This window comes from Lepidochelys olivacea (assembly GCF_965140295.1).
Source record: "Lepidochelys olivacea isolate rLepOli2 genome assembly, chromosome: 14".
Lineage (NCBI taxonomy): Eukaryota > Metazoa > Chordata > Testudines > Cheloniidae > Lepidochelys > Lepidochelys olivacea.
Window position 1 is genome coordinate 44609644 of NC_140424.1, and position 137021 is coordinate 44746664.

The window sequence follows — 137021 nt, forward strand, 5'->3', positions numbered from 1 at the left end:
CTAGGGGGAACTCCCCACCCCCCACAATCTTGCTTAGAGGGGAGGTGAAAAAAGGTGCTATAAATAATAATAAATAAAATAAAATAATAATAATAATAAAAACTATAACAGAGAAAAGGGGGAATGGATAGTGTCACATTTATATTCACTGTTAGGAATCACAGAAAATTGATGAGAGGCAAGAGGACATGAGAAAGCTATGGCCAGCAGACCTGAGGACACTGAGAAGGAATGTTTTGCGTATAAGTATTGTTATGCCAGGTGTTGAGTGAAATCTCTTCAAAGCTAGGGGGGGTAACAGCCAGGGATAAATGTCCCCCTTGCTCCACACAACACCAGCACCATGTTCATACAGCACAACAGCCCATGCTCTGTACAGCACCATCCATTAATTACTACTGATTGGCAGAGTGTCATGACACAGAGGCAAGAGAGGGACCAGACACCGATCTGAGGGCCAGATTTTTCAAAGGTATTTAGTCTTTAAATATCTAGTGCTGTGAGCTATCTCCTCAGATGAACAAACAGCTCCCCACCCTGTGTAGTCCCGAAACTCAGCCGAGGCATCGTCCCTTTCTCTTTCAGTGAAAGTGAAATAATTAAGATGCTGAAATGACTGTGCCCTGAGACAGTGTTTAGGGCAAAGCTAATATTGACAGATTGTGTTATAAAGTTTAATGTTGGGCTAACTGTTAGGGTACAAATTTCACATTCTTTATGATTAATCGACTGTTGTATGAGTCAGCATTTTTGCAGGGCTCCAAGACAGGTGCTGCTTCTTAGAGCTAGGAGAAAAATATGTTCTCCGCCAAATTAATTTTAAAAATTAAAAAATTGAATGAAAAACACTGTTTTGTTTGACAATTTTCACGGAATTTTTCCCAGTTAAAAAAAAACAACAAATTTAACAAAAAAATGGAGTTCTTTTGTTGTTATCTCTCTCTCTCTCTCACACACACACACGCACACACCCCCTAATGCTCTGCCTTTTCTCTCCCTTCCAGTGGAAAATTGGGGAGGGAGGGGGGAGAAAGAAAGGTGGGACAGACACACCCAAAACTCCAAGTCTGTTTCACTTTTTGAGAAGCCAAGACTCACAAAAGCATTTTTTTTATTTAAAAAAGTAAACATTTTGTCATTTAGTTTCATTAAATATTGGAAAATTTCAAAGGAATGAAAAAAATTTCCCACAACATTTTTCATTTCCTTTGAAAAGCCAGTTTGCAATGAAAAAATTCTAACCTGTGCTACTGTTTCTGAAGGCTGAAGTTGAGGATACGTATTCTGCTTCAGGCCTTTACCAGAACGGTTAATTGTGACCAGATACTTAATAGTAACAAGGGAAAAGGATCTCATACCAAAATAGGGAAAGACCAGATTAAAGAATATTTAGATAAATTAAAAAACAACAAAGAGTCCTGTGGCACCTTAAAGACTAACAGATTTATTTGGGCATAAGCTTTCGTGGGCAAAAACCCACTTTGTCAGATGCATCTGTTAGTCTTCAAGGTGCCATAGAACTCCTCGTTGTTTTTGCAGATACAGACTAACACGACTACCCCTCTGATAGATAAATTAACTACATCTTAGTTTGTGGGGCCTGAAGAATTTTCACCTTAGGAACCAGCAGCAATTATCCTCAAGGAGGATGTGTGAAGTCCCAGCAGACTGAAGGAAGGCAAACATAGCACCTATCTTTAAAAAGGAAGATCAAGGGAATTAGAAATCTGCCAGCCTAATTTCACTACCCAGAAAAATACTGGAACAAATTATTACACAATGGATTTGTTCAAACCAAGAGGATGATAGGGTTGTAAGAAACAGCCAACGTGGGTTTGTCATGAATAGATCATGCCAAACCAATCTGATTTCCTTCTTTCACAGCTTAACCAGCCCAGTGGATGGCAGAAAGCAGTAGGTGTGTTATATCTAGACTTTATTAAGGCTTTTGACACAGTTCCACATGACAGTCTCATAAGCGTATTAAAGAAATATGGTCTATGTGAAATTACTACAAGGTGGGTGAACAACTGGTTGAAAAACTGTTCTCAAAGAGAAGTTATCAATGGTTTGCTGTCAAATGGGAGGATGTATTGAGTGGGGTCCCATAGGGCTCTGTCCTAGGTTTGGTACTATTAATTATTTTCATTAACGACTTGGATGATGAAGTGGGACCATGGAGTGGAGAGTATACGTATAAAATGTGCAGATGTCACCAAGCTGGGAGAGGTGGCTAGCACTTGGAAGGACAGGATTAGAATTCAAAACGCCCTTTACAAATTGGAGAATTGGTCTGAAATCAACAAGTTGAAATCCAATAAAGACACGTTGTAGCCAGACAGCCAGCCCCCCCCCCCCCCAGACCAGCATTGCTGGAAACACAGGAGGAAGCCGGAACAGGGCACTTAACATATATTCCAGCACAGCCTTTGAAGCTGTGAAAGCACAGGTGTGCTGCTACAATGTGCCTCTGGGAACAGATACGATTAAGCTCACAGCAGGCAGAGGCCCTGTGACAGACATGGCTCTTAGCCCCTACTAAATAGCGTGATGCACACACACCAACATCCTAGGTGGGAAAATATTTACCCTGATAAAAGAAATGTCCAGTAGTCGAAACTTATTGTTTCTCTCCCTTGCAAGTGTAAACTACTCTTGTGAAAGCTGGCGTCACCCCGACAGACCAGCCTCAATTTGGCATAAGAAAGGAGAAAGAGAATAAAGGAGTACAGAGGTATAAGTAGGGGACCTACAGCACCATGATTTTTGAGTGCTTTTCACTATCTATCTGCTGGTCAGATAAGTGACAGCCTCCCAAGGCTTCTGCAGCTAAGAGGGTCCCTACGCCTTGTCCCTTATTCGTCTTTCCGCGGAATTGAGTGACCGATCCTGGCTTGGCACCGCTGGAATCGAGAGATGCAAGGAGGGTAAGAAGCACCCACACCTGATCTCCTACCTTTAGTGTACACATATTTTGAAATAGAGCTCTATACTTTGCTTTCTTTCTTTGGGATTGTGGCTTCAGTTTTGTAACTTGTTTGTGTATGTAACATCTCTACATTTAAATAAGTAGGCACTAGCAATTTTGTAACCACATGATTAGAATCTAGCTTAATAAATTTTGGTAACCATTTATGCATAAGCCTGACTTGTTTTCTCTGGTTTACTGTAAAGCAGCCAACACAATTAAAGAACCTCAGCCGTTTTGGCTCTAAAGCCTGGCCATTAGGTGAGAGTACTAAGAGCCTAGCGTTGAGTTGTGCCGCCTCCACGGGGCAAACTCTTGGGGCACCTGTCAGTCAATCCTGGCTGCCCGCTGCGAAGGAGCTCTGAGCTCTAGCAGTTAAAGTCACGGGTGTGGAGAGGCTCTTAGTGCTGCCATTGGGGCACCTGTCAGTCAGTATTGACTGCCCGCTGCGAAGGAGCTCTGAGCTCTAGCAGTTAAAGTCACGGGTGGTTAGGACCTTGGGGCATCCGTCAGCCTAGCCCGGGCTGCCCGCCGCGAAGGGACAGTGCGTCCTAGCGGTTAAAGTCACGGATGGTATAAACGGGCATAGCTGGCACCTCACCAAACATCCTTGGCCGTCGGCTAACACACGTACAAAGCATTATATTTAGGAAGGAAAAATCAAATGCACAAACACAAAATGAAGAATAACTGGCTAGGCAGCAGTACTTCAGAAAAGGATCTGGGGGGTTATAGTGTATCACAAAAGGCATATGAGTCAACACTGTGATGCTGTTGCAAAAAAGGCAAATTTCATTCTTGGATGTACTAATAGGAGTGTTGGGTGTAACATAGCCCTGATCTACACTAGGAGTTGAGGTCGAATTTAGCAGCGTTAAATCGATTTAACCCTGCACCCATCCACACAATGAAGCCCTTTTTTTCGACTTAAAGGGCTCTTAAAATTGATTTCCTTACTCCACCCCCGACAAGGGGATTAGCGCTGAAATCGGCCTTGCCGGGTCGAATTTGGGGTACTGTGGATACAATTAGATGGTATTGGCCTCCGGGAGCTATCCCAGAGTGCTCCATTGTGACCGCTCTGGACAGCACTTTCAACTCAGATGCACTGGCCAGGTAGACAGGAAAAGGGCCACGAACTTTTGAATTTCAATTTCCTGTTTGGCCAGCGTGGCAAGCTGCAGGTGACCATGCAGAGCTCATCAGCAGAGGTGACCATGATTTAGTCCCAGAATCGCAAAAGAGCTCCAGCATGGACCGAACGGGAGGTACGGGATCTGATCGCTGTATGGGGAGAGGAATCCGTGCTATCAGAACTCCGTTCCAGTTTTTGAAATGCCAAAACATTTGTCAAAATCTCCCAGGGCATGAAGGACAGAGGCCATAACAGGGACCCGAAGCAGTGCCGCATGAAACTTAAGTAGCTGAGGCAAACCTACCAGAAAACCAGAGAGGCGAACGGCTGCTCCAGGTCAGAGCCCCAAACATGCCACTTCTATGATGAGCTGCATGCCATTTTAGGGGGTTCAGCCACCACTACCCAAGCAATGTTGTTTGACTCCTTCAATGGAGATGGAGGCAACACGGAAGCAGGTTTTGGGGATGAGGAAGATGATGATGATGAGGTTGTAGATAGCTCACAGCAAGCAAGCCGAGAAACCGTTTTTCCCAACTGCCAGGAACTGTTTCTCACCCTGGACCTGGAGCCAGTACCCCCCGAACCCACCCAAGGCTGCCTCCCGGACCCGCCAGGCAGAGAAGGGACCTCTGGTGAGTGTACCTTTTAAAATACTATACATGGTTTAAAAGCAAGCATGTTTAATGATTAATTTCCCCTGGCATTTGTGGCTCTCCTGGATATACTCCCAAAGCCTTTGCAAAAGGTTTCTGGGGAGGGCAGCCTTATTCCATCCACCATGGTAGGACACTTTACCACTCCAGGCCAGTAGCACGTACTCGGGAATCATTGTAGAACAAAGCATTACAGTGTATGTTTGCTGGCGTTCAAACAATATCCATTCTTTATCTCTCTGTGTTATCCTCAGGAGAGTGATATCATTCATGGTCACCTGGTTGAAATAGGGTGCTTTTCTTAAGGGGACACTCAGAGGTGCCCATTCCTGCTGGGCTGTTTGCCTGTAGCTGAACAGAAATGTTCCCCGTTGTTAGCCACGGAGAGGGGGGAGAGGGGAGGGGCTAGCCACGTGCTGGGGGGAGGCAAAATGCGACCTTGGAACGAAAGAGTGTAGCCACTGTTTTATAAAATGTGTCTTTTTAAATACCGCTGTCCCTTTTTTTTCTCCACCAGCTGCATTTGTTTCAATGATCACAGGATCTTCTCCTTCCCAGAGTCTAGCGAAGATTAGAAGGCGAAAAAAATGCACTCGTGATGAAATGTTCTCTGAGCTCATGCTGTCCTCCCACACTGACAGAGCACAGACGAATGCGTGGAGGCAGACAATGTCAGAATGCAGGAAAGCACAAAATGACCAGGAGGAGAGGTGGCGGGATGAAGAGAGTAAGTGGCAGGCTGAAGAGAGGGCTGAAGCTGAAAGGTGGCGGCAGCGTGATGAGAGGAGGCAGGATTCAATGCTGAGGCTGCTGGAGGATCAAACTCATATGCTCCAGCGTATGGTTGAGCTGCAGGAAAGGCAGCAGGAGCACAGACTGCCGCTACAACCCCTGTGTAACCAACTGCCCTTCTCCCTAAGTTCCATAGCCTCCTCACCCAGATGCCCAAGAATGCAGTGGGGGGGCCTCTGGCCACCCATCCACTCCACCACAGAGGATTGCCCAAGCAACAGAAGGCTGGCATTCAATAAGTTTGAAAGTTTTAAACTTTTAAAGTGCTGTGTGGCCTTGTCCTTCCTTCCTCCACCACCCCTCCTGGGCTACCTTGGTAGTTATCCCCCTATTTGTGTGATGAATGAATAAAGAATGCATGAATGTGAAGCAACAATGACTTTATTGCCTCTGCAAGTGGTGATCGAAGGGAGGTGGGGAGGGTGGTTAGCTTACAGGCAAGTAGAGTGAACCAAGGGGCAGGGGGTTTCATCAAGGAGAAACAAACAGAACTTTCACACCGTAGCCTGTCCAGTCATGAAACTGGTTTTCAAAGCTTCTCTGATGCGCACCGCGCCCTCCTGTCCTCTTCTAACCATCCTGGTGTCTGGCTGTGCGTAACCAGCAGCCAGGCAATTTGCCTCAACCTCCCACCCCGCCATAAACGTCTCCCCCTTACTCTCACAGATATTGTGGAGCACACAGCAAGCGATAATAACAGTGGGAATATTGGTTTCGCTGAGATCTAACCGAGTCAGTAAACTGCGCCAGCGCGCTTTTAAACGTCCAAATGCACATTCTACCACCATTCTGCACTTGCTCAGCCTGTAGTTGAACAGCTCCTGACTACTGTCCAGGCTGCCTGTGTATGGCTTCATGAGCCATGGCATTAAGGGGTAGGCTGGGTCCCCAAGGACAACTATAGGCATTTCAACATCCCCAACGGTTATTTTCTGGTCTGGTCTGGTCCCTTCCCGCAGTTTTTGAAACAGACCAGAGTTCCTGAAGATGCAAGCGTCGTGTACCTTTCCCGGCCATCCCACGTTGATGTTGGTGAAATGTCCGTTGTGATCCACCAGTGCTTGCAGCACTATTGAAAAGTACCCCTTGTGGTTTATGTACTCGACGGCTTGGCGCTCTGGTGCCAAGATAGGGATATGGGTTCCGTCTATCGCCCCACCACAGTTAGGGAATCCCATTGCAGCAAAGCCATCCACTATGACCTGCACATTTCCCAGGGTCACTACCCTTGATATCAGCAGATCTTTGATTGCGTTGGCTACTTGCATCACAGCAGTCCCCACAGTAGATTTGCCCACTCCAAATTGATTCCCAAATGACCGTCTGGCGTTGCAAGCTTCCACAGAGCTATTGCCACTCGCTTCTCAACTGTGAGGGCTGCTCTCATCTTGGTATTCATGTGCTTCAGGGAGGGGGAAAGCAAGTCACAAAGTTCCATGAAAGTGCCCTTACGCATGCGAAAGTTTCGCAGCCACTGGGAATCGTCCCAGACCTGCAACACTATGCGGTCCCACCAGTCTGTGCTTGTTTCCTGAGCCCAGAATCGGCATTCCACGGCATGAACCTGCCCCATTAGCACCATGATGCATACATTGGCAGGGCCCGTGCTTTCAGAGAAGTCTGTGTCCATGTCCTCATCATGCACGTCACCGCGCTGACGTCGCCTACTTGCCTGGTTTCGCTTTGCCAGGTTCTGGTGCTGCATATACTGCTGGATAATGCATATGGTGTTTAATGTGCTCCTAATTGCCAAAGTGAGCTGAGCGGGCTCCATGCTTGCCATGGTATGGTGTCTGCACAGAAAAAAGGCGCGGAACGATTGCCTGCCGTTGCTCTGACAGAGGGAGGGGCGACTGACGACACGGCTTACAGGGTTGGCTTACAGGGAATTAAAATCAACAAAGGGGGTGGCTTTACATCAAGGAGTATTTCAGGCAGGACTTCACGGAGGGACGGAGGGAGGAGCAAATAAATACAAAACAAATCTGGTCTATTTCTTGTTTTGATCCACTCCATCTTTTACATCTTTGGCTGGCAGCAGACGGTGCAGAAGGACTGCAAGCCATCCTCATCTCCTGCCTGCCCAGCAGAAGATGGTACAATAGGACTGCTAGCAATGTTCAGGGGTCAATACAACTTTCTCTGAACATTTTCCTCCAAACTTTTCATGTCAGCCACATTTGCTTCACGTTCAACTCGCAGCCCCCCAATTTCAGAGGCAAGACTCCAAGCTGCAGCTCATGAAATCAGTAGCTTGTTGGACGTGCCTCCATTTGGGCTCTGCAGTTAGGACCCATCCCTCCCATGTCTCAGGTCTCACCCCCTGGAAACAGCCCCACACCATGGGGTTCAGACAGAGCCAGAGGTTTATTGCAACCAAAGGGTGAAGAAAAGCCAGGTGCGGAGATACAATCCCCCAGTCCAGTCACAGCCTTGCCCTGAGTGTAATTAAAATCCCCACACACACCTGTGTTTGCAGCTAATCCAGCTCCCTACCCCCTGCTGTAACCCACCAGCCCCCACTCCCCTCCCAGAGCCAGGATGGAACCCAGGCATCCTAGGGATGGAGATCAGGGCCAGATTCTGATCTCTGTGTCCCCAGTGTGAACCCGGAAGCCAACTGACTTACTTCAATAAAAGTAAAGGAAAACTCTCCCCCAACGTTTCATTTTCCACTGGCTTCATTCTCCCAGTGGGGCTGAGTCCTCCACAAACTCATCCCTGCTGTGCCTCAAAGGGGAGCTGAGAGCCCGCGGCTGATTTCCCCCCATCCCCCAGAGTCTCCCAGCTGCATCCCAGCGCCCTGAACCTAACTGCCTGCACCCAGCTCCCTCAAACCCTCTGCCTCCCTGCAGCACCCTATACTCATCCCCTGCAGTAGCCCCTACTCCCCAGAGCCCTGCCCCCTTGGGCCCAACTCCCCACCCAGTGCAAATGGCTGGTAATGGGACAGACAGACACTAACTCAGGGCCCCTGCCTCCCTGTGTCTCTGGCCACAAGTTGCTGTTTGTGAACCCCTCAAGATGTCCCCAGAACACTCACACACAGACACACAGACAGACCCTAACTTTCGATTTCCCCGTCCAGGGTAATTCAGACGCCTCCTGGTTTCTGCCTCTCACCAGGAAGGGGTGGAGAAAAGAGACTGTTGAAACGTGGAGTGATTCTGCGATGAGAACGGGTCTGGATGGAGTCACAGAGCGTGAAGGAAGTTCACATATGCACCTGGCCCTCATCCAAATTAGGCTTCAGTGTAGCCAAGTTGTAACAGGACCCAGGAGTCCTGGCTCTCAGCCCCACCTGTTCTAACCCACCAGCCCCCACTCCCCTCCCAGAGCCGGGAGGGAGGGAACCCAGGAGTCCTGCCTCCCAGTCCCCGCCTGCTCTAACCCACCAGACCCCACTCTCCCTGTGAGAGGTTGTATCAACCCTCCCACTCGGATGATGCAAGTACCTTGGGGCCAAGAGTCCACACCCCCTCACCCTTGCTGGGCATGTGCCCGGTGGCGGAGGGAGCGTATAAAAGGGAGCAGCTCGGCTCAGTCTGCACTGGCTGGAGAGGAGAGTGGACGTGCGCCGCGAGCCCCTGCCGAGAAGCCGCCAGGATACCAGACCGCCAAAGCCGAACCCCCAGACTGCGGCGCGGGAGCCCTGTCAGTCGCGGGCCCCGAAGGGGACGTCGAGCTGCTTCCGGTGGGAGAGACGCCCGAGACGGGACTAAGGGTAGGAAGTGGCCCAGCAGATGTCTTTGAGTATGCGGAGACCTGACCCCGGGTAACGGGTTTCATAGGGTCCTGGGTTGGAACCCGGAGGATAGGGTGGGCCCGGGTTCCCCTACCCTGCCCAACTCGTGCCAATAGGCAACGCTGACTCGGGAGAAAGGGCGGCTCCTTTGAACCCCTGCCAGTAGCACCGCGGCTGCTGAGGTAAGCTGCCAGAGAGGGGTCAGCCCCTGTGACAAATAAAGTCTGGGGATACCTCCCTTTCATGGACACCCAGCCAGCCAGTTAACTGTAAAATCCCTCTTGGTAGCTGCGTCACCTCCATTTCCCCAGCCAGCTCCAAACTGAACCCCCCTCCAGCCCTGCCAGGGTTCCTTCCCCACTCTGAACTCAAGGGGAGAGAGGTGGGGATCCTCATGAAAGACCCCTTAAGCTTATTCTTACCAGTTTAGGTTAAAACTTCCCCAAGGCACAGATTCCTTTCTTGCCTTGGGATCGCTGCCACCACCAAGTGATTTAACAAACAAACAATCAGGGAAGGGAACCACTTGGAGTCCTATTCCCCCCAAATATTCCCCCATGCCTACACCCCCTTTCCTGGGGAAGGCTTGACCACATATCCTCACCAATTGGTTATAAAGGGACGACAGGCCCAAACCCCTGGGTCTTAGAACAATGGGAAAATCAGTCAGGTTCTTCAAAAGAAGGATTTTATTTAAAGAGAAAAAGGTAAAAGAATCACCTCTGTAAACTTAGGCTGGTAGTTAACCCTACAGAGTAGCAGAAAATTCAAAGAGCCCAGAGGAACCCCTCTAGCCTTAGTTTCAAAGTGACAACAAAACAGGGATAAACCTTCCTCTAGCAAAGGGAAAATTCACAAGTTGAGAAAACAAAGGTAAACGAAAACACCTTGCCTGGCTGTTACTTACAAGTTTGAAATATGAGAGACTTGTTCAGGAAGATTTGGAGAACATGGATTGATGTCCGGTCCCTCTTAGTCCCAAGAGCGAATGGCCACACAAACAAAGAACCCAAAACAAAACCTCCCCCCTGTCCCCCCGCCACCAGATTTGAAAGTATCTTTTGTCCCCATTGGTTCCTTTGGTCAGGTGCCAACCAGGTTACTTGAGCTTCTTAACCCCTTACAGTTAAGGAGGAATTTAGGCTCCCTCTAGGGTTATGACAAGCCCCTCCTCTGGCCTTTGTCTCTTTCCCGGGCCAGGAGGCCACCTGATCTCTTTGTTCTCCAACCCCTTCAGTTGGCACCTTGCAGGGGAGGGGCCCAGGCCATCAGTTGCCAGGAGACAGGGTTTCAGCCATTCTCTGTGCAGACCCCTGTCCTCTAAGGCTCTGCAACAAGCACACACCCTTATCCCACACCTAGATACTTCAGAAATGCATGGGGAAACTGAGGCACCCACACAGTATTCAGAGAAAATATTAAGAACATTCCCACTTTGTTACACCTAGAAACCAGGCCTTAGAGAAACCCAGTGCCATGGAAACCAGGCCTCAGGGAATCTGGGTGCCATGGAAACCAGGTACCACAGAAACCAGGCCTCAGAGAAACCAGGTGCCACGAAAACCAGGCCTCAGAGAAACCAGGTGCCATGGAAACCAGGCCTCAGAGAAACCAGGTTCCGTAGAAACCAGGCCTGAGACAAACTAGGTGCCACGAAAACCAGGCCTCAGAGAAACCAGGTGCCATAGAAACCAGATGTGACGAAGTGGGCCTGTTCTTAATGTTTCCTCCGAATATTGTGGGGGTGCCTCAGTTTCCCCTAGGCAGTTCTTAAGTATCTAGGGGGTGGGGTAAGGGTGTATGATCATTGCAGAGCCCTAGAGGGCAGGTGTGTGCAGGGGTCTGGACACAGAGAATGGCCGACACCCTGTTTCCTGGCAACTGATGGCCTGGGCCCTTCCCCCCCCCCTGCAAGGTGAAAGCTGAAGGGTTGGAGAACAAAGGAATCAGGTGACCACCTGGCCCAGGAAAGGAACAAAGCCCAGGGGAGGAGGGGCTGGAGGGAGTTTCAGTTTGGGGCTGGCTGGGACATGGAGTGAAGGGCAGACGGGGTTGTCTGGCTCACTGCCCCCAAAATGGACCCAGCTGAGGGGTCCCGTTCTCTGCACCTGCAAGCTCTGTTTTAGACCATGTTCCTGTCATCTAATAAACCTTCTGTTTTACTGGCCGGCTGAGAGTCACGTCTGACTGCGGAGTTGGGGGGCAGGACCCTCTGGCTTCCCCAGGACCCCGCCTGGGCGGACTCGCTGGGGGAAGCGCACGGAGGGGCAGAGGATGCTGAATGCTCCGAGGTCAGACCCAGGAAGGTGGAAGCTGGGTGAGCTGTGTGTCCTGAAGACAGGCTGCTCCCAGAAAGGCGACTGCCCCAGAGTCCTGCCTGGCTTCATGGGGAGCAGTTCCAGAGCATCGCCCAGGGACTCCATGACACCAGGCCTTAGACAAACTTAAGTGTCATGGAAACCAGGCCTCAAAGAAACAAGGTGTCATGGAAACTAGGCCTTCGAGAAACCAAGTGCCATGGACACCAGGCCTCAGAGAAACCAGGTGCCATGGAAAGCAGACCTTAGACAAACCAGGTGCCACGAAAACCAGGCCTCAGAGAAACCAGGTGCCATGGAAACCAGGCTGTACAGAAACTGGGCCTGAGAAACCAGGCTTCAAGGACAACGAGCCTCAGGGAAACAGGCCCACAAAGAAGCTGGGTGCCATGGAAACGAGGCCTCTGGGAAAACAGGCTGTGTAGAAACCAGGCCTCAGAAACCAGGTTTCAACGACAACAGGCCTCTGGGAAATTGGGTGCCATGGAAACCAAGCCATAGGGAAGCCGGGCGATACAGAAAGCCGGCATCAGGGAAACAGGGTACTTTGGCAGCCAGGTGTCAGGGAAATCATGTGTTATGGCAACCAGATCTCAGAAACACTGGGCCATGGAGAAACCCGGCCTCAGGGAAATTGGGTACCATGGAAACCAGGTGTCAGGGAAAGGGGGCAGCAGAGAAAAATATTGCCCCAAAAAGGCCAGCGAGACACCAGCCCCCAGGGAAAGCAGCTCATGGAGTCAGCGGCCAGACAGCGAGACTGTTTTTATTACTATTTGACAGCAAACAAGGAGCCGGGCACTGTAGGTAACCCCACGTAAGGCCCAGTAACGGGTGATTGTATAGGACCGTGGTTCACAGCCAGGGGTCCGGGGCCCCCTGGGGGGCTGCGAGCAGGTTTCAGGGGGTCCTCAAAGCAGGGCCAGCAATAGACTCACTGGGGCCCAGGGCAGAAAGCCAAGGCCCCACTGCATGGGGCAGAAGCCTGAGGCCCTGAGCTCTGCCACCGGGGCTGAAGCCAAAGCCTGAGCAACTTGGGCTTAATTCACCTTTCTCTCCCCAGGGGGTCTGGGCTTCCCCTCTTTCTCTGTTCTGAGATCCCCCACAATTTCTCTCCTTCATTCAATCCTACTCTCTCTCCTTCGGGAAGGCATTTGACTTAGGTTTTAAAGCTATGTCAACACAGCTACGTCGTGCAGCAGTGTGAAAAGTGTACACCCTGGACCAACATAGCTATGCCAACAAAACCCCAGTGTAGATGCAGCTATGTTGACGGAAGAGGGCTTCCATCAACATAACTAGCTTTGTTCAGAGAGGTGGTGTTCCTGCACTGACAGAAAAACCCTTCTGTGTGACCCTGTCTGCACTATGGGGCTATGCTGGGATAGCGATACCAACATACCTAAGCCGATATCGTCTCTGTAGTGTAGACATACCCGTAGACAGCAGGACATTATGATTAAAAAACTAGCTTGACACAAAACAATATTGTCCATATTAAATTGAATTAAAACTGGCTAATTGATCCCAAAATGTAATTCTTACTGGGGAATCATCACTTAGTGGGGGTGTTTTTAGAGAGGTCTCACTGGGATTTGTTCTACTCAAAATCTTTATCAATGATCTGGAAGAAAACATAAAACCAGGGGTCTCAAACATGTGCTTATTTGTGTGGGGGAATAACTAATAATAACTAATCCCAGTTAGGTGGCCAGAATTGCCCTCAGAGGGAGCGCAGCTGGGAGTGGGGAGGAGGCTCCCTGTATCCAAAGCAGCTGATGTTACAGTGCCTGGCCCAGGCTCCCAAGGGGAATTTCCATGTCCTCTGTATGTCACTGTCCCTTCCTTTCAGAACCAAAGACCTTGGACGGGAATATCAGGCAACTCGGGCCGGGTGAAGGGCCTTACACCCAGCGCTGTGTCTCTCCCCTCCCAGCACAAGTGGCAGGCACAGACCAGAACTGACCCTCCTTTCCCTAACTCTGTGTCTGCAATAAGTGACACAGCGGTAGTTGAAAGTGGATAATCCAGCTTTGCAGGTCTCATTTGATTTCAAAGTCCATGTTGATCAGAAACAGCCCAGCCCCAGTTCTGAGCAGCCTCCCTCAGGTGGTGTCTGGTGTCATTTGGAAACTGAAAGTTTAATGAGGATAAAGGCGTCGTCGGTTCCTAGCCCAGGGCAGAGAGACGGAATCGGGAGATTTCAGGGCTTTCCCCTGGAGCCCACCTTTGAGCAGATGACATGTCTTGGGGTTACTCTCTCTTTGTCACTATCTAGTGGGGTTGCCAAGCCTCCAGGATTGTCCGGGTCTCCAGGAATTAAAGTTTAATCTTTAAAGATTATGTCATGTGATGAAACCTCCAGGAATATGGCCAGCCAAAACTAGCCACCCTACATCTCATGTTCCTCTCTCTTCTCAAGGCTTGTTCACTGCCCGGCCTGGTTTCCATGGCATCTGGGTTCACTGGGGCCTCGTGGCCCTTAGCAGCCGTGCCAACTCTCGTGAATCTTTCACGAGAGACATGATTTCTGAGATAAATTAAGCCTCACTCATGGTCTCGCGCTAGAACTCTTAAATGTCAGGATTTGTTTGTTTCAGCCCCGTGAGGCTGACGGGGGAGCCCAGCTGCCCAGGGCTGACAGCGGGAGCCCTGTCAGCCCTGCGCACAGAGGCAATGGGGGCGGGGCAGTATGCAGGGTCATGTGCCCCCCCCCCCCCCAGATTTCTGCCAGGGTGGTTGTCAGACTGAGCATGGCTGCGGGGGGACGTGCCTGGGAAAGGCACCCACACCTCGCACTCCTGCTGAGCCCCACGAGGAGGTGCCCGGAACAGGGTTCCCTGTAAGCTGTAAACACATATGGCTGAGCAGTGATCTTGTCACAACTGCACACATCACATGGCTGGGAGCATGGCCGGCACCTGGGTCCTCCTCTGCAGGCCGGGCCCTTCTGAAACCATGGCGTTGTCTCTTGGTGCTGAGGGCTGGGAAGTGGGAAGGACCCAAAGCTCGTTGGCAGGGGTAAGGAGCGGGGTAGGAGAGGCAGGGGTCCTAGGAGGGGGTGGGTGTAGAGGCTTATGGGGGAACATTAGCTGTAGTTGTCACTAGGACGCTTCATGTATCAGCGATCAGACACAGACCCAAACACAGGGCTTGATTCGCTACGGTGTTACTCAAGGTTTACACCAGTTAGAGTCCGTTGTAAATCAGAGGAGTTATACCCGTGTGAAACCAGAGTCACACAGCGAGGAATCAGGTCCATCATATGGATACAAAACGTTGGACTCTGGAGTTACTCTAGATCTACGCTGCTATAAATGTCATCAGAATTTAACCCAGTGTGTCTACGAATATTCAGCAAAACCAGACTCAACACTAAACCCGAAGCAGGTTATTCCACTTGCCTACACGGGAACAAAGGGCTTCCTGGCCGGCCGCCCATTCACAGCCAGGACGGCCGCACCAGGCCTGCAAAGAGGGTCTGCCCAACCAGCCCTTGTCCTATACAATCACCTGCTGCGGGAGGAAATCAGACACCTGGGCCCGCCTTGGGAATTATCTACAGTGCCAAGCACCTTATTTGCTGTGAAATAATAAAAATAGACTCACTGTCAGGACAGCTGACTCCATGAGCTGCTTTCCCTGGGGCCTGGTGTCTTGATGGCCTTTTGGGGCAATAATTTTCTCTAATACCCCCTTTCCCTGAAGCCTGGTTTCCCTGGTACCAGTTTCCCTGATGCCTGGTTTCTGTATAGCCTGTTTTCCCTGTGGCTTAGTTTCCATGGCACGCAATTTCCCACAGGCCTGTAGTCATTGAAACCTGGTTTCTGAGGCCTGGTTTCTAGACAGCCTGTTTTCCTTGAGGCCCAGTTTCCCTGAGATCTCATTTCCATGGCACCCTGCTTCTTTGTAGGCCTGTTTCCCTGAGGCTCACGTTGTCATTGAAGCCCATTTTCTGTACAACTTGGTTTCCATGACACCAGGTTTCTCAGAGGCCTGGTTTCCATGACAAGTGGTTTCTCTCAGGCCTGGTTTCCACAGTGTTTTGTTTCTCTGAGGCCTGGTTTCTGTGGCCCATGATTCCTATGGTGCCTGGTTTCCATGACACCTCGTTTCTCAGAGGTCTGAATTCCCTGGGTTTTCCTGAGGCTGGGCTCCTGTGGCACCTGTTTCTCTGAGGCCTGGTTTCCATGGCACCTCGATTCCCTGTGGCCTAGTTTGGTTTCCGTGGCGCCTGGAATACACTGAGCCAGTAGATTACGTGGCCTCTTCTCTGTCATCCCACAACTCTTCCTCACACCGCCTCGTTCGGGGCAGTCAATAGGCAGACCGTGGGCCAAATCCGGACCACCAGACACTTTTGAACGGACCACAAACCTTTTTATTTACTTATTAGTATCATTATTGTTATGGAGGGTGAAAAAATGTTTCTCTGGAGTCCGGACCTTGACTGTACCTTGACCAAGAAATTTGGACCTTGACAACAATAATTGACTACCCCGGCCTAATTCTTCTGAACCCCTCTCCCAGCACCCTGGGCCCATCTGAGTCTGTTTCTTCCCCGTTCCTTAGAGAATCCCAGCCATGAATCCCAGCTTCCCCTCCTCCCTCAGGGACGCTCAGGGTGGGGTGGGCAGGCCGCTGTGCATTGCAAGAAGCAGGTGATGGGGCCAGCTGCGGGAGCACAGCCGCCCAGGCTGGCCACAAGCTGGAAGAGCAGCATTACTATAAAACCCCGTTCTGCACGGGGATCTCCGTCTGGAGGGTGAGCTGGGCAGGGAGCGGCCCCCGGGGGCTCTCCACAGCAGCAGAGATGTCTGGGTGTTGGGGAGGGGTGGGAGAGTTTAGCGTGGCTGTGAATGGCATTTATCAACCTTCATTCTAAGCTAACGAGCTGTGCAGGCAGCATGATGGTTGGTGCAAGGGATACATGACAGGCCGATAATTAACAACAGCTAATCCCAGCTGAGTGGCAGGGGCTGGAGCCGGCGTCTGAAATGGGACACATCAGCATGGGAAATCCAGGACTGCTGGGCCGGGCTCCCATGGGGTGTGTCTCTTCTCCCAGTCACTTGTTTATCTCTTTCCCCTCCACCTGGAATCAAAGTCCACAGGGGAGATGTATCAGGGTAGGCGAAAGGCCCTTAGTCCTCCACTGCGTGTCTCACCACGCCCAGCCCAGCTGCGGGCATAGGCCAGCTGTAACCTGAGCTCTAAGGCTGTGCAGACCAGGAAAAGGCCCCGGCGCCATTTGGACACCGACACGTGTCATGAGGATAATGGTGTATTTGGGGCCAGAGCAGAGCCCGTCGGCTGAGCCCTAGAAAAGAGGAAGGAATTGGGGAGATTTCAGGGTCCTTCCGCGGATACCCCCAAACCTGGTAAGTAGGTGACCTTGTCCCAGGGTCTCTCTCTCTGTTCCTGTCTCTCGTTCCCTCTCCTACATGGAAAGGATGAAGTCCAGGCCCCACTGAAGTCAGTGGAAAAACTCCCAGGATTTCACCCAAGGTTTTCAGAGAGTGGGCTGAGGCGCTGGCTTTAGGAGATGGGAATTGGTGGGGGTAGGGGGGATCGTTCAGGGAAATGTTGCTTATTTTCCATATTAATGGAGTCCCCTCAGGATTTGGGGCAAGTCTCTGACCCTGTGGTAACCTTTTATGAGCCACCCAGGGTCCTGCAGCCCCCCCGAAGTGCCTCCCACCCCCAGTGAGGAGTTTCTTGTTCCCCATGGCAGCTTGCAGGAGGCCCCTCAGCTGTGCCCGGCACCGGGCATGGAATGAGCTGTCCCCACTCCTCAAACCGTGAGCCTCTTCCCACCCCTCGGCATTTTCAGGGGCTTCCCCAAAGCCTTCTCCTTTCCCTTCTCAGCTTGTGGTAAAGGGGAGTGATGGGCTGGATCACAGAAACCCCGTTGGGGACTGCCACCTGATATGCTGAGACTGCCCCTGAGCCTGTTTCCCCTGGCAGCTTAGGAGTTCAGTGCCATGCCTGGTTTGAGCCAGACACGCTTGTCTGCTGCAAACCCAGAACCAGATCTGAACCGTGTCTCCCAACAGCTGCAGGCTTAACTGAATACAGCTTAGGAAGTGTTCCTGTCTCTAGCACCCAGCTCCCAATGGGGTCCAAACCCCAAATAAATCCATTTTACCCTGTATAAAGCTTATACAGGATAAACTCACAAATTGTCCACCCTCTATAACACTAATAGAGAGATATGCACAGCTGTTTGTCCCCCCGCCCCAGGTATTAATACATGCTCTGGGTTAATTAAGAAGTAAAAAGTGATTTTATCAAATACAAAAAGTAGGATTTAAGTGGTTCCAAGTAATAACAGACAGAACAAAGTGAATTACCAAACAAAATAAAATAAAACACGCAAGTCTATGCCTAATAACAGTAAGAAAGTGATCACAGATGAAATCTCACTCTCAGAGATGTTCCAGTAAGGTTCTTTTACAGACTAGGCTCCTTCTAGTCTGGGTCCAGCAATCACTCCCACCCCTGTAGTTACTGTCTTTTGTTCCAGTCTCTTTCAGGTAACCTTTGGGGGTGGAGAGGCTATCTCTTGAGCCAGCTGAAGACAAAATGGAGGGGTCTCCCTCAGGCTTAAATAGACTTTCTCTTGTGGGTGGTCCCCCTCCTATCCCGAATTCAGCTCCAAGATGGAGTTTTGGAGTCACATGGGCAAGTCACATGTTCATACATGACTGAGTTCCTTACCAGCCAGGCCACATTCCTGGGAAAGTTCAGATGTGGATTGGCATCTCCAAGTTCATTGTTGGCTTAAGTGTTTCTTGATTGGGCACTTACTGAGAATGGTCTTTTCTCAGGAAGCTGACCAACTGCTTCACCGAGTCTACTTAAAATTAAACAAGTATACGGCCAATATTCATAACTTTGAATACAAAAATGATACATGCATACAAATAGGATGACTATATTCCGTAGATCATAATCTTTACCAAGATATGTTACATGGCATATGTAGCATAAAACATATTCCAGTTATGTTGTATATACATTCATAAGCATATTCCCATAAAGCATTATGGGGTGCAACGTCACAAGGGGTTCTCCCGTTTCTCTGTCTCCTGAGAAGACATAGGGCTTACCCCACCCTCTTCCTATGGTGCTCCAATCTTTTGCTGCCTTTGAGGTCTCCCTCATTTCTCTTCTTTAACTCCCATGGTCTCTCTTCCCCTTTTATGTCGGTCCTCATATGTCCCCCATATTTTGTCCCCCTACATTTCTGTCCTCCCATCTATTTCTGCCCTCCCAGCCCCCTATATCCCAGCCCTGAGATACCCTCCCTCCTTCAGCTCCACCAGTACCCCTTAATCCTGACCCACAGACACCTGCTCTCCCAGCCCTAGGCTTCCCACGCCTCTGCCAATGCCCCTCACTCCTGCCCCGCAGCCCCTGCTAGCTCAGCCCTGGGCTCTCCTGACACACAGCTCTGTTTAAGTACCTTCTTGTCACTTGACAATATTAACTGGTTTGTTGTTTGTTTTTTAATGAATAACTCTGGTTTGGGGAGAAGAGGGAAGGATTAAAGTTTTTTTGTTGGTTAGGAGAGACAGTTTTAGGGTGGACAGCGAAGGTTGGTTTAGGTGTTGTCCCATAGTAGGTGGACACGTTTTGTTGCAGGGGCACAGTTAAGGCTGTTTGGGCACAGAACATTAGGATTGTCACCTTAGCTCATGATGCCCTTAGTTGTTTGGGTGTTTTTAGTAAAGGGGCTGAGATGGTTTAGCTGGGCTGGGAACAGAGCTCAGCAGATGACACTGTGAGTTATCAGAGGGTTTTGTGGCTACACAAATAATAACCAATCCCTGAGCTGAGCTGCAAGTGTCTGTGCTGGGAGGGGAAGGGGCTAGGAGGAGGCCCCAGTGTCCCAATGGGAGATTTTATAGGGGTAGGAAGGGATTCCTACTCCGGGATCCCATGAGGAATTTCTCTTCTCCCAGTTGTGTGTGTCACCCTCCCCTCCATCTGGAATCACAGTCCCCAGGGCAGGAATAACAAGCTTTTCAGATATCCTCAGCTGTGTGTTTCCCCTCCTGCCCCGAGCAGCACGGACGCAAGTGATAGGCTGCTTCCCCTCTTGCCAATCTAGATTCACACCAACGTAATGCCAATGACTTCACTGGAGTCAGGGCTTGTCTACATGGTGGGGTGGGGGGGGGCGTTACAGAGGAGCTCTTCCCAATTAATTCCATATGTGGATGCTCTTTGTCCAATAAGAGTGTCTTATTCCAAATTAGCATTATCCACTGCATGAGGCTAATTCGGAACAAGGCACTCCTGTTCTGGACAAAGAGCAGCCACAAGAGGAGTTAGTCAGGAGCCCCTCTTCTGAACCAAGAGTATCCACGCATGCAGTTAATTGAGAATAGCTAATCTGCTTTAAATTCACATCCTACCTTCTTCCTGGGACTAGCCCCCCCACTTGGTTTAGACCTGGTGTCAGTGGGAGGAGCCGGGCTCAGCGTATAGGACTAGCCTGATCCCAAAGTCTGGGGTGTTTAGAAAATGCCCAACCCCAGCTCAAAGCAGCAGCTGCTAGATGAGCTGTAGAGTCATTTGGAAACCAAAAGTTCGGTGAGGCTAATGGCAGCCCATGAGCCCCCAACTACCCCCATTTTCCCCATTAGAGAGGCTCTTGCTACCCGTGGTATCTTGTGGATGACCCTGCAGCTAAGTGATGGCATAGAGAGAAGTGAAGAATCATCCCACCAGTGTGTCCTGGGCTCAGATTGTGGTTGGTGGTGTTTTATACACACTTTGCTCAGGTGTGAATGACTCCAACTAGTAGCCAGGCAAAGGAGAAACAGATCCAGGGTCGTTTTGACCCTGTAAAGGGGTTCACACTCACCCCTGCGGCACCTCCTGCTGGTCGTTCTTAGGAATTAGCTCACTTGCCAGCCCAGAGCGCCCTCCGCAGGCCAGTGATCTGCCTTACCACTGACCCCCGTATCCCTCCCAGACCTGGTGCTCTTGCCTTGGGTGCTGCCCCCCTGGCAGTACCCCCACTCCCTGGGTCTCCCCACCCCAGGGAACCCTCACTGACTATCCCCCCATTGCCTCAGTAGTGGCTACTGCCAGTCACCATCTAGCCCCCGCACCCTGGGGCAGACTGCAGCGTAAAAGCCCATCATCACAGGCAACAAGGGGTTTGGACTGGCTGCCTTTACCCACCCTCAGGCTGCCCCTCTGCAACCCCAATACCTATATGGGCCTGGGACCAGGCCCTGCAGCCTGGGGAGTTGCTAACCTAGGGCTTCCCAGCTTCTGAGGCCTTTCCCTAGCCCTGCCTCACTCTGGGTCCCCTGCAGCCAGGCCTATCTCTCCTGCCAGAGAGACTCTGGCTGAGCTTCTGGCTCCCAGCCTTTATAAGGGCCAGCTGGGCCCTGATTGGCACATGGCCCAGCTGCGGCTACTTCCCCAATAAGCCCAGCTTCTAGCCTACAGCCCTCTCCAAGGGCTGGCTTTTCAGCCCTTCAGGGCAAGAGTGGGTGACCACCCCACTACAAACCCTTTGCCTGACTCTTTTCTCTCATTCTAGGGCTAAGAGCTACATTTCAGAGTGGAAGGATATGACAAGTAAATCCTCCCCCTTCAACAGTGGTGGTTAAAACATGAAATGAGACTCTCTCATTTCATTTGTGCCCTCTGTCACTTCACTAGAGCATAACCAATCTGCCTGAAAAGTGGCAGAAAGGGTTTCTAGAAGGGGAGAATGTTCATGGAAAATTTGAGGTGAAACAGACAAGGCATTACTGAGGTCCAGGGGATACAGGAAAAAGCTCTTCTGGAGTTTCAAAAAGTTTCCAAACATTCCCTTCATAGCTTGGATAAAATGGGTTTGGCCTAGAGACTCTACATTTGTTTTCTGATCTGGCTTCAGAAAGGAAGAACAGATAGAGCCGCGTTTCTCAAACTGGGGGTCCCTACCCTAAAGGGGGTTGCAAGACTATTGTAGGGGGGTTGCAAGAGCAGTGGCTGCTAATTGGACGCCCAGCTCTGAAGGCAGCACTGCGGCCAGCAGCAGCACAGAAGTAAGGGTGACGTGGTATGCGGGGGTCGTCACTTGGGGTGGGGGTTGTCCCAGCCTGAAATATTTTCAAAGGGGGTCCCAGCAAAAAATATTTGAGAACCCCTGAGATAGAGGAAGATGTGAAGGAGGAGGACTCTAGTTTGGGGAGGGAGGTTAGTTATTTCGTGCACAATCAGCCGATTAACAATAATAACTAGAGGGCAGATTTAAGGTTATGTTGGTGTCTTGCACTGTGTATTTTCAGACTTTTCAATGTTTGTTTCTATAAGGATAGGATCATTTGCTGTTTTCAGTTGTTCTGAGGTGGGTGACACAAAGGGCAGAGTTAAGGTTGTTTAGGTGAGTTTGTCAGGTCTGATTGGAGTTGCTGTTATGTGACTAAAGGAGTACTTCTAGCACCTTAGAGACTAACCAATTTATTTGAGCATGAGCTTTCGTGAGCTACAGCTCACTTCATCAGATGCATACTGTGGAAAGTGTAGAAGATCTTTTTATACACACAAAGCATGAAAAAATACCTCCCCCCACCCCACTCTCCTGCTGGTAATAGCTTATCTAAAGTGATCACTCTCCTTACAATGTGTATGATAATCAAGTTGGGCCATTTCCAGCACAAATCCAGGGTTTAACAAGAATGTCTGGGGTGGTAGGAAAAAACAAGGGGAAATTGGTTACCTTGCATAATGACTTAGCCACTCCCAGTCTCTATTCAAGCCTAAGTTAATTGTATCCAATTTGCAAATGAAATTCCAATTCAGCAGTCTCTCGCTGGAGTCTGGATTTGAAGTTTTTTTTTGTTGTAATATCGCAACTTTCATGTCTGTAATCACGTGACCAGAGAGATTGAAGTGTTCTCCGACTGGTTTATGAATGTTATAATTCTTGACATCTGATTATTGAAAGCTTATGCTCAAATAAATTGGTTAGTCTCTAAGGTGCCACAAGTACTCCTTTTCTTTTTGCGAATACAGACTAACATGGCTGTTACTCTGAAACCTGTTATGTGACTGAACTCTTTGCCAGCTGGGACTGAGGGGCTGTTAGGGTCCCAACTAACTTTGGAGTTTATTGCCTCTTCTCTCAGGGACAGGGGACTGGGCAACATGGACCACAGGTCTGATCCCATCTGGGAATTCCTACGTTCCAAGAATTGACAAGGGTTTTAAATTTAAATCGTCTCCCTTTGATGAAGTATCAGGGGGTGGCCATGTTAGTCTGCATCCACAAAAACAACAAGGAGTCCGGTGGCACCTTAAAGACTAACAGATTTATTTGGGCATAAGCCTTCGTAGGTAAAAAACCCACTTCTTCAGATGCATGGACTGAAAATTACAGATACAGGCATAAAAATACTGACACATGAAGAGAAGGGAGTCACCTTACAAGTGGAGAACCAGTGTGGACAGGGCCAATTCAATCAGGGGGGATGTGGTCCACTCCCAATAATTGATGTGGAGGTGTCAATACCAAGAGAGGGAAAATTGCTTTCGTAGTGAGCCAGCCAGTCCCAGTCCCTATTCAAGCGCAAATTAATGGTGTTAAATTTGCAAATGAATTGTAGCTCTGCAGTTTCTCTCTGAAGTCTGTTTTTGAAGGTTTTTCTGTTGCAGGCTGGCTACTTTTAAATCTGTTATTGAATGTCCAGGGAGATTGAAGTGTTCTCCTGCTGGCTTCTGTATGTTACCATTCCTGATGTCTGATTTGTGTCCATTTATTCTTTTGCGTAGAGGCTGTCCGGTTTGGCCAATGTACATGGCAGAGGGGCATTGCTGGCACAGGATGGCAGCTAAGTGATGGCATAGAGAGAAGTGCACATTGGTAGATGTGCAGGTGAACGAGCCCCTGATGGTGTGGCTGATGGGGTTGGGTCCTCTGATGGTGTCGTTAGAGTAGATATGGGGACAGAGTAAACAACGAGGTTTGTTACAGGGATTGGTTCCTGGGTTAGTGTTTCTGTGCTGTGGTGTGTAGTTACTGGTGAGTATTTGCTTCAGGTTGAGGGAGCTGCCTGTAAGTGAGGACTGGCCTGCCTCCCAAGGTCTGTGAGAGTGAGGGATCGTTTTCCAGGATAGGTTGTAGATCGTTGATGATGTGCTGGAGAGGTTTTAGCTGGGGGCTGTATGTGATGGCCACTGGCATTCTAGTATTTTCCTTGTTGGGCCTGTCCAGTAGTAGGTGACTTCTGGGTACCCGTCTTGCTCTGTCAATCTGTTTCCTCACTTCGCCAGGTGGGTATTGTAGTTGTAAGAATGCTTGATAAAGATCTTGTAGGTGTTTGTCTCTGTCTGAGGGATTGGAGCAAATTTGGTTGTATCTTAGAGCTTGGTTGTGTACAATGGATCATGTGATGTGCTCTGGATGAAAGCTGGAGGCATGTAGGTCAGTATAGCAGTCAGTAGGTTTCCAATATAGGGTGGTGTTTATGTGACTGTGACGAAGTGGGACTGTTCTTAATGTTTCCTCTGAATAGTGTGGGGGTGCCTCAGTTTCCCCTAGGCAGTTCTTAAGTATCTAGGGGGTGGGGTAAGGGTGTATGATCATTGCAGAGCCCTAGAGGGCAGGTGTGTGCAGGGGTCTGGACACAGAGAATGGCCGACACCCTGTTTCCTGGCAACTGATGGCCTGGGCCCTTCCCCCCTGCGAGGTGAGAGCTGAAGGGTTGGAGAACAAAGGAATCAGGTGACCACCTGGCCCGGGAAAGGAACAAAGCCCAGAGGAGGGGGGGCTGGAGGGGGTTTCAGTTTGGGGCTGGCTGGGACATGGAGTGAAGTGCAGACGTGGTTGTCTGGCTCACTGCCCCCCAAAATGGACCCAGCTGAGGGGTCCCGTTCTCTGCACCTGCAAGCTCTGTGTTAGACCATGTTCCTGTCGTCTAATAAACCTTCTGTTTTACTGGCTGGCTGAGAGTCACGTCTCACTGCGGAGTTGGGGTGCAGGACCCTCTGGCTTCCCCAGGAGCCCCACCTGAGTGGACTCGCTGGGGGGAAGCGCACGGAGGGGCAGAGGATGCTGAATGCTCCGAGGTCAGACCCAGGAAGGTGGAAGCTGTGTGAGCTGTGTGTCCTGAAGACAGGCTGCTCACAGAAAGGCGACTACCCCAGAGTCCTGACTGGCTTCATGGGGAGCAGTTCCAGAGCATCGCCCAGGGACTCCGTGACAACTGGTGGCAGCGGTGGGATGTACTGCACCCCGTGGATGGCGCTTCCTGCAGTAAGTGACTGGGGAGCAGTAACACGAAGGGGGATTGCCGAGGACCAGGCCTGCTGAAGGCTCAGAGAGGAGCGGTTTCGGGGGGCGGTTAACCCCTGGGAGTGTGTGACCAGCGAGAAGGACTGTGCAGTAATGGGGTCCCCCTGGGAACTGCAGTGAGCAGTCTCAGGGGCGGAGGAGCCTGCAGCTTGGCCCGGGGAGAGAGAAGGACTTTTGCAGTAACAGGGTTCCCCTGGGGATTGCAGCGAGCGGTCCCAGGGCGGAGGAGTCTGCAGCTCGACCCTGGCAAAGAGGGGGTGACCTCGAGAAGGGCTGGCACACTAGGGTTTCTCCCTGGAAACCGTGGGGAGCTGAGAACACACGGGCCTGTGAGTCCACAACAACTTGGGAAGAGCGGAGTGATGGTCTGTCACCGTCTCCTTAAGAAGGACATTGTAACCCTGTGCAAAAAGAGAGGGTTGAGCGTTGGAAAGTTCACCAAAGCAGAGTTAATCGTGCAGCTGGAGGAGGATGACCGCTCTAAGGAACAGATTCCTGACCCCAACTGGGGCTATAGCAGGATCTGGGAGCAGCTGAAGCGGGAGCCAGGCATCCCCAAGACTCCTGTCCCCGACCAGACGGGGGTCTTCACGATCAGGTTCCACATCGGGGGATCGAGACGGACGGGACTGGAGCTGAGCCCGAGAAAGAGCTGCAGGAGACGCAGCAGCATGAACTGGCGGTGGGGGAGTGGAGAGGCCTAGGGGACCTCCCCGGGGTGAGTGGGGATAGACCCCGGGGGGCCAGTTCCGCAGGGAACCTCGAGACTAAATTGCTGCCCCTGGTTAAGGAGGGGGGTGTGTGGATGCCCACCTCAGTGCCTTTGAGCAGGCTGGCGATTTGAACCAAGGGGACCCTGCGGAAAAGCCCGGTGTCTAGCTCCCTTGCTGGGTCCCAAGGCCATAGACTCCGTCATCCAGATGGTTGGGGATGTGGACAGGCTCCCACTCCTGACCTCAAACTATGTCTGTGTGGAGTTTCCTGGGGCCAGGCCCCTCGGACCTCCAGTGGGAGCAGAAGGTGATGGTCAATGGGGAGACATTCTTGGGGTGGCCAAAGGGCATGGGCTGCATAAACCTTCCCACATGCGGCCTGCGAGTGCTATCGACCACCCCTGACCTAAGGGAGGGCGTGAAACTGGAAGGGCCTGGTGTAACTCCTACCAAGGAATGGCTGGGGCATCCATGGGAACGTTGGTGGCTTCGAACTTCCCCAGGTCACCGGCTAAAGTGACCCCGCTCAGTTCGATCTCGAAGGGGGGAGAGATGTGACGAAGCGGGACTGTTCTTAATGTTTCCTCTGAATAGTGTGGGGGTGCCTCAGTTTCCCCTAGGCAGTTCTTAAGTATCTAGGGGGTGGGGTAAGGGTGTATGATCATTGCAGAGCCCTAGAGGGCAGGTGTGTGCAGGGGTCTGGACACAGAGAATGGCCGACACCCTGTTTCCTGGCAACTGATGGCCTGGGCCCTTCCCCCCTGCGAGGTGAGAGCTGAAGGGTTGGAGAACAAAGGAATCAGGTGACCACCTGGCCCGGGAAAGGAACAAAGCCCAGAGGAGGGGGGGCTGGAGGGGGTTTCAGTTTGGGGCTGGCTGGGACATGGAGTGAAGTGCAGACGTGGTTGTCTGGCTCACTGCCCCCCAAAATGGACCCAGCTGAGGGGTCCCGTTCTCTGCACCTGCAAGCTCTGTGTTAGACCATGTTCCTGTCGTCTAATAAACCTTCTGTTTTACTGGCTGGCTGAGAGTCACGTCTCACTGCGGAGTTGGGGTGCAGGACCCTCTGGCTTCCCCAGGAGCCCCACCTGAGTGGACTCGCTGGGGGGAAGCGCACGGAGGGGAAGAGGATGCTGAATGCTCCGAGGTCAGACCCAGGAAGGTGGAAGCTGTGTGAGCTGTGTGTCCTGAAGACAGGCTGCTCACAGAAAGGCGACTACCCCAGAGTCCTGACTGGCTTCATGGGGAGCAGTTCCAGAGCATCGCCCAGGGACTCCGTGACAGTGACTATCACTTATTTGCACTGTAGTGTCCAGGAAGTGGATCTCTTGTGTTGCCTGGTCCAGATTGAGGTTGATGGTGGGGTAGAAATTGTTGAAATCCAGGTGGAATTCTTCAAGGGCCTCCTTCCCGTGGGTCCATATGATGAAGATGTCATCAGCGTAGCGCAAGCAGAGGAGGGGTGCTAGGGGATGAGAGCTGAGGAAGCGTTGTTCTAAGTCAGCCATGAAAATGTTGGCATACTGTGGGGCCATGCGGGTACCCATAGCACAGCTGCTGATTTGAAGGTATACATTGTCCCCAAATGTAAAATAGTTATGGGTGAGGACAAAGTCACAAAGTTCAGCCACCAGGTGTGCCGTGGCCTCATCAGGGATGCTGTTCCTGACGGCTTGTAGTCCATCCTCGTGTGGAATATTGGTGTAAAGAGCTTCTACATCCATGGTGGCCAGGATGGTGTTTTCAGGAAGATCACCGATGGATTGTAGTTTCCTCAGGAAGTCAGAGGTGTCTCGAAGATAGCTGGGAGCGCTGGTAGCGTAGGGCCTGAGAAGGGAGTCTACATAGCCAGACAATCCTGCTGTCAGGGTGCCAATGCCTGAGATGATGGGGCGTCCAGGGTTTCCAGGTTTATGGATCTTGGGTAGCAGATAGAATACGCCTGGTCGGGGCTCTAGGGGTGTGTCCGTGTAGATTTGTTCCCGTGCTGTAGCAGGGAGTTTCTTGAGCAGATGGTGTAGTTTCTTTTGGTACTCTCAGTGGGGTCAGAGGAAAGTGGCCTCTAGAATGTGGTGTTGGAGAGTTGCCTGGCAGCCTCCTGTTCATAATCCAACCTCTTCATGATGACAACAGCACCTCCTTTGTCAGCCCCTTTCATTATTGAAGTTTGTTAGTTCTCTCTCCTCCTCTGTTTGATCTAAAATTATATTCAACCCCCCATAATCCTAAGGGGCTAACAGAATGGTTTCGATCTATGAAATGACAATAGGGGAGATGGTACCTCCCTGCCTAACAGCAGATTGATGGTCAGCAATTCTCCATAGCAAAGGACCGGTGGTCTCTACTATGTACAATTCAAAAGTATATTTCATCTACATAATTAGGAAAGGGTCATGTGTTATCTCCCAGCCAATGGAAATCCTTCTGCCAGGGAAAGGATGGTTGAAATTTGTACTTTGAATCATACGGATGCAATGACTATATGATGAGGAGAAACTCCAAGGAGTAGGATTAGATAAAATGTTCTGGTTTTACATAACCAATAGGGTCAGCATGTACCGGCAAACCATATCACTTCTTCTCTCTTGTATAAGAAACCACTGGCGATTTTTTAAACCAGCAGTGTTAATATTTGACAGCAAATACAATAGTATTTAAGTGTAGTACAGTCTAACGTTTCCCAGTAATTTTACTCATCTTCTTAGAAAACAAAATTCCCCCTAATTCCCATCCATTTTTTGTATGTTTCTCTCATCAACTTTTCATCGGGACCCCTGTGTATGAACCTGTCACACATTTCAGCCCCCCTTAGTGTGCGCTGTGTCTAATTAGAACCACGTCTCTGCCTTCTGGAGAACTGAGAGTCTGGCAAACCCCTGTGCAGGCTTTCGGGTTGAAAATAATTGAGAGCAGGCTATTGGGGGCTAGATCCAAGGGAGCAAGGAGAAAGGAACCAAGTGGCAGGGAAGCATGTAGAGGGGGAGAGGACGACCAGGGCTCTCAAGTGCTTCACATTCTAGGTGGGGCCTGCGAATTAATTTAGAAAGAACATGAAATACAAAGGTGTTATCATAACCCAGCCCCTGTCCAGAATTATGGTTTGGCGTTTGGTCTCCAGAGACATCAGCCTGCTTAGTCTCATGGCAAACACCCCATTAAAAATCCTTTTAACCTTTCTTTAAAGGCAAAGAAAAGAAGGAAAAACAGTGAAAGCCCTGGAAATGGAAAGCATTAAGTAAGGCTTTCATCATAACAATATCCCTTGTTGACTTTCCCTTTAGCTGGAGAGAGTCTTTAAAGAAAAAACCTGTTTGTTTGACAGTCTATTAGAGGGTATCGAAGATGGTAATAACTGTCCCTTGGGGAAAAGAGAAGAAGTGAGTTGAGATGGACTGGAGTTGTTGTTAAAGTCCGATCCCGTTTCATCTCCAGTGGTGATTGGGATTCAGGAGGAGTCGGTAGGGTGGCGGTGTTATCTGGATCAGACTCTCTGGCCTGGTCTGGTCAGAACATTTCTCAGGATCAGGATGATGAAGGCCCAGGGTCCCAGGAAAGGGTGGGGGTCAGAAACCATGATGATGACAGCCTCCGTCTGTTCTTCTGTATTTCCCCCCTGAAGTCTCTCTCCTCGAGGATGCAAAAAGGGAGTGATGGGAGGAGTAGCCCATCCCCTCATTATTTTGTCCACCCATTAGGCCTAATGCCCAACTCACCGATTGTGGTTCATTAATTTCCAGACCCACATTTTCTCATTTACCAGGCACAATTTTAACACCATCCTTGGTTTGTATCAGGAGGCATTTTTTTGGGATTAACTTCCATCTTTCTGTCTCTTGTTTGTACCTTTTCCCTTCAGCTTTTCTTACTATAGATTGTAACATTTTATGAACTTTCGCATACTAATTACAGTTGAGCTCACAGTGAGGGTTAATTTCAGGCCCACTGATCACAAGAGAACTCCGCATTTCGCATCCTTTCTTCCACCTGCTCTGCTCAAGGAGGACAGGACATTGACTCCCTTCCCCAAACCCACCTGCTTTAGAGCCCCTTCACCCCCTTAAACCCACTGCTGCTGGCTTTAAAGGACCACCACTAGTGGCCCAGCCTTTCAGAGACCCATCCACGGGGGATGTGTGTATTTAGGCCCCTTTGCTAAACGGCGGGTGTGGAGGAAGCTGAGGAGGGAATGCAGGTGACATAGCTAGCAGGGAAACGCGTGTAGGTGGTGGGGCGGAGAGGGGTTCAGGCAGCAGAGACGCACGTACGGGGATATAGAAATGTTCAGACCACATGGGAAGGGACAGGAGATGAAGAACAGAAGGAGACACAGTGGGATGTGATGTTCTCAAACAAATGACCACGCTTGTGGCAGGGGTGTCAGACTCCTTCAGAGCACAGAGCCGGGTTCCCTCTCGGGCTGTGATCCTTGCGCTGGGGTGTAAATTCTGGACCACGCCCTCCCCACAACGCACAGCGGGGCTCCCGCTCAGGTCAATGGCAGGATGTGGCCTTTAGGTAACAATTAATGCCCAGATTTTGACAGGTATTTAGGCACCTAACTTCCATTGAAATCAGTTTCCCAACCGTGGGGGTGAAGCCCAGAGGTCAGAAATTGTGAATTGTGGCAGGGAAGGAAATAAAGCAGAGATGGAAGTTCAGCACCGAAATACATTTCAAAATCTGGTCTTAGGGCCACATTCACTGCTCAATGAGAAAATCTGCTTCCCTTACAGCCTCCCTCTATGTTTGCCCTTCGTTTCTCTTCCTTCCTCGTTGTCTTTTCTGTGCAAGTCTCTGTTCTCAGCTCTGCCTTTCCTTCTCTGAGGGAATTCTCCATTTCCCTTGCTATGGGCTTCCACTCCCACCCCTTTCCCAGTGCAATCTGTTGAAATGATCAGCAGTGAAATCGTTACGTTTGATACTGAACTGTTATCAGCCCCGGGCTTTAGAAGTGAATCCAGGGCAGAAGCATTCACTTGGGAATGGTTTCAGGCTCTCTGCAGACTCCGGCAGACATCACTGGGCCAGTTATATGCTGTTCCTTTTTGGAAGGCTATTTCTGCTGCCATCAGGGCTAGAAATGTAGGCCCTGAAGTTAGGTAGCAAAACACCTTTGTGGAGCTGGGCCTCACTCTTTATTTGTAAATGAAAGCCCTGGCCTGGATGCACAAACGGAGCCAGGCAGTTAAATCCCAGTTTTAGGCTCCACGGAGATGCACACAACTCCTGCTGAGCCCTGTAAGCACCTAAACTCCCTCAGCACCTAGGTATTTGCCATAAAAGTTCCCTCCACACCTATGTGTCTACCTCTAGTGCCGGGCTGCCTAGTTCCCATCTGACCCCAGAGTGATTCACAAACCGGGGGGAAGACAGGCCTTCATCGGCCTCACTCACCTGCAGAACGCAATCCGGTAGCTGTGCTCAGCGGTGGGAGACCCAGGATCCAGTCCCCCTGTGCCAATGACTTTTCAGTTATTTATCCACCGTGCACCCCTCCCATTGGCTGGCTTAGGTGGCCCCCTGCCCAACCTACTGGCTTTTGTGAATTGCTGTCGCTGTGCCCGGCTCTCCCCAGGCGTTTTGTAGGAGCCCAGGCACCGAACTCAGGTGCGGTGAATGGCAGGGATCTGCCAGACACCGGAAAGTCGGGCATGGTGACACACAGCGTCACCGCGCTTCGTTCCTTTGGTGCCTCCGCTCCCAAACCCTGCACAAGCTGAACATGTCCTGCAGCCACCTACACGCAGAGGAAGGCTGGATCCGGCCCCGGGCTGCATGTTGGACACCCTGCCTGGTGCCGTTAAAGACAGAAATACTTCTCTCCTGTGCCTGCTCCATGAGCCATTGCCTGGGGCTGTGACCTGAGATCTACAGCTCGGGGAGACTCCAGACTCACCTCCTTGACCACAGGCGCTGACTGTACAATGTGCTGGGGGGTTCTCAACCCCTGGCTCTGCCCCAGGCCCTCCCCTGCTCTCAGACCACCCCCTCCTCCAGAGCCCCACCCCTACCCGCTTCTTCCCACTCCTGCCCCGCCTCTCCCTCAAGCACACCGTGTCCTCGTTCCTCCTCCTTCCCCCCAGAGCCCCCAGCACACTGCAAAACAGCTGATGGCGGCAGGCGGGAGGTGCAGGGAGGGAGGGGGAGGCGCTGATCTGCGGGGCCCACCAGCAGGCGGGAGGCATTGGGGGAGTTGGGGGGAAGCTGATGGGGGGCTGCCGGTGGGTGCTCAGTGCACCCACATTTTCCCCCCGAGGGTGCTCCAGCCCCAGAGCACCCACAGAGTCGGCGCCTGTGCCCCGACCAGCCCTAATGTTCTCCAGTTGAAATGGGCGTCTCTCATTTCCTTCTCAGGACCTGCTGGAGCAGGGCAGGAGAGAAGCTGAGCGGAGCCCTTGGGAGGAGGATGCCCCAGAAGGACCGAACTGAATCCATGCGACCTGCCTCTGCTCCACCCTGGGAACCTGGTGGAAGCTGCAATCCCAGGGGGGAGCGACGGATGAGCTGAGAGCCCGTTTCAGCCCCGCTCTGCAGGAGTCCAACCTAGAGCCCCACTCAGGGCAACACAAAACCAAACTGCGACCCGGAGCTCGGGCCCGTGGTGCGGGTGCGTCTCCATGGACAGAGAGGGGAGAAGACGGGAAGAACGGGCAACTCACCGATGGGGCCATGGATCGGCCTTCATCAGGGTCCAACCCAAAGTCTGTGAGTGGGATAAGTTGCAGATCACAGTGCAGAGAGTGACTCACCAGCAGGAAGCATCCAAATGCCGGAGAAGCTGCTTCCACTGAGTCCAGCAGGGAGCCCTCGTGTGTGGGGGCAGCCCCAGGATGGCCGACCGCAGCGAGGGGGCAGAGCTGACGCTCACCTCAGGGGAGGAGGAGTGTGAGATGCGCGTGTGTGACACCGATGGGGAGCCCCGGGGCCACGTCGCTGAGCCCACGGGGGACGTGTGTCTGGCCAGGTTACGTGCCCGCCCCCAGGCGCTGAGCATGGAGACCCTGCAGGGAGCGCGGGACGGACTGGAGCAGCGCGGGGAGCTGGGCGAGGAGCTGGGCAGCTGCCTGGACCTCGCCCTGGAGAGGTTCTGCCGGGAGCCCCAGTGCGTGCAGGAGAACGCCAGGATGCTGGTCCGCTGGGATGGGGGGAGCTGGAGTTCGTCTCCGGGCAGGGGCAGTGTGAGATCAGTGTGTCCTGCAGCGCCGGGGAGCCCCAGTACCACATCACAGAGAAAACCTGGGACGTGTTTGTGGCTTGGACACACTCGCAGCCAGAGCCGCTGAGCATCAGTAACCTGGAGAGGGTTCGAAACACACTGGAGTCCTGGGGGGCGCTGGGCAAGGAGCTGAGCGGCTGCTTTGGGGAGGCCATTTCCCAGTTCAGCCGGGAGCCCCCGTGCGTGCAGGAGAACTCCAGGATGAGGTTGTGTTGGGACGGGGGGAGCCTGGCGTTCCTGTCAGGGGAGGGGCAGTACATTTTCTCTGTATCCTATGAGGAAGGAAATCCCCGTTACCATTTTCATGTTGATGATCTCCCAGGACACTTGTACGTGGCCCGGTTACGTTCCCGCAAGGACCCGCTCAGTGCTGACAGTGTTAAGGAAAAGTTAGCACATGTGACTCCATTTTGGTTTGGGGCCCACCATTGTTTAAATGCCAGCACATCATACACCAGGAGGAGTAATCCTTAGATATTGAATCCCTGTGAAAATCCTCCTCCTTGTCTCCAGCCTGCCTTGACTCCCAGTATCTGGTTTTTGTCAGTCTCTAACTCCCTGTCTCTTGACCTTGATGTGAGGCCTCCCATCCTAATAATAAAAGTTACTGATGCATAGCTTTAGGACCATGCTGTGTAATTAACATACTGGTATTGCACGAGGAATGCACCAAGCAGGGATAGGTGGTAGATAAGACAAGGGTTTGTTTATTGGCTAAGGTTTCCGATGCACGAGGGCAACATGCTTTGCTAAAAAGTATATAACCTTTGTATAATCTGCATTCAGGGTTCCCTCCTGGCTAGCAGGGGGGCACCACGCTCGAGCGTAATAAACTTAGTGTCTTTTGGGAACTCTGCAGTTGTGGACTTTGTTTCTGTGCCTCAGCCTAGTTTCGAACTGTGCGTGACCTATCAGGTATAATTCGCAGCACTGGTGTGCGTGTCCTACCAGGTGTAATTCGTAGCACTTGTGTGCGTGTCCTACCAGGTGTAATTCGTAACAACAGCCTGTTCAAATTTCACACTGAGCTGGGTCTCTGTTGGGGAGACACTGCTGCGCTGAGGGCCTGCTTGCTCAAAGCCTGGGAGGGCTTCAGACGGGAGCCCCGGTGTGTGCAGGAGAACGCCAGGCTGCTGGTCCAGTGGGGCAGGGAGAAGCTGGAGTTTGTCTCCGGCCAGGGGCAGTGTGAGATCTCGGTGCTCCTCGCCAATGGGACGCCCCAGTATCACATCACAGAGCTGGGAGGGGACAGGCCAGTGACTTGGTCACACGCCAGCCCTGAGCCGCTGAGCGTCGCAGACCTGGCGAGGGTGCGGGACAGACTGGGGTGGTGGCAGGGGCTGAGCGAGGAGCTGAGCAGCTCCTTTGGTGAGGCCATTGCCCGGTTCAGCCGGGAGCCGCTTAGCATACAGGGCAACACCAGGTTGCTGATCCGGTGGGGCGGGGGGGAGCTGGAGTTTGTCTCCGGCCGGGGGCAGTGTGAGATCTCCGTGCTCCTCGCCAATGGGGAACCCCAGTATCACATCACAGAGCTGGGAGGGGACAGGCCGGTGACTTGGGTCCAGTGCAGCCCGGAGCCTCTGAGCACCCAAAACCTAGTGAGAGTGCAGGACAGACTGGGGCACTGGGGGGTGCTAGGCAAGGAGGCGAGTGGCTGCTTTGGGGAGGCCATTGCCCGGTTCAGCCGGGAGCCCCGGTGCGTGCAGGGGAACGCCAGGATGGGGATAAGTTGGGATGGGGGGAGCCTGCAGTTCCTGTCAGGGGAGGGGCAGTGTGAGATCTCCGTGTGCAGTAGGGATGGGAGACCCCATTACGAGGTTGTGGGGCTTCCCGTGCACATGTACCTGGCTCGGTTACGCGCCCACCCAGAACCACTGAGTGCCGACACCCTACGGAGTGTGTGGGACAAACTGGGGTCCTGTAAGGGGGACAGAGGCAATCTTAGAGCCTGTTTTCATCACGCCTGGGAGGGGTTCAGCCGGGAGCCCCCGTCTGTGCAGGACAACGCCAGGCTGCTGATCCGGTGGGGCAGGGGGCAGGTCAGGTTCACCTCGGGGAAGGGGGAATGTGAGATCACAGTGAGCTATGAGGACGGGAAACCCCAGTACCGTGTTGTGAAGATCCCAGAGCACGTGTACGTGGCTCAGCTACGCGGCCGCTGCCTGTCACTGAGCGTAGACACCCTGCGGAGAGTGTTGCATGAACTGGGGTCCTGTCATGGAGACACTGGTGCCCTGAGGGCCTGTTTTGACTGAGCCTGGCAGGGTTTCCACCAGGAGCCCCGGTGCGTGCAGGAGAACGCCATGATGCTGGTCCAGTGGGGTGAGGAGGAGCTCGTGTTCATCTCCGGCCAGGGGCAGTGTGAGATCTCGGTGCTCCTCGCCGATGGGGAACCCCAGTATCACATCACCGAGCTGGGAAGGGACAGGCCAGTGACTTGGTCACACGCCAGCCCAGAGCCGCTGAGCGTCGCAGACCTAGCGAGGGTGCGGGACAGACTGGGGTGCTGGGGGGGGCTGGGTGAGGAGCTGAGAATCTGCTTTGGAGAGGCCATTGCCGAGTTCAGCCGGGAGCCCCGGTGCGTGCAGGAGAACGCCAGGATGGGGATCCGGTGGGAAAGGGGGAAGCTGGAGTTCCTGTCGGGGGATGGAGAGTATGAGATCTCCGTGTACTACAGGGACGGGAGACCCCTGTACGATATTGGGGAGCTCCCCGTGCACATGTACCTAGATCGGTTACGCGCCCGCCCAGAACCACTGAGCGTTGACACCCTACGGAGAGTGCGGGACAAACTGGGGTCCTGTACGGGGGACACTGATGATCTTAGAGCCTGTTTTCACTGCGCCTGGGAGAGGTTCAGATGGGAGCCCCGGAGTGTGCAGGCCAACGCCAGGCTGCTGATCCAGTGCAGGAAGTGGCAGGTCAGGTTCACCTCGGGGAAGGGAGAATGTAAGATCGCACTGAGCTATGAGGACGGGAAACCCCAGTACCGTGTTGGGAAGATCCCAGTGCATGTGTACCTGGCTCAGCTACGCGCCCACCGGCCATCACTGAGCGTAGACACCCTGCGGAGAGTGTTGCATGAACTGGGGTCCTGTCATGGAGACACTGGTGCCCTGAGGGCCTGTTTTGACCGAGCCTGGCAGGGTTTCCGCCAGGAGCCCCGGGGCGTGCAGGAGAACGCCAGGCTGCTGATCCGGTGGGGCGGGGGGGAGCTGCAGTTTGTCTCCGGCCAGGGGCAGTGTGAGATCTCGGTGCGCCACGCCGATGGGAGACCCCAGTATCAGATCACAGAGCTGGGAGGGGACAGGCCAGTGACTTGGTCACACGCCAGCCCAGAGCTGCTGAGCGTCGCAGACCTAGCGAGGGTGCGGGACAGACTGGGGCGCTGGTGAGGGCTGGGCAAGGAGCTGAGCAGCTGCTTTGGGGAGGCCAATTTCCGGTTCAGACGGGAGCCCCCGTGCGTGCAGGAGAACGCCAGGCTGCTGATCCAGTGGGACGGGGGGAGCCTGCAGTTCCTGTCGGGGAAGGGGCAGTGTGAGATCTCCGTGTACTACAGAGACGGGAGACCCCAATACAAGGTCGGGAAGCTTCCCATGCCCATGTACCTGGCTCGGTTACGCGCCCTCCCAGAACCACTGAGTGCCGACACCCTACGGAGAGTGCGGGACAAACTGCGGTCTTGTAAGGGGAACAGAGGCAATCTTAGAGCCTGTTTTCACCACGCCTGGGAGCGTTTCTGCCAGGAGCCTTGGTGTGTGCAGGCCAACGCCAAGCTGCTGATCCAGTGGGGTGGGGAGAAGCTGGAGTTTGTCTCTGGGCGGGGGGAGAATTTAATCACTGTGTGTAAAGGTGAAGAGGGGAGAATCCAATACATGGTTCGGGTGTCAGGATGGTGGCCATGGATTGCTAGACTTCTCATAAGCTGCAAAGTGTTGGGAAGAGACTAAATATGCATCTACACGGGGGCTTGAATCCGAAGCTCTTTGATGCATCGGGTAACTTGCAGGATGCAATGGCGTGCCCACGCACGGCCCGTTCTGTTTTCAGATCACATCATGGGAATGCACGGCAGCCGTTTGCTGCAAACTGAGGGTGTAACTTCCTCCAGGGACATCCCATGGTCCTTTGCTTCACTCCTGAGCAGCGAGCATCCTGGGGTTGTTTTTTCTGTGCATTGTGGGAAGCCAGCTGGGTTCAAATGTTTTTTTCAAGAAGTCCCACGTTTCTGCTGTCTGCACCCCCGTGGTTCCTTTTGCCCTGGGCTTGTGCCATTGTCAACTTGCTCCCCTCCACCATGGTGGCAACCGCCAGTGCACAGAGGTTGCTTGGTCTGTATTACAGCAGCCAAAGCCGGACGAATTTGGCCTTGGACTTCGCCCATTGCACCACCGCGCAGATGAGGGGGGAGCAGGAGATTATTCTCTGGCAGAGACCGCGCTGCGTTGGCGGCAGCAGGAGGCAGAGGACGACACTGAGCTGTCAGAACTAGAGGGCCGGCTCCTGGACCAGCTACACAGCGTTCAGCGCCGTTGCTGGGCCTGGGAAGCCAGCATGGGTCGGTGGGAGAGGACGGTTCTGCAGGGCTGGGGCGACCCAGCAGCGGTGAGACGGTGTCCGGCTGGGGACGGTTACCTCTTCTGGGCTCGGTGCAGAACCGACTCCGGAGCCTTCAGCGGCACGTAGCGACACGCGGTGCCCAGACCCCTGGGGAAGCGGCTCACCACTGCCCTCTGGACGTTGGCCATCCCACGACGTTACTGGCCTGTAGCCAACCCAGCCGGCTCGGGGAGATCAACTGTTGGGGCCACGCTGGGGCAGGTCGGCTGTGCCATTGACAAGGTGCTGGCCAGCCAGGTCACGACGCTGGGTAACGCTCAGGAAATCACTGGTGGCTTTGCACGCACGGGGTTCCCAAACTGTGTCGGGACAGCCGATGGGACCCATGTGCCTGTCATTTGCCCCCGTAACCAGGGCACAGAATTTATAAACACAAAGTGGTATTTCTCCATTGCGTGCCAAAGACGGACAGGCAGGGTGGTTTGGGAGAGTCCGTGCTGGTAGGATCTTTCAACACTCAATGCTGTTTAAATTAATGGAGGAAGGGCTGTTTACCCCTAGGAACACGATGGACATTAATGGCGTGGAGGTTGATCCCATTATTCTGGGAGAGCCGGCTTCCCCTCTGATACCCTGGTTAATGAGGCCACATGCAGGCCATGTGGACAGAAAGAAGGAACATTTCACTCTGGCCCTGGTAGCTGCAGAATGGCGGGGGAGTGTGCATTGGGCCACCTGACGGGCAGATGACACTGTTTAAGGGACAGGCTGGAAGCAGCAGGAAAAATTCAGAACACCGTAACTGCGTGTTGTGTTCTGCACAATAGCTGTGAGAGCAAAGGGACAGCCTTAACAACGGCTGGGAGGCAGAGTAGCCAGTCGCAGAAAACACCGACACCCGGGGGAGTAGCGTCAGGGATGCCTGTTGTTAATAGTTTGAGCCCCATGCCTGTACGTGTGCGGTGGTGAGGCCGTGGAGAGGGGTGTAGGGACTGGGGCCTTGCAAGCGCTGGGGTACGGTGGATGGGCGGGGGAAGCGGACCATTCTCTCGGTGCTTTCGTAAAACGCTGTGAATTATTTCTCCTTTAGTTAAAGGATTTTCTGGAGGCTTGTTGCATTATAAAAACTATTTACAATCCGCCCACGAGGAGGCCTGAGTGCATTTAACTCGGGGGTTTGTCTGCAGGGGGCCAGCCAGAAAAGTTAATCAGCGTTTACTGAAGCTATGTCCACACTAGCCCCTTTATCAGTAAATGGCCAGAGGTGTGGGGAAAAAGCCACCCCTTGCCCCCACAAAGGCCGGTGTGGACAGCGCTAGTTCCCCCTGAACTGGTCCGGCTCACCGCTCCCCCCACCTCAAATGTTCCTCTGCACCCCCAAAACCTTTGAGGGCTCAGGTTAGCCCTGCACAGCAGGTCTTGGGGAAGGAGCCCCACCTCTAGCCCCTCCCCACCCCAGTCTGCCAAAATCGCAGGGGCACGGCCGAAGAGAGATTATCTGCCACCCCCCCCTGCCTTTCGGGGGGGCTCACAGCCATGACTCCATGAGCAGACAGCAGCTAGCCAAGGAGACGCTACATCAGCGCCAGGGCCCCATGGAAGGCACAAATGTGGGGGGGGCAGGTATGTGACACCCCCCCCCCCCCGAATGCAGGTGAGCAGGGAGGTTTTTCTCCCCATAGCATTTTGCAGAGCCCCTGTGCAACGGCCACGGAGCCCCTGGGGCCACAGTGTGAGAACAGCTGGTTTAGGTAGTGGGACATGGGGCCTGTTTCCATCTAGGTGGCCTGGCTCTAGTCTGGCCCCAGGGTGGGGACACTGGCTGGCTTGAGGAGAAAGGTCCCCCCTACCCTGAAGTGGCTACTAGACATTGAGAAGGTCAAGATAAAAATATCTCAAAGTGGGAGAGGAGAAGGTAAAGAGGGTGAGACACCCCCTGTCCTCTCCCTCCAGCAAGAGATTTCCCCTACCATGGCCAGGCAAGAACCCAGGAGTCCTGGCTCCCAGCACCCCACTCCATCCTGTAATCCCCAGACCCCACTCCCCTCCCAGAGCTGGGAGAGAACCCAGGAGTCCTGGCTCCCAATGATGTTCCACGATTGCACCCCTAGATTCCCCCATCCCTTGTATGGGTCCCAGACAGACCCATGTCTCCAAAGGAGAATCTCCCCCATACATCCTGGTCTAGCAGCCTCTCCCTGCCCGGCCTCCACCCAACCAGCTCCCCTGGGCCAGGCCCCCAGTCCCAGCTCCCAGGCTGCACTGGGGTGAATAACGAGCCCAGGGACAGTGCAGGGTGACCAGCAGATTATGTTTATTGGTAGATTTCAACCCCCCATGGAGGGGGTGGAGCCAGCAGGGAAGGGGCGGAGCTACTTGAACTTGATGGACTTGACCCTGAAGTCTCCCTCCACCGAGAAGAATTCGATGGCCTCCAGCCCCAGCCTGTTGGGGAACTTGAGCTGCTGCTCCCCCGGCAGCGCCACCGTCAGCTCCTGGGCATCGAAGGAGATGCCGATCTGGGGGAGGAGCCAGAGGGTGAGGGGCGGAGCCAGAGACACCTGCCCCCTACAGGGTTAAATATCATCCCAGCCTTACACACACTCCCATCCCAACCAGGACAGGAGACATCCCCACCAGCAAGAGACTCATCTGCTCGAGATGGGGTGGCTGCGGTCTTCCCCACACAGTGCCCTGCCCCCTTTCCCCCTCCACCCAGCTGACCCCAGCAAAGGGAAGCTGGGATCTTCCTCAGTCTCCCAGAGATTGGAGAAGGCTGCCTTCAGAGAGAGCGAGTCCTGCCCCCAAAACATGGGATCTACCCCCACCTCACAGTGCCCTTCCCCCCACCCCCTCCCAATTCACACCAGGAATGGGAGCTGTGATCTTCCCCTGGACAGTGCCCTGCACCCCACCCTAGCTAGGTGAGAAGGGGGCTGAGCTCTCCCCCAGAGAGGAGCTCACAATTCATCTCCCACCCCACAGAGGGAGAGCTGGGATCTTCCCCTAGGCAGTGCCCCGCCTCACCTTGGCATCCTGCCCCGGCTGGAAGGGGAAGTCCGGCTCCCGCTGCTCTTCCCCCCACTCCCCGCCCTGCAGCGAGTTGCAGATGATGATGCGGGTGTCCCCGTGGCTCTCGAAGCGGGGGTTGAAGTGAAGGGCCAGGTCCGAGCCGGCCCGGCCCATGTTCAGGGCAAAGCTGGAGGGGAGAGAGACACAGGCTGGGACCCCACTGGGCCAGGCAGCTTCCCCAGGGGCCAGCAGGGATCCTGCCCCAGGGGCAACCAATTGCTTTGCATTGTGGGAAGCCTCCAGCCAGCCCTCTGCCATGCAGAGCATCATGGGAAATTCCCCTTCACCATTGGAGAATCCCCCAGAATCCCCTCTGCTCTGAACTGGTGCATTGGGGGAAGCTTCCCAGCATCCTCTGGGACAGCACCACATCATGGAGCCCCTTCAGTGACACGCTTTGCATCATGGGAATTCCCCCAGCATCCCCTGCTGTGACCCCCCACAGGCTCCAGGTCATGGGCAAGTCTCCCAGAATCCCCTGGGCTAAAGCTGCAGCCCTGCAGGAAAGTTTCCCAGCATCCTCGGCAGCAGGGTCACCTGCTAGGCATCACCTGGGAGCTTCCCACAATGCACCAGCCTATGGGGCAGCTTTCCCAGCATCCTCTCTGCTGCCCTCCAGCCCCTTCCCAGGGTGGAGGGGAGCACTGGGGGGACACCACCAGCCCCGGGTCCCCTGCAGCCCCCCACGGTGCTCTGACCCACTGAGCTCACCCCATGTAGGGGGCTCAGAGCCAGCCCCCCAGGGGAGACCAGTTCCCCCATCCCATGGGGAAGCCCACTAGCACATACCCCCTTGAGGGGGAGCTGTGGGGATGGGGGTCAGGGCTGAGACATGGATCCCTGGAGGATTCAGGGGGGCTGAGACGATGCAGATCCAGGGAGTGAGGGGCCTGCAGGGAGATGCTGCCCCCTTGCAGGGGCTAAGCCCCATCCATGGGTCCCAGAGACTCCCCCACTGTGCTGTTTGGCAGCAGGGGGACCCCAGCATTGGCCCCCCCCAGGATCAGGTTAACCCTTCCCTCCCCGTACCCATCAGCCCAGACTCACCTCTTAGCATCCGGCAGCACCGTCCCCTTCACGGCGATGCTCTCGCCAGGCTGGACCTTCAAGTGGGTCAGAACCATCCCCTGGTGGTGGGGGAAGGGCAGAGGTGAGCACCCCCCAGCGACTCCCCCACCACCCCTCCCCAGAGGGGACAGGGAATGGGGCACAGGCCCCCATCCAGCCCTCAGGCATGGGACTGGCCAGCTCGGGGGGGGGCAGGAAATGGGACACAGGAGGAGCCAGCTCCCACTAGCCCCACAGCAGGGACTGGCTGGCTCAGGGGGGCTACGAATGGAGCACATCCCCTCTAGGGGGGCACTAGATGGGGAAGCAGAGAAGGAATATGAATTTCCCACAGGTACAGGTGACAAAGCCTTGACCCCCCCCCCAGCCCACTACACCTGGGCCCCCCTCCCTCCAACATGACCCTCTCAGCCCTAGAGGATCCCATCACCCACCCCCAACCTTGGGTATCTCACAGCTTCCCAGTCACAGGGCAGGGGGGTTGGCTACCAAGAGACAGACAACTCACCCCATACAAATAAGGGGCAGGACTGGGGATCATCCAGCCCAGGGAGAGAAATTAAAGACACTCCAAGAACCCAACAACCCCCTGCCACCAGACTTCCTGCTCCACATATCTACCAATCTCTTCCCACCGCTATCATCCCACCGCCCAGAGAACCAGCCTTAATTCCCCTCCACCCCCCACAACTTACACACTCCATGGCAGCTACTCCAGAAACAAGACAAGACAACACCCAGCTCCAACCACCATAGGGGCAGAACCCACCCATGAGCTTTAAATAGCTGGGACACCCCCCTTGGGACCAATCAGGCACCCCAAGCCCGAAAAAACTGACCAATCAGAGAGGAGAGGGGTGTGGCCAGTGGAACCTTGAGACCCAGCTGTCTGGGTGGGCTGGGCCAATCACAGCCCAGCTCATACCCTGGATCGGGAAGAGCAGAAAAGACCAATGGAGTAGGTAGATGGTGGTCTAGGGCCCGGCCCGCTTTCGTTCCCAGGCCAATCAGAAATGGAGCCTTTTGCAAATGGGCTAAGAAACTACAATTCCCAGCATTCCTAGCTCCCAACTCCCAGCCTCCCTTGGGAGCTACTTGCTTATAAAAAGGACACAAGAGGGGCTGTTTCTATGCTATTGCTGTGTGTGTGTGTGTGTGGGGTTAGAGGGGTATGTGCGGTCTGGTCTTTCTTTTGTCTGGAAGACACAGGAGAGTCCCCTGTCCTGGTAAGGGGTTAAACAGGGGCTAGGATTTGGGGGGTTTTTAGAGGGGGTTCTGATAACCTTGTTGCTGTTATTTAACCCTTGTAACTTTTAGTATTGTGTTCTCTTTCCTAGGACTGCTTTAACTTTTCAATATGTCTTGATGAGTGTTTTTAATAACCTGTGGAACCTACTGCTGTAGGATAGCCCTGTCTGGGGGGTACTTTACCTGAGGGACTGTTGTATATAAGTGTATTCCAGTAGGGCTTAAGGTTAGGATTCCTGGGTTCCCTCCTTGACTCTGGGGTGGGGGGGGGGGGCTCTATTGGTTAGAGCAGGGGGCTTGGGAGCCAGGACTCCTGGGTTCTCACCCCGGCTCGGGGAGGGGTCTGGTGGGTTAGAGCAGGGGGCTTGGGAGCCAGGACTCCTGGGTTCTCACCCCGGCTCGGGGAGGGGTCTGGTGGGTTAGAGCAGGGAGCCAGGACTCCTGGGTTCTCTCTCTAGCTCTGGGAGGGGAATGGGGGCTAGTGGGTGCGAGGAGAGCACATGTGGGGGTCAGGATTCCTGGGTTCTAGTCCCATCTGAGCTTGCAGGACCTGCCATGCTGTGCAGAGACCGTCTATGCCCTGAGTCGCTGTTAATCCAAGTAAATCAGCTGGTTAAATGGGGGCTGATCCCTAGGGTGTGGGGGAGGATCTGACCCCTGGCTTCATGCTAAATAGCAAACAAGAGTGTGTGGGAATGAGGGGGAAAATTCTGGGGTTCTCGCTGAGCATGAACAGCCTGGAGTGGAGGAAAAGTAGCTGACCACGGGTATGTCTACATGGCAATGAAAGACCCCTGGCTGGCTTGGATTAGCTGACTGGGGCTTGGGCTGGGGGCTATAAAATTGCAGGGTAGATGTTCCGGATCCGGCTAGACTTGGGCTGAACCCTGTGGCGTGGACGTGTCTCTAGCCCAAGCCTAATGTCTGCACATGTCGCTCCGAGCCCAAGCCTGGGCCTCCAATTCAGTGCAGCAGGTTGGCACTGCAGTGTAGACGTAACCCTTAGTGACCCTGGAGAAACTCTACCGAGGAGAGGGGCCAGTAGCTTTCTTCCATGTAGCTGGAGCAGGACTTTAACCCTCCTACCCCAGCAGCTGGGAAGGTGCAGGGGCAGCAAGCAGATCGGGCTGGGAATTTTGACCCCCAAAAGTTAGTGGAAACTGAAACTTTCTGCCAGAAGGGGGCAGGGTCAAAGACAGCTTCGTTGGGAAGATTGCTGGGGTCCACGATGGAATTTTTGGTCAAAATAAGGGGGTGGGTCCATACCGGGTGCCTCTCTCTGGTTTTGCACAGAGGACTCAGAAAGGGCTCACTTTAGTTCAGGTGTAGAACAGCAAATTTTTCTTGAAATCTCAGATGTTTCTGGGATGGGAAAAACATTTTGGGCCCACCCCTAGTCTCCAGGTTCTGACTCCTGTTTCTGACCCCCTTGGAAGTCTCAAGGGTGGTGACTGAAAGACCATGCAATGGTGCATTCCCTTGGGAGATCTTAAAACACCAGCCACCTTTGTCAAGTATCTTCCCCACTCTGTGCCCCCATTTCTCCATATGTAAAATGGGACATTTATACAGTCAGTGGAAGGCCCAGAGATAGAACCCAGGAGTCCTGGCTCACAGCTGCGCCCCCCACAACCCACTAGACTCCTCTAAGTGGAGACCAAAAATGATGATGAACTCGGCAGCATTCATGTCACAAGGGGGTCTACTGAGTTTTGAGTTTATTTCAACTAGGTCTACTAACCAAACTAGGCTGAGACCAAATGAAAACTCATCTCACTTGTGACAGGGGGTGGGTGTGAACCCAGGTCTCCAGGGAACTAGCCCCAGTTTCTTTCCTTTGTAGATTGTATTAGTCTCCGGTGATCAAGTCCCAGCGAAGGTCTGGGGATGACCCATGGGTGGGTGTGTGATTAAATCCAGCCTCCCAGAACCCCTAAGCATCGAGCGGCTCCTCCAGGTCCGGACGCGTCTGGAGTCCCGGAGGCGGCTGACCAAGGAGCTCAAGGCCTGTTTCAATCTAGCGCTGAGCGAGTTCTCCCAGGAGCCGCTTTGCGTCCAGCAAAACGCCAGGATGACCATCCAAAGCGAGACCACGGTGCTGGTATTCGTGTCTGGCACGCAGGAGAATGAAATATCCATCTTCCATGTGGAAGGGCAAGTCCAGTACAACATCAAAATGCCCCGGTGGGACACTTGTGTGGCAAGAGTCTTCAGCAGGAACATCGTGAAGACCGTGGCGGAGATGGTCAACTACATCCCGGCTGGACCGCTCTTGGAGATGGTGAAGAAGATGTATTAGCTACTGGGGCGGGGGGCGTTAGCTCTTCAACAAGCCCAGCACAATGAACAAAACGGGTTAATTGTTGAAGAGGCTCACAAGCAAAATGGGCCAGATTCCCCATCCCCCAGATAGTAGAAACCATTGTTGCTCCATTGTGGAAGACATTCATGGGTGAGATATATTGAGTATAATTCTAATGGGTCTTGGGGGGGATACAGGCGATGACCCGGATTCTGCTCTGTGCTTTGCTGGGGTTGGTGAGTTTGACCCTCTCTCAGTGAGGGGGCAACCAGAGTGACTCAAGTTGACGTGACTTAAGGATTGCCTCCATTGACGTTGGTGGACTCGCTCTGGATTCATCCTGGGGTTCTAGGTCAGGATTCAGCCCTGTCTAACGGCAACTGGTGCCTTTTCAGGACTGGATTCTGACCTCGTTTCCACTCAAAACAGGGTTAATCCTGATTTACACCGGCATATTCATCACTGTAGCCCTCTCCAGCGACCTCTGTCCTCGCGGCTATCTTCACTTCCTTTGGAATGGAGTCTCGTAGCTGTAATTGCTTCCCGGGGTGGACATTGGACCCCAAATGGGCATCTACTTCTGCTGCAACAGATCTTAACCCCATGTAAACTTCCTTTTTGGTTTTTAGCATTTCCAGGCGACCTGGGCATCATTCAGGCGCCCTCAAATAAAGCTTGAACATCTGTTGTTTGGATGTGGATTTGGTGTCTGTCTTTCCATTGGGGGGGTCTTCCCGACAGCCCCATGGCTGGGCTCAGACAGGGTCCGCAGCTGGTGTGAATGGGCCGTGGCTCTGCTGGTGTGACTCCTAGTATTAGAGATCTCCAACATCCTCAGGGGGAGCTACCCTGTGAGTTGAAACTTTGCCCCTGGAGAGCCACGTTTTTCTTCTCTGACATGGCTCCTGGATGTCCCTTAATAAGTGGCCCAAGAGTCCCTGCTGGGTGGGCTTACGGGGCTCAGTGTAGCAGCATGGAGGGATCCCTGCATTTGTGCAGATGGTGGGATCTGGGGGGGATCCTCCAAATTAGACCCATCCCCCTCTCTGGTCCTCCCTCCCCCACTTACCCACCTCCCCTCTCTTCCCTAGCCTTACATGACCCCCCTATTTCCAGCCCCAGCTCAGACTGTCCAGGGAACAAAACTACTGTGATAAGGGACAAGTGTCCCAGGACCTGCTGTTCAGCAGGGGATTAGGGCAGTGGGTGTAGGGCTGGGAGCCAGGACTCCTGGGTTCTCTCCCTGGCTCTGGGAGGGAAGTGGGGTTAATGGTTAGTGCAGCGGGAGAGGTGGGGAGCCAGGCTACATTAGTCAGAATGGGGTCTAGGGGTTAATACAGAGAGAGGCCCCCCACTTTCCTTGAGGGCTGTTTGGCTGGGTACAGGAGTGAGGGGCCAGGGGGGGTCTGTTTGCAGAGGAAACAGCAGGACTCACCCAGCTGCTGGGGGAGGGATAGGGCAGGAGCTGAAATGCAGGGAGCCCCATAGAAACAGGGTCCCCTCCCTTCCCCATAAAGAGGGCATTAGGCAGCCAGGGGGTCAGACCTGCCCCCAGGCCTCCCCCGCAGCCCCTTAGCACAGGGCCCTGTGTAGAGACCACTCACCCAGCAGTGGGGAGGGCAGGGCCCTGTGGGAGGGCACTGCCTGCCTGCCCCTCTCCTGACCTAGGCCCAGCAGCTGCCCCCAAACTGCATCCAGGAACCAGCTCTACACATGTGAGCCTCACCCCGTCCTCGTGTCCTGCCCTGACACAGAGCAGTGGGACCTGCTGCCATCCAAGGTGGGCAAGGGACCCAGGTGGGCCAGCCTGGGCTCCCTGCTGGTGCCATGGGGCTAGCAGCTGGTGGCTCCTCTGCAGAGCCATGGGCACAGGTGCGTCCCCAAGGCCTTAGCCCCTTTCGTGGCAAGAGGGAGAACCTGGCCCCCCTCTCCATCAATCTGCAACCTGGCACAACCCAACCAGGACCCCCTGCAAAGCCAGAGGATCACCCCACCAGCCTCCCCTGGGTGCCAGCCAAGATGCCCCCCCCTTGGGATGTTGGGGAGATCTGTGAGGGTGGGGGGGTCTATTTCCAGTCCCTGGCACTGTCGTGCCTCGGGGCAGAGCAGAGGGGTCTCTGCTCCCTGTCCTCCTCTGGAGCCCTGACCTTCCTCCCGCTTCTGTTCTCTCTTCCCTTGTCCCACTGTTCAGCTGAAGCCTGGGCTGAGGCCTGTACTGGGGGGGCCCCCCCAACACCCCAGGGCTTTCACATAGTTGCTAGAGCCAGCAGCCCCCAGACTCCCCCATGAGAGCCAGGCCGGAGGGTGAGAACAGCTGGCCCCGAGCCCCAGGGAAGAACACTAGATCCAGCGACCCCGGCAGCCAGAGCGAGCAGGCTGGGGCCAGGAAACAGCTGCTGGGTACAGGATCCAGGCTCAGCCAGGTCCCGAGAGGGGTTGGGGGCAGAAGCCCTGGCTCCCAGCCTCCCCTGCTCTAACCACAAGCCCCCACTCCCCTCCCAGAGCTGGGATAGAACCCAGGAGTCCTGGCTCCCCATGATGTTCCACGATTGCACCCCTAGATTCCCCCATCCCTTGTATGGGTCCCAGACAGACCCATGTCTCCAAAGGAGAATCTCCCCCATACATCCTGGTCTAGCAGCCTCTCCCTGCCCGGCCTCCACCCAACCAGCTCCCCTGGGCCAGGCCCCCAGTCCCAGCTCCCAGGCTGCACTGGGGTGAATAACGAGCCCAGGGACAGTGCAGGGTGACCAGCAGATTATGTTTATTGGTAGATTTCAACCCCCCATGGAGGGGGTGGAGCCAGCAGGGAAGGGGCGGAGCTACTTGAACTTGATGGACTTGACCCTGAAGTCTCCCTCCACCGTGAAGAATTCGATGGCCTCCAGCCCCAGCCTGTTGGGGAACTTGAGCTGCTGCTCCCCCGGCAGCGCCACCGTCAGCTCCTGGGCATCGAAGGAGATGCCGATCTGGGGGAGGAGCCAGAGGGTGAGGGGCGGAGCCAGAGACACCTGCCCCCTACAGGGTTAAATATCATCCCAGCCTTACACACACACTCCCATCCCAACCAGGACAGGAGACATCCCCACCAGCAAGAGACTCATCTGCTCGAGATGGGGTGGCTGCGGTCTTCCCCACACAGTGCCCTGCCCCCTTTCCCCCTCCACCCAGCTGACCCCAGCAAAGGGAAGCTGGGATCTTCCTCAGTCTCCCAGAGATTGGAGAAGGCTGCCTTCAGAGAGAGCGAGTCCTGCCCCCAAAACATGGGATCTACCCCCACCTCACAGTGCCCTTCCCCCCACCCCCTCCCAATTCACACCAGGAATGGGAGCTGTGATCTTCCCCTGGACAGTGCCCTGCACCCCACCCTAGCTAGGTGAGAAGGGGGCTGAGCTCTCCCCCAGAGAGGAGCTCACAATTCATCTCCCACCCCACAGAGGGAGAGCTGGGATCTTCCCCTAGGCAGTGCCCCGCCTCACCTTGGCATCCTGCCCCGGCTGGAAGGGGAAGTCCGGCTCCCGCTGCTCTTCCCCCCACTCCCCGCCCTGCAGCGAGTTGCAGATGATGATGCGGGTGTCCCCGTGGCTCTCGAAGCGGGGGTTGAAGTGAAGGGCCAGGTCCGAGCCGGCCCGGCCCATGTTCAGGGCAAAGCTGGAGGGGAGAGAGACACAGGCTGGGACCCCACTGGGCCAGGCAGCTTCCCCAGGGGCCAGCAGGGATCCTGCCCCAGGGGCAACCAATTGCTTTGCATTGTGGGAAGCCTCCAGCCAGCCCTCTGCCATGCAGAGCATCATGGGAAATTCCCCTTCACCATTGGAGAATCCCCCAGAATCCCCTCTGCTCTGAACTGGTGCATTGGGGGAAGCTTCCCAGCATCCTCTGGGACAGCACCACATCATGGAGCCCCTTCAGTGACACGCTTTGCATCATGGGAATTCCCCCAGCATCCCCTGCTGTGACCCCCACAGGCTCCAGGTCATGGGCAAGTCTCCCAGAATCCCCTGGGCTAAAGCTGCAGCCCTGCAGGAAAGTTTCCCAGCATCCTCGGCAGCAGGGTCACCTGCTAGGCATCACCTGGGAGCTTCCCACAATGCACCAGCCTATGGGGCAGCTTTCCCAGCATCCTCTCTGCTGCCCTCCAGCCCCTTCCCAGGGTGGAGGGGAGCACTGGGGGGACACCACCAGCCCCGGGTCCCCTGCAGCCCCCCACGGTGCTCTGACCCACTGAGCTCACCCCATGTAGGGGGCTCAGAGCCAGCCCCCCAGGGGAGACCAGTTCCCCCATCCCATGGGGAAGCCCACTAGCACATACCCCCTTGAGGGGGAGCTGTGGGGATGGGGGTCAGGGCTGAGACATGGATCCCTGGAGGATTCAGGGGGGCTGAGACGATGCAGATCCAGGGAGTGAGGGGCCTGCAGGGAGATGCTGCCCCCTTGCAGGGGCTAAGCCCCATCCATGGGTCCCAGAGACTCCCCCACTGTGCTGTTTGGCAGCAGGGGGACCCCAGCATTGGCCCCCCCCAGGATCAGGTTAACCCTTCCCTCCCCGTACCCATCAGCCCAGACTCACCTCTTAGCATCCGGCAGCACCGTCCCCTTCACGGCGATGCTCTCGCCAGGCTGGACCTTCAAGTGGGTCAGAACCATCCCCTGGTGGTGGGGGAAGGGCAGAGGTGAGCACCCCCCAGCGACTCCCCCACCACCCCTCCCCAGAGGGGACAGGGAATGGGGCACAGGCCCCCATCCAGCCCTCAGGCATGGGACTGGCCAGCTCGGGGGGGGGGCAGGAAATGGGACACAGGAGGAGCCAGCTCCCACTAGCCCCACAGCAGGGACTGGCTGGCTCAGGGGGGCTACGAATGGAGCACATCCCCTCTAGGGGGGCACTAGATGGGGAAGCAGAGAAGGAATATGAATTTCCCACAGGTACAGGTGACAAAGCCTTGACCCCCCCCCCCAGCCCACTACACCTGGGCCCCCCTCCCTCCAACATGACCCTCTCAGCCCTAGAGGATCCCATCACCCACCCCCAACCTTGGGTATCTCACAGCTTCCCAGTCACAGGGCAGGGGGGTTGGCTACCAAGAGACAGACAACTCACCCCATACAAATAAGGGGCAGGACTGGGGATCATCCAGCCCAGGGAGAGAAATTAAAGACACTCCAAGAACCCAACAACCCCCTGCCACCAGACTTCCTGCTCCACATATCTACCAATCTCTTCCCACCGCTATCATCCCACCGCCCAGAGAACCAGCCTTAATTCCCCTCCGCCCCCCACAACTTACACACTCCATGGCAGCTACTCCAGAAACAAGACAAGACAACACCCAGCTCCAACCACCATAGGGGCAGAACCCACCCATGAGCTTTAAATAGCTGGGACACCCCCCTTGGGACCAATCAGGCACCCCAAGCCCGAAAAAACTGACCAATCAGAGAGGAGAGGGGTGTGGCCAGTGGAACCTTGAGACCCAGCTGTCTGGGTGGGCTGGGCCAATCACAGCCCAGCTCATACCCTGGATCGGGAAGAGCAGAAAAGACCAATGGAGTAGGTAGATGGTGGTCTAGGGCCCGGCCCGCTTTCGTTCCCAGGCCAATCAGAAATGGAGCCTTTTGCAAATGGGCTAAGAAACTACAATTCCCAGCATTCCTAGCTCCCAACTCCCAGCCTCCCTTGGGAGCTACTTGCTTATAAAAAGGACACAAGAGGGGCTGTTTCTATGCTATTGCTGTGTGTGTGTGTGTGTGGGGTTAGAGGGGTATGTGCGGTCTGGTCTTTCTTTTGTCTGGAAGACACAGGAGAGTCCCCTGTCCTGGTAAGGGGTTAAACAGGGGCTAGGATTTGGGGGGTTTTTAGAGGGGGTTCTGATAACCTTGTTGCTGTTATTTAACCCTTGTAACTTTTAGTATTGTGTTCTCTTTCCTAGGACTGCTTTAACTTTTCAATATGTCTTGATGAGTGTTTTTAATAACCTGTGGAACCTACTGCTGTAGGATAGCCCTGTCTGGGGGGTACTTTACCTGAGGGACTGTTGTATATAAGTGTATTCCAGTAGGGCTTAAGGTTAGGATTCCTGGGTTCCCTCCTTGACTCTGGGGTGGGGGGGGGGGCTCTATTGGTTAGAGCAGGGGGCTTGGGAGCCAGGACTCCTGGGTTCTCACCCCGGCTCGGGGAGGGGTCTGGTGGGTTAGAGCAGGGAGCCAGGACTCCTGGGTTCTCACCCCGGCTCGGGGAGGGGTCTGGTGGGTTAGAGCAGGGAGCCAGGACTCCTGGGTTCTCTCTCTAGCTCTGGGAGGGGAATGGGGGCTAGTGGGTGAGAGGAGAGCACATGTGGGGGTCAGGATTCCTGGGTTCTAGTCCCATCTGAGCTTGCAGGACCTGCCATGCTGTGCAGAGACCGTCTATGCCCTGAGTCGCTGTTAATCCAAGTAAATCAGCTGGTTAAATGGGGGCTGATCCCTAGGGTGTGGGGGAGGATCTGACCCCTGGCTTCATGCTAAATAGCAAACAAGAGTGTGTGGGAATGAGGGGGAAAATTCTGGGGTTCTCGCTGAGCATGAACAGCCTGGAGTGGAGGAAAAGTAGCTGACCACGGGTATGTCTACATGGCAATGAAAGACCCCTGGCTGGCTTGGATTAGCTGACTGGGGCTTGGGCTGGGGGCTATAAAATTGCAGGGTAGATGTTCCGGATCCGGCTAGACTTGGGCTGAACCCTGTGGCGTGGACGTGTCTCTAGCCCAAGCCTAATGTCTGCACATGTCGCTCCGAGCCCAAGCCTGGGCCTCCAATTCAGTGCAGCAGGTTGGCACTGCAGTGTAGACGTAACCCTTAGTGACCCTGGAGAAACTCTACCGAGGAGAGGGGCCAGTAGCTTTCTTCCATGTAGCTGGAGCAGGACTTTAACCCTCCTACCCCAGCAGCTGGGAAGGTGCAGGGGCAGCAAGCAGATCGGGCTGGGAATTTTGACCCCCAAAAGTTAGTGGAAACTGAAACTTTCTGCCAGAAGGGGGCAGGGTCAAAGACAGCTTCGTTGGGAAGATTGCTGGGGTCCACGATGGAATTTTTGGTCAAAATAAGGGGGTGGGTCCATACCGGGTGCCTCTCTCTGGTTTTGCACAGAGGACTCAGAAAGGGCTCACTTTAGTTCAGGTGTAGAACAGCAAATTTTTCTTGAAATCTCAGATGTTTCTGGGATGGGAAAAACATTTTGGGCCCACCCCTAGTCTCCAGGTTCTGACTCCTGTTTCTGACCCCCTTGGAAGTCTCAAGGGTGGTGACTGAAAGACCATGCAATGGTGCATTCCCTTGGGAGATCTTAAAACACCAGCCACCTTTGTCAAGTATCTTCCCCACTCTGTGCCCCCATTTCTCCATATGTAAAATGGGACATTTATACAGTCAGTGGAAGGCCCAGAGATAGAACCCAGGAGTCCTGGCTCACAGCTGCGCCCCCCACAACCCACTAGACTCCTCTAAGTGGAGACCAAAAATGATGATGAACTCGGCAGCATTCATGTCACAAGGGGGTCTACTGAGTTTTGAGTTTATTTCAACTAGGTCTACTAACCAAACTAGGCTGAGACCAAATGAAAACTCATCTCACTTGTGACAGGGGGTGGGTGTGAACCCAGGTCTCCAGGGAACTAGCCCCAGTTTCTTTCCTTTGTAGATTGTATTAGTCTCCGGTGATCAAGTCCCAGCGAAGGTCTGGGGATGACCCATGGGTGGGTGTGTGATTAAATCCAGCCTCCCAGAACCCCTAAGCATCGAGCGGCTCCTCCAGGTCCGGACGCGTCTGGAGTCCCGGAGGCGGCTGACCAAGGAGCTCAAGGCCTGTTTCAATCTAGCGCTGAGCGAGTTCTCCCAGGAGCCGCTTTGCGTCCAGCAAAACGCCAGGATGACCATCCAAAGCGAGACCACGGTGCTGGTCTTCGTGTCTGGCACGCAGGAGAATGAAATATCCATCTTCCATGTGGAAGGGCAAGTCCAGTACAACATCAAAATGCCCCGGTGGGACACTTGTGTGGCAAGAGTCTTCAGCAGGAACATCGTGAAGACCGTGGCGGAGATGGTCAACTACATCCCGGCTGGACCGCTCTTGGAGATGGTGAAGAAGATGTATTAGCTACTGGGGCGGGGGGCGTTAGCTCTTCAACAAGCCCAGCACAATGAACAAAACGGGTTAATTGTTGAAGAGGCTCACAAGCAAAATGGGCCAGATTCCCCATCCCCCAGATAGTAGAAACCATTGTTGCTCCATTGTGGAAGACATTCATGGGTGAGATATATTGAGTATAATTCTAATGGGTCTTGGGGGGGATACAGGCGATGACCCGGATTCTGCTCTGTGCTTTGCTGGGGTTGGTGAGTTTGACCCTCTCTCAGTGAGGGGGCAACCAGAGTGACTCAAGTTGACGTGACTTAAGGATTGCCTCCATTGACGTTGGTGGACTCGCTCTGGATTCATCCTGGGGTTCTAGGTCAGGATTCAGCCCTGTCTAACGGCAACTGGTGCCTTTTCAGGACTGGATTCTGACCTCGTTTCCACTCAAAACAGGGTTAATCCTGATTTACACCGGCATATTCATCACTGTAGCCCTCTCCAGCGACCTCTGTCCTCGCGGCTATCTTCACTTCCTTTGGAATGGAGTCTCGTAGCTGTAATTGCTTCCCGGGGTGGACATTGGACCCCAAATGGGCATCTACTTCTGCTGCAACAGATCTTAACCCCATGTAAACTTCCTTTTTGGTTTTTAGCATTTCCAGGCGACCTGGGCATCATTCAGGCGCCCTCAAATAAAGCTTGAACATCTGTTGTTTGGATGTGGATTTGGTGTCTGTCTTTCCATTGGGGGGGTCTTCCCGACAGCCCCATGGCTGGGCTCAGACAGGGTCCGCAGCTGGTGTGAATGGGCCGTGGCTCTGCTGGTGTGACTCCTAGTATTAGAGATCTCCAACATCCTCAGGGGGAGCTACCCTGTGAGTTGAAACTTTGCCCCTGGAGAGCCACGTTTTTCTTCTCTGACATGGCTCCTGGATGTCCCTTAATAAGTGGCCCAAGAGTCCCTGCTGGGTGGGCTTACGGGGCTCAGTGTAGCAGCATGGAGGGATCCCTGCATTTGTGCAGATGGTGGGATCTGGGGGGGATCCTCCAAATTAGACCCATCCCCCTCTCTGGTCCTCCCTCCCCCACTTACCCACCTCCCCTCTCTTCCCTAGCCTTACATGACCCCCCTATTTCCAGCCCCAGCTCAGACTGTCCAGGGAACAAAACTACTGTGATAAGGGACAAGTGTCCCAGGACCTGCTGTTCAGCAGGGGATTAGGGCAGTGGGTGTAGGGCTGGGAGCCAGGACTCCTGGGTTCTCTCCCTGGCTCTGGGAGGGAAGTGGGGTTAATGGTTAGTGCAGCGGGAGAGGTGGGGAGCCAGGCTACATTAGTCAGAATGGGGTCTAGGGGTTAATACAGAGAGAGGCCCCCCACTTTCCTTGAGGGCTGTTTGGCTGGGTACAGGAGTGAGGGGCCAGGGGGGGTCTGTTTGCAGAGGAAACAGCAGGACTCACCCAGCTGCTGGGGGAGGGATAGGGCAGGAGCTGAAATGCAGGGAGCCCCATAGAAACAGGGTCCCCTCCCTTCCCCATAAAGAGGGCATTAGGCAGCCAGGGGGTCAGACCTGCCCCCAGGCCTCCCCCGCAGCCCCTTAGCACAGGGCCCTGTGTAGAGACCACTCACCCAGCAGTGGGGAGGGCAGGGCCCTGTGGGAGGGCACTGCCTGCCTGCCCCTCTCCTGACCTAGGCCCAGCAGCTGCCCCCAAACTGCATCCAGGAACCAGCTCTACACATGTGAGCCTCACCCCGTCCTCGTGTCCTGCCCTGACACAGAGCAGTGGGACCTGCTGCCATCCAAGGTGGGCAAGGGACCCAGGTGGGCCAGCCTGGGCTCCCTGCTGGTGCCATGGGGCTAGCAGCTGGTGGCTCCTCTGCAGAGCCATGGGCACAGGTGCGTCCCCAAGCTCTTAGCCCCTTTCATGGCAAGAGGGAGAGCCTGGCCCCCCTCTCCATCAATCTGCAACCTGGCACAACCCAACCAGGACCCCCTGCAAAGCCAGAGGATCACCCCACCAGCCTCCCCTGGGTGCCAGCCAAGATGCCCCCCCCCTTGGGATGTTGGGGAGATCTGTGAGGGTGGGGGTCTATTTCCAGTCCCTGGCACTGTCGTGCCTCGGGGCAGAGCAGAGGGGTCTCTGCTCCCTGTCCTCCTCTGGAGCCCTGACCTTCCTCCCGCTTCTGTTCTCTCTTCCCTTGTCCCACTGTTCAGCTGAAGCCTGGGCTGAGGCCTGTACTGGGGGGGCCCCCCCAACACCCCAGGGCTTTCACATAGTTGCTAGAGCCAGCAGCCCCCAGACTCCCCCATGAGAGCCAGGCCGGAGGGTGAGAACAGCTGGCCCCGAGCCCCAGGGAAGAACACTAGATCCAGCGACCCCGGCAGCCAGAGCGAGCAGGCTGGGGCCAGGAAACAGCTGCTGGGTACAGGATCCAGGCTCAGCCAGGTCCCGAGAGGGGTTGGGGGCAGAAGCCCTGGCTCCCAGCCTCCCCTGCTCTAACCACAAGCCCCCACTCCCCTCCCAGAGCTGGGATAGAACCCAGGAGTCCTGGCTCCCCATGATGTTCCACGATTGCACCCCTAGATTCCCCCATCCCTTGTATGGGTCCCAGACAGACCCATGTCTCCAAAGGAGAATCTCCCCCATACATCCTGGTCTAGCAGCCTCTCCCTGCCCGGCCTCCACCCAACCAGCTCCCCTGGGCCAGGCCCCCAGTCCCAGCTCCCAGGCTGCACTGGGGTGAATAACGAGCCCAGGGACAGTGCAGGGTGACCAGCAGATTATGTTTATTGGTAGATTTCAACCCCCCATGGAGGGGGTGGAGCCAGCAGGGAAGGGGCGGAGCTACTTGAACTTGATGGACTTGACCCTGAAGTCTCCCTCCACCGAGAAGAATTCGATGGCCTCCAGCCCCAGCCTGTTGGGGAACTTGAGCTGCTGCTCCCCCGGCAGCGCCACCGTCAGCTCCTGGGCATCGAAGGAGATGCCGATCTGGGGGAGGAGCCAGAGGGTGAGGGGCGGAGCCAGAGACACCTGCCCCCTACAGGGTTAAATATCATCCCAGCCTTACACACACACTCCCATCCCAACCAGGACAGGAGACATCCCCACCAGCAAGAGACTCATCTGCTCGAGATGGGGTGGCTGCGGTCTTCCCCACACAGTGCCCTGCCCCCTTTCCCCCTCCACCCAGCTGACCCCAGCAAAGGGAAGCTGGGATCTTCCTCAGTCTCCCAGAGATTGGAGAAGGCTGCCTTCAGAGAGAGCGAGTCCTGCCCCCAAAACATGGGATCTACCCCCACCTCACAGTGCCCTTCCCCCCACCCCCTCCCAATTCACACCAGGAATGGGAGCTGTGATCTTCCCCTGGACAGTGCCCTGCACCCCACCCTAGCTAGGTGAGAAGGGGGCTGAGCTCTCCCCCAGAGAGGAGCTCACAATTCATCTCCCACCCCACAGAGGGAGAGCTGGGATCTTCCCCTAGGCAGTGCCCCGCCTCACCTTGGCATCCTGCCCCGGCTGGAAGGGGAAGTCCGGCTCCCGCTGCTCTTCCCCCCACTCCCCGCCCTGCAGCGAGTTGCAGATGATGATGCGGGTGTCCCCGTGGCTCTCGAAGCGGGGGTTGAAGTGAAGGGCCAGGTCCGAGCCGGCCCGGCCCATGTTCAGGGCAAAGCTGGAGGGGAGAGAGACACAGGCTGGGACCCCACTGGGCCAGGCAGCTTCCCCAGGGGCCAGCAGGGATCCTGCCCCAGGGGCAACCAATTGCTTTGCATTGTGGGAAGCCTCCAGCCAGCCCTCTGCCATGCAGAGCATCATGGGAAATTCCCCTTCACCATTGGAGAATCCCCCAGAATCCCCTCTGCTCTGAACTGGTGCATTGGGGGAAGCTTCCCAGCATCCTCTGGGACAGCACCACATCATGGAGCCCCTTCAGTGACACGCTTTGCATCATGGGAATTCCCCCAGCATCCCCTGCTGTGACCCCCACAGGCTCCAGGTCATGGGCAAGTCTCCCAGAATCCCCTGGGCTAAAGCTGCAGCCCTGCAGGAAAGTTTCCCAGCATCCTCGGCAGCAGGGTCACCTGCTAGGCATCACCTGGGAGCTTCCCACAATGCACCAGCCTATGGGGCAGCTTTCCCAGCATCCTCTCTGCTGCCCTCCAGCCCCTTCCCAGGGTGGAGGGGAGCACTGGGGGGGACAACACCAGCCCCGGGCCCCCTGCAGACCCCCATGGTGCTCTGACCCACTGAGCTCACCCCATGCAGGGGGCTGAGCACCAGCCCCCCAGGGGTCAGTCCTGGGGAGACCAGTTCCCCCATCCCATGGGGAAGCCCACTAGCACATACCCCCTTGAGGAGGAGCTGTGGGGATGGGGGTCAGGGCTGAGACATGGATCCCTGGAGGATTCAGGGGGGCTGAGACGATGCAGATCCAGGGAGCGAGGGGCCTGCAGGGAGATGCTGCCCCCTTGCGGGGGCTAAGCCCCATCCATGGGTCCTAGAGACTCCCCCACTGTGCTGTTTGGCAGCAGGGGGACCCCAGCATTGGCCTCCCCCAGGATCAGGTTAACCCTTCCCTCCCCGTACCCATCAGCCCAGACTCACCTCTTAGCATCCGGCAGCACCGTCCCCTTCACGGCGATGCTCTCGCCAGGCTGGACCTTCAAGTGGGTCAGAACCATCCCCTGGCGGTGGGGGAAGGGCAGAGGTGAGCACCCCCCCAGCGACTCCCCCACCACCCCTCCCCAGAGGGGACAGGGAATGGGGCACAGGCCCCCATCCAGCCCTCAGGCATGGGACTGGCCAGCTCGGGGGGGGGGCAGGAAATGGGACACAGGAGGAGCCAGCTCCCACCTAGCCCCACGGCAGGGACTGGCTGGCTCAGGGGGGCTAGGAATGGGGCACATCCCCTCTAGGGGGGCACTAGATGGGGAAGCAGACAAGGAATATTAATTTCCCATAGGTGCTGGTGACAAAGCTGTGACCCCCCAGCCCACTACACCTGGGCCCCCCCTCCCTCCAACATGACCCTCTCAGCCCTAGAGGATCCCATCACCCACCCCCAACCTTGGGTATCTCACAGCTTCCCAGTCACAGGGCAGGGGGGTTGGCTACCAAGAGACAGACAACTCACCCCATACAAATAAGGGGCAGGACTGGGGATCATCCAGCCCAGGGAGAGAAATTAAAGACACTCCAAGAACCCAACAACCCCCTGCCACCAGACTTCCTGCTCCACATATCTACCAATCTCTTCCCACCGCTATCATCCCACCGCCCAGAGAACCAGCCTTAATTCCCCTCCGCCCCCCACAACTTACACACTCCATGGCAGCTACTCCAGAAACAAGACAAGACAACACCCAGCTCCAACCACCATAGGGGCAGAACCCACCCATGAGCTTTAAATAGCTGGGACACCCCCCTTGGGACCAATCAGGCACCCCAAGCCCGAAAAAACTGACCAATCAGAGAGGAGAGGGGTGTGGCCAGTGGAACCTTGAGACCCAGCTGTCTGGGTGGGCTGGGCCAATCACAGCCCAGCTCATACCCTGGATCGGGAAGAGCAGAAAAGACCAATGGAGTAGGTAGATGGTGGTCTAGGGCCCGGCCCCCTTTCGTTCCCAGGCCAATCAGAAATGGAGCCTTTTGCAAATGGGCTAAGAAACTACAATTCCCAGCATTCCTAGCTCCCAACTCCCAGCCTCCCTTGGGAGCTACTTGCTTATAAAAAGGACACAAGAGGGGCTGTTTCTATGCTATTGCTGTGTGTGTGTGTGTGTGGGGTTAGAGGGGTATGTGCGGTCTGGTCTTTCTTTTGTCTGGAAGACACAGGAGAGTCCCCTGTCCTGGTAAGGGGTTAAACAGGGGCTAGGATTTGGGGGGTTTTTAGAGGGGGTTCTGATAACCTTGTTGCTGTTATTTAACCCTTGTAACTTTTAGTATTGTGTTCTCTTTCCTAGGACTGCTTTAACTTTTCAATATGTCTTGATGAGTGTTTTTAATAACCTGTGGAACCTACTGCTGTAGGATAGCCCTGTCTGGGGGGTACTTTACCTGAGGGACTGTTGTATATAAGTGTATTCCAGTAGGGCTTAAGGTTAGGATTCCTGGGTTCCCTCCTTGACTCTGGGGTGGGGGGGGCTCTATTGGTTAGAGCAGGGGGCTTGGGAGCCAGGACTCCTGGGTTCTCACCCCGGCTCGGGGAGGGGTCTGGTGGGTTAGAGCAGGGAGCCAGGACTCCTGGGTTCTCACCCCGGCTCGGGGAGGGGTCTGGTGGGTTAGAGCAGGGAGCCAGGACTCCTGGGTTCTCTCTCTAGCTCTGGGAGGGGAATGGGGGCTAGTGGGTGAGAGGAGAGCACATGTGGGGGTCAGGATTCCTGGGTTCTAGTCCCATCTGAGCTTGCAGGACCTGCCATGCTGTGCAGAGACCGTCTATGCCCTGAGTCGCTGTTAATCCAAGTAAATCAGCTGGTTAAATGGGGGCTGATCCCTAGGGTGTGGGGGAGGATCTGACCCCTGGCTTCATGCTAAATAGCAAACAAGAGTGTGTGGGAATGAGGGGGAAAATTCTGGGGTTCTCGCTGAGCATGAACAGCCTGGAGTGGAGGAAAAGTAGCTGACCACGGGTATGTCTACATGGCAATGAAAGACCCCTGGCTGGCTTGGATTAGCTGACTGGGGCTTGGGCTGGGGGCTATAAAATTGCAGGGTAGATGTTCCGGATCCGGCTAGACTTGGGCTGAACCCTGTGGCGTGGACGTGTCTCTAGCCCAAGCCTAATGTCTGCACATGTCGCTCCGAGCCCAAGCCTGGGCCTCCAATTCAGTGCAGCAGGTTGGCACTGCAGTGTAGACGTAACCCTTAGTGACCCTGGAGAAACTCTACCGAGGAGAGGGGCCAGTAGCTTTCTTCCATGTAGCTGGAGCAGGACTTTAACCCTCCTACCCCAGCAGCTGGGAAGGTGCAGGGGCAGCAAGCAGATCGGGCTGGGAATTTTGACCCCCAAAAGTTAGTGGAAACTGAAACTTTCTGCCAGAAGGGGGCAGGGTCAAAGACAGCTTCGTTGGGAAGATTGCTGGGGTCCACGATGGAATTTTTGGTCAAAATAAGGGGGTGGGTCCATACCGGGTGCCTCTCTCTGGTTTTGCACAGAGGACTCAGAAAGGGCTCACTTTAGTTCAGGTGTAGAACAGCAAATTTTTCTTGAAATCTCAAATGTTTCTGGGATGGGAAAAACATTTTGGGCCCACCCCTAGTCTCCAGGTTCTGACTCCTGTTTCTGACCCCCTTGGAAGTCTCAAGGGTGGTGACTGAAAGACCATGCAATGGTGCATTCCCTTGGGAGATCTTAAAACACCAGCCACCTTTGTCAAGTATCTTCCCCACTCTGTGCCCCCATTTCTCCATATGTAAAATGGGACATTTATACAGTCAGTGGAAGGCCCAGAGATAGAACCCAGGAGTCCTGGCTCACAGCTGCGCCCCCCACAACCCACTAGACTCCTCTAAGTGGAGACCAAAAATGATGATGAACTCGGCAGCATTCATGTCACAAGGGGGTCTACTGAGTTTTGAGTTTATTTCAACTAGGTCTACTAACCAAACTAGGCTGAGACCAAATGAAAACTCATCTCACTTGTGACAGGGGGGTGGGTGTGAACCCAGGTCTCCAGGGAACTAGCCCCAGTTTCTTTCCTTTGTAGATTGTATTAGTCTCCGGTGATCAAGTCCCAGCGAAGGTCTGGGGATGACCCATGGGTGGGTGTGTGATTAAATCCAGCCTCCCAGAACCCCTAAGCATCGAGCGGCTCCTCCAGGTCCGGACGCGTCTGGAGTCCCGGAGGCGGCTGACCAAGGAGCTCAAGGCCTGTTTCAATCTAGCGCTGAGCGAGTTCTCCCAGGAGCCGCTTTGCGTCCAGCAAAACGCCAGGATGACCATCCAAAGCGAGACCACGGTGCTGGTCTTCGTGTCTGGCACGCAGGAGAATGAAATATCCATCTTCCATGTGGAAGGGCAAGTCCAGTACAACATCAAAATGCCCCGGTGGGACACTTGTGTGGCAAGAGTCTTCAGCAGGAACATCGTGAAGACCGTGGCGGAGATGGTCAACTACATCCCGGCTGGACCGCTCTTGGAGATGGTGAAGAAGATGTATTAGCTACTGGGGCGGGGGGCGTTAGCTCTTCAACAAGCCCAGCACAATGAACAAAACGGGTTAATTGTTGAAGAGGCTCACAAGCAAAATGGGCCAGATTCCCCATCCCCCAGATAGTAGAAACCATTGTTGCTCCATTGTGGAAGACATTCATGGGTGAGATATATTGAGTATAATTCTAATGGGTCTTGGGGGGGATACAGGCGATGACCCGGATTCTGCTCTGTGCTTTGCTGGGGTTGGTGAGTTTGACCCTCTCTCAGTGAGGGGGCAACCAGAGTGACTCAAGTTGACGTGACTTAAGGATTGCCTCCATTGACGTTGGTGGACTCGCTCTGGATTCATCCTGGGGTTCTAGGTCAGGATTCAGCCCTGTCTAACCGCAACTGGTGCCTTTTCAGGACTGGATTCTGACCTAGTTTCCACTCAAAACAGGGTTAATCCTGATTTACACCGGCATATTCATCACTGTAGCCCTCTCCAGCGACCTCTGTCCTCGCGGCTATCTTCACTTCCTTTGGAATGGAGTCTCGTAGCTGTAATTGCTTCCCGGGGTGGACATTGGACCCCAAATGGGCATCTACTTCTGCTGCAACAGATCTTAACCCCATGTAAACTTCCTTTTTGGTTTTTAGCATTTCCAGGCGACCTGGGCATCATTCAGGCGCCCTCAAATAAAGCTTGAACATCTGTTGTTTGGATGTGGATTTGGTGTCTGTCTTTCCATTGGGGGGGTCTTCCCGACAGCCCCATGGCTGGGCTCAGACAGGGTCCGCAGCTGGTGTGAATGGGCCGTGGCTCTGCTGGTGTGACTCCTAGTATTAGAGATCTCCAACATCCTCAGGGGGAGCTACCCTGTGAGTTGAAACTTTGCCCCTGGAGAGCCACGTTTTTCTTCTCTGACATGGCTCCTGGATGTCCCTTAATAAGTGGCCCAAGAGTCCCTGCTGGGTGGGCTTACGGGGCTCAGTGTAGCAGCATGGAGGGATCCCTGCATTTGTGCAGATGGTGGGATCTGGGGGGGATCCTCCAAATTAGACCCATCCCCCTCTCTGGTCCTCCCTCCCCCACTTACCCACCTTCCCTCTCTTCTTTTCTAGAAAGCTGGCTAGATTGTTGGGCTCAATGGGTAGTGATCAATGGCTCCATGTCTAGTTGGCAGCCGGTATCAAGTGGAGTACCTCAAGGGTCAGTCCTGGGGCCGGTTTTATTCAATATCTTCATAAATGATCTGGAGGATGGTGTGGATTGCACTCTCAGCAAATTTGCAGATGATACTAAACTGGGAGGAGTGGTAGATACGCTTGAGGGGAGGGATAGGATACAGAAGGACCTAGACAAATTGGAGGATTGGGCCAAAAGGAATCTGATGAGGTTCAATAAGGATAAGTGCAGGGTCCTGCACTTAGGACGGAAGAACCCAATGCACAGCTACAGACTAGGGACCGAATGGCTAGGCAGCAGTTCTGCGGAAAAGGACCTAGGGGTGACAGTGGACGAGAAGCTGGATATGAGTCAGCAGTGTGCCCTTGTTGCCAAGAAGGCCAATGGCATTTTGGGATGTATAAGTAGGGGCATAGCGAGCAGATCGAGGGACGTGATCGTTCCCCTCTATTTGACATTGGTGAGGCCTCATCTGGAGTACTGTGTCCAGTTTTGGGCCCCACACTACGAGAAGGATGTGGATAAATTGGAGAGAGTCCAGCGGAGGGCAACAAAAATGATTAGGGGGCTGGAGCACATGAGTTATGAGGAGAGGCTGAGGGAGCTGGGATTGTTTAGCCTGCGGAAGAGAAGAATGAGGGGGGATTTGATAGCTGCTTTCAACTACCTGAAAGGGGGTTCCAAAGAGGATGGCTCTAGACTGTTCTCAATGGTAGCAGATGACAGAACGAGGAGTAATGGTCTCAAGTTGCAGTGGGGGAGGTTTAGATTGGATATTAGGAAAAACTTTTTCACTAAGAGGGTGGTGAAACACTGGAATGCGTTACCTAGGGAGGTGGTAGAATCTCCTTCCTTAGAGGTTTTTAAGGTCAGGCTTGACAAAGCCCTGGCTGGGATGATTTAACTGGGAATTGGTCCTGCTTTGAGCAGGGGGTTGGACTAGATGACCTTCTGGGGTCCCTTCCAACCCTGATATTCTATGATTCCCTAGCCTTACATGGCCCCCCCTACTTCCAGCTCAGACTGTCCAGGGAACAAAACTACTGTGATAAGGGACAAGTGTCCCAGGACCTGCTGTTCAGCAGGGGATTAGGGCAGTGGGTGTAGGGCTGGGAGCCAGGACTTCTGGGTTCTCTCCCTGGCTCTGGGAGGGAAGTGGGGTTAATGGTTAGAGCAGGGGGGAGAGATGGGGAGCCAGGCTACATTAGTCAGAATGGGGTCTAGGGGTTAATACAGAGAGAGGCCCCCCACTTTCCTTGAGGGCTATTTGGCTGGGTACAGGAGTGAGGGGCCAGGGGGAGCCTGGGATGGAGGTGGTGGGGTCTGTTTGCTGGGGGAGGGATAGGGCAGGAGCTGAAATGCAGGGAGCCCCATAGAAACAGGGTCCCCTCCCTTGCCCATAAAGAGGGCATTAGGCAGCCAGGGGGTCAGACCTGCCCCCAGGCCTCCCCAGCAGCCCCTTAGCACAGGGCCCTGTGTAGAGACCACTCACCCAGCAGTGGGGAGGGCAGGGCCCTGTGGGAGGGCACTGCCTGCCTGCCCCTCTCCTGACCTAGGCCCAGCAGCTGCCCCCAAACTGCATCCAGGAACCAGCTCTACACATGTGAGCTTCACCCCGTCCTCGTGTCCTGCCCTGACACAGAGCAGTGGGACCTGCTGCCATCCAAGGTGGGCAAGGGACCCAGGTGGGCCAGCCTGGGCTCCCTGCTGGTGCCATGGGGCTAGCAGCTGGTGGCTCCTCTGCAGAGCCATGGGCACAGGTGCGTCCCCAAGGCCTTAGCCCCTTTCGTGGCAAGAGGGAGAGCCTGGCCCCCCTCTCCATCAATCTGCAACCTGGCACAACCCAACCAGGACCCCCTGCAAAGCCAGAGGATCACCCCACCAGCCTCCCCTGGGTGCCAGCCAAGATGCCCCCCCTTTGGGATGTTGGGGAGATCTGTGAGGGTGGGGGTCTATTTCCAGTCCCTGGCACTGTCGTGCCTCGGGGCAGAGCATAGGGGTCTCTGCTCCCTGTCCTCCTCTGGAGCCCTTATGAGCCCTGACCTTCCTCCCGGTTCTGTTCTCTCTTCCCTTGTCCCACTGTTCAGCTGAAGCCTGGGCTGAGGCCTGTACTGGGGGGCCCCCCCCAACACCCCAGGGCTTTCACATAGTTGCTGGAGCCAGCAGCCCCCGGACTCCCCCATGAGAGCCAGGCCGGAGGGTGAGAACAGCTGGCCCCGAGCCCCAGGGAAGAACACTAGATCCAGCGACCCCGGCAGCCAGAGCGAGCAGGCTGGGGCCAGGAAACAGCTGCTGGGTACAGGATCCAGGCTCAGCCAGGTCCTGAGAGGGGTTGGGGGCAGAAGCCCTGGCTCCCAGCCTCCCCTGCTCTAACAAGCCCCCACTCCCCTCCCAGAGCTGGAATAGAACCCAGGAGTTCAGGCTCGAACGCCCTGGACCTCACTTTCAGAGCTGAGAGCCAAATCCTCCTCCTCGATGTATTTTTGAAAAAGGAGTCGAAAATACTTCTGAACTTTTTCTGAGTTTTATGTGTGTTTTTCTGAGAACGAAATATTAATTTAAACAACGCACCGGAGACAACTAAAATCAGAATCGACAGAGGAAAGCGGGGATGGGGGGGACTCAGACCAGTCCAAGGGGACCCAAAAAAAATCAAACCAAAGTGGCTCCGTCCCAGGGGGAAATGGTGGAGGGAAAGGGGCTGGCTTAGGAGATGGGGACCCAGGCGTCCAGGAAGAGGATCAGCGGATGGTTTTAACAGGGCTCTTGAAGTTGCTGGCAGCCTGCAATTGCAGCTGATAAGCCATGGGGTGGATCTTAAAGCCGTAGAGCCTACCAAAAGGAGAGAAAGAAGTTAATATTTGGGAGGAAGCGGTGGGGGTTACCCAAGCCCTGGCCATGCCCACAAGCCGCCCACCACAGCCCCCACTGATGCTAGGAATTTCTGCCAAGCTGGTGTCCGTGGTGACATCAGTAGGTTCCAGAGTGAACACATCTGTAGGAGAAGGAAGAGCCGGAACTGAAGTAGTCGTGCCCACTGGCATGGACTCTGGCTGCAGCCCCAGTTAGTGCATGGGAGAAGGAAGAAACGGAACCAGATTTCCATATGCCCTCTGGAATGGAGCCCAGCTGCAATCAGCAGCAAGGGGAAGTACAGGAGCCGGATCCCCCTGGAATGGAGTCTGGCTGAAGCCACAATGGGGGAGGGAGGAGAAAACCTGGAGCCAGATCCGTGTTCCCAGCTGGAATGGACTCTGGACACTGCCCCATGTGGGGCAGGAGGGAGGGGCCAGGTCCCCAGGGGGATCGATGGAAGACCTAGATGTCTGGATCCACTGGAATGGGCTGCCAGATACAGCTCTCCAGAGGAGATGGAAGAGCTGGAGGCAGATCCAGAATCCACTGGAACGGACTCTGGCCGCAGCCTGCGGGGGGGCGGCGGGAAGAACTGGAGTCTGGCTCCCCCCCAGCACGGACTTGGGCTCCAGCCCATCAGGAACGGGTGAAAACCCGGAGCTGGATCCCCCAACCCGCCGGGACCGGACTCTGCCCCAGCCAATGGCCGCGGGCGGCAGCTCACCTGGGGACGAACTGATTGGCTGGCCGCTTGGGCCTGTACTCGGGGTGCACCATGAAGAGCATGTGGGGGAAGCCGGTCCCGAAGTAGGCGCCGTCCGTGTGGTGGTGGCGGGAGGACTTGGGGGTGTAGACGTCCATACACTTGGGGCAGTAGAGCTTCACCATGGCCTCGCCGGGGATGTCGGACAGGCCTGGGGGGCGGGGGAGGGGTCAGGGAGAACCCAGGAGTCCTGGATCCCAGCTTCCTTCCCCCACTAGCCCCCACTCCCCTCCCAGAGCCAGGGAGAGAACCCAGGAGTCCTGCCTCCCGGCATCCCTCCCCCCCCCCCAGGCTCTAACCACCGGTCCCCACTCCCCTCCAAGAGCCAGGGAGAGAACCCAGGAGTCCTGGCTCCAGCCCCCCAAGTCTAACCACCAGTCTCCACTCCCCTCCCAGAGCCAGGGAGAGAACCCAGGAGTCCTGCTCCCAGCCCCCCACCCCCCTGCTCTAACCACTAGACCCCACTGCCCTTCTGCGCTTACCAATGGGCAGCATGGGCTGGTTTTCACAATACACACGAGGGCAGTAGCCGAAGTCCCCCTGCTGGTACTTCTCAAGCTGGGAAGGAGAGAGAGAGAGAGAGAGAGAGAGAAAGAATGAGACACCCGGCTGGGAATGAGACTTCTCTCCTCTAGGGGGCGCCAGCTCCCCTCCGGCCCCAGGACAGGGACTGGCTGGCTCAGGGGGGTGGAGAATGGGGCACAGAGCCTGTCTCCTCTGTGGGGCACTGGCTTACATCTGGCCCCATGCTGGGGACTGGTTGGCTCCGGGGGTGGGGAATGGGGCACGGGGCCAATCCCCTCTAGTGGGTGCCGACTCCCATCCGACGCCAGGGCAAGGGACTGGCTAGCTCAGGGGGGCAGGGGGCCGGCACTCACCATCTGAGCGATGCCGCGGTTGGTGAGGATGTACCGGGCGTGGATCAGCCCGTACAGCATCTCCGCCGCCTGTTCGATCAGGTCGCTCTGGTTGGGGTTGTCCTCCAGCTCCTCATCTGCAAGGAAATGGGCTGCATGAGAGAGACGGGAGGCGGTGGACCCCACAGAGACAGAGGGCGGGGAACACCGGGTGCTCGGGGTCACCCCCGCCGGAAGGGACCGCCAGGGCCACAGCGACTGTACAGTCTGAGCTCCTATCACAGACCATAACGACTGCCCGGAATGAATTCCTACGGCCGATCGGAGAGAAAAACCAGCCCTTCTGGATTTAAACATCGCCAGCGACCGTACATCCACCCCGACCCTTCGCAAATCACCCTCCTCAGTGCTAACAATGCGTGTTACTTCCCCTCTGAATTCATCTAGCATCTGTCCACCTCCGCCCATGGGGTTCCCGTCTGCTAGATCGGAGAGCCCACTGCCAAATCTCTCCTCCGCAGGGGAACATCCAACCAGGATCAAATCACCCCTTCGCCTTCCTGCTGTGAAGCAGAGCTCGGCAGCGGGGCTGGGATCCACTGCCATAATAGCAGGAGTGGGGCAAACGGACTTCGTTGCGGGCAGGATTGGATGGGCAAAAATACCAGACCGTGGGAATTTGCGGGAAAACAAAAACGCACGTTTAGCTACTTAGCTTGAGACTCTTTTTCAGATTTATTTCGACCCAAAACCCTAGCGCTGGGGGCAGGTTTCCTGGTAAATGTTTTTCAAGAAGCCACAATAATTCCGACATATAAATAACTTGAACGCTATGTTTCCACGGTCTAAAACCGGTGCTAAAGTGGTTTAAAAAACTCCCAGCTTTTTTTAAAACTTATTATTCATAAGCATTAAAAAAAACTGCACTTACGGCAAAAGAGTGGCATAATTTGGTTTGATGTGCTGGGCGAGCTACACACCGCAAGAGTTTGTCATACATCAAATTTCAGCAGCGTAAAGCAAGTGTTGTGTGTTTTTAAATAAAGGTTTTAACATTTAAATTGTAGGGACTGATAGAAAGATTTGAGGTCTGTTATAACAGGAGTTTTTTGGGTTTTTTTTTAACATGGCTTAAGCATGATTTGTTTTATTCTTTTAGAGGTCAAAATTGTGTCTGAATTCTGTGTGTGTGTGTGTATTTATATATATAAAAAAGACCATGGGGTCTTTTGGTTTTGGTAGCGTGAGGGAAAACTGTCTCGCTCGCAGGATTTGCGGGATCTAAGGTTTTTGCAGGTGGAAGCAGGATAAAAACGCAAGAACCAATGCGGAAGCAGGCGGGAGTCGGATTAAAAGAGTACTCCCGCACAGGGCTCTAAAGCTCAACCGAGCGAGCGCCTGGAATCTCCGTTTTCCAATCCTTTATTCGTTCCCGTGGCTCTTCTCCGGCCCCTCACCAATCGACCACCCTCCTTCCGGAATCGCGGCCACCAGAACCGGACGCAGGATCTGAGCAGCGGTCGCACCAGAGGGAAAAGAACCTCGCGATTCCCCCGTTTATATCTGGCATAAATGTGTACCAGGGAGCGCAATGAACCATTGGCACAAATTCGAGGGTCATGGGGGATTCTCCATCACCAGCCATTCGGCAGTCAAGACGGGATGTTTTTCTAACAGATCCGCGCTAGGAATCATTGGGCTCCGGCCTGCGTGATCCGGGAGGGCAGGTGAGCTGAGCACCGTGGTCCCTTTGAACCCAGGAGTTGCTGAATCAACGACTCCCCTGGCCTTGAAATCTCTTAATCTCCATCCCAGCCTCGCATCCACCCGCGTTGCACAGGGAGTTCCCGTTCAGCTGATTCTCCCCCGGGATCCCCGTTGGCCGGCGGTCTTTATTCCTGGTCGTACGGGCTTATATTTGGCCATATTAAAATGGAAGGAGGAGGCGGGAGAGGGTTGGCCCCCAGTCCCAGTGATGGGGGCAACGGACACCCCCGAGCTCAGCCCGTGGCATGGCTGAGACCCCCACGCCGCTTTCGCACAACTGGACGGGTGAGAGTGCGGCCACTGCCCCCCACCCCCCAGTGTGATACGCACAAGCTGGGGCTCCTTGCGCACGAGCGAAGGGGCAGCTACACACGTCAGACCCTCGTGTCGTGCAAAGGGCAGGCACGTACAATTCAGGCCCTCACAGTTGTGCAAGAGGGGACAAGGAGCTCAGAGCCAGGGGTGCCGCATGCATCTGTTGTCCACAAAGAACCATGCGATGGACCCGCACACACCCCTCCTCCACACTTGGGAAAGAGACACACTCGCTGTGCAACACACGCACCCACCTCCGCGCGTCTGCAAGACACACAACTCTGCGATCAACACACAACCCTGTCCTCCAGGCTTGTGCGACACACACGCATGCTGGGCAACACACAAAATCATGCAATGAGGGGACACACACCTGTCCTCCAGGCTGGTGCAAGACACACACAACCATGTAATGAACACACACACACCTGTCCTCCACGCTGGTGCAAGACACACACAACCATGTAATGAACACACACACACCTGTCCTCCAGGCTTGTACAAGACACACACACACACCCTGCCACACACACAACCGTGCCACACGCAGCCTGGCCTGTCAGTCGTGCGAAGGGCAGGTTGGCTCATTCGGTGGGGCGAGGGCAGTGGCAGGGCCTGCCCGCAAGGAAGGAGACAAAGGCCACGCGCAAAGCGGGGGGGGGAGCTGATTGGGGCCGGGGGCTCAGACGGGGACCCCTCTCCATGCCAGCCCTGGGACCCCCCGGCACCTGGCTCCAAGTCGAGGATCATGTCGAGCGCCTGGCGATAATGGGGGACCTGCTCATTCAGCCCCGTCAGGTTAAACTTGTCCTGGATGTAATCCTCGTCCACCTGGGGGAGAGAGACAGGCTGAGAACCCAGGAGTCCGGGTGCACCGCTCCCCCAGACCACTAGACTCCCCTCCCACAGCCAGGAAAGTCCTGGCGCCCAGCCCCCTCCCCTCCCAGACCCGGGGACAGAACCCAGGAGTCCCAGCTCCCAGCCCCCTCCCCTCCCAGACCCGGGGACAGAACCCAGGAGTCCCAGCTCCCAGCCCCCTCCCCTCCCAGACCCGGGGACAGAACCCAGGAGTCCCAGCTCCCAGCCCCCTCCCCTCCCAGACCCGGGGACAGAACCCAGGAGTCCTGGCTCCCAGCCCCCTCCCCTCCCAGACCCGGGGACAGAACCCAGGAGTCCTGGCTCCCAGCCCCCTCCCCTCCCAGACCCGGGGACAGAACCCAGGAGTCCTGGCTCCCAGACCCGCCGCTCACCTCACAGAAGAATTCATTTCCACGCAGGCCACAGAACCAGGAAATCCAGGACACTTCCTCAGAGCTGCTCATCTTCCCGTCCTCTGCAGAGAGACGCGGCATCAGCCCAGCCCACACCAAAGCCCTGCTCACTTGTGTGATGAGCGTGGGGGGGGGGGGCTCAGCCTACAGCCCCACAAGCCAACACTCACGCAAGCTCCCAGCACAGACAGTACAAGGTCTCCCAGCCAGTGCTGAGATGCGCCCCGCTCTGGGCAGGGGGCTAGTTATAAGGGACCCCACACCCAGCACTGAGCTGCAGTTATATGGGGATCCCTTCCCTGGCGCCGAGACACTGCTGCTTCTGGGGTGGGCCCGTTATACAGGGACCCCTCACCTGTTGTAGAGATGCGGCTGGCTCTGGGGAAGGGAAGGGGGTCAGTTATACAGGGACCCCTCACCTGTTGTAGAGATGCGGCTGGCTCTGGGGAAGGGAAGGGGGTCAGTTATACAGGGACCCCTTGCCCGGCACTGAGATGAGCTGGCTTTGGGGGGGGCTGACCCCCCTGAACCAACACAGGGTATTACCACTGGCTCAGGAACGACGAGGCACCCCTGCCTCTTTCACCCTCAGGCTGGGGACTCCCCATTCCCAGCCACATGGGGGAGGGGTGCTCCCTGAAGCATCCACCCCTGGACAAGGGGTCCCCCCGGGCTGTGCAGTAGAGGGAACTCCTGCCCCCTCAACGACCCTCCCCACCTTCCGCAGTGCGATGGGGGGTGGGGAGATCACCCGCCTGTGGTTCCCCCATGGAGCACTGGAGGGTAAATCACCCTGCCCCTCCAGAGGGGGGGGGAGGTGAATGGCCCTTCCCCCCATTAGCCCCCCCCAGGTGCACAGGCAGAGGTGAGGGGTAAATCCTGCCTTGCATTGCACTGGGGTGCAAATCCCCCTGCCCCCTTCGCACTGGAGGGTCAACTCCCGCCTCCCCCACCTTTGCACTGTGGGTCGGTGCCCCCTGCCCCCTTTTACACAGGAGGATCAACTCCGTCCTCTCCCCCGCCCCGGCACTAGGGAACAGCTCCCCCGCTCCCTGCCCCCTTTGCACTAGGGCAGCTCCCCCCTCCCTGCCCCCTTTGCACTAGGGCAGCTCCCCTGCCCCCTTTGCACTAGGGCAGCTCCCCCGCTCCCTGCCCCCTTCGCACTGGAGGGTCAACTCCTGCCTCCCCCACCTTTGCACTGTGGGTCGGTGCCCCCTGCCCCCTTTTACACAGGAGGATCAACTCCATCCTCTCCTCCGCCCCGGCACTAGGGAACAGCTCCCCCGCTCCCTGCCCCCTTTGCACTAGGGCAGCTCCCCCCTCCCTGCCCCCTTTGCACTACGGCAGCTCCCCTGCCCCCTTTGCACGGGGGGATCAGCTCCCTCCTCTCCCGCCCCCTTTGCACTACGGCAGCTCCCCCGCCCCCTGCCCCCTTTGCTCGGGGGGGATCAGCTCCCTCCTCTCTCTCCCCCCCCCCAGGCACTAGGGGGCAGCTCCCCGCCCCCTTTGCACTAGGGGGCAGCTCCCCCGGCCCCTGCCCGCTTTGCACGGGGGGGGGGGGGCGCGTCCCACTCACCGCCGGGATCTCAGCTCGCGTTCAGCTGCAAGAGGTGCCCAACGCGCTCAGGCCCCGGCCGCCCCGCTTGTCCCCCGCAGCGCGCAGACGCGGAGGCGCGCGGGGCATCACGGGGGATGTAGTTTTACAGTCGGAGGCGCCCCATAGGAGCAGACGGGAGCGCGGCCGCTCGGGAACTGCCGCTCCCACAATGCAAATCGGGGAGACGCACGAGGGCGAGGGGCGGGGAATGATGGGAGGCCGCAGGGCATGGCGGGAGATGTAGTTCTCCAGCGACCCCAGGTTCCTTGGGATGATTGGGCAGCGGGGCCCCTCGGAACTACATTCCCGGGCGTGGGGGCAAAGGGGGAGTCCTCCGTGTCTTTTGACTATTCACCAAGGCAGGAAGGGGGCCTGAGCGACGCGGGGGGTGTGCCGCATGGCATCATGGGACTTGTAGTGCCTGCATTCCTTGAGCTCCAGGGGGATGACTGGGGCTTTGGACTCCATCAAACTACAACCAGGGTGATAGAAAGTGTCCGGGGAGGGGGGGGGCACAAGCAGGGGGTGTAACCGCAAGGCACCATGGGAATTGTAGTCCTGTAGCTGCCTGGGCCTGGCTGGAGTGAATGGGGAGAGGGACACTGTGAAACTACAAAGCTCAGAGGGAGGGGGCAGGGAAGGGAGGGACCCTGGGGCAGGGGCGCGGAGCATCATGGGAGGGGCCCCACGGAGGCTCATAGGAACAGGAGACCAGAGAACGACAAGACAGACGCATGTTCGGGGGCAGGGGGCCCGGACTCCTGGGTTCTGTCCTGGCCCTGGGAAGGGGGTGGGGTCTGGCAGGTCAGAGCAGGGTGGGACTGGGAGCCATCAGAAATAGGCGTGGCCTCATCCAAGAGGGGCGTGGCCTCTCTGAAAGGCCTGCACATAAGGAGGCGTGGCCTCATCCAAGAGGGGCGTGGCCGCTCTTAAAGGCCTGCACATAAGGAGGCGTGGCCTCATCCAAGAGGGGCGTGGCCTCTCTTAAAGGCCTGCACATGAGGAGGCGTGGCCTCATCCAAGTGGGGCGTGGCCTCTCTTAAAGGCCTGCACATAAGGAGGCGTGGCCTCATCCAAGAGGGGCGTGGCCTCTCTGAAAGGCCTGCCCATCAGGGGGCGTGGTCTAAGCTCGATGAGGGTGTGGCCTCTACTGCGATGGGTGGGGCCTGCCCAAAGGGGCGTGGCCTGCTCAATGAATGGGCGTGGCCTAGCCCTCTCAGTGGGTGTGGCTCCCCGAAGGGGCGTGGCCTCCTGAGCCCCTCCGCCTTCTTTTACCGTCTCTGAGGCTGGCGCTGCTCCGCCGGTTGCTGGCTCTGCTGTACTCCATGGCGCCCGTTTTGCTCATCCCTCGCCAGGCTGTGAATCAGCACCAAGCATCCCCTCTTAGTAAACTGCCTGGTCCCCTACGGAGCCATTATGAATATGTTAATTAGACCTCGATCCCTAGGCAGAGTTCGACTCCACAGCCCGGGTACGGTGAGATAAAATAGGGTCAGTTCCTGAAGCGAGGTTTGGGCAAAGTCGCATAGTTACTGGCAGCTAATATTTTTAGCTCATATTTTTTGTTAATTTTCTCACTGAAATGGGGTTAAAAAAAGGCGCTATTTGGCGGCGTTTGAGGAGGAACGGCACGCTGGGAAATATGCAAATTAGTTAAACGGCCGCAACGACAGGAGAAGGCGGCGGGGACAGGCGCCTCGCGCTGCGCGGCAGCGGCCGTTAGGGGGCGTGACAGGGGTAGTTGGGGGCGGGATGCGTACGCATGCGCTGTGCTAACCCCTAGGTAGCCCACCGGGGTGCGCATGCGCCTGATTTCAGTTTCGGTTCCCTCCACAGTCGGCGGCACGTGCGCCCACTCGTTTGGTTTCATTGCGTTCCAGTGCGCATGCGTCTACCCCTCCCTCTCACAGGGATTATTCCCCAGTGCGCATGCGTAAAAGCTGCTCTCCCCCCCGGCACACTATGCGCATGTGCAGTCGCCACTTCGGGGGCGCTTAATACGCTTGCGCGGTGATCGCTATTCGTTGCCCAGAGTAACCAGCCCACAGGAGAACATCCGAGCCTCCTTCCCTATTGAGCATGCGCATCCAAATCCCGCGACGCTTCCCGGGCCCCAATGCGCATGTCTGGAGCAGAACCCTGCGGTTGCGTACTCCTCTCCGACCGGCGTCCGCCCTCACGCGCCACCGCCGCGACGGGGTCTAACGCGCGTGCGCCTCCAGCTCCCCAGCGCCTTCTAATGCGCATGCGTTGGCCCTTCGTCTGGGGACGGCGGCGGGCTGCTCCGGCCTCCGGCGTCTCTATGGTGAGTCGGGCCCCGGAGGCTTCTGGGTGAAGGCCAAGGGGAGCGGGAGTTTGGTCAAGGCCGGGGCCAGCTTCCAGCCCCGCCCCCCACCGCCCCAGGGACCTAGCCCCGCCCCTCTGGGTCCCAGCCGTTCCCCCCGCCCCCCAGACACTTAACCCCTCCCCCACGGCCCTGGCCCCGCCCCCCGAGACCTAGCCCCGCCCCCTCCCTTCCCCGACCCCATGTCCCCAGCCCCGCCCCCAGAGACCTAGCCCCGCCCCCTTCCTTCCCCTGCCCCCCATGTCCCCAGCCCCGCCCCCCAGAGACCTAGCCCCGCCCCCTTCCTTCCCCTGCCCCCCCATGTCCCCAGCCCCGCCCCCAGAGACCTAGCCCCGCCCCCTTCCTTCCCCTGCCCCCCCATGGCCCCAGCCCCGCCCCCCAGAGACCTAGCCCCGCCCCCTTCCTTCCCCGCCCCCATGTCCCCAGCCCCGCCCCCAGAGACCTAGCCCCGCCCCCTTCCTTCCCCTGCCCCCCATGTCCCCAGCCCCGCCCCCAGAGACCTAGCCCCGCCCCCTTCCTTCCCCGCCCCCATGTCCCCAGCCCCGCCCCCAGAGACCTAGCCCCGCCCCCTTCCTTCCCCTGCCCCCCATGTCCCCAGCCCCGCCCCCCAGAGACCTAGCCCCGCCCCCTTCCTTCCCCTGCCCCCCCATGGCCCCAGCCCCGCCCCCCAGAGACCTAGCCCTGCCCCCTTCCTTCCCCGACCCCATGTCCCCAGCCCCGCCCCCCAGAGACCTAGCCCCGCCCCCTTCCTTCCCCTGCCCCCCCATGGCCCTGGCCCCACCACCCAGGGACCTAGTCCCACCCTCTCCCTTCCCCTGCCCCCCCATGGCCCTGGCCTCACCACCCAGGGACCTAGCCCTGCCTCCTCCTTTTCCCTGCCCCCAGAGACCTAGCCCCGCCCCCTCCCTTCCCCTGCCCCCCCATGTCCCCAGCCCCACCCCCCAGAGACCTAGCCCCGCCCCCTTCCTTCCCCTGCCCCACCATGGCCCTGGCCCCACCACCCAGGGACCTAGTCCCACCCTCTCCCTTCCCCTGCCCCCCCATGGCCCTGGCCTCACCACCCAGGGACCTAGCCCTGCCCCCTCCTTTTCCCTGCCCCCAGAGACCTAGCCCCGCCCCCTCCCTTCCCCTGCCCCCCCATGGCCCTGGCCCCACCACCCAGGGACCTAGTCCCACCCCTCCCCCTGCCCTCCAGGGTCCCGGCCCCGCCACCCAGGGACCTAGCCCTGTCCCCATCCCATGGAACTTGCCCTGCCCCCCAGGGCCCCTGCCCCACCCCTGTAGGGATGTAGCCCTGGCCCCCAGAGACACCTGCCTTCCCCCACCTTTCCCCCAGGGACCTGGCCCCATCTCCCACCCTCCTCAAGCCCTGCACCCCCAAGAGCCAGACCTGCCCCACCCCATGGCCCTGTCCTCTGTTCCCCCAGGGACACTAGTGCCCCCTATGAGGATCACCACTCAGTGTCCTTCATTTGCTGACTTTGTTCCTGCCCCCAAACAGGCTGATCCCACCCAGTGACCCACCTCCATCCCCTGTCTCCACCGCCAGCCATGAACCACGGCCCCCAGCTCATCACCTTCACCCGTGCCCGGGAGGAATCGGACTGCTGGAAGGATGGGCAGCTCCGGAAACGGGTCGGTTCCCCTGCCAACCGCCAGGAAAAGGAGGGGGACATAGAGGGTGAGGAAGCCCGGAGCTTTTATGAGAGTCTCCTGGCCTCGGGCGACAGCTCAAGCCTCCCACGGAAACGCAAGGCCCCACTGAGGCCCCTGGGGGTGCCTGAGCCATCCATCATCCGGCCAGGTCAGACGGACCCTCGAAGGGGGAACCTCCTGCTGAGATCGGCCCAGGAGGGCGACATGGGGACCCTGCAGCGGCTGCTGGAGAAGGAGGGGTGCGATGTGAACTACCGGGATGGTTACTACTGGACGGCAGTGATGTGTGCTGCTTACGCAGGCCAGGGGGAGGCCGTGAGGTACCTGCTGACCCGGGGAGCCGCGTGGGTGGGAGTGTGCGAGTCGCAGGGGCGGGACGCGGTGGACCTAGCCGAGGAAGCCGGGCACCAGGACGTGGTGAGGATCCTACAGGAGCGTGAAACTGCGCAGCCAGAGGAGAGGATGGCCAGGTGAGTTTTCTGTTCCCCTGCCCTGGACCCAGCCAGTCCCCACCCCACCCTGGGGCTGGATCGGAGCCAGCACCCTCTAGAGAGGAAAGGCCCCATGTCTCATTCCCCTCATGCCTGAACCAGCCAGTTCCCCCAACTTGGGGCTGGATGGGAACCAGCGGCCCCTAAAGGGGAAAAGCCCCATGTCCCATTCCCTACCTTCCTAAGCCAACCAATATGCTCATCCTAGAAGCCCCTGACCCCATTGTCTCCCCATCAGGAGGACTCCAGCGGAGAGGAAATACTGCGCCGTGTGTCAGACACATTACAGCAAGGATAGCATGGAGCTCCATGAACGCTCCACTGCCCACCTCTTCAACCGGCGTGACCCGCTCCCTCCAACCCGCTACCACATCCCCGAGAGCAACGTCGGCTTCCAGCTCATGGTCAAGGGGGGCTGGGACTGCGAGGCCGGGCTGGGGCCTGAGGGCACCGGCCGTAAGTTCCCCGTCCAGACCATCCTCAAGAGGGACCAGAAGGGCTTGGGCTTCCATAGCGACCTCCGGCCCAAGGTCACCCACTTCAACGCCAATGACTCCAGTGCCGTGGCGCGGCCCAAGGAGCAGCAGCCTAGGACGGAACGGGCAGCTACAGTGGGGAAGAGAGAGGCCCGTCGCAGAGAGGCCAAAGCAAAGGCCTGGGAGCGTGACCTCCGAACCTACATGAACCTTGACCTTTGAACTCTTGGGATCAAGAGTCTCTATAGTCGTTTAGCTACTGGGGTTGCTTGGATGGTGCACCTACATGAACTTTGACCTTTAACCGTTTGTGATCAGTAGCCCCTATAACCATTCAGCTATTTGGATTGCCGGGATGGTGTGTCTACATCAACTCTGACCTTTAACCCCCCCAGTGGCTAATCAATAACGCTAAAACGGTGTCACCAGTTGGATTAACTAGATGGGGTACCTTCCAGGAACTTCGACTTGTGGTACTTCTGACACCTGCACCATCAACCAACACACTTACAGCCCCTGAAAATGTTTAGCCAATCAGATCCCTCATGTCTACACGAGCGTTGACCTTTAACCTGTGATGTCATCTCTGTGGTGCACCATTAACCAATAAATGCACGGTCCTTGAAAGTTGTCAGCCAATTGACTTCCTTGACTGGTTGGACGCAAACCCCTAACGCAAGATTGACTATTAACCGGGGGCATCTCAGTGGCATCTCTGTACCTTTAACCAGTGAGCCTACAGCCCTTTAAAGCATTTGGCCTGTTGGATTCCTGGATTGGCAGGATGATATGACATCACTTTTCTTAAAGGGCCAGTTGTGATCAGCAAAGAGACACATCTCTGCATCCCTGAGGGTCTTAGAATGCCAGATCTCCTGACCAGAGCAACATGCAGAAGCTCTCCTTCCTGTAACCCAAGAGGAGACAATCCAATGATGGGAATGTGGCCTGTGTTCTGGTCTCCCTTCCGCTTAGAAAGCCCTGAGATATTTGGGTGGGAAAAGACACCAGGAGGACTTTTGGATCTCTGGAGATTTTGCTGCATTGACTGATCTGGGGGAAAACGAATCTCCTCACTTGTTAGGATTCGGTTTGATCTGAAATCTTTGAGAGAGAATAAATATGGTCCCTCACTGGTTGTTTTATGGCTCTAACAATTACCCCTGTCAAAGCAATCTGGATTTCCTAATTTATCTAAGATCAGACACCAGCCCTGACTCCATTACGTTCCAAATTTACCCCGTGTGTCACTCTAGATTCAATGAGGGCAGAACCTGGCCCTGGCTGCATTGACATCAGTGGGGACACTCTGGATTTAGCTCAGGGTCACTGAGATCAGCATCTAGCCCTTTCTTTTTTATTTTTGTGTAAAGTCTGCAAAACGAGCCTTTTATGTCCTTGCGTCCAGATGCTTTTTCTTGCTGCTGCTGCTTTCTCTGCTTCGTTCAGAAACCCTGACCTCACGCTCTCGGTCTGTTTGATTTTGTGTTTGATAAAGACACAGAAACTCATTCACTCACAGCCCACTGCGTGGCTATATATAACACCCAGCGGAAGCCATCAAGTTGGTCGTGACCGAGAAACGTCTTTTCGCTGGTCAGTTTTATTCTTTCAAGAAAGAGGCAGCACCAAAAAAAAATAAAATGGAATCTCAGCTTTAGAGTTGATGGAGAGAAAAGGATTTTTTTTTTCCACAGAAAATTTCGACAAATAAATTTTACACTCATTAATTATTTTCGGCAGAGAATTTCAACTTTGTGGCAAAAATCTCAAAACCCGAACTGTTTTGATTCAAAGCAGGGCTGTGTAGGAGTTGTCATTCCAGGCCTCGTTCTCTTTGGGCCAGAGTGTATATTCTATGATGCATCCCTGCTAGGGACTCCCATAACACCGTCCCCTCATCGAGAGAGAACATGGTGCATCATGGGAGATGTAGTTCTTCCAAGGGGCCTGCCTCGTAGAGAATGAGGCACCTGAACTCCTGTGGGGCACCACTTGGAAGTTTGGGTGCCTCCTTTCCTGTGGGCCAGGCTCCCGGGCTGAACTCTGCCTCCCCTCCTGGTGAGAGGAGTGACACCAGTTCACACCAGCTGGGGATCTAGCCCCATCAACACCCATGGAGCAACAGATGATTGACCCCAGCTGGGGATCTGGCCCACAGCCTCACACATCTATCCCTACGGTCATCTGTAAGTAACTGTCCAGAAGCAAAAGGCTCAGCGCGTTGACTAAGCGAGCACTAACCCTGGGAGATGCCTCCAAGGTTGTATGATGAAGGGATCTCCTGCCGTTCCCTGCCTCTCCCTTTGCTGCACAGTCAGATCTGACTCTTCAGAGCTGCTGGGTCAGGATGGAGGCGTATTCTGTGTGAGCCGGAGCCTTGAAAGTGATCTTGGCGTAGTGCAGATCCTCGCTCGTGTTACCACCAGCTCTGCTGTCCCCCTGTTGAAGACACAAATCAAGTCACCAGGGCTCCATCTCCCGCTGCCCCCTTTCCAGCCCCTTTAGTGCATTTAAGGGGGAAGTGGGTAAAATGGGGACCCTGGCTTTGTGGTGGGGGATTCGTGTGTGCTATTGTCCCCAGCACACATAGCCTCAGGCCGGTGTGACTCAGCCCCCAGAGGGACCCCCCCAGTTGGCTACAGCTTGGGATTGAGAGGCACCGGCAGAGCTGCGTGCGGAAAAGGGAGCCCAGGGCTGGAACAGCAGAGGGGCTGCGAGTTGAGATTTTATCAGTCCACCTGTCTTTCTGCACCCTGATCTGTACATACGTACATGTCTGCCTATCCCCATGTGCACGTCTGTCTGTCTAGATCAGTGGTTCTCAGCCTCTCCAGACTACCGTACCCCTTTCAGGAGTCTGATTTGTCTCGCATTCCCCAAGTTTCACCTCACTCAAAAACTACTGGCTTAAAAAATCAGACATCAAAATACAAAAGTGTCACAGCTACACGATTACTGAAAAATTTCTGCCTTTCTCATTTTTACCATATCATTAGAAAAGCTCAATTGGAATATAAATATTACATTTCAGCGTGGAGTGTACAGAGCAGTATAAACAAGTCACTGTTTGTATGATATTTTAGTTTCTAGTGATTTTGCTGGTGCTTTTTATGTAGCCTGTTGTAAACTGGTGCAAATATCGAGATGAATTGATGCACCCACTGAAGCCCTCGGTGTTGAAAACCACTGGTCTAGATGATAGATAATCTGGTACTCTTTTGCAGCTTCTGTGACTGTAATATTTAAGGGCTAAAGCACCCCGAACCCTCTCCTGTGTTCCGTTGGTCAGGTTTCTACCAGAGTCACAGGGACCACGCCTCAGCACGGTCTTGAAATCAACACTGCCACCCAGTTGAACTCAGGCTCCAATTTTCATGGTCTCACCTTTGCCGGCTGCTGGCGTTGGGTGTCTGGGGAGGAAAAAGGAGGCATGGGTTATTGTTCGAGGAGATGAATGGAGGTGTACGAACTGAACAGAGGACTGGAGAATGTAGATCGGAGGCTCCCATTCCCCCTTGCACCAGTGGGACGGAAGAGAAGTACATTTTGATTGCAGAAAGAACGGGCAGATGGAGTGAGCACGGGAGGAGGAGTAAATACCTTTGCGTCCGCGCAGCAGGAGGTTGGTAACTAAGAGGATGATGCTGACGCCTGCCAGAGCAATCGTGGCTCTGTAGATGGTGAGTTCTGTGCTGGTATCCCGCTTCGATTCCTTTCTGTCGTCTAAATAAAAGGAAGGATGTTAATGTTCCCAGTTCTCTCCTGGGAAGAGCCCTAGGAAGCCATTTCTGGTGGTTTTTGTTGCACTGGATTCTGATCTCACTGGTACCATATCGGTGTGAATGCAGAGTAACTCCGCTGATCCTAATGGAGGCAGGGCTGGATTCTGATCTCAGAGCTCCCAAAGTGAATGTGGAGTAACTCCATTGCAGTGAATGGAATCCAGTCTGGATTCTGGTCTCCGTGACCCCAGTGTGAATCCAGAGTGACCCCACTGATGCCAAGGGAATTGGGGCCATAGACTGATCTCAGTGATTCTGGGGTGACCCCAGAGTGAGCCCACTGACACCAATGGCGTCACTCCTGATTCTGATCTCAGTGAATCTGGAGTGACCCCGGTGATGTCTGTGGAGTTGCTCCCAAATGGAGGCCACAGAGGAGGGTCCGGTTCGGTTGGTGCAGCGTGTTAGTGGCCAGCTGCCCTCCTGGGGTCTGGGCTAATAGCCAGCAACCTCCATTCATACATGGGACCAACGGGAGCGAATCTCAAGAGACTGGCACACCAAAGAGCGTGGTGGGGCCGTGTGGGTCACGGGGCCATTCTGGTCTCTCTCTGGGTCAGCGGCTGCGTGTCTATGGGGCTGTGGGTGTCTGATTTCTGGCACTGTGTGCGCCTGTCTGTGTCTATGGATCTGGGGTCGTGTGTGCCCTTCACTCACCCCTGCATTCAGCAACCAATTTCCTGTTCAACAAACACTGCAAGAAAACTCCCCCAGTCTCCACCAGCGCTTATTAAAAGGCCCTTCGCAGCTGCCAGTATGAGTCTGATCTTCCCGCAGTGAGTCAGCAGGGCCGGGTCATACCTCACCTGCCGCAGGCCAAAGAGCTCAGAGCCAACCCGGGCCAATAGCGAGAGCACAGAGAGAGAGACGTCTCTGAGCGCATGGGAGAAGTGGGGGTCCGGGTTTCTAACCACCTCTCTCACCCCGAGGCACTGACAGGATGTGAGACACACCAGAGCTGCAGTTAGAACAACTCAGCAGACAAACTGCCTCAAATCGCAGGGAGATCGTTCCACATAAACCTGGTCCCCCCCACCCCCACTCCCCGCATGATCATCGCTCAGATATTCCTGATCTCCACTCCAGCTTGGAGCCAGCCCCATGTCCCATTCCTCGCTCCCTGAGCCAGCCCGTCCCCTGCCTTGGGGCCAGAGTGGAGCCAGTACCCCGTAGAGGGGACAGGCCCCGTGTCCCATTCCCTGCCCCCCTGACTCTCACCAGTCGCACTCTGGTTTCTCCGCATCACTCTCAGCGTGGTGCCTCCTCCCATCCCTGTCTCCCCACGGTCGAGTTCGATGCAGCACTGATAGAGGCCGGAGTCCCGCTCCTGCAGCTCAGCCAGGGTCAGCGTTGCCTTCCCTTGTCTGTGCTCGTCCAGACTGGACACACGGAGCCGCCCCCGGTAGAAGGGGTGGTTAGAATCCAGCTCCAGATCCTCTCCGGATCCCCTGAGCCAAAGCACCTTGGTTCTCTTGCTGTCTCTGGTCTGGAAGGTGCAGCTCAGGGTCATGTTCTCCCCGGCTGTCATGTGGAGGGACCTGGGCTCCTGGGAAACTCCCAGACCAGCTAGGGAAGAAAGAGAATCTGCATCATACACCAGACAGCACCGTGCAGCTGGATAGACCCGTCCTGGCCTTTAGAGAGAGCATCAGCCACTGTATTCCTGTGTGTAGAGCTAATCTTCCATCTCTCTCTAGTTTAGTAGCAGTTTCTGTCTCTCTGTTCCCTGATTCTCCTTCATCCCTCCACCCATCCTCTGATCCTAGATCCATCCATCTATTCTCCTATCCTAGCTCCATCCATCTGTAGACCCAGCTGGTCATAGACCCATCTCCAGTCCTAGATCCGTCCATCCAAACTCTCATTCCTAGATCCATGTCTGTCAATCCATTCATCCATTCTCGTCCCTCGCTCCCTAGATCCACATCCATCTGTCTATCCCCAGGGAAGATCTGCAATCCCAGATGCTGGATAAATCCAGTAATTTGCTCACCTTATCAAGAGCCGTATCGCTGAGCTCTGTGGCAGACTCACCTGGTTTCTGGGCAGACGCTCCAACATTTGGGATCTGCACTCTCTTGCAACCGGCTGGAATTTCTGCGACAGCTTCGTTTGAATGAAAAAACAGGAGTGGGTGGGTGAGGATCTGTGGCCTGCAAGGTGTAGGAGTTCAGACCAGATGATCATGATGGTCCCTTCTGGCCTTAATGGCTATGAGAATATTTTAGTGCATTTCTGATGGCCACCATCTTGGCCAACACCCTGCGGATTGAACTGGGGACCTCAAAATCTAAAAGCACAAGTTGCTACAGCTTGAGCTAGAAGAGCTGGGGGAAGTAGCCATTTGTATTCTGGGTAGATCAGCAGGGAATGTGATCTCTTAACTCTCACTCTCCAGTGAGTGACACATTCAGTACGGAAATGAACGATCCAGTCTGCACAGCAGCCCTGGGTTGGCAAATCCGATGTTAAATCCAGTCTAGTTGACACTGGCTCCACGTGTTCTGTTTGCAGCATGCTAAAGATTTGTGTGGGGAGCGAGAGATTAGAGACATCTCAGGAAGGGAGGGATAGATCCTATGGGGAGAAGGATGGAGGGACAAGTATTGTCGAGGGAAGGATTGATGGAGGGAAGGATGGGTGGATGGATACTGCACAGGGGTGGATAGAAAACAGAGGGGAGGGTGGATGGATTAGTTTAGATAGATGGGGATGTATAGGGATGGCTAGATACGGCTGTGGGGATGGGGAGGGATGGACAGATGGAGCTGGGGGACTAGACAGACCGACGCCCAGGCTAGCTAGCCAAAAAGTTGCTGACATACCTGCTGCCCAGGTGGGGATGAGGAGGACAATGCAGAGGACGGGGCTCAGAGCTAGCAGCTGCTTCATGGTCCCCGCTGTCTTGGGCAGCTCCGCAGGGCCCGCTCAGCTCCGCCTCAGCATCCTCCGGAAGCGTCAGCCTACGAGGGCCGGTGGAAGCATTTGTGGTCAGCACCTCTGAGATGGGCCGGATAAGGGGGGGAGGAGAGTTACGTGTGCGTCTGTGCTATTAAACGTGACAGGGGCCTGTGTACGTGTCGGTGACCATGTGCGACCCCTGCTGGCATGGATCAGCCCCGCTCCTCTGTGTGTCCTGGACCCCAGACCACCCACAGCTGTGGGGGATTCCCCTCTACTCAGAGCTGGGGTGGCCTGTGAATCGGGAGCAGGGGGAGTGGGGTCCCCGTCCCCACACCTCCTTGTAGCTCCCCGTCAGCCTTGGGATGTAGCAGAGAGACAGCTGGCCTGTCTGTAAGGTAGGCGGGTTTGGCACCGTGTGTTTTATTGGGGGGGAGGTGGATGGAAGAGGGTGGAACGATCCGTCCTCAGCGCTTTCGGTCTGTCTGTCAGCAATTCATCCTGTCCATCTGTCTGTGGAGAAGGCCCTGTCTGCATCCACCCATCTCTCCATCCATCCACCACTCCATCCATCTGTCTGTGGTAGGGCCCTGTCTGCATCTGTCCACCCATTGCTGTGTCCATCCATCCATCGCTCTGTCCATCTGTCTTTGGTAGGGCCCTGTCTCCATCCATCTGTCTGTGGTAGGGCCCTCTGTCCGTCCATCCATCCATCCATCTGTAATACACTCTCTATTTGTCTATAGTGCTGTCCCCCTCCCCTCTGTAATATGCTCTCTCTTTTCATCCCGCACATCCCATTTTCCCAATCCACCCCCGTCACCTCCAGCTCCCCCCTGACAGTGGAAACCCCCCAGTGATCCTGTCACCGACACGTAGCTCCCAGCTGTCCCTGGGATAGCTGATCTCCTCCAGCGGTCCCTGGAATCAGCAGCTCCCTCCGGGATCCACTGGGGGATCATTTCGGGGCAGTGAGAGGGGGCTGGGACCCACGGAGCGATAAGGAAACCATCACCACTGGGGGGCCACAGCCCTAAGGCCAGCGGCTGCGTCAGAGAGGCCGAGGGCCCCGGGGATGCAGAAATGAGCCCGTCCTCCTGCTGAACCCAACACCCCTGGTCAGTTTCGCTTTCACACCCACCTGTGCACAGGCCCAGTGACCTCCTGGCTGCCTGGTATCTCAGCAGGCGCCTCCCCCCTCGCCAGCCACAAGAGTTTCCATCTCGCGCCTGGGCTGCTCGCTCCAGAGCAGCCGTTTCTTGTCGTCCCTGGGTCCCGTCTGCTCGATGATCCCGGTCTGCGACTCCTGGGGCGGCTCCCAGCCTGCGAAGAGCATGGGGCGGCTGCCGGCCCCTAGCATCATCTGCTTCGTCTTCCTCGTCCCCTCAATAGCAGCTGGTGAGACAAGCTCAGAGTTATGCGGGCACTGGAGATAGACTCCAGGAGTCGTGGCTTCCAGGCCCCTTGCTCTAACCCACTAGACCCCCACTCCCCGCCCACAGCCCGGGAGAAAACCCAGGAGTCCTGGCTTCCAGCCCTCCCTGCTCTAACCCACTAGACCTGCACTCCCCTCCTAGAGCCCAGGACAGAACCCAGGAGTCCTGGCTCCCAGCCCCCCTCCCCTGCTCTAACCCACCCCCACTCCCCTCCCATAGTGGTATGGAGAGATGGTTTCAGAATACATAGACAGCTGAGGACAGATGGATGGAAAGGGAGAGAGGGGAGGGGTGTTTAGGGGAATAGATGGATAAAGAGAGATGGAGTGGGTATTTGGGGGTGGATGGATGAAAAGGGAGAGAGATGGAGGGGGGTGGATGGATGGAAAGGGAGAGAGGGAGGGGTTGTTTGGGGTGGATGGATGGATAGATAGGGGAATACGTGCAGGGGTTGTACCGGGATGGATAGGTTTATTCTAGAGGGTTGTCTGGCCTACCATCGTTAAGGTTTAGACCAGCTTTGCCTTTAAAGCTTGACTCTCCTAAGTGCTCTAAAGTCCGCATGGTTACTTGCATTGCCTTGAAATGCGATGTGCTTCCCGGGGCTGCAGGCTGGGGTTCGTGGGTAGCAGGGTGTGGAGGGGAATGGGTGGTTCAGGTTAGCGGTGGATGCATGGCTAGGCGGACAGAACTGAGCATGGATGGAGGGAAGGCCAAATAACTGAGGACAGAGGGATGGACAAAGCTGAGGGTGGATGGATGGAGGGAGAGATGGATGGATGGATGGATGGAGCTGAAGACAGACGGACGGATGGATGGAGCTGAAGGTGGATGGATGGATAGGTGGAGCTGAGGACGGACAGACGGGTGGATGGATGGACAGACAGGTGGATGGACGGAGATAAGGTCAGACAGACGGGTGGATGGATGAGAGAGCTGAGGATGAATGGACGGACAGACAGGGCTGAGGATGGGTGGGTGGATGGACAGATGGATCTGGGGGTGGCTGGATGGCGCAGGGGATAAACAAGTGGATGGATGGACAGATGGACAGAGCTGAGGACGGATGGATGAGGCTGTGGACAAATGGGTGGGTGGCCAGACAGATGGACAGAGCTGAGAACGAACGGATGGACAGAGCCGATGGTGGATGGACAGAAAGTGCTGAGGACAGACGGGTCTCGGGCTGGGTAGAGCGGTCGAGTGATAGATGATAGACAGACAGACTCTGCTGCGGGAAGGCCAGGGGGACAGACAGACGGACGCGGCCAGCGCCCCGTGACAGCAGCACAGTCCCTGCCCTGTGTCCATCACATGGCTCGTTCTCCCTGCAGGTCTCGGGGTTCAGCAGCTGCCCCCCACGGCAAGCGTCCTGGCCGGGGGCAGCATCACCCTGAGCTGCACCTTCCACAGCCACAACCAGACCGGGACACAAGTCACCTGGGCCAGGGGCTCCCAGGAGGCCATCGTGCTGGACCCCGACCACCCCTTCTACCAGGGGCGGTTGGCCAAGAGCCAGCGGAACCAGCAGGGCCGGGCAGAGGCCACGGTGACCCTGTCAGAGCTGATGGAGAGGGACACAGATCTCTACCACTGCTACATCACCCACCCGCAGGGCGAGCAGGCGAAGGGCACGGGGACCACCCTGACTGTGACGGGCAGAGGTGATTTGGGGGGCTTGGGACATGGGGTCTTTCCTTCTCGGAGGGTGCCGGCTCTGATCTGGGCCCAGGGCAGGGACTGGCTGGCTCAGGAGGGTGGGGAATGGGGCATTTCCCCTCTAGGGGGTGCCAGCCCATGAATCTCCTAACCCCTCATTTCCGTTGTCTAGAGTCCCAGGGGGACGGGAGCTCTGTTCCCAGAACAGCCAACCCGGGGCTGCTGGGTGGTCGGGTCATTCACTTTGCATTGACTGCGCTAAATTCTTCTCTTATTTTTAATTCAAACGAAGCTGTAACAGAAATTCCAGCCAGCTGCAAGAGAGCGTTGGTCCCATATGTCGGAGCATCTGCCCAGAAACCAGGTGAGTTTGCCCCAGAGTTCAGGGTAACTGCTCAAATGACTGGATTTATCCTGTCTCCAGCATTGCCGCTCTTCTCTGGGGGTAGACAGAGCAGTGTGGATGGAGGGCGGGAGGGATAGAAAGGGAGGATGGATGTAGAAAGGAAGGGTGGATAGGTAGCAGGATGGATGGATGGCTGCAGGACTGGAGAATGGATGGACGCACCAAGGAGAGTCTGGGAACAGAGAGACAGACACGGCTACGGAACTAGAGAGAGATGGAGGATTAGCTCTACACACAGGAATGCAGCGGCTGATGCTCTCTCTAAAGGCCAGGACGGGTCTACCCTGCCGCACGGGGCTACCCAGTGTGTGATGCGGGTTCTCTCTCTTCCCTAGCTGGTCTGGGAGTTTCCCAGGAGCCCAGGTCCCTCCACATGACAGCCGGGGAGAACATGACCCTGAGCTGCACCTTCCAGAACAGACATGGCAGCAGAGCCAAGATAATTTGGCTCAGGGGATCCGGAGAGGATCTGGAGCTGGATTCTAACCACCCCTTCTACCGGGGGCGGCTCCGTGTGTCCAGGATGGACGAGCACAGACAAGGGAAGGCGACGCTGACCCTGGCTGAGCTGCAGGAGCGGGACTCCGGCCTCTATCAGTGCTGCATCGAACTCGACCGTGGGGAGACAGGGATGGGAGGAGGCACCAAGCTGAGAGTGATGCGGAGAAACCAGAGTGAGACTGGTGAGAGTGAGGGGGGCAGGGAAAGGGGCACGGGGCCTGTCCCCTCCAGGGGGCGTCATCCCAGGAATCTCCTAACCCCTCATTTCTATTGTCTAGGGGCTGCAGGGGAACGTGAGCTCTGTCGGGTCTTTGGGCCCCTCTTTTACCGAGCCATCATCTCCCTGTCATTCGTCGTTCTCTTCTCCCTGGGAATCATCCTCAGCCTGCGGCCTTGGAACGGTACCGCCTCCACGCGGGTTCTGCCTTCACTTCCTGTCCCAAACAGTTACATGGCATCATTGCACGGGCTGGTAACCAGCCCCTGCCCCACCCCAGAGCAGCTGCTTCTCAGCACTGTGCGAGGGATCCCCATATTACCAGGCCCCACAACCCACTCCAGAGGGGCCGTGTCCCAGCGCCGCGTGAGGGGTCCCTGTATAAACATCCCCTGCGTTCTACCCCAGAGGTGGAATGAGTCTCTTTCTGGTATTTATTGGGCTCCATCCCCGTAGCGTTTCCCCCCAGTCTGTTCAGTGACGCTCTTGTTCTGTTTCCCAGCTGTCCCCGTGGATCCCGCAGTGGGTGCTGGCTCCAAGCCGCCCCCGGCACCGGGACAGGTGTCTCTTATTTAGCCCCTCAGGGGGCCAGTCACCGGCCGGATTTTCCCAGCTCCAGGTTCAGAAGCCGTCAGACTTCGCTGGACTCTGAGCCACCTGCCGGGGGCTTCTGCGTGGGCGGGGCTTCTCCGCTCTCCTCTGCTTCTGTCTGTGGGTCTGACCTCCACATCATGGGTGTGAGAAGAACAGTAAAGAAAAGGAAATATTTCTCCAGATTCATTCCGTGTTGGACAATATTTTTCCTTTTACGAATGTAAATTACATGGTGTAATGGAGTCAGCTGCCAGAGAAAACCGAATTCTAGAGAAAAGGTACCTGGTTTATACAGGAAAAACCGGTCTGGAGCAGGCTTGATTTGTCAGAAGGAATTCGCCGATTCAAAGAGACACGTGTTGCAAAAATAGATATATTTCAATGTGTGGAAATAAAATCCATTACGTGAAAATTCCTTTATTCACAATCATGTTATTCCTCGTAGAAAATAAATGACAGGGCGGGGAAGGAACATGGCCCAAGATGAGACACTGAACTGAGGACAGAACCCAGGAGTCCTGGCTCCCAGCACCACTGTACCCACTAGGCCCCACTCCTGTCTCAGAGCCGGGGAGAGAACCGAGGAGTCCTGGCTCCCAGACTGTGCCCTCCGTGCTCTAACCATTAGACCCCACTTCCCTCCCAGTGGGGTGCAGCTACGCACACTCACCAGCCAGCCCCTCACACTGTGCATAGCACCCCCCGCCACCCCGCATCCATCCCTTGTCCCCGGCCTCTCGCTGCAGCCGTCTCAGAGGTGCTCAAAACAAACCCTTCCACCGGCCTCCCCCGGAGGTGACATTTCCGGAGGATGCTGAGGCTGAGCTGAGCTGGCCCCATGGAGTCGCCCAGAGGGCGGGCCTGAGCCCTGTCCTCTGGATTGTCCTCCTCACCCCCACCTGGGAGCGGGTATGTCGGCAAATCCCCCACCTCATGCATCTTTAGCGCACTGCAAACGGGAAGTGTGGAGCCAGCGTAAACTAGACTGGACTGAACATCAGAACATCGAACCCGGGGCTGCTCGGTGGTTGGGTCGTTCATTTTTGACCCATTCCCTGGTGGAACCGTATCTCTCTCTTTCTCGCTGGAATTTATAGAGCTCCATCCCCGTAGCATTTCCCCCCCCCAAGGGGTTCAGTGACGCTTTCACTCTGTTTCCCAGATACACCTCCGCGTTCTTATTGGCTGGGCAAAAACTCGCGGGCAGTGGGGCCGGAGGCCCCCTGCACCCCCAACAATGGCGCCCCTGTCGAGCGGCCCCGGGGAGCGAGCAGAAGGGGCTGTGCAGGAGCAATGGGTACCCGGGAGCTTTGTCACCCCCTAGTGGCCGCTGCCGTTATCGTTCTCCTTGGTACAGGAAACGGCCTGTGGCTCCGGGCGTCGGGCTCCTGGGTGTGGGCAGAGGCGGATTTACAATCAAACACACAGTGCTCCGGCATGGGGCCCCCCAACTACAAGGGGACCCCGGGCCGGGCAGCCCAGCACCGTCCACGACCCCCTGCGGGGGGACCCTTGCGGGGGCAGAAGCTGCGGGGGAGAGCAGGGAGGGAGCCATTTAAGGGCCGTGCTGGAGGTGTGGCGTGCGGGGCGCTCGCCCAGCTGGTGAGCCGGGCTCCTGCTGGCTCCCGGGGCTCCTGCTGCTGGCTGGTGCTGGCGGCCAGGTGAGGCCCCCACACACCCAGCCCCCTGCCCTCGCTCCTGACCTCCCCACAACCCCAGCCCTGACTCCTGCACCCCCCTCACACACCCCCAGCCCCCCGACCTCCCTGACTCCTGCACCCCCCCCATCTCCACCTGCACCTCGCGCACCAAACAGAAGCTGCCCCAGGTAAGCGCCCTGCCCCCCAACCCTCTGCCCCAGCCCTGAGCCCCCTCCCGCATCCTAACTCCCTCCCAGACGCTGCACCCCAACCCCCAGCCTGCTCCTGCACCCTAACTCTCAGACCCCACACCCCAACCCTGAGCCCCCTCCCACACCGTAACTCCAGACCCTGCACCCCAACCCCCACCCCGCTCCTGCACCCTAACTCCCTCCCAGACCCTGCACCCCAACCCTGAGCCCCCTCCCACACCCGAACTCCTGGCCCGACCCCGCACCGCAATGGTTTTTTTTATAAAGCGCTCTTATCCAAAGCACTTTACACTAGTTGGCTAACGGTACAAACAATATTTGGAAAGATCGTTAAGTGTCCACCGAGACCCTTAGCAATTTTCAAGTGGTCTGTGAAAAAAAAGTTCGACGACAAAAGCCATCGAGGTCCCTCACTTGATTTTCATTTACTTCCTATTCCTTATACTAGAGGAGGAGGAGGAAGAAAAAAAAGAACGAAAAACAGGGATGGGGGAGAGAAGAGAGAATTTTTTTCTTGGCTGGGTCCTGAGGGGGGGGCCCCAAAAATGAAGCTGAGCACAGGGCCCCACTAACTCTAAATCCGCCACGGGGTGTGGGTGGGTCTGGGGAGGGGACTGTGGCCCCTGCAGGGCTGCTGGTGTGATCCTTCTTCAGAGATCTCTAGGGCCAGGCCCCAGGTGGTGTCAATCGTCTGTAGCGCATCTGACTTCAGTGGAACGGGTTCCCAGAAGCTCATGATCTGGCCCCATTGAGGTCAGTGGCCGCGCGGCCGCTTGACACCAGCTGGGATCCGGCCCAGAGGCTTTGACAGCATAAATTTTTGTGACCTGGTCTCGGGGTGGGGCTCGAGCTGGGCAGAGTTACATTTTCGGAAGGAACCCTAGAAAATCAAACCTGAATCGGCCCTTTATGCTCGCCAGACGGTGACGTACACGGGGAGGCGAGTGGGGTCTTGTGGGTTCAGAGCAGGGTGTTGGGAGCCAGGACTCCTGGGTTCTCTCCCCAGCTCTGGGAGAGGAGAGGGGTCCAGTGAGTTAGAGCCCCCCTGAGCCAGCCCACTCCGATCACACTTGGGGCAGCTCTCCCTTCCCAGAGCGACCAGCTCAGGGTCTCTGCAGACTCAGGCATGGGTCCCACTCGCCCCTGGCTGGAGAGATTTCTTACACCCATGAGAGCTAGAAGCATTTTTGGCTCTGCAAGCTGAGCGCCTGGAGGTCGACTCCAGCTCGCGGGACGGAAACCGTGGTCAGTTATTTGTGCATCACACCCGGCCCCGACTCCGACACATCTGTCGCTGACTGTAAATCACCCCCCGCCCCGCCTGCAGCTGCCTTTGCACAAGCGGCGGCCTCGCCCGATGCTGAATTTCCTGTTTGTCACCACGACCCCCAGGAGCTCAAGTGCAGACAGAGCCCCGAGCCAATCGGCGCGCTCCGGCCTGCCACAGAAACGGCAGCGAGTACCACAGTAGCAAATGGAGCCCCACTCCCAGCCCCACGGACCCAGGCACGGCACAGGCCCCTCTGACCTGGGGCCTGGGAGCCAGGACTCCTGGGTTCTCTCCCTGGCTCTGGGAGGGGAGTGGGGGCTGGTGGGTTAGAGCAGGGGGGCTGGGAGCCAGGACTCCTGGGTTCTCTTCCTGGCTTTGGGAGAGGAGTGGGGTCTAGTGGTTAGAGTGGGGGGGGGGCTGGGAGCCAGGACTCCTGGGTTCTCCTCCGGCCCGAGGGGAGTCACCCAGAGGAATAAGCTTAGCCCCAGCAGCCGGCACAGTCAGGCGGGGGGTAAGGAGGATGGAGCCGGGGGCCAGCAGCCTCCCCATGCTCACCTGCCGCCCCTGCTCAGACCCACAGCCCAGGTGAGCCGGGCGTCAGCAGGAACCCAGGGCTGGGGGCCGGGGGTGAGTCAACCCTGACAGCTGGCCCTGCCCCCCGCTCCCTCAGGGGAAGGAACATGGCCCAAGATGAGACACTGAACTGAGGACAGAACCCAGGAGTCCTGGCTCCCAGCACCACTGTACCCACTAGCCCCCACTCCTGTCTCAGAGCCGGGGAGAGAACCGAGGAGTCCTGGCTCCCAGACTGTGCCCTCCGTGCTCTAACCATTAGACCCCACTTCCCTCCCAGTGGGGTGCAGCTACGCACACTCACCAGCCAGCCCCTCACACTGTGCATAGCACCCCCCGCCACCCCACATCCATCCCTTGTCCCCGGCCTCTCGCTGCAGCCGTCTCAGAGGTGCTCAAAACAAACCCTTCCACCGCCCCCCACCCCCCAGAGGTGACATTTCCGGAGGATGCTGAGGCTGAGCTGAGCTGGCCCCACCGAGTCGCCCAAAGGGCAGGGACCATGGAGCTGCTGCCAGTCCTGAGCCCTGTCCTCTGGATTGTCCTCCTCACTCCCACCTGGGAGCGGGTATGTCAGCAAATCCTGGCTAATTTAATCTGTCCACCTGCCCCATCCCTAGATCCATCTCTGTCCATCCGTCCATCTACCCCACCCCTAGATCCAGCTGCATCTGTTCTCTAAGTCTAGATCCTTATCTATCTACTCATCTCACCCCACCACTTCATTTATGTGTTCATCTGTCCATCCTCCATCCCTACAGCATCCATACCGATCTATCTATACATCTGTCCGCCAGCTCCATCCCTAGATCTGTACCCTTCCTTTCATCTAACCCCACCCCTAGCTCCGTGGCTGTCTACCTAGCCCCATGTACACCCATCTATCCACTCTAACCCACCTCCTTCTGCAGGATCTCCCCATTTCTCTGCGGTCTCGACCCATCCCTCCCACCCACAGTGTCTGTCCGTCCATCCCTCCCGCCTCAAGATCCCCTCATGCACCTCTAATGCATCACAAACAGGAAATGTGGAGCCAGCATCAGCTAGACTGGACTGAACATTGGAACATCGAACCCGGGGCTGCTCGGTGGTTGGGTCATTCATTTTTGACCCGTTCCCTGGGGGAATCAGAATCTCTCTCCCTCTCTCTCTCTCTCTCTGGTATTTATAGGGCTCCCCGTAGCATTTCCCCCGCCCCCCCCAGTAGGTTCAGTGACGCTCTCGTTCTGTTTTCCAGGTGTGCCCATGGATCCCGCACCTGAAAAATCTAGGGGTTTTTTTGCAGATAATAACTTAGAAATTAGACACAGTGCTCCTGTCAGCTAGTTCCTATATAAAAAAAGGAAACACCAAGTAATGTTCAGATGACGTGTAATTTCAGAACAGGAAACCACGTCTGAAATTCTTCCAAACTGCAGCAGTGTGGGTATCACACCCGGGCCCGTTTGAACTCAGGAAACTGGCACCCCGAGCGAATGAATTTCCTGCTAAAGTGAAGAGCGCCATGAGGTGGCGGGTTACGGGATTCGTAGGAACAGACTGGGCAGAATTGGGTTGCCGGATTTCTACTGCATGAATAGCCCAAAGTCACTTAAAAGCTAGCCCCACGGTAGCCCAATCTGTTCATTGAAACAAAGTTTTTTTTGTGAACGTATTGGTCTGTACCTTTAGAAAGAATCACTATCTAGGGTATTAATAAAGGCTGGATGTTAGCAGCATTGACCTATAACGAACAAGTTTTGGCAGCCAAATCTTACAAACTGTTCAGATTGGCTCGGGTTTCTGTGCACGGAAGGTTTATACAAATAGTGATGATAAATACAAAGGACTCAGTAGGAAGGAGGTTTCCAGTGTGTTAAGAGCACCGCAATGAAATCCACTGTTGCTACTCAAGTCTGTGAGACTCTCCTGTGCCCTCAGAAATATTAAAGCACACAGGAGCTACGAATATTTACCAGCCAGATGAGAAGGAGATGTAGAAGACAACTGCAAAATGTCTCCTTGAGGGCAGCAGTCAAGGGCAGCAGCGCCTCAAAAGGTATCTGAGAAAAGGTCCTAGAAAACTGCAGCCCCGCTCTGGGGAGATTTGGTCAAATCCCGGCATTCACAGAGGAATCGGTGTTTCTGTGCCACGGCCCGTGGACCTGACCCAAAGCCCATTGTGGCCCAATTCGAGGTCTAGGTGCGTGGCTGGTTTGTCTGCGGGTCAATCTGGCCCTGAGCCAGAATCTGGCCCTGGCCCTGAGCGGGGGGCGCTGTCCTCAGGCAGCCAGGACTGGCCCCATTGCCCCAGGGCGGCGCTAGGGGCCTGTGTAGCCTATAGTTCCGTCCCGCCCCCCCGTACTACGCGCTCTGTGTCTTCACCCCGCTTTCCCTTTGACCCCCATCATCTCCAGCTCTGCCTGCGCACCGGTCTCCGCCCTGACAATGGAAAGCCCTGGATGGTCCTGCCGCTCCCAGCTCGCTGCCAGCTGCCCCTGGGACACCTGCCCTCCTCTGGCGGCCCCTGGGGCCAGCAGCTCCCTCTGGGGTCCACCGGGGGATCGTTCCAGGGCCGCGAGAGGGGGCTGCGACCCACAGAGCCGTGAGGACACCACCATGCCCTGCCCCCTCCCCTCTTTGCACAGGGGCAGATCATTCGTCGCTGGAGGGCCTGTGCCCCCTTTCCCCCATTTGCACTGGAAGATCAACTCCCTCCTCCCTCCTTTGCACTGGGGGGGCAGCCCCGGTTGCTGGCTCCGCTGTGCGCCATGGGGCCCGTTTTGCTCATCCCTCACCGGAATGTGAATTAGCACCAAGCGGGTCGGGTTAGTAAATTAACTAGTCCCCTAAAGCGTCATTATGAATATTTTAATTAGACCTTAATTCCTAGGTGTATTTCGACTACATAACGAGCTTAGGGTGAGATAAAATATTGTTAGTTAATGAAGTGAAATTTGGATAACATCACATAGTTCTTAGCAGTTAATATTTTTAATTTTTTTTTCTTAATTTTCTCCTTGAAATGGGTAAAAAAGATGCTATTGGACGGGGTTTGAAGGGAAACGGCACGCTGGGAAATATGCAAATTAGTTAAACGGCCGCAACGACAGAAGGCGGCGGGGACAGGCGCCTCGCGCTGCCAGGCAGCGGCCGTTAGGGGGCGTGGGAAGGGTAGTTGGGGGGGCAGGATACGTACGCATGCGCTGTGCTAACCCCTGGGTGGGCCACCGGGGTGCGCATGCGCCTGATTTCAGTTTCGGTTCCCTCCAGAGTCGGCGGCACGTGCGCCGACTCGTTTGGTTTCACTGCGTTCCAGTGCGCATGCGTCTACCCCTCCCTCTCACGGGGATTATTCCTGAGTGCGCATGCGTGAAACCAGCTTTCCCGCCTCTTGACTGCACAAGATTCGCATGGGCAGCCGCCATTCCGGGGGCGCTCAATACGCATGCGCGCTGACCGCTCTTCCTTGCCCAGAGTAACGAGCCGGCGGGAAGCCGCCTCCGAGCCTCCTTCCCGATTGAGCATGCGCATCCAAATCCCGCGCGGCTTCCCGGCCCCCAATGCGCATGTCTGGAGCAGAACCCCGCGGCTGCGCACTGCTCTCCCAGCGGCGGCGGCCGCCCTCTCGCGCCACTGCCACGGCGGGTCTAACGCGCGTGCGCTTCCAGCGCCCGGCGCCTTTTAATGGTCCCCAGGGACATAGCCCCGCCCCCCCGGGACATAGCCCCGCCCCCACCCCTGAGACCCTTAACCCCGCCCCCAGGGACCGAGCCCTAGCCACCTCCCCCTCCGGGCCAAGCCCCGCCCCCCAGGGACATAGCCCCGCCCCCACCCCTGAGACCCTTAACCCCGCCCCCAGGGACCGAGCCCTAGCCACCGCCCCCTCCGGGCCAAGCCCCGCCCCCCAGGGACATAGCCCCGCCCCCACCCCTGAGACACTTAACCCCGCCCCCAGGGACCGAGCCCTAGCCACCTCCCCCTCCGGGCCAAGCCCCGCCCCCCAGGAACATAGCCCCGCCCCCACCCCTGAGACACTTAACCCCGCCCCCAGGGACCGAGCCCTAGCCACCTCCCCCTCCGGGGCCAAGCCCCGCCCCCAGGGACTTAGCTCCGCCCCCCGGGACCCAGCCCCGCCCCCCAGGGACATAGCCCCCACCCCTGAGACACTTAACCCCACCCCCTAGGGCCTCCTGCCCCCCGGGATCCCAGCTCAGCCCCCCCCATGGCCCCAGCTCCCCCCCCCCGGGCTGCCTGCCCCCCAGAGACACAGTCCTGCTCCAACCCTCCCCTGGGCCCCAGCCCCCCAGGGCCCCAATCCTGCACCCCCAAGAGCCAGACCTGCCCCTGCCCCCCCAAGGACGCTAGTGACCCCCCCCGTGAGGATCACCACTCAGGGCCCTTCATGCGCGGGGTAAAGGCTCTGCGGCGTCGGAGCCGGGAGGGGGGGCGCGGGGTAAAGGCTCTGCGGCGTCGGAGCCGGGAGGGGGGGCGCGGGGTAAAGGGTCTGCGGCGTCGGAGCCGGGAGGGGGGGCGCGGGGTAAAGGGTCTGCGGCGTCGGAGCCGGGAGGGGGGGCGCGGGGTAAAGGGTCTGCGGCGTCGGAGCCGGGCGGGGGGGCGCGGGGTAAAGGCTCTGCGGCGTCGGAGCCGGGAGGGGGGGCGCGGGGTAAAAGCTCTGCGGCGTCGGAGCCGGGCAGGGGGGGCGCGGGGTAAAAGCTCTGCGGCGTCGGAGCCGGGCGGGGGGGCGCGGGGTAAAGGGTCTGCGGCGTCGGAGCCGGGAGGGGGGGGCGCGGGGTAAAGGCTCTGCGGCGTCGGAGCCGGGCAGGGGGGGCGCGGGGTAAAGGGTCTGCGGCGTCGGAGCCGGGCAGGGGGGGCGCGGGGTAAAGGCTCTGCGGCGTCGGAGCCGGGCGGGGGGGCGCGGGGTAAACGCTCTGCGGCGTCGGAGCCGGGAGGGGGGGCGCGGGGTAAAGGCTCTGCGGCGTCGGAGCCGGGAGGGGGGGCGCGGGGTAAAGGGTCTGCGGCGTCGGAGCCGGGAGGGGGGGTGCGGGGTAGACGCTCTGCGGCGTCGGAGCCGGGCGGGGGGGCGCGGGGTAAAGGCTCTGCGGCGTCGGAGCCGGGCGGGGGGGCGCGGGGTAAAGGCTCTGCGGCGTAGGAGCCAGGCGGGGGGGCGCGGGGTAAAAGCTCTGCGGCGTCGGAGCCGGGCGGGGGGGCGCGGGGTAAAAGCTCTGCGGCGTCGGAGCCGGGCGGGGGGGCGCGGGGTAAAGGCTCTGCGGCGTCGGAGCCGGGCGGGGGGGCGCGGGGTAAAGGCTCTGCGGCGTCGGAGCCGGGAGGGGGGGTGCGGGGTAGACGCTCTGCGGCGTCGGAGCCGGGCGGGGGGGCGCGGGGTAAAGGCTCTGCGGCGTCGGAGCCGGGCGGGGGGGCGCGGGGTAAAGGCTCTGCGGCGTCGGAGCCGGGCGGGGGGGCGCGGGGTAAAGGCTCTGCGGCGTCGGAGCCGGGCGGGGGGGCGCGGGGTAAAGGCTCTGCGGCGTAGGAGCCAGGCGGGGGGGCGCGGGGTAAAAGCTCTGCGGCGTCGGAGCCGGGCGGGGGGGCGCGGGGTAAAAGCTCTGCGGCGTCGGAGCCGGGCGGGGGGGCGCGGGGTAAAGGGTCTGCGGCGTCGGAGCCGGGCAGGGGGGCGCGGGGTAAAGGGTCTGCGGCGTCGGAGCCGGGCGGGGGGGCGCGGGGTAAAGGCTCTGCGGCGTCGGAGCCGGGCGGGGGGGCGCGGGGTAAAGGGTCTGCGGCGTCGGAGCCGGGCAGGGGGGGCGCGGGGTAAAGGGTCTGCGGCGTCGGAGCCGGGCAGGGGGGGCGCGGGGTAAAGGGTCTGCGGCGTCGGAGGCGGGCAGGGGGGGCGCGGGGTAAAGGCTCTGCGGCGTCGGAGCCGGGCGGGGGGGCGCGGGGTAAACGCTCTGCGGCGTCGGAGCCGGGAGGGGGGGCGCGGGGTAAAGGCTCTGCGGCGTCGGAGCCGGGAGGGGGGGCGCGGGGTAAAGGCTCTGCGGCGTCGGAGCCGGGAGGGGGGGCGCGGGGTAGACGCTCTGCGGCGTCGGAGCCGGGCCGGGGGGCGCGGGGTAAAGGGTCTGCGGCGTCGGAGCCGGGAGGGGGGGTGCGGGGTAGACGCTCTGCGGCGTCGGAGCCGGGCGGGGGGGCGCGGGGTAAAGGCTCTGCGGCGTCGGAGCCGGGAGGGGGGGCGCGGGGTAAAGGCTCTGCGGCGTCGGAGCCGGGAGGGGGGGTGCGGGGTAGACGCTCTGCGGCGTCGGAGCCGGGCGGGGGGGCGCGGGGTAAAGGCTCTGCGGCGTCGGAGCCGGGAGGGGGGGCGCGGGGTAAAGGCTCTGCGGCGTCGGAGCCGGGAGGGGGGGCGCGGGGTAAAGGCTCTGCGGCGTCGGAGCCGGGAGGGGGGGCGCGGGGTAAAGGCTCTGCGGCGTCGGAGCCGGGAGGGGGGGTGCGGGGTAAACGCTCTGCGGCGTCGGAGCCGGGAAGGGAACACTGGGGAACAGATTATCACATACAGAGATAAGCCCGACTGGTGCAAAGGGCTTTGGAATATTCTTGCTTGGAAATGAACCCCAATAAACGTTGCATTGTCTGCGCTTAGGACTTCTGGTCTTCTGCTTCCTGTCTGCATGACAAGAACCAGGGGAGGGGGTGAAGGGGAAAGCCCTCTGCAAAGCCACCCAAGACAGCGGGGACCATGGAGCAACTGCAGCCCTGAGCCCCGTCCTCTGCGTCCTCCTCTTCATCCCCACCTGGGCAGCAGGTATGTCGGCAAATCCTGGCTAGCTAGCCTGGGGGTCGGTCTGTCTACTCCCCCAGATCCATCTGTCCATCCCTCCCCATCCCCACAGCCATATTGAGCCATCCCCATACATCCCCATCTATCTAAACTAATCCATCCACCCTCCCCTCGGTTATCTATCCATCCCTGTGCAGTATCCATCCACCCATCCTTCCCTCTATCTATCCATCCAGCCTTCCCTCGACAATATGTCCCTCCATCCTTCCCCCCACAGGATCTATCCCTCCCAGGGCCATCCTTAGGCATATGCAGCATATGCACCCAAAAATTTGGGGCACCCCTGGGTCTTAATGTCCTCCCTCCTGCCTCTTCCTATCCCTTTTTGACCCTTCCTGTAGGCTCCCACCACAGCTGGCTGCTGCTGCAGCCTGGTGAGTCTTCCTCCAGAGGGGATCCAATACTTAAAAGTGAAAAAGCCTCCAGCCTGCCAGACCTATTAGCACAACATTGAAACTGTTAAAGAGCCATTCATGGGGTAATGAAGCCATGTGACAGGCATTTGCCAATCCGCAGGTATATACGGTTAGTTTCTGAATTTACTGACCAAAACAGTTGTGCATTACTGTAATATTTACTCGGAACTTGTTAGTCTACAGGACCTTACTTTAAAATTTACTTTAAAAATATTTAATTAGTGTGTTGCTGAAGATTGTAAAATCACATCTCTAAAAAATCCTTGCATAGATTTATAGATGCACCATCTGAGTATTCATCTTTAGCCTTAAATGCTTGGATCTTCAGACATATAGTTTTTTAAATAAATCCTTCAAAAGACCACCCTTCTCTAAAATACACATTTTAATGACTATAGGACAAAAAAACTTGCTTCCAAAGTCTTCCTGTCCTTTCTGTCCATCCCATTCTCCCTTCACCCCCCCTGGTGAAGAGCGCCCTTAACACCCCTTTCCTTCCAGATAGCTGGACAAACGAGTTTCCCTTTCTTCTGACTATCTGATGAACTAGTTTTAAGAGAACGCTCCAGCAAAATCAGTACCTTAGTAAGATATAAAATCCTTTGTTATGCCTAAAATCTTTGAAAACATGTTTTTTAAAGTTGGTGAAATTTCATAAACACGTCTATTGTTATGGAGATCACACAAAGTAAATTAGTGTTCCCTTTTTCTAAAAGGAGTGAACGTTGTTATGAACACACGAAACCTCTGTGATCAATTAATTTAAAATAATGTCTTTGTGTCAGTGAGTTAAATATGTAGTAATCTGGAATGATTACTTTCTGAAGGCTTAAGAGTACATTTAGAATATAAAATCAGGTTAGAAATACTGAATAAGAAAATGTAAAACAGAGAAGAGCTGCCTCATGTATCCCATAATATTTAACGCTGTGTTCAGCAGGGCAGCTGACTCACCCTTACTACAAAGCTTTTGCAAATAAATCTCTGACAAACTTCAGGGTATATCAAAATCCCTGTGACTGACATTTTTTATTCCCAAATGTAGTGCTTTTAATTAGGTACCTTCTGCATGTCCAGTCTTCACCATCGGGCCTGCAGTGGGAAACATGCTCCATTTTCTTTAGAAAGAAATGGCGGAAGAGTGGTCTTTTCAAATGTCATTTGCTTCATTTGAGTTCAGGGGTTTGGCTGGAAGGGGATGAGCAGGGAAGAGCGGAGGGAAACAGTGGGGAGAGGGCGGGGCCTGGGCAGAGTGGGGGCGGGGCCTGGGGCAGAGCAGGGGTGGAGTATGGGCGGGGCCACAGGTGGGCTGGGGAACGAGCCTCCCCAAGTGGCAGCTTCACCCCCACCCACGACAGCAGGTAAGAGTGGGTCGGCTCCCGCACACCCAGTATGCGCTGCAGTGTCTTAGGCAGGGGCCGTATTCACAGAGCCGAATGAACCGGCACCGCGCATTCTGCATGAGGCAGAGGGTCCGGGGGTCTCTGCGGGGAACCGTGACGCTCCGCCGCTATGAGGCAGGCCAGGCGCCTCGGTGTCCTTTGCTGCCTCGTCCCTCCCCCCGCAGGGCTGCTGTCAGGCCTAGGGGCACTAGTTTCATAATACTGCGTAGGGCCCCATAAATCCTAAGAACGGCCCTGGGTAGCACCACACTGGGCTAGTTACCCTTCCTGGGGGCGTAGGAGGAGAGGGAGGCGGGTTAGGGGCAGCAGGGAGACCCTGTAGCCTGGGAGCGTTAAGGAGACAGACTCATTAATTTCAGCAACTGCATGTATCCTGACAGGGTGAATCGGGGCAAAAAGTTGGGGCCAGATCCCAGCTGGTGTCAAGCAGCCACACCTGCACTGACCTCAGTGGGGCTAGGTACTAAGTCTCTGTAAATCAGTTCCATTGAAGTCAGAAAAGCTAAAGACGATTGACACCAACTGGGGGTCTGGCCCCCTTGGACTCCGATGGAGCTACAGCTGATTGACACAAACTGGGGCTCTGGTCCCATTGCTTCCAGTGGAGCACTGGCCAGCTGACCCTAGCTGGGATCTGGCCCCATTGACTTAGATGGAGCTAGAACCGATTGACCCTGCTTGCTGACTGTTTCTCCTGCGCTCTCTCTCTGCCTCCCTCCGCTGCTGTGTTCTCCTTGGGTTTCTGCATCTTCTCCCTCTGCTGCTGGACAGGACAGGACAGTGTCCTGCAGCTCCCTCAGCTCTCCATTCGGCTGTCGGACAGATGGACCGCTCAGCAAGCTTCTCTCTGCTTTTCTCTCCTTCTCATCACTGTCCACTCGCTCTCCACCTACTCCTTGGCTGTCTGCTGACTCACTGACTTTTATACAGCCCTGTCAGGACTGTCTTGCGCATGACAACTGCCCACATTCCAAACGGTCCGTTCTGTTTTTACCCTGCAGACGTTGTGTACCTCAGAGTTATGATCTGCTGACCTTTCCCCTACTTTGGCCAATTCTGTTTTTAGAGCTCTGTGACCTGCAGCTTCAAATTGAGGAGAGATTCTTGCTTACTTAAAATGGACGCTAGGGGAAGTGTATTTGTTTCATGTCCCGCAGGATTTAAAGGAGGGCGGGTGAAACTGGGGTTAACGCTTCAAAGAGAGGGGAAGACAGTGGAAGTGGATCTCAGTGAGGGTGGAAAGAAACCGGAAGTGGCATCGACCCCTCTAACATAAACAAACAACTTGCCCATAGTTCTTTATGGGGTCCGGGTGGGAAACAGGAGCTGCATTGGAAGGTTCCGGGATGTATTTGGGGGGTATCAGAAAGGGAGTGAGTCCCCTTCCCCAGGTCAGGAACAATGGGGAGGTGGGGGGGCAGGGGAGAAAAGTGCGGGAGGGACAAAAATCCCACAAAAATGGCAAATACCGAAAGGGGAAAAAATCAGAGACCAATTTCCCCCCTGGTGTTTCAATTACTTCTCGACATTGCTGGTTGATTTTCCCCAGTGATTTATATTCAGTTCCTTCTTTTTCTCTCTTTTTTCCTTCTCCCCCCACTCATCATTTTAAAAAACAACATTTGAAGGGGGGGCAAAATTCCAATTTACAGGGGAGAAAAGATTTTCATGAAAAAAAATATTGTTTTGTGGGGGAGGGGGGAGGGAAGTGTCCCCATTTTCAGGAATAAAATGAAACATTTTCACGGGGGGGGAGGGGAGGGGAGGGAATGATGTTCCAGAACAAAATGTCAAATTTTCAGGAAAGTATCATTTTTTTTCAAAAGGGGACAAATGTTGATTTTCTGAAAAGCAAAATTTCAGAAATGATTGTAAGATTTTGGACCACGACAAGGAGACTGAAGAGAAGAGGGAAGTGAGGGAGAAAAAGCAAAAGTTTATACCCAAACACATTTTTTCAAAAAACCGCTGAAAACAGACAATTTTTCACACAAAGAAATTATTTTATTTTTAGACCAAAAAAAAATCACTTTCTTTGAGACATTCCAGCTGGCTGGAGCAGTCACGCTGGTCACTCAGACCACTTCAACCGCCCACACGATGCTGAGCTGGGCGAACGTTTCTCTTTATGCTCAGTTAGGAAGAGGGACCAGACGCTGCGTTAATTACCCCCAGCTGGTCACGCTCCACAGGGAGGCGTTGCAATCACTCCGGAGAGGACAGGGAAATAACACACAGGGACGTGATATAGTTATATCCAGGAGGCCCCGGAGAAGGCATTTCCTGAGGGTCAGACCATGCCCTAGTTGATTATTCCGTGCCGTAGAGAGGGCTAGTGGGGTTTTGTTGGGGTTCACACGGACCTTCACACCCATAATTTTCTTCTGCTCTCCCTCAAACCCTGTGAGGGTCTCCTCCTGTGGGGAATTCCCTCCTGGCGGCGTGGCTGTGAGTGTGAGGGACTCAGGTGCTGCTGGGTGCGGAGGGACTCAGCGCCGCTGGGCGTGGTTGGAGGTGTGTTCCCTGCGTCCTGGAGTCTGGATTTTAATCTCTGCGTACTGTACGCTCTCGCTTTCCTCGGCCCCCCGGCTGCCGTGGCCCTGTGTTGGACAGACACACTGTGAGGACGCCGTCACCCCAGATCTGGTCTCTTAATTCAGGCCAATTTAGGCAGCTCCCAGAGAGCAAATCCCACAGTGTTACCCCAGATCGGAGGGGTTGGGAGTCAGAACTCCTGGGTTCTATCCCCACCTCTGGGAGGGGACTGGAGACTATGGGGTTAGAGCAGGGGGGATGGGAGCCAGGACTCCTGGGTTCTATCCCCAGCTCTGGGAGGGGACTGGGGGGTTAGAGCAGGGGGGATGGGAGCAAGGACTCCTGGGTTCTCTCCCCTCACTGTATTGTACCAGTCCTTATTGGCACCCGGAGACCAGATCCAAGCACTGTATGGAACAGGGCCCAGCCTGCATTGTCTCACCTTCGGCTGCCGCTGGCGGGGCTGCGAGGGGGGCGGCGCTGCGGAAGAAGGGAGAAGAAAGGAACGTTAAAACGGAGGAGTGTGAGAGAGAGTCTGGGGTGAAGAGGGAAGCTGCAGAGATCTAGGGACGAGAGGAGAAGGAAGGACATGGGGGGTTCGTTATATGGACAGACAACCCAGCATGGACCCAGAGGACAGACGGCCGCTAGGGTGCGTTCACTAGCAGAGTCCCTGGCCCATAGAGGCCAGGAGTTTAGCAGGGGGAAGGCTCCGGTTTGGTACCTCAGCATCTCTTCAGGAGGACGGTGGCCACCAGGCCGATGATGAGAATCTGCCCCAGGGCGATGGCGACCTGGTACAGGAGCTCCCGGCCGCAGCACCCTAGGGGGGCAGGTTCTTTCCCTGAGCAATGGAGAGGAGCGTTAGGGGATTCTCAGCCCCTTGAGCCAGCCAGTCCCCTGCCCTGGGGCCGCAGAGGGGGAAGGCTCCATGCCCCCATTCCCCACCTCACCTGTGTCACTCTGGTTTCTCCCCATCACCCGCAGCTCGGTGCCCGCTCCTGTCCCGCTCTCTCCCTGGCGGATGCTGATCTGACACTGATAGAGACCAGAGTCCCGCTTCTCCAACTCCGACAGGGTCAGCGTGGCCTCCCCTTTCCGGAGCAGATCCAGGTCGGACATATTGAGCCGTCCGCTGTAGAAGGGATGGTGAGATTCCAGTATGACTCCGGGTACTCTAGTCCACGTCGCTTTGGCCACGGTACCCTGTCTGTACTTGAAGGAGCAGCTGAGGTTAACGGTCTCGCCGGGGGAAGCTCGTAGGACAGCGGGGCTCTGAAGCACTGTGAGACCTTCGTGAACTAGGACAATAAACATTATAGCATCAAAGGAAAATGACAACGAGTGGTATCAAGACACTCCCTAGCTGCCTAAAACCTTAGCAGCACAGAGAGAAGAAGCTAAGGGGAAAGAAATGTGCGTTCCCGTCCACCTTGCCATTGCTCACAACACTCGATAACACACTGCGCAGGGCTTTCCCTTCCACCCCAGCAGAGACCCACCATGAACACTGCTCTGTGCAAGGCAGATGCTCACAGAGACGTTAGATGTCAAATCACTCAGGACAGCTAAGTCCAAAGCAGACTGCGAGGAATTACAAAGGGATCTCACTAAACTCAGGGACTGGGCAACAAAATGGCCGATGAAACTCAAGGGTGGTAAATGTAAAGTCATGCACATTGGAAAACAGAATCCCAACTATACATACAATCAGATGGGGTCTCAATTAGCTGTTACCACTCAAGAGAGATCTTGGAGTCGTTGTGGATAGTTCTCTGCAAACATCCACTCAATGTGCAGCGGCAGTGAAAAATGTCACCAGACTGTGAGTATCCATTCAGAAGGGGAGAGATAAAAAGACAGAAAATATCCTATTGCCTCTATATAAATCCATGGTACACCCGCACCTTGGACCCTGCATGCAGTTTTGGTCACCTCAAATCAAGTAAAGATACATTAGAATTGCAAAAGGTACAGAGAAGGGCAACCAAAACAATGAGGGGTATGGAACGGTTTCCCCCTTACAAGGACCAGGAAACCCCCTTACAAATTAAAGTGGCAGCTTGTCATTTTAACCCTTTTAAATACACCACAAACACATGCCTCCACTTTATACAATTTGTTCTTCAAACTAGAGGGGTCAGAATTCATCCTGACAGAACGTTTTCCTCTTGGGAAATGCCGTCTCGTCGACAGGGTGACAATTGTTTTAAAACTGGGGGAGAGAAAGAGTTTTTGATAGGGTCAAAAGGGAATGATTTGATTTTGCATTTCCAGACTGGTTTGACTTGATATTATTAAGAGGAGTCAATACTGAAATGAAAAATTTATTTTATGGAAACAGAATACTTCTCATTGACCTGATGGGACATATCCTTATTTATCAATGCATCCATCCATGCACTCATCCTCCACCCCTAGATCTATGTTGATAGATAGATAGATAGATTAGATATTCTTTTTGGGGTGGGATGGATGGGTACATAGATAAACAGATAGATGAGATGTAGGGGTAGGGCTGAATGAGTAGACAGAGATGGATCTAGGGGTGGGGTAGGTCGATGGATGGACACACAGAGATGGATCTAAGGGTGGGGTGGGTGGATGGATGGACACACAGGGATGGATCTAGGGGTGGGGTAGGTGGATGGATGGACAGACAGAGACAGATCTAGGGATAGGGTATATGGACAGATAGGGCTGAATATAGTGGAGTGGGGAAGAAGGACAGATGGACAGACAGAGATGGATCTAGGGGTGGGGCAGATGGACAGACGGACAGACAGAGATGGATCTAGGGGTGGGGTAGGTGGATGGATGGACACACAGAGATGGATCTAGGGGTGGGGTAGGTGGATGGATGGACACACAGAGATGGATCTAGGGGTAGGGTAGGTGGACATCCCCCTGGAAGCCCTAGACAATAGAAATGAGGGGTTAGGAGATTCCTGGACTAAAGCCCCATAGAGGGGACAGCCCCGTAACCCATTCCCACCTCCTGAGCCAGCCAGTCCCCCACCCTGGGGCCGGATCGGTGCTGACACCCCATACAGGGCGAAGGCCCCGTGCCCCCATTCTGCACCTCACCTGTGTCACTCTGGTTTCTCTTCATCACCTGCAGCTTGGTGCCCGCTCCTGTCCCTCTGACTCTCTGGCCGATGCTGACATGACACCGATAGAGACCAGAGTCCCGCTTCTCCAATTCAGACAGGGTCAGTGTGGCCTCCCCTTTCCGAAGCAGATCCAGGTCGGACATACTGAGCCGTCCGCTGTAGAAGGGATGGTAAGATTCCAGCACAACCCTGGGTGCTATGGTCCAGATCACTTTGTCCACGCTGCCCCATCTGTACTCGAAGGAGCAGCTGAGGTTCATGGTCTCGCCGGGGGACGCTCGGAGGACAGCTGGGCTCTGACGCACTGTGAGACCTTCGTGAACCAGGGCAATAAACATTATAGCAGCAAAGGAAAACGACGAGGAGTGGTATCAAGACACTCCCCAGCCACCCAAAACCTTAGCCGCACAGCGAGAAGAAGCTAAGGGGAAAGAATTGTGCGTTCCTGTCCACCTTGCTATTGCTCACAACACTCTCGATAACACACTGCACAGGGCTTTCCTTCCACCCCAACAGAGACCCGACATCAACACTGCTCTGGGCACGGCAGATGCTCACAGAGACGTTAGACGTCAAATCACTCAGGACAGCTAAGTCCAAAGCAGACTGCGAGGAATTACAAAGGTATCTCACTAAACTCGGTGACTGGGCAACAAAATGGCCGATGAAACTCAATGATGGTAAATGCAAAGTCATGCACATTGGAAAACAGAATCCCAACTATACATAGAAACTGATGGGGTCTCAATTAGCTGTTACCACTCAAGAGAGATCTTGGAGTCGTTGTGGATAGTTCTCTGCAAACATCCACTCACTGTGCAGCGTCAGTGAAAAAAGTCACTAGACTGTGAGTATCCATTAGGAAGGGGAGAGATAAAAAGACAGAAAATATCCTATCGCCTCTATATAAATCCATGTTTCGCCCGCACCTTGGACCCTGCGTGCAGTTTTGGTCTCCTCAAATCAAGTAAAGATACATTAGAATTGCAAAAGGTACAGAGAAGGGCAACCAAAACAATGAGAGGTATGGAACGGTTTCCCCCTTACAAGGACCAGGAAACCCCCTTACAAATTAAATTGGCAGCTTGTCATTTTAACCCTTTTAAATACACCACAAACACATGCCTCCACTTCATACAATTTGTGCTTGAAACCAGAGGGGGTCAGAATTTGTCCTAACGGAACATTTTCCTCTTGGGAAATGCCATCTCATCGAAAGGGTGACAATTGGTTTAAAAATGTAGGGGAGAAAGCGTTTTTGATAGGGTCAAAAGGGAATGATTTGATTTTGCATTTCCAGACTGATTTGATTTGCTATTATTAAGAAGAGTCAATACTGAAATGAAATATTTGTTTTATGGAAACAGAATACTTCTCATTGACGTGATGTGACATATCCATATCTATCTATGCATCCATGCACGCATCCTCCACCCCTAGATCTAGATAGATATAGATATTCTTTTTGGGGTGGGATGGATGGGTACATAGATAAAAAGATAGATGGATGTCGGTGTAGGGCTGAATGGGTAAACAGAGATGGATCTAGGGATAAGGTAGGTGGATGGATGGACACACACAGATAGATCTAGGGATGGAGTAGGTGGATGGAAGGACAGACAGAGATGGATCTAGGGATAGGGTAAATGGACAGATAGGGCTGAATATAGTGGAGTGGGGTAGAAGGACAGATGGACAGACAGATGGATCTAGGGATTGGGTAGGTCGATGGATGGACACACAGAGATGGATCTAGGGTTGGGGTAAGTGGATGGATGGACACATAAAATTAGTACCTGCTCCCCAGGTGGGGATGAGGAGGACGGCGCAGAGGACGGTGCTCAGGGCTGGCAGCTGCTCCATGGTCCCTGCTCTCTGGGGAGCTCCGCGGCCCAGCTCAGCTCAGCCTCAGCATCCTCCGGAAATGTCACCTGGGGGGGGGTGGAAAGTTTTGTGGCCTGAGCTTCTGAGATGGCTGCAGCAAGAGGCTGGGGACGAGGGCTGGACGGGGGTGGGGGGGTGCATTCCTCTGGCCCGTGCTGGGAGGGGAGTGGGGTCTAGTGGTTAGAGCAAGGGGAGATGGGGGGCTGAGAGCCAGGACTCCTGGGTTCAGTCCTCAGTTCATTCTCTCATCTTGGGTCATGCTCCTTACCCTCTCTGGTATATTTTTTCATGAGGAATAACATTATTTTACAGAAAGGAATTTTTGCTTAATATCTTTTATTTTCACACCCTGAGGTATATTTATATATATAAATATTACGTATCTCTTGCCATCAGCGTATTCCTTCTAAAAAACCAAACATGCTCCGGACAGTCTTTATCTGCGTTATACAGAAATGTTTTGTACAGAAATGTTTTCCGACGAAGTGAGCTGTAGCTCACGAAAGCTTATGCTCAAATAAATTGGTTAGTCTCTCAGGTGCCACAAGTCCTCCTGTTCTTTTTGTATGAGAAGGGAAACAGGAACACGACCATATTGCTTTCATGGCTAAATGCCAAGATTCCTGTACTATAAACAACAGTAATATCTACATTAAGTTGATGTTAATTGGGTTCCAAACGTTTGCCGGAGCTTGTATGGATAAAGTAGCTCTTTTCTTTAGCTCTTGGGAAGATCACATGAGACATACGGGAATCCTGCTGCAACAGCAGATCCAATCCACTATTCTTCTCACCAAGTTTTACCTTGAGTTTATAAAGAGATTCAATCGTGTTATTGAACGTGATTTGGAGAAACCATTTCTGTTCTACACTGGTACGGCTTCTAACCCAATACTTGCTGTAGTAAATCAGAACCAAGGGTGGGGAGCTCTTGGGATGCACTCAGCGATGTTTTGTCATCCCTTCCTGCATCAATTTTGCATTTGGGGTGTGACGTTAGGAGTGTAATATATCTCAGAGAAAGGAGACAGGGCCAGAAAGAATCAATGAACTCCCAGACTGACCTGATCCAAGGCCGAACTTTAGAGACTGGTTAGAAAGATCTGTAAATGAACAGAGCTCTGAAATGCAACGAGGCCAGGCAGTTTAAGGGAACTGCGTTCTTTGGGCTTCTGAGTAACCAGGGAGCTCGTACAGAGGCTGTTTGGGGCTGGCTGGGTAAATCTCAGTATTGGAATATTCACCAGCTTTTGGGGTTTGTCTTCCTCGTTCTGTTTGCCGTTCACCCTGATTGAGTGACCTCAGCTGGCTCCCACGGGCACCATCCTCACACTGCAGCTGTGGGGAGAGAGTGAGGAGAGGTGGAGCCGGGGGGAGGGCTGGGAGTCAGGACTCCTGGGTTCTATCCTAAGTTCTGGTTCAGTGTGGTCTAGCAGAAAAAGACTCCCATGCCCCCTAAATCTAACCCCCTAGTCCCCACTCCCATCGCAGAGCTGGGAGAGAACCCAGGAGTCCAGACCCTTTGTCATCCTTCAGTTCAGGTCTGTGCAGAGCCTGGCACGACAGGGGTCCCGATCTTTCCCAGAGGGGAGGGGTCTGTGCAGCACTCAGCAGCATGAGGGAGGGTCCATTTGCGACTGGAACTTTCTGCAGTTTCTGTGGTGGGCTGAAACGTGCCGAGTTGCTTGGGGCTCTGTCTTCACTTTCACCCCTGCGCATCGTGGTGAAAAACAGGAAATTCAGCCTCTTTCAGGGCTGCAGCTTCTGCAAAGGTGGTAGCTGGGAGGGAAGCGGGGACCAGGGGTGAGTTACAATCAGCTACAGAAGTGTCGGAGTCAGGGCCGGGTGCCACGCACAAATAACTGACCACGGTTTCCGTCCCATGAGCTGGAGTCGATCTCTAGGTGCTCAGCTTGCAGAGCCAAAAATACTTCTAGCCCTCACAGGTGCAAGGAAATCTCTCTAACCAGGGACGGGTGGGACCCATGCCTGAGTCTGCAGAGAGCGTGAGCTGATCGCTCTGAGAGGGGGGAGCTGCCCCGAATGTGATCCAGGCAGTGATGGGAGTGGGCTGGCTCGGGGGGGGGTCTCTCCTGCTAGAATTTTACTTTCCACCCAAATTTCCAATATTTCACCTTTTTGTCCCAATTCAGGAGAAAAACAAGTGTTAAAATATAGATGGAAAATCTGTTTTCTGAACATCTGACCTGGGAGCGCTTGAAATCCCACCCAACACCCCTTCCTCATGTAGTCTGAGACGGGGTGAACAGCCTTATTTTCTAGCCTTCTATCACCTCCTCTTCTCTGTTTCAATCTCTCCTCCTACACCGAGTCGGGACCTAGGGTGTTTTCAAAACAAACATTTGCACTGGGGAAAAGTCAGAAACTCACTCCGTTCGTTCTGCTAGAACTTTCCTCTCAGCAAGGTGAGTCGTCCATTCCCAAGACAGATATATTTCCGAGTGCAAACGTGTTTGTTTCAATAACGTTGATATTTACGTAAGAAGAAGCAAATATGTTTTATAAATGCAGCTTGCAGTGGGGTGGAGAATATTGTGTCAGCTATTATATATAGATGTAAACACACACACAGATATACGCAAATGCACACACACAGTTTTTGGGTTTCTGCGTCTCCTCCCTCTGCTGCTGGACAGGACGGGTCAATGTCCTGCTGCTCCGTCGGCTCCCCATTCGGCTGTCGGACAGATGGACCGCTCAGCAAGCTTCTCTCTGCTTTTCTCTCCTTCTCCTCACCGTCCACTCACTCTCCACCTACCCCTTGGCTGTCTGCTGACACACTGACTTTTATACCGCCCTGTCAGGCACAGGCACCGTTCTGTGGGTGCTCTGGGGCTGTAGCACCCATGGGGGAAAATTAGTGGGTGCTCTGCACACACCAGCAACCAAGCTCCCCCCCCACCCCACCTCACCTCACGTCACCGAACCTCCACCTCATCGTCTGAGCGCGCCGCGTCCCTGCTTCTCTGCCCACCTCCCAGCACTTGCTGCCGCAAAACAGCTGTTTCGTGGCAGAACAAGCTCCGGGAGGGAGGGGGGAGGAGCGGGGACTCAGCGCACTCAGGGGAGGAGGCGGAGAAGAGGCAGGGCAGGGGCGGGGATTTGGGGAAGGAGGTTGGAATGAGGGCAGGGAGGGGGCGGAGTTGGGGCGGGGCCTTTGGGAAAGGGGTTGGAATGGGGGCGGGGCAAGGGTGGAGTCGGGGCGGGACCGGGGGCAGACGGGGGTCGAGTTGGGAGGCCGTGGTTGGCTCCTCTGCTGCCCAGCTGCCCGCCTTCCAGACGGTCCGTTCTGTTTTTAGCCCGCAGCCGTTGTTTCCCTCAGCGTTCGGATCGGCTGACCTTTGCCCCACTTCGCTTTTCCCGCCAATTCTACCTGTTAGCGCTGTGGGATCTGCCGCTCCGCGCGTGGGCCTGACTCTTGCTTGTTTACAATGAAAGCCAGGGATACACCATGGAGCCCGGGGGATTTCTCTGGCATCAGCATCCTCCACGCAGGTGTTCGACCGGCAAGTTATTGCACCTGGTTTCTCACGTTTAGACAAAAAGGGAAGCAGCTCAGGGGGTAGCATAAGGAAATCTCAAAATGCAAGGTCAAGAGTTCATCAGTTTCTGGTGCGTTACTCAAGTGAGTTTCGTCTCCATATTTTTCAAAGGGGACGTGTGTTTGTTTCATCACTAGAGAGGAACTGACTGATTTGCGAACACTTCAGCTGTGTCTGTAACAACCTGATGTTCCAGGAGAGGAGAAGTGGAGGGGAGGCCAGGAGGCCACAAGGAGGGCGGAAGTGACGTGGAAGCGGTGTCACGCCGCCTGCCACGATGGGGCGTTTGCCCACAGCCTTGGTGCAAAGCCCGACAGGGTCCGGGTGGGAAACAGGAGGCCTCGAGGGAAAGTTTCGGGGTGTGTTTGGTTCTGCAGCGGTTAAATGGTCCCAAGGAGAGCAGGTGATGGGGGAGGGGGACAGAAGACCGTCCATGAAGTGGGCCCAAGACAGGGCGGGAGTGGACCGGATGTGGCGTCAGGACTATAGCCATAGATGACTTGCCCACAGTTGGGTGCCACGCTCTCGATGATCCAGGTGGGAAAGACGAGGGGGAGGGTTCCGGGGAGTGGTGGATCCCCCAGGATTTAAAGCGGGGCGGGGCGGGTGAAACTGGTATTAATGCTTCAAAGGGAGGGGGAGACAGTGGAAGTGGATCTCAGTGAGGGCGGAAAGAAACCGGAAGTGGCATCGACCCCTCTAACCTAAACAAAGGACTTGCCCATAGTTCCTCATGGGGTCCGGGTGGGAAACAGGAGCCGCGTTGGAAGGTTCCGGGATGTATTTGGGGCGGGGTATCAGAAAGGGAGTGAGTCCCCTTCCCCAGGCCAGGGACGATGGGGAGGTGATAGGTGGGGAGGGGAGAAAAGTGCGGGAGGGACAAAAGTCCCACAAAAATGGTAAATACCCAAAGGGGAAAAAATCAGAGACCAATTTGCCCCTTGGTGTTTCAATTACTTCTCAACATTGCTGGTTGATTTTCCCCAGTGATTTCTATTAAGTTCCTTCTTTTTCTCGCTTTTTTCCTTCTTCCCCCACTCATCATTTAAAAAAATAACATTTGCAGGGGGGGCAAAATTCCAATTTTCAGGGGAGAAAAGATTTTCATGAAAAAAGTATTGTTTTGGTGGGGGGGGGAGGGAAATGTCCCAATTTTCAGGGATAAAATGAAACATTTTCACTGGGCGGGGGGAGGATGATGTCCCAGAACAAAATATCATATTTTCAGGAAAATATCATTTTTTTATACGGAAAAAGGTTCATTTTCTGAAAATCAAATTTTCAGAAATGATTGTAAGATTTTGGACCACGACAATGGGACTGAAGAGAAGAGGGAAGTGAGGGAGAAAAAGCAAAAGTTTTTACCCAAACACATTTTTTCTAAAAACTCTGAAAACAGACAATTTTTCACACAAAGAAATTATTTAATTTTTAGACCAAAAAAAAATCACTTTCTTTGAGCCATTGGTTGGAGCACTCACGCTGGTCGCTCAGACCAGTTCCACCGCCCACACCATGCTGAGCTGGGCGAGCGTTTCTCTTCGTGCTCAGTTAGGAAGAGGGACCAGACGCTGTGTTAATTACCCCCAGCTGGTCACGCTCCACAGGGAGGCGTTGCAATCACGCCAGAGAGGACAGGGAAATAACACACAGGGACGTGATATAGTTATATCCAGGAGGCCCCGGAGAAGGCATTTCCTGAGGGTCAGACCATGCCCTAGTAGATTATTCCCTGCCGTAGAGAGGGCTAGTGGGGTTTTGTTGGGGTTCACACGGACCTTCACACCCATAATTTTCTTCTGCTCTCCCTCAAACCCTGTGAGGGTCTCCTCCTGTGGGGAATTCCCTGCTGGCGGCGTGGCTGTGAGTGTGAGGTGGTGCTGGGTGCGGAGGGACTCAGCGCCGCTGGGTGTGGTTGGAGGTGTGTTCCCTGCGTCCTGGAGTCTGGATTTTAATCTCTGCGTACTGCATGCTCTCGCTTTCCTCGGTCCCCCGGCTGCCGTGGCCCTGTGTTGGACAGACACACTGTGAGGACGCCATCACCCCAGATCTGGTCCCTTAATTGTGGCCAATTTAGGCAGCTCCCAGGGAGCAAATCCCACAGTGTTACCCCAGATTGGAGGGGTTGGGAGTCAGGACTCCTGGGTTCTCTCCCCAGCTCTGGGAGAGGAGTGGGGTCGAGTTGGGTAGAGCAGGGGGGCTCGGAGCCAGGTCTCCTGGGTTCTATCCCTGGCTCTGGGAGGCAAGTGGGGGCTGGTGGGTTAGAGCAGGGGGGATGGGAGCCAGGATGCCTGGGTTCTCTCCCCTCACTGTATTGTACCAGTCCTTATTGGCACCCGGAGACCAGACCCAAGCACTGTATGGAACAGGGCCCAGCCTGCATTGTCTCACCTTCGGCTGCCGCTGGCGGGGCTGCGAGGGGGGCGGTGCTGCGGAAGAAGGGAGAAGAAAGAAACGTTAAAACGGAGGAGTGTGAGAGAGAGTCTGGGGTGAAGAGGGAAGCTGCAGAGATCTAGGGATGGGAGGAGAAGGAAGGACGTGGTGGGGTTAGATATATGGACAGACAGCCCAGCATGGACCCAGAGGACAGACGGCCACTAGGGTGCGTTCACTAGCAGAGTCCCTGGCCCATGGAGGCCAGGAGTTTAGCAGGGGGAAGGCTCCGGTTTGGTACCTCGGTGTCTCTTCAGGAGGAGGGTGGCCACCAGGCCAAGGATGAGAAGGAGCCCCAAGGCAATGGCGACCTGGTACAGGAGCTCCCGGCCGCAGCACCCTAGGGGGGCAGGTTCTTTCCCTGAGCGATGGAGAGGAGCGTTAGGGGATTCTCAGCCCCTTGAGCCAGCCAGTCCCCTGCCCTGGGGCCGGAGAGGGGGAAGGCCCCGTACCCCCATTCCCCACCTCACCTGTGTCACTCTGGTTTCTCCCCATCACCCGCAGCTCGGTGCCCGCTCCTGTCCCGCTCTCTCCCTGGCGGATGCTGATCTGACACCGATAGAGACCAGAGTCCCGCTTCTCCAACTTGGACAGGGTCAGTGTGGCCTCCCCTTTCTGGAGCAGATCCAGGTTGGACATATTGAGCCGTCCGCTGTAGAAGGGATGGTGAGATTCCAGCACAACCCCGGGTGCTCTAGTCCACTTCACATTGACCATGCTGCCCCATCTATACTTGAAGGAGCAGATGAGTGTCGTGGTCTCGCCGACGTACGCTCGGACAACGGGGCTCTGACGCACTGTGAGACCTTCGTGAACCAGCAAAAAACATTACAGCAGCAAAGGAAAACGACGACGAGTGGTATCAAGACACGCCCCAGCCGCCTGAAACCTTAGCAGCACAGAGAGAAGAGGCTAAGGGGAAAGAATTCTGCGTTCCTGTCCACCTTGCTATTGCTCACAACACTCTCGATAACACACTGCACAGGGCTTTCACTTCCACCCCAACAGAGACCCGACATCAACACTGCTCTGGGCACGGCAGATGCTCACAGAGACGTTAGGCGTCAAATCACTCAGGACAGCTAAGTCCAAAGCAGACTGCGAGGAATTACAAAGGGATCTCACTAAACTGGGTGACGGGGCAACAAAATGGCCGATGAAACTCAAGGGTGGAAAATGCAAAGTCATGCACATTGGAAAACAGAATCCCAACTATACATAGAAACTGATGGGGTCTCAATTAGCTGTTACCACTCAAGAGAGATCTTGGAGTCGTTGTGGATAGTTCTCTGCAAACATCCACTCCATCTGAAGCATCAGTGAAAAAAGTCACCCGACTGTGAGCATCCATTAGGAAGGGGAGAGATAAAAAGACAGAAAATATCCTATCGCCTCTATATAAATCCATGGTACGCCCACACCTTGGACCCTGGGTGCAGTTTTGGTCGCCTCAAATCAAAAAAAGTTACATTAGAATTGCAAAAGGTACAGAGAAGGGCAACCAAAACAATGAGGGGTATGAAACGGCTTCCCCCTTACAAGGACCAGGAAACCCCCTTACAAATTAAATTGGCAGCTTGTCATTTTAACCCTTTTAAATACACCACAAACACATGCCTCCACATTATACAATTAGTGCTTCAAACCAGAGGGGGTCAGAATTCGTCCTGACGGAACGTTTTCCTCTTGGGAAATGCCGTCTCATCGACAGGGTGACAATTGGTTTAAAACTGGGGCAGAGAAAGCGTTTTGGATAGGGTCAATAGGGAATGATTTGATTTTGCATTTCCAGACTGGTTTGATTTGATATTATGAAGAAGAGTCAATACTGAAATGAAACATTCGTTTTATGGAAACAGAATACTTCTCATTGACCTGATGTGCCATATCCATATCTATCTATGCATCCATGCACACATCCTCCACCCCTAGATCTAGATAGATAGATACATAGATAGATATAGATATTCTTTTTGGGGTGGGATGAATGGGTACATAGATAAAAAGATAGATGAGATGTAGGGGTAGGGTGAATGGGTAGACAGAGATGGATCTAGGGATAGGGTATATGGACAGATGGGGCTGAATATAGTGGAGTGGGGTAGAAGGACAGATGGACAGGCAGAGATGGATCTTGGGATTGGGTAGGTGGATGAATGGACACACAGAGATGGATCTAGGGATGGGGTAGGTGGATGGATGGATGGACAGACAGATATGGATCTAGGGTTGCGGTAGGTGGATGGATGGACAGACAGAGATGGATCTAGGGGTGGGGTAGGTGGATAGATGGACACGTTAAATTAGTACCTGCTCCCCAGGTGGGGATGAGGAGGACGGCGCAGAGGACGGTGCTCAGGGCTGGCAGCTGCTCCATGGTCCCTGCTCTCTGGGGAGCTCCGCAGCCCAGCTCAGCTCAGCCTCAGCATCCTCCGGAAATGTCACCTCGGGGAGGGGCCGGTGGAAAGTTTTGTGGCCTGAGCTTCTGAGATGGCTGCAGCAAGAGGCTGGGGACGAGGGCTGGACGGGGGCGGGGGGGTGCATTCCTCTGGCCCGTGCTGGGAGGGGAGTGGGGTCTAGTGGTTAGAGCAAGGGGAGATGGGGGGCTGAGAGCCAGGACTCCTGGGTTCAGTCCTCAGTTCATTCTCTCATCTTGGGTCATGCTCCTTACCCTCTCTGGGATATTTTGTCATGAGGAATAACATTATTTTACAGAAAGGAATTTTTGCTTAATATCTTTTATTTTCACATACTGAGGTATATTTATTTTTTGCAACACGTATCTCTTGCCATCGGCGTATTCCTTCTAAAAAACCAAACATGCTCCGGACAGTCTTTATCTGCGTTATACAGAAATGTTTTGTACAGAAATGTTTTCTGATGAAGTGACCTGTGGCTCAGGAAAGCTTATGCTCAAATAAATTTGTTAGTCTCTCAGGTGCCGCAAGTCTTCCTGTTCTTTTTGTATGAGAAGGGAAACAGGAACACGACCATATTGCTTTCATGGCTAAATGCCAAGATTCCTGTACTATAAACAACAGTAATATCTACCTTAAGTTCATGTTAATTGGGTTCCAAACGTTTGCTGGAGCTTATAGATATTTAGGTCGGAAGGGACCATTATGATCATCTAGTCCGACCTCCTGCACAACGCAGGCCACAGAATTTCACCCACCCACTCCTGCGATAAACCTCTCACCTGAGTCTGAGCTATTGAAGTCCTCAAATCCTGGTTTAAAGACTTCAGGGAGCAGAGAATCCTCCAGCAAGTGACCCGTGCCCCATGCTGCAGAGGAAGGCGAAAAACCCCCAGGGCCTCTTCCAATCTGCCCTGGGGGAAAATTCCTTCCCGACCCCAAATATGGCGATCAGCTGAACCCTGAGCATATGGGCAAGATTCACCAGCCAGATACTACAGAAAATTCTTTCCTGTATGGATCCAGTAGCTCTTTTCTATAGATCTTGGCAAGATCACGTGAGATATACGGGAATCCTGCTGCAACAGCAGATCCAATCCACTATTCTTCTCACCAAGTTTTACCTTGAGTTTATAAAGAGATTCAATCACGTTATGGACCATGACTTGGATAAACCATTTCTCTTCTACACTGGTATGGCTTCTAACTCAATACTTGCTGTAGTAAATCAGAACCAAGGGTGGGGAGCTCTTGGGATGCACTCAGCGATGTTTTGTCATCCCTTCCTGCATCCATTTTGCGTTGGGGGTGTGAAGTTATGACTGTAATATATCTCATTGAAAGGTGACAGGGCCAGAAAGAGTCAATGAACTCCCAGACTGACCTGATCCAAGGCCGAACTTTAGAGGCTGCTTAGACAGATCTGTAAATGAATAGAGCTTTGAAATGCAACGAGGCCGGGCAGTTTAAGGGAACTGCGTTGTTTGGGCTTCTGAGTAACCAGGGAGGTCGTACAGAGGCTGTTTGGGGCTGGCTGGGTAAATCTCAGTATTGGAATATCCACTAGCTGTTGGGGTTTGTCTTCCTCGTTCTGTTTGCCATTTACCCTGATTGAGTGACCTCAGCTGGCTCCCACGGGCACCATCCTCACACTGCAGCTGTGGGGAGAGAGTGAGGAGAGGTGGAGCCGGGGGGTGGGCTGGGAGTCAGGACTCCTGGGTTCTATCCTAAGTTCTGGTTCAGTGTGGTCTAGCAGAAAAAGACTCCCATGCCCCCCTGACTCTAACCCCCTAGTCCCCACTCCCATCGCAGAGCTGGGAGAGAACCCAGGAGTCCAGACCCTTTGTCATTCTTCAGTTCAGGTCTGTGCAGAGCCTGGCACGACAGGGGTCCCGATCTTTCCCAGAGGGGAGGGGGTCTCTGCAGCACTGAGCAGCATGAGGGAGGGTCCATTTGCTACTGGTACTTTCTGCAGTTTCTGTGGTGGGCTGAAACGTGCCGAGTTGCTCGGGGCTCTGTCTTCACTTTCACCCCTGCGCATCGTGGTGAGAAACAGGAAATTCAGCCTCTTGCATGGCTGCAGCTTCTGCAAAGGTGGCAGCGGGAGGGGGGGGGGCTGGGGGGAGGGGGGACCAGGGGTGAGTTACAATCAGCTACAGAAGTGTCGGAGTCAGGGCCGGGTGCGACGCACAAATAACTGACCACGGTTTCCGTCCCGTGAGCCGGAGTCGATCTCTAGGCGCTCAGCTTTCAGAGCCAAAAATACTTCCAGCCCTCACAGGTGCAAAGAAATCTCTCTAACCAGGGATGGGTGGGACCCATGCCTGAGTCTGCAGAGAGCGTGAGCTGATCGCTCTGAGAGGGGGGAGCTGCCCCGAGTGATGGCAGTGATGGGAGTGGGCTGGCTCGGGGGGGGGTCTCTCCTGCTAGAATTTTACTTTCCACCCAAATTTCCAATTTCTCACCTTTTTGTCCCAATTCAAGAGAAAAACAAGCGTTAAAATATAGATGGAAAATCTGTTTTCTGAACATCTGACCTGGGAGTGCTTGAAATTCCACCCAACACCCCTTCCTCATGTAGTCTGAGACGGAGTGAACAGCCTTATTTTCCAGCCTTCTTTCACCTCCTCTTCTCTGTTTCAATCTCTCCTCCCACACCGAGTCGGGACCTAGGGTGTTTTCCAAACAAACATTTGCACTGGGGAAAAGTCAGAAGCCTGAAGAAACTCGCCCCGTTCGTTCTGCTAGAACTTTCCTCGCAGCAAGGTGTGTCGTCCATTCACAAGACAGATATATTTCCGAGTGCAAACGTGTTTGTTTCAATAACGTTGATATTTACGTGAGGAGAAGCAAATATGTTCCATAAATGCAACTACCACTGGGGTGAAGCTTGACAGGTGTTATTATATAGAGAACAATATTTTTATCAAGAAAAATCATGAATTTCCATAAATGCAGCTAGCACTGGGGTGGAGCATATTGTGTCAGCTCTTATATATAGAAGTAAACACACACACAAAAATGCAAATGCACACACACAGTTTTTGGGTTTCTGCGTCTCCTCCCTCTGCTGCTGGACAGGACGGGGCAATGTCCTGCTGCTCCGTCGGCTCCCCATTCGGCTGTCGGACAGATGGACGGCTCAGCAAGCTTCTCTCTGCTTTTCTCTCCTTCTCCTCACCGTCCACTCGCTCTCCACCTACCTCTTGGCTGTCTGCTGACACACTGACTTTTATACCGCCCTGTCAGGCACAGGTGCCGTTCCGTGGGTGCTCTGGGACTGTAGCACCCATGGGGGAAAATTAGTGGGTGCTCTGCACACACCAGCAACCAAGCTCCCCCCCCACCCCACCTCACCTCACGTCACCGAACCTCCACCTCATCCCCTGAGCGCGCCGCGTCCCTGCTTCTCTGCCCACCTCCCAGCACTTACTGCCGCAAAACAGCTGTTTCGTGGCGGAACAAGCTCCGGGAGGGAGGGGGGAGGAGCGGGGACTGAGCGCACTCAGGGGAGGAGGCGGAGAAGAGGCAGGGCAGGGGCGGGGATTTGGAGAAGGGGGTTGGAATGGGGGCAGGGAGGGGGCGGAGTTGGGGCGGGGCCTTTGGGAAGGGGGTTGGAATGGGGGCGGGGCAAGGGTGGAGTCGGGGCGGGACCGGGGGCAGACGGGGGTCGAGTTGGGAGGCCGCGGTTGGCGCCTCTGCTGCCCAACTGCCCGCCTTCCAGACGGTCCGTTCTGTTTTTAGCCCGCAGCTGTTGTTTCCCTCAGCGTTCGGATCGGCTGACCTTTGCCCCCCTTCGCTTTTCCCGCCAATTCTACCTGTTAGCGCTGTGGGATCTGCCGCTCCGCGCGTGGGCCTGACTCTTGCTCGTTTACAATGAAAGCCAGGGATACACCATGGAGCCCGGGGGATTTCTCTGGCATCAGCATCCTCCACGCAGGTGTTCGACCTGCAAGTTATTGCACCTGGTTTCTCATGTTTAGGCAAAAAGGGAAGCAGCTCAGGGGGTAGCATAAGGAAATCTCAAAATGCAAGGTCAAGAGTTTCTGGTGCGTTACTCAAGTGAGTTTCGTCTCCATATTTTTCAAAGGGGACGTGTGTTTGTTTCATATCTAGAGAGGAACTGACTGATCTGCGAACACTTCAGCTGTGTCTGTAACAACCTGATGTTCCAGGAGAGGAGAAGTGGAGGGGAGGCCAGGAGGCCACAAGGAGGGCGAAGTGACGTGGAAACGGTGTCACGCCGCCTGCCACGATGGGGCGTTTGCCCACAGCCTTGGTGCAAAGCCCGACAGGGTCCGGGTGGGAAACAGGAGGCCTCGAGGGAAAGTTTCGGGGTGTGTTTGGTTCTGCAGCGGTTAAATGGTCCCAAGGAGAGCAGGTGGTGGGGGAGGGGGACAGAAGACCATCCATGAAGTGGGCCCAAGACAGGGCGGGAGTGGACCGGATGTGGCGTCAGGACTATGGACGACTTGCCCACAGTTGGGTGCCACGCTCTCGATGATCCGGGTGGGAAAGATGAGGGGGAGGGTTCCGGGGAGTGATGGATCCCCCAGGATTTAAAGCGGGGGGGGGCGGGTGAAACTGGTATTAACGCTTCAAAGGGAGGGGGAGACAGTGGAAGTGGATCTCAGTGAGGGCGGAAAGAAAACGGAAGTGGCATCGACCCCTCTAACCTAAACAAAGGACTTGCCCATAGTTCCTCATGGGGTCCGGGTGGGAAACAGGAGCCGCGTTGGAAGGTTACCCAAACACATTTTTTCAAAAAACTCTGAAAACAGACAATTTTTCACACAAAGAAATTATTTTATTTTTAGACCAAAAAAAATCACTTTCTTTGAGCAAGTCCAGCCGGCTGGAGCAGTCATGCTGGTCACTCAGACCAGTTCCACCGCCCACACCATGCTGAGCTGGGCGAGCGTTTCTCTTCGTGCTCAGTTAGGAAGAGGGACCAGACGCTGCATTAATTACCCCCAGCTGGTCACGCTCCACAGGGAGGCGTTGCAATCACGCCAGAGAGGACAGGGAAATAACACACAGGGACGTGATATAGTTATATCCAGGAGGCCCGGAGAAGGCATTTCCTGAGGGTAGATCCATGCCCTAGTAGATTATTCCCTGCCGTAGACAGGGCTAGTTGGGTTTTGTTGGGGTTCACAGGGACTTTAACGTCCATAATTTTCTTCTGCTCTCCCTCAAACCCTGTGAGGGTCTCCTCCTGTGGGGAATTCCCTGCTGGCGGCGTGGCTGTGAGTGTGAGGGACTCAGGTGGTGCTGGGTGCGGAGGGACTCAGCGCCGCTGGGCGTGGTTGGAGGTGTGTTCCCTGCATCCTGGAGTCTGGATTTTAATCTCTGCGTACTGCACGCTCTCGCTTTCCTCGGCCCCCCGGCTGCCGTGGCCCTGTGTTGGACAGACACACTGTGAGGACGCCGTCACCCCAGATCTGGTCTCTTAATTCAGGCCAATTTAGGCAGCTCCCAGGGAGCAAATCCCACAGTGTTACCCCAGATTGGAGGGGTTGGGAATCAGGACTCCTGGGTTCTATCCCCAGCTCTGGGAGGGGACTGGGAGCTTTGAGCAGGGCGGATGGGAGCAAGGACTCCTGGGTTCTCTCCCCTCACTGTATTGTACCAGTCCTTATTGGCACCCGGAGACCAGACCCAAGCACTGTATGGAACAGGGCCCAGCCTGCATTCTCTTACCTTCGGCTGCCGCTGGCGGGGCTGCGAGGGGGGCGGCGCTGCGGAAGAAGGGAGAAGAAAGAAACGTTAAAACGGAGGAGTGTGAGAGAGAGTCTGGGCTGAAGAGGGAAGCTGCAGAGATCTAGGGACGGGAGGAGAAGGAAGGACGTGGTGGGGTTAGATATATGGACAGACAGCCTAGCATGGACCCAGAGGACAGACGGCCGCTAGGGTGCGTTCACTAGCAGAGTCCCTGGCCCATGGAGGCCAGGAGTTTAGCAGGGGGAAGGCTCCGGTTTGGTACCTCGGCGTCTCTTCAGGAGCAGGGTGGCCACCAGGCCAAGGATGAGAAGGAGCCCCAAGGCAATGGCGACCTGGTACAGGAGCTCCCGGCCGCAGCACCCTATGGGGGCAGGTTCTTTACCTGGGCGATGGAGAGGAGATTTAGGGGATTCTCAGCCCCTTGAGCCAGCCAGTCCCCTGCCCTGGGGATGGAGAGGGGGAAGGCCCCGTACTCCCATTCCCCACCTTACCTGTGTCACTCTGGTTTCTCCCCATCACCTGCAGCTCGGTGCCTGCTCCTGTCCCGCTCTCTCCCTGGTGGATGCTGATCTGACACTGATAGAGACCAGAGTCCCTCTTCTCCAGGTCCGACAGGGTCAGCGTGACCTCCTCTTTCTGGAGCAGATCCCGGAAGAACACCTTGAACCGTCCTTTATAGAAGGGATGGTGAGATTCCAGTATGACTCCGGGTGCTCTAGTCCACCTCACATTGACCGCGCTGCCCGGTCTGTTCTCAAAGGAGCAGCTGAGGTTCACGGTCTCGCCGGGGGACGCTCGGAGGACAGCAGGGCTCTGAAGCACTGTGAGACCTTCGTGAACCAGGGCAATAAACATTACAGCAGGAAAGGAAAATGACAACGAGTGGTATCAAGACACGCCCCAGCCGCCCGAAACCTAAGCAGCACGGAGAGAAGAAGCTAAGGGGAAAGAATTGTGCGTTCCCGTCCACCTTGCCATTGCTCACAACACTCTCGATAACTCACTGCACGGGGCTTTCACTTCCACCCCAACAGAGACCCAGCATCAACACTGCTCTGGGCACGGCAGATGCTCACAGAGATGTTGGATGTCAAATCACTCAGGACAGCTAAGTCCAAAGCAGACTGCGAGGAATTACAAAGGGATCTCACTAAACTGGGTGACGGGGCAACAAAATGGCCGATGAAACTCAAGGGTGGAAAATGCAAAGTCATGCACATTGGAAAGCAGAATCCCAACTGTACATACACACTGATGGGATCTAAATTAGCTGTTACCACTCAAGAGAGATCTTGGAGTCGTTGTGGATAGTTCTCTGCAAACATCCACTCAATGTGCAATGTCAGTGAAAAAAGTCACCAGACTGTGAGCATCCATTAGGAAAGGGAGAGAGAAAAAGACAGAAAATATCCTATTGCCTCTTTATAAATCCTCTATATAAATATAGATAGATAGATTAGATAGATATTCTTTTCGGGGTGGAATGGATGGGTACATAGATACATAGATAGATGAGATGTAGGGGTTGGGCTGAATGGGTAGACAGAGATGGATCTAGGGATAGGGTAGGTGGATGGATCGACAGACAGAGATGGATCTAGGGATAGGATATATGGACAGACAGAGACGGATCTTGGGATGGGGTAGGTGGATGGACGGATGGACACACAGAGATGGATCTAGGGGTGGGGTAGGTCAATGGATGGACACACAGAGATGGATCTAGGGGTTGGGCAGATGGACAGGACAGACAGAGGTGGATCTAGGGTTGGGGTAAGTGGCTGGATGGACATATAAAATTACCTGTTCCCCAGGTGGGGATGAGGAGGACGGCGCAGAGGACGGTGCTCAGGGCTGGCAGCTGCTCCATGGTCCCTGCTCTCTGGGGAGCTCCGCAGCCCAGCTCAGCTCAGCCCCAGCATCCTCCGGAAATGTCACCTCGGGGGGGGCCGGTGGAAAGTTTTGTGGCCTGAGCTTCTGAGATGGCTGCAGCAAGAGGCTGGGGACGAGAGCTGGATGCTGTGGGGGTTTGCATTCCTCTGGCCCATGCTGGGAGGGGAGTGGGGTCTAGTGGTTAGAGCACAGGGAGATGGGGGGGCTGCGAGCCAGGACTCCTGGGTTCAGTCCTCAGTTCATTCTCTCATCTTGGGTGATGCTCCTTACCCTCTCTGGGATATTTTGTCATGAGGAATAACATTATTTTACAGAAAGGAATTTTTGCTGAATATCTTTTATTTTCACACCATGAGGTATATTTATTTTTTGCAACACATATCTCTTCCCATCGGCGTATTCCTTCTAAAAAACCAAACATGCTCCGGACAGTCTTTATCTGCTTTATACGGAAATGTTTTCTTTAGAATTTTGTTTTCTCTTATGGCTGACTCCTTTACAGCATTTAATTTTCATTTGTAAATGGAAAAATATTGTCCCACAAGGAATTAATCTTGAGAAATACTTTTCTTTCATGTTATTGGCATACCCAAGACATACAGGACAGATCCACAGCGGGTGTAAATAGGTCTTTCTGAGTTTATTCCAGCGGAGCTACGGCCGATTGACCCCAGCTGGGATCACACCAGGAGCCCTGCAGGGCGCACATTCCCCTCCCCAGACCCACCCACACCCAGGAGCCCGACGCCCAGAGCCACAGGCCATTTCCTGTACCAAGGAGAACTATAATGGCAGCAGCCACTAGGGGACGACAAAGCTCCCAGGCACCCATCGCTGCTGCATGGCCCCTTCCCTGGGTGCCCTGGGCCGATCGACCCACAGACAGAAGCAGAGGAGAGCGGAGACGCCCAGGCCCCGCAGGAGCCCCCGGCAGGTGGCTCAGAGTCCAGCGAAGTCTGACGGCTTGTGCCCCAAGAGCTGGGAAAATTCTGCCGGTGACCAGCCCCCATAAGCAGCTAAAGCAGCGTCACCCGCCCCTGTGCCGGGGGCGGCTTGGAGCCAGCACGCACCGTGGGATCCACGGGGATGCCTGGGAAACAGAACGAGACCGTCACTGAACAGACTGGGGGGAAACACGACGGGGATGGAGCCCAATCAATACCAGAGAGAGACTGATTCCACCAGCGATGAAATGCAGCCACCTCTGGGGTAGAACGCTGGGGCTGTTTATACAGGGACCCCTTGCCCGGTGCTGAGATGCAGCTGGATCTGGGGTGGGGCAAAGGCTGCTTACCAGCCCACACAGTGATGCCATGGAACCATTTGGGACAGGAAGTGAAGGCAGAACCCGCATGGAGCCGGTACCGCTACAAGGCCGCAGGCGGAGGATGATTCCCAGGGAGAAGAGAACGACGAGCAAAAGGGAGATGACGGCTCGGTAAAAGAGGGGCCCCGAGTCCCGACAGAGCTCACGTCTCCTACTTGGAGAACACTTCAATCTCTCTGGTCACTCGAATACAGACCTAAAAGTGGCAATTCTTCAACAAAAAGTCTTCAAAAACAGACTCCAATGAGAGACTGCGGAACTGGAATGAATTTGCAAACTGGATACAATTAACTTAGGCTTAAATAGAGACTGGGAGTAGATGCGTCATTACACAAAGTAAAACTATTTCCCCATGTTTATCTCCCCCCTCCACCACCGTTCCTCAGACGTTCTTGTCAACTGCTGGAAATGGCCCACCTTGATTATCACGACAAAAGGTTTTTTTCTCTCCTGCTGGTAATAGCTCACCTTAAGTGATCAGTCTCGTTACAGTGCGTATGATAACACCCATTGTTTCATGTTCTCTGTGTATATAAATCTCCCCACTGTATTTTCCACTGAATGCATCCAATGAAGTGAGCTGTAGCTCACGAAAGCTTATGCTCAAATAAATTTGTTAGTCTCTCAGTTGCCACAAGTCTTCCTGTTCTTTTTGTATGAGAAGGGAAACAGGCACACGACCATATTGCTTTCATGGCTAAATGCCAAGATTCCTGCACTATAAACAACAGTAATATCTACATTAAGTTGATGTTAATTGGGTTCCAAACGTTTGCCGGAGCTTGTATGGATAAAGTAGATCTTTTCTTTAGCTCTTGGGAAGATCACATGAGACATACGGGAATCCTGCTGCAACAGCAGATCCAATCCACTATTGGTCTAACCAAGTTTTACCTTGAGTTTATAAAGAGATTCAATCATGTTGTGGAACGTGTCTTGGAGAAACCATTTCTGTTCTACACTGGTACGACTTCTAACCCAATACAAGCTGTAGTAAATCAGAACCAAGGATAGGTTAAGAGTAACAAGAAGGGTTTCTTCAGGTATGTTGGCAACAAGAAGAAAGCCAAGGAAAGTGTGGGCCCCTTACTGAATGAGGGAGGCTACCTGGTGACAGAGGATGTGGAAAAAGCTAATGTACTCAATGCTTTTTTTGCCTCTGTCTTCACGAACAAGGTCAGCGCCCAGACTGCTGCGCTTGGCATCACAGCATGGGGAGTAGGTGGCCAGCCCTCTGTGGAGAAAGAGGTGGTTAGGGACTATTTAGAAAAGTTGGAAGTGCACAAGTCCATGGGGCCGGATGCGCTGCATCCGAGAGTGCTAAAGGAATTGGCGGCTGTGATTGCAGAGCCATTGGCCATTATCTTTGAAAACTCGTGGCAAACGGGGGAAGTATCGGATGACTGGAAAAAGGCTAATGTAGTGCCCATCTTTAAAAAAGAGAAGAAGGAGGATCCTGGGAACTACAGGCCAGTCAGCCTCACCTCAGTCCCCGGACAAATCAAGGAATCAATCCTGAAGCACTTACACGAGAGGTAAGTGATCAGGAACAGTCAACATGGATTCACCAAGGGAAGGTCATGCCTGACTAATCTAATCGCCTTGTATGATGAGATTACTGGTTCTGTGGATGAAGGGAAAGCAGTGGATGTATTGTTTCTTGACTTTAGCAAAGCTTTTGACACGGTCTCCCACAGTATTCTTGTCAGCAAGTTAAAGAAGTATGGGCTGAATGAATGCACTATAAGGTGGGTAGAAAGTTGGCTAGATTGTCGGGCTCAACGGGTAGTGATCAATGGCTCCATGTCTAGTTGGCAGCCGGTGTCAAGTGGAGTGCCCCAAGGGTCGGTCCTGGGGCCGGTTTTGTTCAATATCTTCATAAATGATCTGGGGGATGGCGTGGATTGCACTCTCAGCAAATTTGCGGATGATACTAAACTAGGAGGAGTGGTAGATACGCTGGAGGGTAGGGATAGGATACAGAGGGACCTAGACAAAGTGGAGGATTGGGCCAAAAGAAATCTGATGAGGTTCAATAAGGATAAGTGCAGGGTCCTGCACTTAGGACGGAAGAATCCCATGCACCGCAACAGACTAGGGACCGACTGGCTCGGCAGCAGTTCTGCGGAAAAGGACCTAGGGGTGACAGTGGACGAGAAGCTGGATATGAGTCAGTAGTGTGCCCTTGTTGCCAAGAAAGCCAATGGCATTTTGGGATGTATAAGTAGGGGCATAGCCAGCAGATCGAGGGACGTGATCGTTCCCCTCTATTCGACATTGGTGAGGCCTCATCTGGAGTACTGTGTCCAGTTTTGGGCCCCACACTACAAGAAGGATGTGGATAAATTGGAGAGAGTCCAGTGAAGGGCAACAAAAATGATTAGGGATCTAGAACACATAACTTATGAGGAGAGGCTGAGGGAACTGGGATTGTTTAGTCTGCGGAAGAGAAGAACGAGGGGGGATTTGATAGCTGCTTTCAACTACCTGAGAGGTGGTTCCAAAGAGGATGGTTCAAGACTATTCTCAGTGGTAGCTGATGACAGGGCTCCCAGTCTATGCCTTAGGGATCTAGATGCTCACAGACCCTTTAGAGCTAGGGGATCCGTCTTAGCCTCTTACATGGCCTCCTTGAGCATAGTATTTAAGCCCCTTGCAATCTTTAACATATTATCCTCACAACATCTCTGTGACATAGGGAAGAGCTATTGCTTCCATTTATTCACAAATGATGAACAAAGGCAAAGAGAGAGTAAGGGCTGGATGCTCAGAAAGATTTCGGCATCACAACACCTAACTGGAAAAAATCACTGTGATTCTGCAGGTCTGAGTTTGGTGCCAGATTCCCTAGACAATGAATGGGGCGAGATGGGCCCCTTAGACTAAGCCAGCCAATGGGCAATGCTGACCACAGGGATGTGTGCTGAGCCCCACCCATGTCTCAGAGACAAATGCCTATCTCTGCTTGTGATCAGTCTCTCCTATAGAAGCTGTTGTTCTGCGGATAATAATTAGAGCCATCGGAATGAGGGGACTGGATGCTGGGTGTCCCACATCTTAGGCGTCTGCTGTAACTACTGGGCTAAAAGTTGAGGGAAGTCCTCAGACTTCCTCCCCCGGTTGTTTTGCACGGAGCCAGGCAGCCCCTGGGCATGTCTGTCAGATCGGGCCTACCCACGACTTAGATGACCAAATGCCTATCTTCCCCCAGTTTGGGAATCACTCTGGGCCTGAGGCAGGAGGAAGGCCCCTGGGTGCCCCTAGGCAGCAGCAGTGTGCATGCCCAGAGGCAGAAAGTTTGGCACCTTGGGAATGTTTACTGCAAAATCTTAGGCCTGGTCTACACTACCCAGCTGTGTCACCAAAAAACTGCCTTTCGGTGACAAAACAGCCAGAGCGTACACACTACAATGGGACGTCTGTTGCGAAAAATGCCCAATTTTGGTGACAAAAAGCTTCCACTCCTACGAGAGACTTTTGTCTTTTCCCCTCCCCTTTCAAAGCTCCGGGAAGTATCTGTGTGCTGCTCCCTTTGGGGAACAAACAAAGAGCAAATCGTTGGAATGCTCCTGTTCTGCCCTGCACTAGGATCACAGCAGAAGACAGACTGCTGTCGTGGGGTGGGAGACTGCTGTCGTGGGGTGGGAGACTGCTGTCGTGGGATGGGAGACTGCTGTCGCGGGTGGGAGACTGCTGTCGCGGGTGGGAGACTGCTGTCGTGGGGTGGGAGACTGCTGTCGTGGGGTGGGGTGGGAGACTGCTGTCGTGGGTGGGAGACTGCTGTCGTGGGATGGGAGACTGCTGTCGTGGGATGGGAGACTGCTGTCGCGGGTGGGAGACTGCTGTCGTGGGGTGGGAGACTGCTGTCGTGGGATGGGAGAGTTGCTGTCGCGGGTGGGAGACTGCTGTCGTGGGTGGGAGACTGCTGTCGTGGGTGGGAGACTGCTGTCTTGGGGTGGGAGACTGCTGTCGTGGGGTGGGAGACTGCTGTCTTGGGGTGGGAGACTGCTGTCGTGGGATGGGAGAGTTGCTGTCGCGGGTGGGAGACTGCTGTCGTGGGTGGGAGACTGCTGTCGTGGGGTGGGAGACTGCTGTCGTGGGATGGGAGAGTTGCTGTCGTGGGTGGGAGACTGCTGTCGTGGGGTGGGAGACTGCTTTGACATGCCTCAGCACGGCGAGCTCCCCGAGCTACTCATGATGCTGCTCTCTGCAGTTGAGGGCGGGGGCTGTAGGAGAATTCGGAGAGAATCCCAAGATGCGCATCGATCAGCTCTTCCTTCTCGCAACACTGCACTGTGGGGAACATACCCACGGTGCATTGCTCACCCTGTCAGTGGACATGGTCTGCCCTCAATGCCCCTCCCTTTTGAATTCCACCTAGTTTTAACCCCTTGGCTGCCGTCTCTCTCCTTGGCGTTCACATGCTGAAGTGACTTAAGGATGGTGAACTTTGCCTGGAAGTCATTCAGCACCTAGATGCTGGGCATTTCAATACCTCAGTTGTCCCCATGGAACACATGGCTGCCCATCACCAGCACATTTGGGTAAAGAGCATTGAGATCTAGAGATGAAAACCACTGTAGAAGAGCTAGATATTGTTCTCCACTCCACAGAGTCTGGCATGGTTAGTATCTCTGGGTGTCTGCACTGAAGAGGCCTGGGCCTGCATATTCGAGGCCTCCCCATCTCCCTCTTAAATGATCTCCTTTCTCGAGGGGAAACAAGAGAGAAAAGTATTGGGTGTAATGTATTTCAAAAGCAGTCCTACACATTTTCTCTAGGTAGCAACTAGTTCAGTGATAAACGTCACAAAAAACTGTACTACTGAGCACTATCCCATTCCCTTGTAGAGAGGAAACATTATCTAGTGGTAGTGGTTCGAGCAGGGGGGCCCTGGGAGTCAAGACTCCTTGGTTCTATTCCCTGTTTTGGGAGGGCAGTATGGTCCAGTGGTAAGCAGGGCCTGGGAGTCAGGACACCTGGCTTTTATTCCCCGCTCTGCAAAGGTTGAGAATATAATCAGAGGTTAGAATATGGGGGGAAATTTGGTTCTAGTGTAGTTGGGGAGGTAGTGCTTAGAGAAAGGCACCAATGACGATGAGATGGGCTTCAAATCCCTTTGGAAGAGGACTTTGGGCCCCATTGTTGCCAATGGTTTCACACTAGAAAGCAGTACGGTGTTGCCTGGAATGATGGGAGGGGAGTCCCAAATGGGAGAAGGGCATGGAAGTTTTACTCTTTAACCTGCCCATTCCAAAACCCTCCCCATATAGTAACTAACCTGTAAAGCTGGTTTCAGGAACATGGAGACCGGAATTATTATTAATTGGTTTTATAAAGCTCTAGGTTCTATAATCACAGAATCATAGGAGTAGAAGGGACCTCGAGAGGTCGTCTAGTCCAGTCCCCTGCACTCATACATTAAATCCACGAGATCCACGTTAGGCACTGCTGCTAACCTTGGTGGGTGATAAAATAGTCGCAGCGTGGTAACTAATGATGAGGAGAGGGCAGTGACAGAGAGCAATCGGATCCCTTGAGAAGCTGGACCCATTCAAAGAAAACCAATTTGAAAAGAACCAAAGGAAGGGTCCTATCACAAGCAGCAAAGCACACCTACAGAATGGGGCAGTGTATCCAGGAAAGCACAGACTGTGAAGAGGATTTCGGGGCCATGCTGGGCAAGCCATTCAACAAGAGCCCCAGGGTGATGCTGTGGTGAACGGGGCTAAAGCCATCATTAGATGTATGAAAAGCGCAGTGAGGAGCACAGGGAGGTGACACACCATGCGGAAGACTGATCACGGAATCCTGCATCCAGTTTTGGCATCCACCTTTGAAAAAAGATTTGGAAATATTGGAGATGGGGCAGCAAAAAGCAATGAAACATTTTGAGGGCTGGAGAAAAATGCCTGCTCGTGAGCTATTGAAAGAGCTCAGCCTGTTTAGATGATAAAAAAGATCAGGAGGTGACGTCATTGAAGTGTTGAAGTGACTTCATGGAGAGAAACTATCGGGTATTAAAGGGCTCGTTGATCTAGCAGAGAAAAGCATAACAAGACCCAGTGGCTGGAAACTCAAAAGAGACCGATTCATATGAGAAGGAGGGCACACATATTCAACCGTGAGGATGAATCACCAAAGGAACAAACTAGAAAGGGAAGTGGTGGGAATTCCCCACCTCTTGATGTCTTCTAATGAAGACTAGATGCCTTTCTGGAATGTGTATAGTCAAAAACTAGCTCCTATGCTCTACAGAAAGCATGTGATATGCAGGGGGTCAGCAGACACGCTCTAATTGTCTCTTCTGTCCATAAAGTCTGCTAATTTATGAAAAACTGAGCTTTGCATGGGGAGAAGCCTCTGATGTTTTACTGTGTTCGGCTTGAGCCTACAATGAACGCTCATTGCGTGGGGTGATCAAGGGGAAGCAGCTCAAACATCCAGTGTGGACAGGGGCAGGACATCAGCACTGCAGGGGAGGGCTGGGTGTGGCAGTGACGTCACAAGGGTCTTTGGCAGGACCTCAGCCGATTGGACAAAGGTGGTAGGGAGGCGATGACCTCACAGAGAGATCTTGACATCAGCCAGGCAGGACAGGGGTGCAGGACAGGGGCCACCTCGGAGATCCCTGTGGCTTTGCTTCAGCACGTCTCCTTCTCGAGGTCTCTCCTGGAGGACTGAGAGAGCATTCACTTGCACGTTCCTGAGCGCAAGGAGGACCCTCTTCGGAGTTTTCTCCTTTTCTTTTAGTTGTTTTGCTCAAAAACAGACGTCCCTCTAGAGAAGGTAAGAGCCTCGGAGAGCTTTGGAACCAGTTCAGTCTGATCCATCAGGTGCCGGCTGATTTTTAGGAAAGGAAAACACTACATTGTGGGGGCAGAATTTTATTTCCGACCTAGGACTTTGTCCCTTAGAATGACTGGGGACATTGGGATTTCTCCTTTTTGTTTTCCTGTCTCTCCCTCCTTTCTCGTCTTCTCTTGTATCTTTGTCCTTTTCCCCTGCTTTCCTTTCACCACCAGGACTGTCTGTGCGTGTGGAGTTGGGGATGGGGGGTTGCACTCCAACTCTCATTGCGGGAGGCCCTCCCAAAGACATGTGGCTGGAATGGTGCTCTAAGAGTGACTCCCTCCGGTGGTGACCCGGGACATCTGGTGAGAACTCCCAGCTTTCTGCTTCTCAGAGTCTCAATGCTGATTGGGGGAGCTTGGGGCTATTGTGAGGGAGGAGGCTCAGGTCCTTGTTACCCTCTTTTAAGACCAAGGAAATAGGCCGTAACCAAACATGTATTTGATTGCTCTTGCCGCTTTTCTCCATTCATTGTCTTTGAGTAATTCACAATTCTCTCTCTAATGGGCTAGTTCTTCTAAAATACTTACTAAAGAATTAGGTTTTAATAAAGCCAAATGCAACCCCATACGTCCAGTAACAAAGGAGTCAGGCGGCACCCTACAGAATGGGGGACAATCCGCTGGAAAGCAGTGACCCTGAAAAGGATTTCGGGGCCATAGTGGATGAGCTGCTCAGCATGGTCTGTCAATGTGAAACGGTGGTAAAAAAGGTTAAAGCCATTCTTGGATGGATAGAGTAGTGAGGATGGAAAGGGAAGTGAAACAGCATTGGTGAGACTGATGTTGGAATGTTGAATCCAGTTCTTGTGTCCACATTTTGAATATTATGTTAAAACAATTGGAGAGGGTACAGAAAAGATTCGAAATTGAGTGATGGGGATGATGCCTTCTAATGAGACATTGAAAAAGCTCAATCTGTTTAGTAGATACAAAAGACAAATGAGAGGTGAGTTGCTTGACTTCATGGAGAGAAAATGTCGAGTATAAAAGGGCTCTTTTATGTCGCAGAGAAAGGCATGACAAGACCCCATGGATGGAAGCAGAAATCAGAAAAAGTATAATGACAATAAGACCCAGATTTGTCAGAGGGTGGTTCGTCCTTGGCACAAAGTACCAAGAGAAATGATGGCTTCTCCATCTCTTGATCTCTTCGAATAAAGACTAGATGCCTTTCTGGAAAATGTTTGAGTAAAAGAAAAGCCCAGCTCTTCTGACATACAGGAGGCCTTCGGATACGCAGGGGATCAGATTAAATGCTCTAACGGTTCCTTCTGGCCATAAAGTCGACTAACTTGTGAAAAGCTAATTGCGGCCTGGGGAAGAGACTCTGTGTTCGACTGTGTGGTCGGTGTCATCCCCACAATGAACGCTCATTGCGTGGGGTGATCCAGGGGAAGCAGCTCAAACATCCGGTGTGGCTGGACAGGGGCAGGACATCAGCACTGCAGGGGAGGGCTGGGTGTGGCAGTGACATCACAAGGGCCTTTGGCAGGACCTCAGCCGATTGGACAAAGGTGGTAGGGAGGCGATGACCTCACAGAGAGATCTTGACATCAGCCAGGCAGGACAGGGGGGCAGGACAGGGGCCACCTCGGAGATCCCTGTGGCTTTGCTTCAGCACGTCTCCTTCTCGAGGTCTCCCCTGGAGGACTGAGAGAGCATTCACTTGCACTTACGTGAGCGCAAGGAGGACCCTCTTCGGAGTTTTCTCCTTTTCTTGTAGTTGTTTTGCTCAAAAACAGACGTCCCTGTAGAGAAGGTAAGAGCCTCGGAGAGGTTTGGAACCTGTTCAGTCTGATCCATCAGGTGCTGGCTGATTTTTAGGAAAGGAAAACATTAGATTGTGGGGGCAGCATTTTATTTCCGACCTAGGACTTTGTCCCTTAGAATGACCGGGGACATTGGGATTTCTCCTTTTTGTTTTCCCTTTTCCTCTGTCCCTCCTACCTTTCTCTTCTTGCTTCCTTTGTCCTTTTCCTCTGCTGTCCTCCCACCACCAGGAGCTCTGTGCGTGGAGCGGGGGCCGGGGGGGTTGTGGGAGGCCCTCACAGAGAGGTGAGACTGGACTAGTGCTCCGAGAGTGATCCCCTCGGTGGTGACCTGGGCCATTCTTTGGGCTATTTGGTGAGACCCCTTAGCCTCCCACCCCTCAAAGTCTCAACCTTGATTGGCTGAGGAGGGGGCTATTGACTCTGGTCTTTGTTGTCCTCTTTTCTGACCAAGCAAATAAGTCACAACCAGTTAGATGCTTGACCAATGTGGATGCTGCTCTCCATTCATTGTCTCGGAGCAGTTCATGATCCTCTCGAACATTCCAATTCTTCTGAAATACTTGCTGAATAATTACTATGAACAATTGTTGGTCTGTAGCTCATTTGAGAGCAACTCTGCTACTGACTGGCTGCATCAGCTAAGACAAGTCCCTGCTCCTTTCTCAGCCTTCGTTTCTCCTTCTGTCAAGGACGAATAACAATCCTCTCCCACCTACCTCGCCATGGGTGGATGCTGGGGATCCACTGAAGAGTGTCACTCGGAGCAGTGCAGACTCGGGGATGTCCTATCACACTGAGCCATAGCAGATTATGACCTAATATTTGATTTGATTTGCATTTTATTCTTTTGAAATTGTGAAGAGCAGCAACTACTTAGCTCAGACTGAAGCATCTCGTCTAATTTTCCAGAGCGTCGTGTCTCCCCTTTGTGTACGAGGAGACAGTTTAATGTGCTGTGACGGACAGGAGATGCTCTTCTTTTGCAAACAAATATTTTTGCAAAGAATTTTCATCTTACTTGTTATGATTTCAAGAAACAAAGTGGTTTCGCCTGAATGCGTTTTCTGACAGAAAACGGTTTCCATGAAAATGTTCACACCTTATCTCCTGGGCTCTGGAAGTGCTGGGATGTCAGGATCCTGGAGGCACTGTCTCCTCCGCCCTAGGGCCGTGTTCTGCACCCCCCTGCTGCTGGCTGAGTTTCTCTGTCCCTTGGCAATAAGACAGACTCTTGTTTTCACAGCCAGTCGATCGCCCTCGTGTCATCACCCTGCCTGCTGGCTGGGCAGGGTAACTCCTGAGGTCACCACCCTCTCCAGCCTGCCTTGGGCTTGGAGAGTGAGGAGGAGGGCGAGGGACGTCTGCTGACCCTGAACATCCGCCATCCATCATACCATCATTGAGAGCACGTGAGTGGCATTCGGGTTCCTCGGTGACTTCCCCTGTCTGTGTGGGGAGAGGCAGAAACAGGGGGAGAGAATACCTCCAAAGGGGGATTTCATTTGCAAACAGCCCCCAAGAGCCCCTCACTCTTAGACCGGGCAGGGGCTTCTCCAGAGCCGTCTCCAGTGTGTTTGGAAAGGTTCCAGCAATGGGGCTCCCAGCCCTTCCCTTGTGGGACACTGTTCCCCAGGCTGAGAGTCTCTGAGCTGGGCCAGAGCCTGTGAGCTGCTGAGCCTGGAAATCAAGGGGGAACGAGGAGGGCCCTGGTCTTCCTGTGCCTAGGGTCTTTGTGACCTTGACGTGGGAATGGTTTCCCAGGAGAAGTCCGGACTCCTGGTTTCTCTTCCTTCTCAAGCCTGGGTGGGAGTGTGGCCTGGGATGACAGGAGGGGGCTGCTTGTCCAGAGGAAGCGATGGTCTTTGGGACTGACCCCATTGCTGGAAAAGGATGAGACTTCCTGGCTATTGCAGCAGCAGGGATTACGAGGGGGAACGTTGGGAGCAGATCGTGCAATGAACTCCTGCCCGTGTGTGTAGATGGCTCTCCCTGCACTCCTGTGGGGACAGAGGGGGCGGCCGTGGTTGGAGCAGGGAGGAGGAGGGCCGGAAAAGGCCCAGGAGGGAAAGGCTGCCTTGAGCCCAGACTCAGCCCTGCTCCCCGCTCGGTTCCAGGATGGCCAGGCTCCTGCGGATGTTGCGGAGGAAGGCTCTGCAGGTGACCCCAGAGCCTGAGGGAAGCAGCTGCCGCCTTCCCGAGGGGCAGAGCAAGCCCTGCGTCCCCGCTGGCGGGGAAGCAGCTCCCGTCCAGCCCAGACGGCGGAAGTGCCCGGCCTTCTGGAAAAGGACCCCGGCTCCCGGCGCAGGCGCCGAGCTGGGAGCGGCCCCGACCAGGCCCCGGTGGAGCTGGCCCAGGCTGCGGTTTTGCAGACAGGACCCAGCCCAGGAGGGGCGCCGGGCAGGGTGGCTCTGGGGCTGGTTGTGTGGGCAGCAGCGGCCCCAGGAGCCCAGCCCTCCTTCCCATCAGGAGGCCTCGCCCTGCCCGCTCTCTGAGGTCCTTCCAGCCCCCGCCGGCCAGGAGGTGGAAGGTCCCTGGCCCAGCACCGGCAGCTCAGCCTGGGACCGCGGCAGCACCTGGGTCTTTGGCAGCAGCCAGGCCGACGGGCGCCACGGCTTTGTGCCAGGTGAGGAGCCGGGCTGGGCTCCGGGAGGGCTGAGGACGGGATGTGAACCCCCTGGGCCCAGACGCTCTCCCAGGGAGACGGGGGGGGGTCCCCAGCCCAGGTGTCTGGCCTGAGCCCCGCGAACCCCACGGACAGCAGCAGC

The 137021-nt window shown here is 55.0% G+C and overlaps 10 protein-coding genes and 1 long non-coding RNA gene across 14 annotated transcripts; 5 read left to right on the forward strand and 6 right to left on the reverse strand.

The window, feature by feature from the left end:
• Window positions 1–16922: 16922 nt before the first annotated feature.
• Window positions 16923–33700, forward strand: LOC311530110. The gene is made up of 2 exons (XR_014713931.1): window positions 16923–16995; window positions 31988–33700. It is a non-coding gene; the product is annotated as an uncharacterized lncRNA (long non-coding RNA).
• A 6015-nt stretch (window positions 33701–39715) lies between these two features.
• On the reverse strand, window positions 39716–42461 carry LOC311531137 (16 kDa beta-galactoside-binding lectin-like). 2 transcript variants are annotated; one of them, XM_084648260.1, is made up of 4 exons: window positions 42389–42461; window positions 41529–41608; window positions 40437–40608; window positions 39716–39928 (listed from the first exon to the last, which is right to left on the reverse strand). In XM_084648260.1, exons 2-4 carry the CDS (start codon window positions 41603–41605, stop codon window positions 39782–39784), a joined length of 396 nt encoding a protein of 131 aa, XP_084504386.1. In that variant the 5' UTR covers window positions 41606–41608; window positions 42389–42461; the 3' UTR covers window positions 39716–39781. The 2 variants fall into 2 exon arrangements, with proteins under 2 accessions (XP_084504386.1, XP_084504385.1); XM_084648259.1 differs by lacking the exon at window positions 42389–42461 and adding an exon at window positions 42245–42354.
• A 5397-nt stretch (window positions 42462–47858) lies between these two features.
• On the reverse strand, window positions 47859–50613 carry LOC311530782 (16 kDa beta-galactoside-binding lectin-like). Of its 2 annotated transcripts, none has more exons than XM_084647678.1 (4): window positions 50532–50613; window positions 49670–49749; window positions 48579–48750; window positions 47859–48068 (listed from the first exon to the last, which is right to left on the reverse strand). In XM_084647678.1, the coding sequence occupies exons 2-4, from the start codon at window positions 49744–49746 to the stop codon at window positions 47922–47924; spliced, it is 396 nt and encodes a 131-aa protein (XP_084503804.1). In that variant the 5' UTR covers window positions 49747–49749; window positions 50532–50613; the 3' UTR covers window positions 47859–47921. The 2 variants fall into 2 exon arrangements, with proteins under 2 accessions (XP_084503804.1, XP_084503803.1); XM_084647677.1 differs by lacking the exon at window positions 50532–50613 and adding an exon at window positions 50388–50497.
• A 168-nt stretch (window positions 50614–50781) lies between these two features.
• LOC311531132 (uncharacterized protein) lies at window positions 50782–53875 on the forward strand. Its single transcript, XM_084648252.1, has 2 exons — window positions 50782–50918; window positions 52775–53875. Exon 2 carries the CDS (start codon window positions 52826–52828, stop codon window positions 53228–53230), a length of 405 nt encoding a protein of 134 aa, XP_084504378.1. The 5' UTR covers window positions 50782–50918; window positions 52775–52825; the 3' UTR covers window positions 53231–53875.
• A 2113-nt stretch (window positions 53876–55988) lies between these two features.
• On the reverse strand, window positions 55989–58641 carry LOC311531140 (16 kDa beta-galactoside-binding lectin-like). The gene is made up of 4 exons (XM_084648262.1): window positions 58532–58641; window positions 57816–57895; window positions 56712–56883; window positions 55989–56201 (listed from the first exon to the last, which is right to left on the reverse strand). The coding sequence occupies exons 1-4, from the start codon at window positions 58607–58609 to the stop codon at window positions 56055–56057; spliced, it is 477 nt and encodes a 158-aa protein (XP_084504388.1). The 5' UTR covers window positions 58610–58641; the 3' UTR covers window positions 55989–56054.
• Window positions 58642–58925: 284 nt separating this feature from the next.
• Window positions 58926–62016, forward strand: LOC311531169 (uncharacterized protein). The gene is made up of 2 exons (XM_084648321.1): window positions 58926–59062; window positions 60917–62016. The coding sequence occupies exon 2, from the start codon at window positions 60968–60970 to the stop codon at window positions 61370–61372; it is 405 nt and encodes a 134-aa protein (XP_084504447.1). The 5' UTR covers window positions 58926–59062; window positions 60917–60967; the 3' UTR covers window positions 61373–62016.
• Window positions 62017–65038: 3022 nt separating this feature from the next.
• Window positions 65039–72061, reverse strand: CSNK2B (casein kinase 2 beta). Its single transcript, XM_084647160.1, has 7 exons — window positions 71939–72061; window positions 70342–70424; window positions 69820–69922; window positions 67031–67146; window positions 66635–66710; window positions 66114–66303; window positions 65039–65365 (listed from the first exon to the last, which is right to left on the reverse strand). The coding sequence occupies exons 2-7, from the start codon at window positions 70411–70413 to the stop codon at window positions 65275–65277; spliced, it is 648 nt and encodes a 215-aa protein (XP_084503286.1). The 5' UTR covers window positions 70414–70424; window positions 71939–72061; the 3' UTR covers window positions 65039–65274.
• Window positions 72062–73896: 1835 nt separating this feature from the next.
• Window positions 73897–78059, forward strand: GPANK1 (G-patch domain and ankyrin repeats 1). The gene is made up of 3 exons (XM_084647263.1): window positions 73897–74264; window positions 75805–76429; window positions 76689–78059. Exons 2-3 carry the CDS (start codon window positions 75855–75857, stop codon window positions 77146–77148), a joined length of 1035 nt encoding a protein of 344 aa, XP_084503389.1. The 5' UTR covers window positions 73897–74264; window positions 75805–75854; the 3' UTR covers window positions 77149–78059.
• Window positions 78060–79257: 1198 nt separating this feature from the next.
• LOC311531041 (natural cytotoxicity triggering receptor 3-like) lies at window positions 79258–83603 on the reverse strand (the record flags this gene model as incomplete). Its single annotated transcript, XM_084648098.1, has 5 exons — window positions 79258–79368; window positions 80314–80339; window positions 80530–80652; window positions 81930–82277; window positions 83537–83603. The coding sequence occupies 5 exons, from the start codon at window positions 83601–83603 to the stop codon at window positions 79258–79260; spliced, it is 675 nt and encodes a 224-aa protein (XP_084504224.1).
• LOC311530723 (uncharacterized protein) lies at window positions 82183–88578 on the forward strand. Of its 2 annotated transcripts, XM_084647553.1 has the most exons (6): window positions 82183–85010; window positions 86383–86712; window positions 87000–87071; window positions 87449–87796; window positions 87893–88015; window positions 88334–88578. In XM_084647553.1, the coding sequence occupies exons 1-6, from the start codon at window positions 84899–84901 to the stop codon at window positions 88405–88407; spliced, it is 1059 nt and encodes a 352-aa protein (XP_084503679.1). In that variant the 5' UTR covers window positions 82183–84898; the 3' UTR covers window positions 88408–88578. The 2 variants fall into 2 exon arrangements, with proteins under 2 accessions (XP_084503679.1, XP_084503678.1); XM_084647552.1 differs by having other exon boundaries at window positions 87893–88578.
• Window positions 88579–113732: 25154 nt separating this feature from the next.
• Window positions 113733–116691, reverse strand: LOC311531042 (uncharacterized protein; the record flags this gene model as incomplete). Its single annotated transcript, XM_084648099.1, has 5 exons — window positions 116580–116691; window positions 114740–115075; window positions 114511–114630; window positions 114228–114265; window positions 113733–113843 (listed from the first exon to the last, which is right to left on the reverse strand). Exons 1-5 carry the CDS (start codon window positions 116644–116646, stop codon window positions 113733–113735), a joined length of 672 nt encoding a protein of 223 aa, XP_084504225.1. The 5' UTR covers window positions 116647–116691.
• Window positions 116692–137021: the final 20330 nt, after the last annotated feature.

Excerpts from the sequence above, each read along its gene's own strand:
- LOC311531137 (XM_084648259.1), bottom strand. The coding sequence starts at position 42,322 with ATGGGTGGGTTCTGCCCCTATGGTGGTTGGAGCTGGGTGTTGTCTTGT. Across the intron at positions 41,609-42,244 it reads GAGTAGCTGCCATGGAGTGT|GGGATGGTTCTGACCCACTT; the intron begins GTAAGTTGTGGG and ends CCCCACCACCAG. Across the intron at positions 39,929-40,436 it reads AGCCGGGGCAGGATGCCAAG|ATCGGCATCTCCTTCGATGC; the intron begins GTGAGGCGGGGC and ends CTCCTCCCCCAG.
- LOC311530782 (XM_084647677.1), bottom strand. The coding sequence starts at position 50,465 with ATGGGTGGGTTCTGCCCCTATGGTGGTTGGAGCTGGGTGTTGTCTTGT. Across the intron at positions 48,751-49,669 it reads GTGCTGCCGGATGCTAAGAG|CTTTGCCCTGAACATGGGCC; the intron begins GTGAGTCTGGGC and ends TCTCCCCTCCAG. Across the intron at positions 48,069-48,578 it reads AGCCGGGGCAGGATGCCAAG|ATCGGCATCTCCTTCGATGC; the intron begins GTGAGGCGGGGC and ends CTCCTCCCCCAG.
- LOC311531132 (XM_084648252.1), top strand. The coding sequence starts at position 52,826 with ATGGGTGGGTGTGTGATTAAATCCAGCCTCCCAGAACCCCTAAGCATC.
- LOC311531140 (XM_084648262.1), bottom strand. The coding sequence starts at position 58,609 with ATGGGTGGGTTCTGCCCCTATGGTGGTTGGAGCTGGGTGTTGTCTTGT. Across the intron at positions 57,896-58,531 it reads GAGTAGCTGCCATGGAGTGT|GGGATGGTTCTGACCCACTT; the intron begins GTAAGTTGTGGG and ends CCCCACCGCCAG. Across the intron at positions 56,884-57,815 it reads GTGCTGCCGGATGCTAAGAG|CTTTGCCCTGAACATGGGCC; the intron begins GTGAGTCTGGGC and ends TCTCCCCTCCAG.
- LOC311531169 (XM_084648321.1), top strand. The coding sequence starts at position 60,968 with ATGGGTGGGTGTGTGATTAAATCCAGCCTCCCAGAACCCCTAAGCATC.
- CSNK2B (XM_084647160.1), bottom strand. The coding sequence starts at position 70,413 with ATGAGCAGCTCTGAGGAAGTGTCCTGGATTTCCTGGTTCTGTGGCCTG. Across the intron at positions 69,923-70,341 it reads GAAATGAATTCTTCTGTGAG|GTGGACGAGGATTACATCCA; the intron begins GTGAGCGGCGGG and ends TCTCTCCCCCAG. Across the intron at positions 66,711-67,030 it reads ACCGCGGCATCGCTCAGATG|CTTGAGAAGTACCAGCAGGG; the intron begins GTGAGTGCCGGC and ends TCTCCTTCCCAG.
- GPANK1 (XM_084647263.1), top strand. The coding sequence starts at position 75,855 with ATGAACCACGGCCCCCAGCTCATCACCTTCACCCGTGCCCGGGAGGAA. Across the intron at positions 76,430-76,688 it reads CCAGAGGAGAGGATGGCCAG|GAGGACTCCAGCGGAGAGGA; the intron begins GTGAGTTTTCTG and ends TCTCCCCATCAG.
- LOC311530723 (XM_084647552.1), top strand. The coding sequence starts at position 84,899 with ATGATCCCGGTCTGCGACTCCTGGGGCGGCTCCCAGCCTGCGAAGAGC. Across the intron at positions 86,713-86,999 it reads CCTGACTGTGACGGGCAGAG|CTGTAACAGAAATTCCAGCC; the intron begins GTGATTTGGGGG and ends ATTCAAACGAAG. Across the intron at positions 87,072-87,448 it reads AGCATCTGCCCAGAAACCAG|CTGGTCTGGGAGTTTCCCAG; the intron begins GTGAGTTTGCCC and ends TCTCTTCCCTAG.